This window comes from Saccostrea cucullata, unplaced genomic scaffold (genome assembly GCF_032062105.1).
Source record: "Saccostrea cucullata isolate Sc308-1 unplaced genomic scaffold, CSIRO_AGI_Scuc_v1 ctg967, whole genome shotgun sequence".
NCBI lineage: Eukaryota > Metazoa > Mollusca > Bivalvia > Ostreida > Ostreidae > Saccostrea > Saccostrea cuccullata.
The window spans coordinates 1-120754 of NW_026940465.1; the positions used below are offsets into that span (position 1 = coordinate 1).

At 34.3% G+C, this 120754-nt stretch overlaps 3 protein-coding genes and 1 long non-coding RNA gene across 21 annotated transcripts; 3 read left to right on the forward strand and 1 right to left on the reverse strand.

Moving 5' to 3' along the window:
- Positions 1–85: 85 nt before the first annotated feature.
- LOC134255452 (uncharacterized) lies at positions 86–6804 on the forward strand. Of its 2 annotated transcripts, XR_009989551.1 has the most exons (4): positions 86–156; positions 3076–3122; positions 4326–6577; positions 6666–6804. It is a non-coding gene; the product is annotated as an uncharacterized LOC134255452 (long non-coding RNA). The 2 variants fall into 2 exon arrangements; XR_009989550.1 differs by having other exon boundaries at positions 4326–6804.
- Positions 6805–9243: 2439 nt separating this feature from the next.
- LOC134255454 (protein cordon-bleu-like) lies at positions 9244–69468 on the forward strand. 15 transcript variants are annotated; one of them, XM_062737990.1, is made up of 13 exons: positions 9244–9426; positions 10229–10243; positions 33116–33340; positions 35242–35485; positions 44124–44349; positions 49817–49974; positions 50348–51158; positions 51910–52038; positions 54179–54487; positions 55226–55252; positions 56523–56648; positions 64301–65970; positions 67645–69468. In XM_062737990.1, exons 1-13 carry the CDS (start codon positions 9404–9406, stop codon positions 67693–67695), a joined length of 4014 nt encoding a protein of 1337 aa, XP_062593974.1. In that variant the 5' UTR covers positions 9244–9403; the 3' UTR covers positions 67696–69468. The 15 variants fall into 15 exon arrangements, with proteins under 15 accessions (XP_062593974.1, XP_062593970.1, XP_062593973.1 ...); XM_062737986.1 differs by lacking the exons at positions 9244–9426; positions 10229–10243 and adding an exon at positions 12227–12395; XM_062737993.1 differs by lacking the exons at positions 9244–9426; positions 10229–10243 and adding an exon at positions 14257–14303.
- Positions 69469–74628: 5160 nt separating this feature from the next.
- Positions 74629–117860, forward strand: LOC134255453 (uncharacterized). 3 transcript variants are annotated; one of them, XM_062737985.1, is made up of 22 exons: positions 74629–74802; positions 81119–82067; positions 100233–100382; positions 101093–101214; positions 102070–102181; positions 102933–103060; positions 103683–103841; positions 103958–104099; positions 105408–105584; positions 107596–107654; positions 109012–109159; positions 109587–109684; positions 109937–110021; positions 110798–110893; positions 111034–111290; positions 111651–111771; positions 112205–112321; positions 112909–113055; positions 113161–113259; positions 113649–113766; positions 114090–114214; positions 114333–117860. In XM_062737985.1, the coding sequence occupies exons 2-22, from the start codon at positions 81441–81443 to the stop codon at positions 117435–117437; spliced, it is 6192 nt and encodes a 2063-aa protein (XP_062593969.1). In that variant the 5' UTR covers positions 74629–74802; positions 81119–81440; the 3' UTR covers positions 117438–117860. The 3 variants fall into 3 exon arrangements, with proteins under 3 accessions (XP_062593969.1, XP_062593967.1, XP_062593968.1); XM_062737983.1 differs by lacking the exon at positions 74629–74802 and adding an exon at positions 74982–75297; XM_062737984.1 differs by lacking the exon at positions 74629–74802 and adding an exon at positions 74982–75297 and having other exon boundaries at positions 81122–82067.
- A 1581-nt stretch (positions 117861–119441) lies between these two features.
- On the reverse strand, positions 119442–120429 carry LOC134255456 (uncharacterized; the record flags this gene model as incomplete). The annotated part of the gene is made up of 2 exons (XM_062738002.1): positions 119442–119827; positions 120252–120429. Coding segments are annotated over 2 exons (546 nt in total), but the record flags the coding sequence as incomplete, so codon positions are not given.
- Between the last annotated feature and the right edge of the window lie 325 nt (positions 120430–120754).

The window sequence follows — 120754 nt, forward strand, 5'->3', positions numbered from 1 at the left end:
TATTTATATCTGACATGCTTTGTATCATCATACACTGTAGTTTCATGATTAAGAATACATACTTTAATTATGGACCTCTACTCCTTACAGATATGCCAAGGAAGACGAGAAGTGGGAGAGAAAGAAGAAGGAAAGACAGGAGAAGTCTAATGAAAGGTAATATCACATAGCTTTAGTCTGAATATTAGTAATTTCAGTTAAGTGTGAAGTTTTGCCTTACTCACAACCTGTAGTGACAGCTGCGCTCAAGGTAAATAGTACACGCCTCCTAACCGCAAGCTTTACGACTGGAAGTTTCTTCTAATCCCTGATTGGTTGCTCGTGCAACAGAATATTTTCGTGTCAATGTTGATAATATGAGTTGATCAATCACACAGCGGCGGCTGAATTGTTTATGCTGGATGCATCTGTTAAAAAAGATCATGACATAGTGCAAAACTTCTCACTAACTGAAATTACTAATATTCTTTATGTGTCCTTGGAAAGGCCCTTGCCACAGATAGAGTAAATGTACTTCCCAAATAATTGCAATGTAAATACATGTATATTTTGACAAAATTGATTGGATCTGCACATTTTACGGAGAATACAAAAGATAACCTTAAATGCACCAACAAATAAAAACAAATCTTGACGAGCTTGTACGTTATGTGTGTGCATTGCACCCAACTTCTGAAAAAGCAGCATTTTTTGGCAGCCTTTAACCTTTTCTTCCCACCCAAAATGATATTGGTCATATTTGACATTAGGAAGTACATGTACTTGAATTATTAACAGTTAATTTACAAGAATTTATTGCCTCTTTTTAGGTCACCTGAGTAAACTCAGGTGACCTATTGCTATCCGTTTTCGTCTGTCGTCGTTCGTCGTACGTCGTTCGTAAACTTTTGAACATTTTCAGCTTCTTCTCTGTAACCACTGAACCAATTTCAACCAAATTTGGCACAAAGCATCTATGGGTGAAGGGGAACAAAAATTGTGAATTTCATGATCCCTCCCCCATGGGGCCTGAGGGGTGGGGCCAAAACCACTAAAATTAATGCAATCTTTAAAAATCTTCTTCTTTACTCCTGGACATCAAGCAGTCAAACTGTTTGCATGATTGTAATCAGCATTGAGTCCTCTACCAAAATTGTGAAATTCATGGCCCTGGGGTCAGGGGTTCTAGTGCTAGTGCAGGGCTAAATAGGTATATAGTGAAAATGCATTATTTCTTTGAAAATCTTCTTCTCTGCTCCTGGGTATTAAATAAACCAACTAAGTAGATAGTAATGATGAGCAAGAGTGCCTCTACCAAAATTGTGAATTTTATGGCCCCAGGGTCAGGGGTTCTGGTGTTAGGGCGGGGCTCTATTGATTAAATACAGTGAAAATACATGTTTCTTTGAAAATCTTCTCTGCTTCTGGTTATTAAATAAACTAACTAAGTAAATAGTTATGATTAGCAAGAGTGCCTCTTCCAGATTTGTGAATTTTATAGCCCCAGGGTCAAGAGTTCTGGTGTAAGGTGGGGGGGCGGGCTCTATTGATTATAGAGTGAAAATACACGAATTCTTTGAAAATCTTCTTCTCTGCTCCTGGGTATTAAATAAACCAACTAAGTGCATAGTTATGATAAGCAAGAGTGCTTTTACCAAAATTGTGAATTTTATGGTCCCAGGGTCAAGGGTTCTGGTGTTGGGGGGGGGGGCTCTATAGATTATATTGTAAAAATACATGAATTCTTTGAAAATCTTCTTCTTTGTTCCTAGGTATTAAATAAAAAAAACTAAGTGCATAGTTAAGATGAGCAAGAGTGCTTTTACCAAAATTGTGAATTTTATGGTCCCAGGGTCAGGGGTTCTGGTGGGGGGGGGGGGGGGGCTCTATTGATTATATTGTTAAAATACAAGAAATATTTGAAAATCTTCTTCTTTGTTCCTAGGTATTAAATAAAAAAACTAAGTGCATAGTTAAGATGAGCAAGAGTGCTTTTACCAAAATTGTGAATTTTATGGTCCCGGGGTCAGGGGTTCTGGTGTTGGGGGGTGGGGGGGGGCTCTATAGATTATATTTTAAAAATACATGAATTCTTTGAAAATCTTCTTCTTTGTTCCTAGGTATTAAATAAACTAACTAAGTGCATAGTTATGATGAGCAAGAGTGCTTTTACCAAAATTGTGAATTTTATGGTCCCAGGGTCAGGGGTTCTGGTGTTGGGGGAGGGGCTCTATTGATTATATAGTGAAAATACATTAAATCTTTGAAAATTTTCTCCTCTGTTTCTGGGTATGAAGCAGATGAACTACCTATATAGTTATGATGAGCAAGGGCCCTAATCTTGCAGAATTGTGAATTTCAAGACCCCAGGGTCAGGGATGGTGGTTGGGCTCTACTTATATACTGAAAATGAATTAATTGTTTGAAATCTGCTCCTTTGTATTTATAAAACATTCATTTTTTTATAGGCAATTTTAAGGGTGCCTTTTTAAAATAAACCTAGGATCAGGGATTTATTTCACAGTGTTAGGGGCACTACTGATTATTGCTGAATATTACTGATTAGTTGGAATGCATTTTTGTTCCCCTACCTTGCATATGGGTATTCAGTACCCCTGCGACGTGATCATGAATAATTCATGAATTTCCTTGAATTTTTCATGAATTTTATTCATGAAATGTTCATGAAACATTCATGAAGATGCTATGAACTTATTATTGGACATTTTCAAATCAATAAACCAAGCTAAGCAACTGCTAAGTGTATTGATATGATGATCAATGGTGCCTCTTTCAAAATTGTGAATGCCATATAGCATCTGGCTTAAAACATGAATCAAATTCAATATCTGGAAAGTTGTTGCAGAATGCTCAGGTGACCTATAAGGCCCGTGGGCCTCTTGTAATTTTGCTGCATTATTAATATGCAGATTCAATTTAAGCATTAGTAAAATTTTAAGGCTTCATGGGTCAATATGATTTCAACAATGCATCAAATTAAAAATCTATCAAGCATATCCTCTGATGAATTTATAACTGTGGGGATTAAGGAGGAAGCAAAACCAGTGACTGACCATTGTTTATCTTTTTTTACAGGAGAGCAGAGAGGAAGTCAAGGACCGATGAGATCAGGCGTAAATATGGTGGGTATTTGTAATTTCAGCAATACATTCTTAAAAGATGAATGGAATTTTATGTTTAAGAACATGAATCTACTAGAGATGTAAATTCACTACTGTTTTATATCTATAGGTAAACTTTTTTTACAAATCTCAAGGTCAATTTCTATTAGGCAATCATGTATGAAAGGTGAAGATTAAGAACACAAATAATATCCGTATGATTAGCATAAACATAATAATTCACACAGAGAGAGAGTTAAACATGCAACTGTAAAATAAAATTACAAATGTCATACAACAGACTGTATATAATGTTTGTACTAAACTTTGTCAACACTTCCATGCGACTTTAGGAATATCATTCAAAGGTAAATAAAGCAATGGTTTATTAGCTATGTAACTTTTTTTTTAATTTCTTACTTCCACTCTTTAATAATTTATAATTAATTGTCAAAATCGGTATACAATTTTTTTCTTGTTATCATTTCCACTTCATATACATATGGTGTACTGATTTTATGCTACTGTATAACTATTTTTGGTTACAGTGGTACATTAATTTGGTTTACTTCAACTTCAGTTGTGTACTTTTACATATTTTAAAAACTTCATTTTTACACATTTCATGCATTCCAACTATAGACTTTCAATGTTGAACAATTTATTTTTTCAACAACGTAAATGGCAATGGCTACAAGGAAAAAATTGCATGCATGTTCCACAGAATACAATTCAATTTTATGCATCCTATTTTCAGATGGATTTTCATTTTTACACCCTTTTCTCCCTTTTGCAATTGACCATTTTGTCCTTTTGAGGCCCATATTTAGGTCATTTATCATGTCATGCTAGATGTTAAGACTACAGAAAATTATCGTATATTTTTCTTATAATTTTGCTTTCAACTTGTAAATCAATTTTCAGTACGATAGCATGTTTGTCTCTTTTTTTCGGTGGTTTCATTTTTTTTAAAGATTGAAAAAAATAATTTACATTTTATTGTCGATTGTTACAGTAGTACATCACCACCAATTTTCATTCATTAAAGAAAAAAAGAATTGTAATTTAAAATGCAATTTACTTCTTTAAAAAATTTTCAATGCTTTTATACATATTCTTACAAGTAAAAGTGGATGGTCAAACTATATGCATGGTGTATGATATTCATAGGGTTTATAGATAACGGAAAGATTCAACTAATTAAAAAATTTTCATAACTTGCAGGGCTGATGAAAGATGACAATTATCAGCGATTTGACAACGAGGCCTAAGATAGGGAGGGACCACATCGGGGGGATACCTGGCCGGTCCAGAGGTAAGGAGATACCACAAGGAGAACCTTCAGGATATAAATAGCTCGTCACCACCCAATGATGTAAACATTTGTTCACAGAGACCACTGGTCTCTTCATTCATATTTTATGATCGCAATGTCACATAATGTTCCTTCATTTTGTTCATGTTTTAAAAAATTGTCAAACTGTACATGGGGTATTGGTGCTTTAAATATAGGATGATTTGTGTCACAGCATAAAAGTTTAGATTCTAGCTATCGAGTATCAATGTACAAAGTCATATTTTTGAAATAGACAAAAGTAATAGCTCTAGATTATTCAATTACTTAATTTTACATTATTGTTTAATTTGTATCTTAAATGGAAACAAAACGTCATATTTTTTTTTAGGAATGGTTGTACTTGTACATGTAATTTTGTTTTTACATGTATTGAAAATTTTGAAAATTATTAGTCCTTACCAATAATTCTTACTTTGGTAGATGTTAAATTTTTTTTGTTGTTTTAATCTTTGAATCTTTTTTGGAAAAAAAGGGAAAATCCTCAGCTACAGTGCTGGTGAAAATGATTTATTTTTTATAAAAAGAATTCCAAAAATTTGCAGGTGGACAAATACAAACTTGTACAAAACTCTGTATGTATTTGTGTGACTTATCTTTATTGATCTCAAGAATAGGGAAAATCCTATCAAATGAGTTGATTTGTGAGAATTGTTTTATTTTTAAAGAATTTGAACAAAAAAGTCAGAAATTAATTTTAAAAGAACTGATTCAAATATTCCAGCTTTGTTAAGGTAATGTTAACTTTCACATCCCCCAAGCTCAATTGTCATTGTTTAGTTTAATTTTTGATATGTCTACATAAACCTTACCAGTAATCTGTTTTGTTGTGACTTTAAATTCTTATTGATAAATCCTGAGATTGTGATTTTTTTAAGAAGAAAGTTTTGTGTCCTACATTTATTAATTTTCAGAATATTTTAAGGAATTAAAAGAATTTTTTGACAAATATTTTTGATGGAATACTGTAAAATTACGTATTTTTATGGATTCAGATTTATTTTAAAAAATTATATTGGTTCAAAGGGATATGATTTCAATGTAAATGTTGTGTCCATTTGAAATTTTAGTTTGTTTTGGAGGGCATCTGGGTCTCTTCATGCTACACAAACAACAACAAATTAACCATTCCATGAAAATAAGAGATTTCACAGTATTGCTTTGTAGTACTTAGTAAATACTTAAAAATTAAAAGAGTAAACTAAGATAAATATTTTTTTTCAATTTATGATGCAAATTAATTCCAGTCCTAGCTATTCTGTCCTGAAATGACTTAGGTACATGTAAATTGGTATTTGTACTACATGTACTTTTACCAACATGTTATAAAATGTGCTTTCAGCATGTTATAGTCTTTTGTTTTTTATTTTGTCATATACCAAGTTTGTACATTGTACTGTAACAGAAGAACTATATTTTTGTAACATTTTTATTGATCGTTCAATGTATTTTTTGGTTGGCTTGATATTTTATTTGCTTCAGTGGTTTATACATAATATGTTTTCACAGAAAGATGATTTTCTTTTGAGACGGAAAAAAGTTTCATTTCCAAAGTCTTCGTTTCAAAAATATTAAAAAGTGTTTTCTGTTGCTTGCAGAACAAAATTTTTTGAAAACATTGCATTTTTAAACATTGATTTTTTGAAATTAATTTTTGTAGCAATGGTAGATTGTAGATATTGGAATTCCTTTGATATAAGAAATTGGAATTCCTTTGAAAACTCAAAATTGATTTTTCCCACAAAGGCACATGTTTTAATTCTAGAAATATGTAGTAATATGATTATATTCTTCACTTATATTTAAATATTTGATGTACATGTAAGCATAACAAACACTTGGAGAGAGAGAGAGAGAGAAAGAGAGAGAGAGGAAAATGTGACCAATATTTTCATTACAGCATTTAAATTACAACAGACTTTTTAAAATGTCTACAAACTTCTGCAATTGTCCTCAATATTTAGTAGCTTCACTGCTAGTATTTTGAGCATTTGTTGAGTTCTATTATCAGACTTAAAAATGATGTAAAACATGTGTCAGAAGAAAAAGCATATTTCAAAAGACAAAAGATTTTTATGTAAATCACTATAAATTATTAACATTGATAAGCAGGTAATCTTATGTTAAATTGGACATTTTTTTTCTTTTCAGTTATAATATGTATGCACATTATGATAATCATACATGTACTAACATGTATGTATATTTAGTGCATGTACATAATATTTAGTGTTAAGCAATTTGGTTTCTTTGATGAGTAGCTGATATAATAATTTCAATCAAAATTGTGCTTTTTTTCATCATTTTGTGTGATATGAAATATTTTGATAAAACTACAATCAGACTAATGTTCTGCATTACTGGTCTTTTTGTCACTTTGTTATTTCCAAAAGAATGAAAATGGTTTGTATCCTTTAAGGCGGAATATATAGTGACTGTTAATGCAATATCAGAATTTATAAACGCTCTTTAGGGGAAAATATCTGTTGCATCCAGAAAAATACAGTAATACTCGGTTATAACGAAGTCACTGGGACCTATGAAATTACTTCGTTATATCCGTAATTCGTTATATCCATATGAAGAATTTGTTAAATTTATTTAGCTGGGGATCCAAAATAAATTCGCTATATCCTTGAATTCACTATATCCGTGTTCGTGCTAAACGAGTTTTGCTGTAGAGACAATCCAAGTTAAAAGTAACCATATCACAAGTCTGCCGTATATATACAGTAAAACACTCTTATAATTAACAAAGTACCAGGGACAGACAATTTTACCATTTCAGTTATTTCCCTTTAGATTTCGCAAAAAACGCACTAAGAAGTACAGTAAAACTCTGTGATAGCAAAGTCACTTGGACCCATGAAATTACTTACCTATATCTGTAATTCGTTATATCCGTGTAAGGAATTCATATAGCTGGGGATCCAAGAAAAATTTACTATATCCGTGAATTCGCAATATTTGTGTTCGTACAAAACGTCTTTTACTGTACAACTCTTAGTGAAAATAAAACGTATGCGGTGCTGTAAGCGTCAATTTATTATAAGTGTGTTCACTATAAGCATGTTTCACCGTAAAGAAATGATATATAAAAGTTATGTAGGATCGAGTAAGAATCCCTGTTCGACCGACAACATCCGTATTCATGACTTGGCAAACCGGGGGGGGGGGGGGACAGTTGTCATAATGGTCTAACAATTTATATGAAAAACGTCAACCTGTATTTGACTTGATAATAAATTTTAATTGCGTATAAGGTCATTTTATTTACGAAATTTTGACTTTAAACGTAACGGTTGTCATAATGGTCTAACAGTTTATATGAAAAACGTCAACCTGTATTTGACTTGATAATAAATTTTAATTGCGTATAAGGTCATTGTATAGACCACATATTTACGAAATGTTGCCATTAAACGTAACTGTTGATATCCTGTAACATTAATTTGTTTGTCATTAGCTTGTTTCGTTTGAGAAATGATTCATGCGTATAACATGCCCTTGCGTATTCTTAAATGATGTGTAAGGCAAGATTTTTAATATCTTTTGTAAAATTGTTCTATGTACAGTGTCCTTAGAGTGCTGTATTTGCTTCTTTAAATGTGTTTTGGAATGCGGGGTCTATGGTTGTATCTTGAAAACTGTGCTCTCTCTCTCTCTCTCTCTCTCTCTCTCTCTCTCTCTCTCTCTCTCTCTTTGGGAGGGGGGATCAGGAAGATATGTTCGATCTTTTTGCAAACAAATTCATTCAAACGGTCAAACTGGTATCACAGACCTTGAGACTAGCATTAATTGTTACCTTATTGTTTTAGAAAAAAACATTTACTCAGTGTATAAGCGATATTGCGATAAGGAAATGGCAGAAAAAAAGCTTTTTACAAAGGTATAGATGTGGCTGCATGACAGAGGTGTCCGAAGCCCCGCTTTGATTGTTAGCAACATGTGATGTTCGTACACTCGGGGGCAAGGGTTCGTCGTCAATCCACGTCCAAACGGATTATGCTCGCGTCGTCTCCTTTTATCATAAACAGAAAATTTTATTGCAAATACACAAAAATATACACAAAGCATGACACTGCGAACTTATGTAGCCTTTGTCCACACTGTGGTGAAAGTTAAGCCCATTGTGACGATTGCGTTGTGTATATACCTGTAGAGAATATAGATAAAACGAACAGGTGCTTCGGCAAAGTCCCTTAATGGATTTATGAAATTATTTATTGTTGTTTTATATCTGTTTTTACAATACAAGTGGAGCTGATTTATTGGAGAGAAGGTGAATTCTTTGCCAAAATATTTTCACTGAGGATTTTTTAATGTGATGTGTCGTAAGCGGACACTACATTTAATGCCATTTCGTATTTTTCTGTTGGTTTTCTATCAAAATATTTTAATAGGAAGGAAGGAATTCAAGCGTACTACTTTCTGCTTAATTGTCGGGTAGTACACAAAGAAACCGGGGTAGGATACTAGATTATTATCAAGGTTTCGTATTAAGGAAATGTAGCGTGTTAGTCATCGTAAACTTTCCTAGTCAACAGCAGGGGCCGAGAAAAGTCGTCATTCGGAAAAAGTGGGAGTTCCCAAATAAGGGAAAGAAAGGTCGAATTGTTCCCTGACCCCGGACACATGTTTCCAAATTTCTACCTCCTCAGCGTAAGACTGTAGGATCAAGTGCAATGGAGCAGGATTCTTGGTTGTAGATTTGAGATCATCGGGAAATGTAAGGTCTTACTCGGAAAAGTGAAGGAATTTTTGGGTAATGGACTTACGGTCATTTTGTTGACGTATATCTGGCGATCCTTTGGTTGTGGCGATAATTGGCTGTCTTTGCGACGTTTAGTGGAATAGACTGCAGACTTTGTTGAATTAACAAAAGCTGTCCACAATATTTAGAGTATGGATTGTTTATGACGAAAGGTGCATCTAAAGAAGACTGAAAATGTTGAAGTGGGTTAGAAAGCGGTAAGTTAAAAGTAACCATTTTATTTAATAAATACCTTTGTTTGCACTAAGGAAGTCTTTAAAATCCTGCAATAAAAAACCCTATGTTTCTGTAATTTGATGATATCTTACCTGTTTTATGTTACCGAGCAAAGAATCGTATAAAGTTATAAACAGTACTAAAAACAGTTGAAAGCAGGACAATTTTGCAAATGTATAGCAGTACCTAAAGCCAATACCTGCCTTTTATACATTTTTGTACGTAACGATGCTACCATGTGCCATTTTGTGAAAAACCTACCAGGTAGCTACAGGCTGTAAGGGGCCTCACACCTTGTTTTTCTATGTATCAATTTCATGATAAATCCATTCCTTTAGATCGTTAAATAAAACGACTATTTAAAAAAAATCTTTTTTTAAATATCAAAAGTATGTAAGGCATGCTTACATAAAAACGGTAAAAAAAAATGTCCAACAAGCCCCGGGGTTGAATATCGGGGGGGGGGGGGTTCTGTCCACAAGTACCTGTGGTTGCTTAGACTAATCTTGAGTGCATATCCACAATATATCTAATCAGAGTCCTGACAAAAAGAGTTCTTTTTCCAGACTGTCTTTTCCTACAATGAACCAGCTTACATTGTGTTTTTTTTTAATCACTGGAGACCGTCCTGAACACAAACTGTTTATAACGCTCTCTGGAGGTCCTTTGGTCCAAAATAAGTCTCTCCTGTCCAAACTAATTCCATCTAAGAAGTTATCTGAATAAACTTAAAAATAAAAACATTGTAGGAAGATTAAAATTGTCTGATGATTTGTTTTACAGGTTCACACGTCGTCGGTGAGTTTTACGTATCTAGATTTACTTTAGAATTTTAAAATGTATTTTTTTTTTTTGCTTCGCTTCCACTTACAATTGTTTTGTAGTGAACGTGTTAGTGTAGATGATTTTCAGTTTAACGTTTGCATGATGAGGAAAAAGTGTTTAGATGGGATCAAATTCACAGTTTTATTTTTCATGCAACCCAAATAAATGATTGTTCAACTTGATTTTTGCAGCAAATAAACGATGCATTCTATAACTACATTTTAAATTTATTTCGATTACGATATCATTCACATAGTTTATTTGTCAATCACGAAAATATCGCTCACGAAATGCATGTACATGTAGTTCAATTTTCTTGGAAAAGTGGGGTAGCTAATCTGCAGTAGCCAAGGAATTTTGGTCCATTTCGCTCCCCATCTTGCCCATAAACGCTCAAAACGTGTACTTTTTTTGGTGTAAGAGAGACAACTGGTACATCCTTGTTTGATGTGCTCGATCATGGATTTTATTCAGTCTGGCTCAAGATATCCCCTACCATTTCATTTCTTGTATCACTCTTCAAAATCACAGACACTTATTTTCAATAATATTTATCCATAATATAATAAAAACAGCTCATTATAGTGTGAAAAGGAAAAAAAAAAGATCGGAAAATTGACTTTTACTCATTTGCGGAGAGATAGGACCGAGAGCGAGTGGGGTGCATGGTGTTTTACATTTGTATTACTTCGGAAATATTTGTTCTTAATCACTTGATATTGATTTAACAACAAATTGGATGCTTATAGATATTCATGTATTCGCATGTATATAAATGATGCAACATCATCTAATAGTGGCCCAAGCAATAAAAATTGCAGTAGGTTATCTCGATCGAATGCTTGCTTTTTATAATGATTGATGAATATATTTTATATTAACGATTAATCAAGGTATCGTTAATTTCGAAGTGCATGTATCCTGAATTTTTTCATTAGTAAAACAAACGACATTTGCTGCACAATAAATACAGTGTTCTTACGGCTAAAATGACTGTCGATGGATTTTGAATGATTTTGACATCCATCAAGTTGAATCCTTAGGTTCAAATAAACAGGTACTTGTTCTATTCTGAGGGCAAAACTATAATCTTTTTTCTCATATAAGTTATAAAGTCTAATTAGGGCCATACTCATCAAGTCAACACAATCTGATTAGGTTTGATTGATTAAGCGCAAAGTCTTCATCAGTTGATATATAAATTGACGTCGCCCTACACATCTTGTCTAAACAAGCTAAAGACGATTTGTTTTTCGGAAAATGCTTTGGACTTGTTATCTTTTCTCATAAATGTTTAAAGGTGCAAACTGCATGAAATGATAAAAACAGTTAATGGCCCAAAGGGAGACAAATAGATAGATGAAACTGCAGTGAGTTCTGACCAATCAACGTTGACCTTTTTATGGACTTTGCTTCAGGGATTCTTGACGTCATCATCCGAGGGCCCCGGGTTTTCCCCCTTTTCTCTGTGTATTTTGATTCTTGTTTTCACGACTTCTACCTTCAGACTGACATTCGGGGCAGACGGTTGATGACCGCATCGTAAAAATTGTCCACGCTTCACCCCCCGGGCCATCAGCTGTCGCGCGGACGTGCACGGTTAATTATGACACATGATGACCGAAATAGCATTTAGTGTGTCATCAGCTGGACTACTTTAGACTGTCTCATTATAATTGTAAATTTTATTCCACGGGAGATGAACCCAGGTCCAGCGTTTTGCCCTTGCGGACAATTATGAATAATGATATTCATATTGATTTGGATGACCAATGTTTTCTGAGCTAATTTTAAACGGGCTTTTATTTGAAAACCAACCACAGGCTCTCAAGTATATTGCTTAAAAAAATTAATAGTTTTTTCCACATGCAACGGTTGTAATTTGCACTGAAAAAAGTGGACTGTTAGTTGTGCATATTAGCTCCCTGTGTTTGGATTAGCAAGAAAACGATTCAAACATGAGTTTGGATTATGACGTCAGCGATAATTCAGGAGAGGAGTTCGGTGCGGATTCTTGTGGGGATACCAGTTCTTATCATGGCTCCTGTGAATTGTCCGACTCGCAGGAGGATCTATGTAATTCTGAGGCGTACAGGCGCATGTCTGATATTTCTCTTACGGACAGGTAAACATTAACAATTACATATTATATAAGAACATCTCAGAATATGTTCAGGATTTGCCAGTCTGGAATGATTTTGTTGTTTAAAAAATGTTTGCAAATAGGATTTTATTTGTTCGTGAAAGATGGGTATCCATTGTGTAAAATTGGAGTTGGTATTCTTACAAATCGTCAGGTGTCTTCATTTCATTTTTTTTTCTCAATTTACATGTAGAAAGATGCAGTGACTTGCTATGTAGTCTTTTTGAAAATGCATGCAAGTTTCATGATCGAAACAATTAGATAAAAGATATTTTCAGCAAGTGGGCTTACAATTATAGATTTCTTGCTGATGATGTTTTAATCGTTCCAAGTTAATTTCTTAAACGTTAATAGATTTTATCTTGAATGTTGTCATAATTTTCTTAAAATTATATTTTAAGATGCCATTGTTCGTGAGAAATTTTGACTTTTACAGGTGAAGTGCGGATTTTTTTTTTCATAAGGTCGGGCGTTTATTCTTCTTCTCAACCATAAGGAGCTGGCTAAAAATAGATAATTAATTTTTAAATACCTAATTAATTATATCTCTCTTTACATCTCTCTCTCTCTCTCTCTGAGTGAATGGATCAAACTTCATGACGATTGTATGTGTGGACTCAAACTGTCTTCCAATGTGACTGAATTTATGCAAATAATGGGGGGAAAATGCAATTGCTTCCACAAACAGCAATGGAATCTGAACTCCGAATTAATCACCTAATCGGAATAATAGAAAAACGAAATTCGGGTCTTTTCTTTGGCAAGTAATTTGATTTCTTTATTCATGCATGCATGGATGCATGGAATAGAGGTAGACTAACCCCCTTATTACAACGAAAAAGAAAGACCCGCCAAAGAACAGTCGAAGAAGGAAAAAAAATGCAGTTCTTGCACGAAGAATTGTCTAAATATATACCTACATGCACTTTCATTTTAGCCGCTTTAGAGGACACGAGGCAAACCGCTATAAGACAAGTGACAGAATTTTTGCCAATAATTTATATATCTACATAGGCGAATACAAAATCCTTCGAATCTCGTTCGAACAATACACAAAAATCGAGTGGGATAAATCAATCTCGGTTTATTGTCGGAGATATTACCAGTTTGTATTAAATGCCCCGGCATTTAGAATCCCCGATACGCAGGATCTGTAAGGAATGTTTGGTTTAGAACATTTTTCTTTCTCTCAAAGATTGAGGGGTGTGTCTTCTTGGAGACTTTTAGTTTGGATTTTGTGAAATACATTGTGACTTTTACTATTTTGTGAAATTATTACACTGTGGAATTATTATTTTATACCAATGGGGACCCGATTTATTCATGATAAACACAATATATTTTCCGTAGTTTGTTAAATTCTCAGGGTAAGTTCTTTCTGTATTTTATCTCTCTCTCTCTCTCTCTCTCTCTCTCTCTCTCTCAAATTTCAAAGTTATTTTAATCTGTCAAAGGAAAGTATAGATGGATACACGTGTTTGGATTTACACATGTTGAATTTTTTTCTTAATGAAGTGTTGTAGGGATTTTTTCCTGTGGTTACCTTAATGAAATCTGTGACTTTCTCTAATCCGCTGTTAATCCGCGGACTGAAATAATTTAAGTCTGAGTCACTTTTAATCTGTCACTAAGTTGACAATAACTGTTTATTTGCTAATTAGCAATTCTAAGTAGGAAGCAGCTTTTAAAAAATCACAGGCTTTAAATTCGAAACGTCTCAATAAAAAATACAGATGTTGCTCAGCGTGCCAAAGCTCGACTGATGTTAGAGTGAACTCCCTTGAGAGAGCACTTTTCCCTCCGATTTCGACAAAACAACAAAATGCAGCGCTGAATCTGTGAACGAGGTTAGATTTCGATGCCAAATGAAATGGTTTTGTACAGAACTGGGTAAAAGAAAATTTTAATACATGTTTTTTCCTTTTAAATGGGAAAATTATAAGGGAAACAAGGGTTAGACTTTAGTATCTCATTAGAAGATGTAGAAAAAGTTTCAGAGGCAACTCAGAATAATTAGGTGTGGCTGTGAGACCGTACAGTTTTATGTAGGTTTGATAGCGATGTACAGTACTGTATAGTCATGTACACTCCTCCTAGTTTCAACACTGTCTTTTCTTCTCATCTCTCTCTCTTTCAATTGTCTGGAAGAGCTATATATATTAAGAGCCAATTTTGGCCCCCCAAAAATCAACATTTTAGAATGATATTCAGATCTGTTTAATTGATATTTATTTTGTAGAAAGATTATATTAGAAATATTTCCAATATATCTTTCACGTTTATATGCACTCACTGGCTGTAAATGACATGAGAAGAAATGCTAGTTTTGCTATGTTACAACCCCCCTCCCAAAAAATATACCTTTTTCTTGATGTTTTTTCTTATGGGAAACTAAGAGCGCAAAGTAGAACATACATTATTTTTCTGTCACCAATTTGTATTCAATAAATACATCTTTTGTAAAAATATAAAGTTTGTTCTAGGTTAGATTTCGATGCCAAATATATTTTCTGGAAGAAAAACTTTGGAAATAAGCAGTTTTATCCAAAATATGCTAAAATTATAAGGGAAAACTTAAACTTTATGATGTCATATTTCTAAAATAACGGCATTCTGATCAAATCGAAAATGTCCATTGAAGATCGCAGGTATAGCTGTACAAATTAAAGCTATATATTAAGTAAAATTAAGATATTCATTTTAAGGGGCCTATTGAGACACTTATCATATATTGCTCTTTGATTCCCAAAATTCAATTTCACCAACAATCTTATTCTGTTCCCACTTTTTCTTCTCATTTTATATGACACCAAGTCTTTAGGTCTTAGATAGCCCTTCCCAGTCTTAATATTAGGCCTATACATATTTTAAAAGTCAAATGAATTATGGGCATATAAATTTTCATTTTAAAAGGGGGGTTGGTAAATGAGGGTATTAACTTACAGTTTAGAACAGGAGAGAACTAAAAAGAATCAGCCAAACTTATAAGAATCATTTTTAACCCTGTTAGGATCTCTCTAATCCACACTGTGAAGATGTTTGAACAGCAAATTATAAACCTGCCCCTTTCCGAGAAGGGGGGGGGGACCAGCATCAAGCATAATGGGAGGGACTAGTTGGAGGAGGGCTGACATAGTGTGGTACACATGTGGAAGTTTATACGAGGGGAATTAAATTCCCTGGCCCCAGGTCTAAAGGATTTACCCCGATATGGTTAATAGTTAATACAGTTGGCTGATTACCGGTACAAAAAAAATGAATATATATATGTCCATGAATTTTCGTAAGAACTCCTTCCTTGAAGATATACAACATTTATTAATTGTTCTGCTGTTGCCAAGAGAATATGACATTTACTTATAACCCAATGCTAATCTATTAGCTGTATGCATTTAATCTGTGTTTGAGAGCTTGACAAGGGACTTTTGAATGTAAGTCCAAGCTATTAGTTTGACCACTGATCGTTAACGTCCCGAGTAATGCTTTTATCTCATTTCTGACAGTTAGAAGATGGACTAAGTTTGGGTAATTGCCCGGGCCCTAATTCCTATGTTTATCACTATACATAGTTCCTAATGAATTTTTGGAGCTATAAGTTCTTGATGGTTTGGGTGTCACTAAATTACGTTTTGTGTTATGGATTAATTTGATAATGTTCTTATGGTGAATGAGTTGTTATTGTTTTTTTGGTGGAAAGTAAATATAAGACACTTCATATATTTGTGCTAATCCAATTTAAGGTGAGAAATGGTTTTAAGTTTGCTTTTAATAATGTCATTTGTATTTTAAATGTCAGCTATCAATATTGGTAATGAAAATCAAGTAAAATGATATATTAGTACAATTTTATAATTATTTAGATATAGTGAAGTCATCTTTGATCCCGAGAGCCATATGAAAAATGAAATGTTGGATATAGCAAAGTAATTTCATACCAAGTTTTGCTGTAGTAATCAACATAATTGATTTCTTAATTCAAATGACATATAAGTCAAAATAGATAAATTAAGCTATAAATCATCAATGCATATGTTCAAAACAATGAATGAAGTCTGTAATTTTGCAGTCATTGTTTTAGTATTATAGTATAGAAAATACTATATATTAATTATCCACAATCCATGTCTTGAAGGGAAATGGCTGTAAAATCGAACATGATATGGAAGACATATGCATGATAATTATCTTCCGTAAATTATTGGCCCCTGCAAAGCTTTTCCAATAATCCAATGTCTTCCTGTATCGTAGTGTAAGAATCATCAGAAAATTTACCTCCAGGAAGTAAGATGGCATTCTGTTACCATAACGACAACCCAAACAATTGGCTGGTTTTAGCATGCATGTTTTTACTTTCTCAAACTGTACATTTCCCGATGCAGGACATATAAATAAACAAAAATTATCTAGAGCATTAAGCAATTCACTCCTGTGGCCTTTTCTTGCTTTTTTTTCTGATGAGAAAGAAACAATGGTTTTCTGCTGGTTAATGTTTTAATTATTGATTAGTCTCCACGGGCTTTTGTTGTAAAGGAATGTATCTTAATGTTCTGTGTTTATAAATGGGAAAAATCTAGAGTGATTTTTTTTGGTGTACATTTCAGTTTTGCATTCTCCATTGCTTGCACAGCGCGAGGGAGAAAAAAAAATTGACACAAATAATGGTTAATTGAGAAGAAATGAGAGAATGATAGTGGATTTTTGTGTATCGTTAATTTGTGGAGCTACTGTGATTGCATGGCTGTTAGTATGGACATTCTCTCCATGCCATGGTTTGTCAGGATTTGATCTTAGTGACAATAAGTGAACTTTTATAGTGTGGTAGGTTCAATCGTTTTTCTAATATTTTTCCTTCAATTCATATTATTTATATGTAATTTATATCACTATTTAACTTTGATATCAATTGCGTCACATTTATTTAAAAATGGGTCTTTTCATAATATTAGTTTTACAGCTCAAATGTATATATATATATAGATATAATTATAAATTCGGTAGCTTTGCTTAGAGCCAAGGAGACAATCTGCTCCCACCTTCTCGTGTAGAAGGATTGTCACCCTTAGCAAATTAAGATGCAATTTCCCCACCAATTTTGCCAAGAATGTTAACGCTCTTGATAATTGAAGTCTAAATAACCAGTAACTGTTGAAATTTTACTATATGATCACCCGTCATGGTAGCCTAGTGGTAGAGCGTTCGCTTCGTGATCGAGAGGCCCGATTCGAGTCTCATTCATGGCGCCGCGTCGTACCTAAGATGTAAACATAGGTAGCAACTGTTCCTTCGTCAAGCACTTGGCACTAGAAGTGAAAGTCACAGGTCTTTCGGATATGACCTTAAAAACATAGGTTCCGTGTCACGGTAGGCGTTAACACAATAAAGAAACCTCACTGCTCAATGGCCCTGAGTGCCAAGTATAGGTCTAAATTTGAAGCCATTCACCGGCATTCGGTATCTCCATATGAGTGAAAGATTCTCAAATAGGACATAAAACAGTACACAATCAATCAATCTAATATATGATCATGATAAAACATACGGTATTGTATGAATAGCATATAAAAAAGTCAAAGTTACATCAGTAGTGTGACAAATTGACAATTCTTAAATATGAAAGAACTATGGAGAATAAGTATCAATCAGTGTCCATCCATCGAGATCAGTTCCCAGATCTAACATTTGATCACTTCATAGACCAGGCTGAATCTTTCATTAGTCTAGGCTTAATATTGGACAGTAAAATGGTCTGTGGTTAAAGCATACTGCAATTCTGTGCATGTTACGCTGTGTTACAATGACTATCATGGTTATTATGCATACAGAGACACATGAACAAGTAATTCTGGTCATCATATTTTATGTTTGGTGTAACTATACATAATATACATGTATAATCTTAATGTACGTAGCATATTGCATAGGTTGGAGGTCTCGAAAAGGTCAGTTTTAAACATAAATGATATGTTCATACTTAGGCCTAACTCTCTCTCTTGCATTCTTTGACAAAAGTTTTCTCTTTTAATACTGTCATTTGTTTTACATGTAATTTTAATTGGCTCTTAAAAATCGCATTATTGCATTCCAATTTTCTTAGAGGATGACAGATACCTTTTTGTTAAACTTGCTATAAAAAAAATTCTGAGTACAAATATGTACATTTACATAAGATCTACTTCAAATAAAAAAATGTATAGGACAGTTAAGAATCTTTATTTCTTTATATGAATGAAAATGAAACGGTGCAAAATTTATTTCTAAATGTACAAATCACATTTAAAACTAGTTCAATTTTACGCAGCCATACCGCAGAATACGACATGTATGATAATTAAACTGAATTTCGTATGATTGCAGTCAAGCTTTCATTATTTGTTTAGGCATTATTGATAATCAAGCATGATGAATATGAATTATTCAACAATATCATTTATGAATGGAAATTGCCCCTGTGCGACCAGGATGAAAGATTTAGGAGTTGAAGTTTTGGGTCGTAATAATTAGATACTTTTTTTTCAATTTTTTTTTTCAGCTATTAATGGGCGCATAAATGACCTTGCAATGATATCAATTGAGGAAGCAATTAGTTTCATAAGTCTGTAACTCCTGTGGGATATCTAATATTTACTTCATATTCTTTTGAGGATGCCAATGCTTTATTGTCACAAAATTGCCAAAATGTATGAATTTCTCTTCCATTAGAGAGAGTTAAAAGCGAACTCCAGACTGTACGTGGCTCGAGACATTTATGGCCTATCTTGTACATGTATGCAACATAAAATATGTATCTGTAGTCTTAGTATAAATACAAAATTTTAGTTCATTTTATGCGACCTTGCCCTCTCTTGTGCAAATTTACATACAGACATCTACCTCTCCAAATTCCCATTTTCTCACCTATTTTTAGCTTTTTACCATTTAAGAACTTTTTACTTATATACCCGTATCTACCCATTGATAACGCTGTTTGCTGATTGGTCCTTTTGTGTGTACAGATTGAGATTATCTTGTTTACACCTCATTATGATCTTTCTATGTATAGCTGTACGGAATATTTCCGTATCCTATGTCCCAGTTACGTCTCTATGATTCGGAGGGCCAAACCTTCATATGTATTACCCTCACAATCAGTGTCTTGTGGTTGTCATTCCTGGGTTTAGTTGGAGACCTGGATATGTGCATGTGTAATACAAAGATTGTGGACTTGAATATATGTATACATTGTACTGCTTTTTTTCCTTATCCTACCTTCAATGCAAACATTACATAGATCTTTTCATATCGTAATCGTATCGTAAGTTTCTTTACAGTTCTGGGGTTAGAGGAAATCTGAAAAAAAGTTAATAGAAAAGTCAAGCTCAGAAGTGCAATTGAACAATACATAAATGTTAAGAATATGGCGAATGTCATATACCTCTTTCAAATCCGAGGTGGGATCAAGTGCCACTCAGGGGAGTATAGCATCCCCTATCACAATTGCTGCAACATATTACCTGTGAATGTTTTTTTTTACTTCTCTACAATTCATGACTTTCACATTTATCAAAAGGAGTATAGTTTCTTATAACCTATTTACATTAATTACTAAAAACTTTAATTTGTGGATTGATTTTGAAGGAATTTCATTTTTTAGTGATTCAAATACCTTTTTATTAATTGCATTATTTAACATTTTAATGTTGAATTTGGCAGGATTTTAAACACCATCCTTTTAATTAGCAAATTAACTAAGAAAGAAAATTTATGATCCTCCCCTCAGATTTTCCCAGCTGTTACTCTTCATCCATTTAGGTTTACAAACTTGCAGTTTCCACCTGTTGGCCCATAAAATACCTGGCCGTTTATTTCAGGATCAATATTTAGAGTCTGGTGTGTGAATATAAATTTGTATACCCCTCCATAACAGAATGCAGGTAAATGACAGGTGTGACTCATCATGCTTGATCACTGACCATCAGTTTAAAAGTGGCTGCTGAACAGCTTAAGGTCTCATCTGCCAGATTTGTCTCAGTTTTCTAACTTCTATGCTGAAGAGCTAATTTATTAATATGGAGCAATATTAAGTGTCAGAGGAGCTAACGTAATAATTAGAGGTGCAGTAATTTAAAAATGTAATGGGACATTTGAATAAAGCTCAAGTTGAAATGTCTGTAAAGAATCGGGATGCAGGTAACACATAAAAGCATGACTGCGCACTGCTTAAAGAATTTTATATTACCATTACAGGCTTAGTTTGGACTTTCAGTAAGGCGTGGCATTCTCGACGTTACCTAATTAGCTTCTGAAATTTACACAGCTTCCCATCACTGTTGAAATATACATGTGATAGAGATGCGGTCGAATGTAGTAAATAGCCAATTGAAAGTTCTCTCACGACACAGAGGTGGGGCATAAGTCGTCTCATCGTTATCAACAACAATTTAAAGTTCCTGATGTTATTAATTTCGTAACCAATGAGAATCTACTAGTATTCGCCTTTACGTAGCGCCGAGAAAGTCACGCCCTACTGAAAGTCCAAAGATAGGGTAAAAAACTCATATCTGTGGGCTGTTCAGTTGTTGGTTCAGAAATACTTGACTTCTGACTAAATTAAGGAAAACTTTTCAATGCATGGTTTTTGGCACCCCACCCATATTTTGCTTTTTGAAGAAAAAATTCCTCCAGATTAATCTGAATATATTTAAATGTTGATTTTTATACTCTCATCCACTGACCCAGATCTGACTTGGGGTAGCCTCGGTGACACCCTACTGTCAGTCTCTCTTTGTACTGGTCAGTTGAAAGCATTATAATATCCCAAGCACCCCATGGATCAGTGGAGAATTTAAAATGAGGACTTTTGTCATGAAGTGAAATGGACCGTAAGTTTAAACATTATGGGGTGGAATTAACCTTAAGATTTGGTAAGGTGTGACCAAAATGACCACGTATATATCACTGTTAAATTACATGTCTGTTTGTACACAAATTGGGGTCAGGGGGTCATATGGTCTTTTTTTTAAAAAAAGTTTGCATAAGTGTAGGTGATCCAGGTATTATAAGAAAGTAAAGGAAAATGTTAAACAAATCGCTATATTAGGAGTGTTTAGTTAAGAACTTTCAGAGATATATTGACTTTAGAACTTCAGTAAGGAAAAAATGTTTGAAATTTACATGATTAGAAATCAATCAGGTAGAAAAAGTGTTTTTTTGAATTTGACAAAACTTAGTCGTACATGTATATGAATTCAAGAGGAATGCCTGTATGTGGTCTGTTTTTATGGCATAAACTGAATAATTAATCTTTATTTTCCCCCTGTCTTCCTTATTCTTACTGCACTTTAAATGAGATAGATAATTTACTGCCACATTGTAACATGGCTAAGAACAGGTAGGGAAGTAAACTTCTTTAGCTTGAAAAAAAAAATAAACAGCTCACTGGATTATAAAAAGTTTATCCTTTTCTTGAAAAGAAGAAAAAAAATCTGTATGTGTTTCTTTAGGAGAGGATAATAATATAAACATTTTCGATACACTGACGGCCGTCAGGATTCCGCGATGATAAATGAGGTGGATTTATTTAGATATCAAAGGCCGGGGGTGTGGCATTGTGTTGACACCTGAAAAACGAGTTCGCTCATTGTACCTGCGTTTTTTCCAATCTTCCCTCTATTCTCTATGCATATAAGCACCGGTCTGTGACTTCATGCCTTTCGACTGGCTGAAGATTTTTTTACCTTTTTGATCTTTCGTGTGAGTGGATTTTTCTTTGGGCTTGGGACGTAGCAATAAGGAGAAAATAGAATATTGAGGCCAAGAAGTTTATCTATTTCGGATGTGGATTACTTACTAGATTCGAGATTTATTTATTAAGTAAATATCTGGGTTGAACGGAGTGGAATATCTACCCTGAACTTAACATCCAAGGAAATGTTTAATTTGTGCTGATATATTTGTTTATTCGCCTCTGGAACAGATTTCTGTGACATTATTGACTTTCTCAGACTCAGTCAATTAAATTCACTCTCAACTTTGGTAAGTTATGAATGGTCTTTTTTAGTCTTATTGATTTTTCTGGCCTATTTTGATTATTTAATAAGGTCATCTTCCTGTGTTAAGAAATATTATTTGGTCTTTTACATTATAGAGTCAAATATATCATTTGAATATTAATTACTGGTATGATGATTCTAATTCACCTCTAAATGTCGACACTTATTTTGATGCTCTTGCTATATAGAGAGTGGCTTTCATATTGTTATTAAATAGAGGATGAAACAAAAAAAAAGTTTAGGAATTCATATATTGCATCTGATATATTAATTCTCTCTCTCATTTTCTCTGACAAATACAGTGTGCTTTTGGTAGTTATTGCTCATTGGTTTTCCTTTTTATTTCCATCAATCAATGTTATGACAATAAAAAAAAGAATCTTAAAACATACATCTGTGTATATTGGTGAAAGTTTTATACATGTATTCATATTCAATGTATATTTTATGATCTTGTCAGACATTTATCATCAAGTTTATATTGGAAAGGGATTAACTCCCTTGTTGTGGGGGATTATGGGTCTAGTTTTTTGGTCTCCAAATATTGACTATTGAGAAAGAAAAAAAGAATAAAAAGCTCTTTGTTTTTATTGCAAAGTTCATAGTCCTGATGTTTAAAAAGCTTTGATTCATGAATTCAAAAGGGATGTGTCTGTTTCTAATATTTTTAAAGGTTTAAAGATTTCAGGATTTGTATTGAACCAAAGAAAAGGTACAGCACATGCTTTAAAGTTTTAGTCATTTTAAGTTTAGTCACATGCATTAAACCCATGATAATGACTGTTAATTTTAAAAGATAGATTAGAAAAATGATTGCCCTTGAAGAAAATTAAAAGATTTTTCATCAAAAGTGTGATCATGAGTCAACCAGATAGACTTGAAAATGTATTAGCACTGAGATATGAAAGATTTCATATAAAAATTGTCAAATGTTCCATGAAAGTTCATGCTTTGATTAACTTTGGAAATCACCCAAGCTTATGAGCATTGCACTGTGGCCATGCATACTTCATTGCTTTTTGAGCTTCAATGCAGACTCTGAAAAACGGAATTTATCAAAATGCTTCTTGATTTCTTACGAAAATTTCAAAAGTCATTGGAGCACACTGGTGATTCAAACATCACTTTGTTCTATTGGGTAATGAAGTGTTTCGATGATATCATGGGTCATGGAATCTTTTTTGGTTCCTTATTTTATTTTATGGGTGATATATTGAGGTAATGGGAAATTATCATGCATGCATGCAGGCTCTTAGTTATTTGTTCTCTATAAACAAATGCATTGAAAAATTCTAAACATTACATGCAGTCTTGGATAACAGTAAAACCTGCTTATATTGAACTCAGATGCTTACAGCATCTCCTGACTCATTTATATCTATAGTGAACTTAACTGATATAATGTCAAATTACATTGCAAGCTTATAACAAAATTGGTCGCCTGCGTGGCGCAGTGGTTAGAGCATCTGCTCTAGAGGCGCGAAGTAAGGAGTTGATCCTTATGTCGCGAATCCCACTGTGGGAGACCGGTCTTTCGGATGAGACCGTGTAAACCGAGGTCCCGTGTCGCAGAAGATGCTGGCATGAGAAAGATCCCTCCCTGCGCAATGGCCCTGAGTGTCGAGTATAGGACAAAATTTGCAGCTCTCCACCGGCAAGTGGTGGTGTCTCCAAATGAGTGAAAAATTCTCGAGTGGGACATTAAACAATATACAATCAATCAATCAATATAACAAAATAAAATTGCATGCCCATCCAAGGCACTTTGTTATAAGTGAATGATTTTACTATATATGGATTAAAATATCATATGCAAATACATTTTTGCAATGAAATTTTACAGCACACTTCAATAATGGCCAAAAAAAGGTTCCTTATATCAATGTTGACATTCCTGGTTGTTGTAGAAACCCATTTATAACCATAAAAGCTTTACTTGGACTTCACATGGTGAATATGAAGTGTTTGATTAATTGCACCATTCAGATTCATTGATATGCATTGATCAGTGCATTTATTAGTCTATTTCTGTAGAGGATTTTTTGGCTATGCATTCAGAACATGTCAGGATCTGTCAATTGACAATTTTAACATTCAGTAGATAATAAAACAACTATCTGCAAGGATTTTTTATTCATAGTTAAATTAAAGGTTATAGTAAATGAATTTTTGGAGCTGCATGGCTATTACAGATGGAGAGTTCATAATACTTAAAATATAGGCCCACTATGCAGTACTTTTTTTGAGTAAAATGAAATTTAAAGATCGATATACATGGAAATTTTTGTACCCACACATAAAAGGTCAGAACACAGCAACTGACTAAAATCTCAAAAAATCTATAATATGTGAAGACGTCATGAATCATGGACCCTTGGAAATTCCAGTGGTGGGATCAGATGCCTCGAAGGAGGAAGCATTCCCTGCTTGTGCATTATAGACAAATTTAAAATAGGGCATAATTGTTTAGAAATTTGAAAAAAAGAGTCAATGATGAAATAACCAATTTATACAGTATATAATACAGTAAAACTTGTTTAGTACAAACAGGGATATTGCGAATTCACGGATATGGAAGTTATCTTGGATCCTCATGATGTTACATAAATTTAATAAATTCCTTACATAGATTTACAGATATAGGGAAGTAACTTTACAGGTCCCATCAGTGACTTCGTTTTAACCGAGTGTTACTGTATATAATGATAGATGTGAACAAACAATCATTGTAAAATGAAAGTCTATTCTGTTGATGGAACTCAGCTGACATTTCAGAGCTGTGGATCTTTACCTGTTTGCCTGTTATATACATAAATCTTTTTATAAAAGCATCGGTGACATATCAAAGCTTTGTGAAGCCAAATCAAAAGAGGGGACTTTAATGCCCTAGCTGTTGCAAATTATCCTACAAGACATATTTAATGTATTTTACTTATGGTTTTTGGGTCAGAGTGTCATTATAAATGTGTATAATAAATCTATACATGCAATGCGTTAAACATCTTAATTTTGAAAACGACTGTCAGTTTGAAAACTTCATAGGACATGTATTTATTCATAAAAAAAAATGTTATTCTACCTGGCTCATATAATGCATCGTTTATTAAACAAATATTACTGAACTGGAAGCAATGTTTGTTTTTGGGGTGCTGTGCGGTATATTTATGAGTATTAATTTGTATACAGGGCATACAGCCTGGAATTGCCTAGCTGGCTGGATTATATTCATACAGGCCTCACTGTGTCGACTATAAATATTGTACAAATTATGGAATGGATATTAATCTTTACAATATTCAGATGATATTTACTGGTACATTAATGAAGTACAAGCTATGGAAGTCAAAAATTAGCCTACTGTTTCTGAAAAAGTGAAAGCACTGTCAGAAATACAATCCTCATGCATCTCCCATCTTTACCCCCCTCCCCCCCTCCTCCATTCCTAATCTCTTTTTTATTGACATTACAAAATTTCAAAGTTGCAAAGTACATTTGTGTACTGTATAATTCAGTTATATAAATTTCATGGCAGCATTTTTGAATATAAATCAGCTGTTAAATTTGAATCTTTAAGTGTGTTCACCTAGTACTAAATCATTAATATATTGGAAAACCTTACAGTCATTCCTGATTTTAAAGACTTAAATGTTTAAATTTAAAAAAATTAAATTGATCATAAAATGCCCCTGTTTGAACTTTAAATAAGGTACACATAATTGCAATGTGTACTTTTCTTTTGGACGGGAAATCCCTTTTATCATTCTTTATCTATGACTATTAACTTGATCCACACCTACCAGCTATAGTTCACAGACCTCTAAATATGGTTATGTAAAACGTCATAAGATTTCTCAATGAATTGAACAATCTCAATTAATATTTAAACTTTGCGGGGTTTGACCCCACTGCTTGACTTCTTTATGTCAATAAACTGGTTCCTGATTGACTCCTACAATTTTTACCCGATTTGGTATTGATCATTGACTGATCGTTGACCCTTAATTAACGACCTGACATAATTAAGATTATTTAACACTGATGTAATCCCTATATAACCCAGGAAAGACCATTTTAAAATCTCTTATATCGCCAAAACTCTGTCACTTAAATTGTCAGTCGAAAAACGTTTTCAGTTTGTGGACAAAAATTTATTTGGTAACATTGTTGTGGTCTCGTAAATAATGTGTGTGTTTCTTTATGTTTTATGTCAAATATTTCTCTTTTAAAATTAATTGTTATTAAGAACTTTTAATTCTTGTCGTGTGACATATACCAGGACCAAGGGAATAAATATGGAGTTTTTATTGTATGATTTCACTCGTTGATTTTGAGAATGACAAGGACATTTAATGGGTAAGTTTGTTGAATGGCTAATTAGGTCCCTATAAATTGATTATTTTAAATAATTAGGAATTCAGAATTCATGCAGTCTTGTTATTTTGTCCTTTGAAGTTTATGTACATTTACATGTTTCCATTGGTGTACTGGAATGAAACGAGGCTGATTGGCTTAATTAATATACATTTGGTTTTTAATTTATACCATTGAATTTGAAGTGTTATATTAATCGATCACCATTCAGCATTGAATTGACTGTACAATTAAATCATGAAGAATAAGTACAGATTTCATAAATTTACCTCAATGAACATGATGAAGTAGCAAAAATTTCGACATTCACGTACACTCCAATCTTTTCCTTGTGTTTTTAAACTGCCAATTAAATTGACACAGTTATGCAAGTTTTTAATGATGCTGTAATCCAATTTAAGTGATTCATCCTAGCTGTTCCATGTTTACAGGAATTGCATGAACATGCATGTCAATCCTTTTAACATTCCAATTGACTTATCTCCCTTTTACAAATGATTGTAAATTGAAAAATTATCTCAATTTTGTCACTGTTTTTGTAAGACTGCTACTTTTGACCTCAAGCTAAGTTTAACCATAAATATTTTGACACCTTTGAGCAAAACCTCAGTGTCAAAAACACCTTTTTTTAAGGTTGTTTGAGGTAGTCCTTTCTTTGTAATTATACACCTCCAGGGGACATAATTACAGGATTTGAGTACATGTCAGTTCACACTATCTTCTTTTTAATTTGACTTTAATCAGTTAATCAAGCTATTTCTTAAAGACAAAATTCAAGAGGACCTTGGCTAGTGCACATATAGTTCACTATACTGATGTGTTGGGAATTTTTATTGTCTCACAATGGAGCATTTATTAATTTAAGACAGTCAGAAAGTGCTAGCTGTTTTAATTAGTTTGAACATTTCATGTGGAGGAGCTGTATTAATTGTCATCAGAATTTCATTTTAAAATCTTTTCTTGTGGGATTTTTATCAAGAGTGCATTTTTTTTACTTAACTTTTGGATATTTTATTGAAATGAAGACAGTTCCATCTTTTCTGTAAGTATAATGTTTGAAATTTCAAAACCTGCATGTTCATTTGACAGGAATATATACTTGATGGTAAACATAAAAAACATGATATTCAGGATCACTGATATAATTAAACAAACTTTCTTTTGCTTATTAATTAAGACTTGCAAAAAGAAATTCCTTCAAGAGTTTGATTGTATATTTAATCAGTCTTTGCATGGACATAAGATTTTTACATGTATCTGTAGTGAAAGGATAAATTAATGTTTGGACAGTTCAGATCGCTTTTTACAATAAAAGCTGGGAGTGCATGCATGCTTATAAATCATTTTTGAAAAATCTGAATCGTGAATTCATAAATAATGATCATTACATAAGATCAGGACAACAGGTATTCAAATAACATGAGGAAATATTTATTTAAATCGATATCATGCAAGTGTTTAAACAGTACAGGTTATTTTTTGATAAGATAAAAAGCATTGATTTGTGCAGCTACCTTGTCCCAAGCTAGAAAGCGTAATGTTCTTCCCTATTTGTCCTTAAGGGGCCTATACAGATATCATACCGTATTGATACATCATGGATATGACCATATACATGTAATATAGGACCAGACTGTGTGGATTTTGAACAATGGGGGAATGGACTTGTTGTTTTCAGAGAAGAATCAAGTATGTGTCTCTTTTAAAGTTGAGTTCATAATGTTTTGAGACTGTGTACAGGTTTGTTATATTGATTTTTAAATCTTGTTTTGTTTTTCATTTAGGGTAAAATTGGAAAAGTATGAAAAATTTAAGTTTCATTGAAACTTACAAAACAAGAAATAATGAAAATATATAAGAACTGGTCAATTCTTGCTTTGCATTGATGTCTGTAAGATAGGGGGTATTGGTGATGTAAGATTTATTACTAAATGTCTTTGAGAACTGAAAGTGGGCTTAAATGTTTAGGATGAAACTCTGCCATGCAGTTAACTGAAAGGAGACTGAAAATTCACTTAGAGGTGACTGAGTGTCAACTGAGTGGTGATTGAGTGTCCACAGAAAGATGATTTATTTATAGAGATCTACCATTCAGTGACCTTTCCGAGTCCTTACAGTGACCATTCAGTTGTATGATCATTTTTTTTGCTGGTTCACAAATCCTGATCTCAATCCTGAATGCCTCTAACTCCCCTTCTTTTTGAACAAACTTCCACATCTTTGAAAATTTATGATAAAGCAATATAAGAAAAAAGTCAATGCAACAAAAAAGCCTTTCAAATCCAAGAGATTCTTATGTGTGCTCCATTCCAAGCAATAGCATATCTATACAATGCAGCTCATTAGTTGGGTGTTTTCATATTGCTGAGAAGATTTCTTCACATAAGAGATGTGTATTCAGCCTATAGCTGGTTTAGACAGGATACCTGAAGTTCGACTTGGAATCTTGGTTTCTGCGAACCGGTGACATCATTTCGGTGTCTGATGACACAGGAAGACAAGATAACACCGAAGTAGTTGGGCAGGTCAGTTCAGAGGCTTAGAGAACCCATATTCCATCAGCACTACATAAAACGTTCAGATGAATCCAATAGATAATGGATTGTTGGAGAGATAGGAATCTTCCCTTTGTATGTCAATATGGCCCTCGGGGTATACTCACTGACCCGGACTCCTGCTATCTGATGTCCAGTTAAATTTCATTTTAATTGAAATTTAATTCTTGGGTAAGCTGGAGAATGCTTGAAGCTGTTACACTTTTATCATCCAAGGTCAGATAATATTCGAAATATATATACCAAAAGTTTTCTTGTGAAACATTTTACTCAATGGTAAAGCACAAATGAATATGCAATAGAAAAGTTGAATGGAAACTAATGTACTTTCGGTTTGGGTGGAATTATTGGTTTATTGATAGTTATCAATGAAACTTATTATGGGAATGATCTTGAAGATTGCATTGATTGGCAGAGAGCTTGCTGATAAAATTTTTGAATTCCCTATCTGTTTTTGCGGGCCCGTCAGACGTTTTGCGCTTTAAAAGGAACAATACCCTGCATTTGGAATTACACGTCTAACAAGTAGGGACTTTGTTTATAATACATGGCTCGGTGACGAATTGGTCCGTTTTTCTATGAAGACCTGATTGGCCTGTGTTTTCTTTACATTAACATAAACAGGGCACTGGCATTTTCTATTGAAATTAAACAAAGTGGAAGACAGTGTGGGATTGAACGTATAGTGTTCTCAATCAACTCTCTGTAAATTTTTGGAGGTTTGCGGAATGAAGGAGGATGGGTTTTCCCAATGCATTTGTTAGAGGGAGGTGGTTGTGAATGCCTATTTTTTTTCGAAGACATTATAGAATGAAAAAGTTTGATAATATTTGGAAGAAAATGTGAGATACTTATATGGATTTAACACAGTAGAGGTGCTTGATGGATGTTGAAGACAGGTACATATTGTTCTGCATGTTTTCAGTTTTTTTTTTTTCAGAAGGTACTCATCTTGGCTATAGCCAAGGATTTTCGGTTCGCTCCCCCAAAAACGAGGAGCGGAGCAAACTGAAAACCCTTTGCAAGTGAAGACGGAAAGTACTCTGAAGTCATCATTGTATTTTTACTTGTTGTCTAAGTCGTCTCAGTGTTGGAAATAATTATAAAATATATACAGAGAGAGTTGGACTTCCAAGTGATTTCAGTATATCCATCTGTGTCCAAGGTAATGAGGTTCAACTGTATATGTATGATTCCATAAACTCAACGATCATGCAGATTCAAAAGAGATTTTATAAGAATATACAATCTAGTTTCAGAGATATAAGATCAATCTTCTTGCCTTGATTTTATCCCCTGAATTAAATAACTGCATAATGATCTGAAGTTATATTATGTGCATGTATTATGCATGCATTGCAATGTATGTGAGACTGTGATAGCCAAGGTGCAGAAACTCCATTTGGAGTCCCATATATCAAACAAACATCTTTATAAAGTAAAAGCATAATATATCTTAATTTTCCCCTCTAACATGTCTAATCACCATTTATCTTCTACAATCTACAAGTTGTATATATAGGTAAAAATTGTCATGAATCATTGACCGCTAATTAATTATTCATGAAGAGGTCATCACTCTGCCACGGTCAGTAATGACCATTCGATCCTTATAAGACCTTTCTGCGGCCACCTGGTCAACCAATACATGGAAGGGTTGGCCTAGTTCTTTATACTGTCAATATGCAATAGAGTTGTTATGAATTTAAGACTTGAAGGAATGGATTTATAAATGGATTGCTTGAGCCCTTAATTTCAAAATAGGTGACATTGTGGTCATGATATTAATTTTGTAAACAGCTATAATTTTAATTGTGTCAACTTTTATCTCGATTTGTCTGTTGAAAATCAGTCTGCATTGATTTTTTCATGAAGAAGAGACATTCTTCATAAATGAACAGCTAATGTAATGGTGTCATGCCGCTAGTTATAATTCACATGGAAAATTGAAGCTTGAAAAGCTTGCAAGTACGTACACTGTAAGAAGTTCATGCATGTGAATAAAAGTTGGTAGTTGACAAAGTGTCTGATGGGTGAATCATGGACCCTAAGCCTGTTTAATATTTCATTCATGGATTTCCTAATTTTATTGCATTTCAAACATGGAATTCTGAATGAATATTCATTTGAAGACTAATGCGATTGCATTACTGCACAGATAATAAGATTTCTGAAGATTCAAACTTAAAGTCAACTGAATGGGACTTTAAAGCTGCATAAATAGTGATAAAGGTGTTCTCTTTTTGTTTGGGGGGGGGGGGTCTGTTGCTGGCCTTAGTGTTTTTGCAGTTTAAGCTCCCATTTTTTAAGTGAATTGGGTACGTCATTCAACACCATAGGTCTTGTGCCATATTAGTTGTTGGCTCGATTAAGAACCTTTGATACTCATTTATGATCCTCAGTGCCAAGTGCAGGACTAAATATAAAGACATTCACCAGCTTTCAATGGGGTCATGTATGACAGAAAAAAATTTTGAAGGGATGTGAAACAACAACTGATCAAACTCACTTCGAACAAGATGCCTGAGTCAACTGTATAATTATGATGGAATTTGATTTATCAGGATTGAGACAGATTTACTTATATATACCTTAAAATAAATATAAAAATATTGTAAAATTTAATGCATTGCCAAGATGCTGTTCAATTTAATGACCCTGGTAATTTGAATGGAACATTAATTTGTTATCGGTAATTGTCAATGCACATACATTTTAATAAACATCCTATAAAAATGACCCCCTCCCAATACTTACACTAACTGCTAAGACTATTACCCCTAAGGGTAGCATGTACATTGATATTTGAATAACAAATAATAAATATAATGTAGTAATTAAACTACAGGTAAACAATGTCGATTGTAACTGCATGGTCCTATAAATTTAGACATTCTATATATTTGACATGGACCATAAAATATGAAACATATGCATGGCCAATGGATTTAAAATCAACTATGACTTAAAAATTCCTAGGTTGGTGAAAGAAGCAAATTAATTTTTGAAAATTTGCTTTATACCGGTATTATTTCACATTCAACAGTGTACTGTTATTTTTATTATTAATCAAATATATTATGAGAATGTAACATATTGTCATGAGATAAATGTAAACTATTGTACTATAATTGTTACGTACATCACAAAGTAACAAGATAGGCGATTGCTCATATTTTAGTCAGAGGAAGACGAAACCATTCATGATCCTACACAAATACTTATAACCTTTTTATTCATTCACAACCTCAATATTATTATTATTATTAACAGAAATGAATCCAAAAATAGTGTGTTCATTTTAACTATGGGACCTTAGACGTAGCAGGTTTTTTTTCCTCTTGATTTTAGCAGTGCCATGAGCTTCCTATTATAAATACAGTAAAACTTGTTTATTACTCACCGTGATATTATGAATTCGTGGATGTAACGAGGTTATTTTGGATCCCCAGTTATATAAATTTTACGAATTCCTTAAACGGATATAACTAATTATGGATGTAGAGAAGAAATTTCATAGGTCCCAGTGACTTTGTTAGAACTGAGTTTTACTGTATAGTGGAAAATCGAGTACCCGTAATTATAAAAGAAGTGTGTATCTCAATTATAAATATCTAACCGTTCTTTTTTCTTGATTTTAGCAGGGCTGTGAGCCTTCTACTATAAAATTAATGTTGTGGAAAATAGAGTAAAAAAGAAGTGTGTATTTTAACTATAAATATCTAACCGTTCTTTTTCTCGATTTCAGCAGGGCCATGAGCCTCACTAAAAAGGGGCCCGAACCAGGTGGTGGCCCCTTGACCAAGAAGATCCCCCCGCAGGACTTTCGGAGTAACGGCGGTGGCCACTACCCCCTGTCGTACCACGCGGAGCCCCCCGACGATGAGAACATGAATGAGATCGTGGAGGAGGACGTAGAAGTTTTCGTCCATCTGCCCGACGGGGGACATAAAAAGGTCGCCGTCAACTCAAAGTAAGTTTCTGGTAGAGCAGGAAGTATAAAAGTGTTGCGTTGCTATACAGAGGTTGTAAAGAGTTAAAGGTTTGTTTGAAGCTGCTGTGAATTGGGAATTAAGGTATGTCTTCCTGTATTGTGGGAAAAGTTTGGATTTTATCAGATTTTGATTAAGTGACTGGAATATACATATAGTAAGATTTGCTTATATGGAAGTCCTGGGGACATGAATTTTTAGCTCCTTATTATAACTGTCAATTTATTAATATCTCTTAATTTTGAAAAAAAAAAATTTGTTTGATCATTAAAGATGGGGAAAATATAAAAATTCCTTGATAGATTTTACTAATTAAGATGTCCATTTATCCCACTTCTTTATAAGTAAGTTAAGTACTGTTAGTATGTTTTTATTCTCAGTCATCAGATCTTACTCTGAAGTTTTCCCACTCGGTAAGACATCAAAATCCATAATGTGCATTGTGCAACCTAGAAATAATGCAGGTCTTTAAGATTTTTTTGAAGGAATTTTATGTCTTATTATTTGTGAGACTTTCAAATTTTTACATATCTGTAGTGTATTTTAGATTATTAGTACATCAAATAATCTAAGACATATCTAATAATTTATTATTAATTTTGCTTCATATCTGATTAAAGAGGTTTGAAGTAAGAGAAGTGTGTTCAAGGGCAGTAACTCTTACTTCATTCTCTTTTTTTGGCAGAAAGATAGATAGTAACCACAAACATATTTTTAAAGCTTTTCAAGTCAAACCTATTATGAATGCTGCATTATTTTAGGGATTATACGGATTTGTTGTAATTTATTTGTGTCTGGATTGTGAAGCACTGATTCCATTGTAATAGACTTCATAAAGTCTTAAATACCATAAGCTCACTGAGGCATTGATAATGCATGCAGAATGAAATCTCCTAGTGGTTTCATTCAAATTGTTTACTGTCATCTAAATATTTAAAAGAAATATGGTTGAAAATAATACTTTTGCCCCATGTATTTTATACAAATGTCATGCATTGGAATTTGAAAGGGGGGAAGATTTTAAAAGTAAATTATGAAATAAGCATGGATTTATCATTCTTAATAATTTTTATAATTTCAAAGAAATTTTTTTATGCCTAACTAAGAAACAAAATTAGCATAATTTCCATACAAAAAATCCTTCATAACCTTTTTTTCAATAAATACATACATTATAAATGTTTTTGTGTATTTATACACTGTTAATTTATAGATCCTAATTTGATTGTTATCACAAGACATTTTATTATTAATCCTGAATTAATTTACCAGTACATATCATTAGATGGCAAATCATTTATCACATATATCTAAATACATTTTTTTAAAGTGATGTGAAAAAACTGAAAGCTATAACATTGTAGACACATCTCCACTCGTGAGTAAGTATTAGTACACTGTAAGAGTTACTGCCCTTTGATTGTGTTTTGTTATGGTGATGAAGCTTTTTAGGAAACAGACTATAATTACTCTGTTATTCATGGCCACCAAGCATGCAATCACAACACAGTGTTATGTATAGACTGTTCTCCTTAACACACTGTGTAGTGTTCAGTTAAATACCTGTCATACAAAGCTGTGTTTAGGAACAGGTAGCAGAAAATGTCGGGCAAACATGGTGTAATTCAAACATTGGGTGTTTAACTGTCATTAAAGGAGAAATTTATCAGTGAAATCGAATGGACACCCAAATTTAGAGGATTTGGAGAAAATTTAAGCATAGAATGAAGATAAATTGATAAAAGGAGCGATATGTTTTCAAGGAAAAAGAAACAGGTGCTTGGTGGCTCGAAGACAGCCTTAAATGGCCACAGTGAAGAGGTAGGAATTTTCATGCATTTTTAATGATGTAAAATTTTTTTTCTCTCTCTCCAATTTTTAGCATCCCCATGATGGATCTGTTAGTGAACTTGGCCGCGGGGAGCCGCCTCAACCCCGGGGGTCACACCTTACAGGTGCTAAACGAGGACACGGGAAAATTAAAACAATACAAACCTAATCAGACCATAGGGTCTCTGTGTACACGAGGGGAGGATCACAAGTTTCAATATGTCACCGTGCAAATTGTCCCCAAGAAAGATTCTAAGAAATCCGCCGGGAATAACCGAAATGTCCAGCCATTCGAGGTAAGGTGTTTTTAATCCGCTCAGGTCAATAGTTTGTCGTGCCAGCTCGCTCACGTGAGAAAAAAAAGGACATTAACACTTTTGGGTACTCCATCATATGTTTCATGGAAAGGAGACATTTTAACAGGTTGGGACCAATTGCCCAAATGGGATATAATAGTCCGTTTGGGATGTAATATCCCAAATGGGCTATAAATTTACAGTGCAAAAAATGAAAATTTTTATTTTGGCTATAAATATAAATCCGCATCAGGACACTGAAAAAGGAATAACTTTTGGTTGACAAGATTTCCTGTATGTCCATTGTTTAGAAGATTGATCCCTCGGAAGTTCCGTATTTTCTTGGGGATTAATATTAATTTTACAAACGGTAAGGTTGCAGAAAAACTTGGTTACCAAAAGTTATTCCTTTTTAAGTGTTTTGATGCGGATTTAAGATATTTCTTGTCAAAATAAAAATTTTCAATTTTTGCACTGTAAATTTATAGCCCATTTGGGATATTATATCCCAAACGGACTATTATATCCCATTTGGGCGATTGGTCCCAACCTGTTTAAGAAGAGGCCATGCACTTAATTTTGTAAAGGAGACATTTTAAGAAAATTTAAGGCAACAATTTTGAATATTAAACTGTATAGATTATAAAGACAATTTGAAACAGGTACATGCAGTCTTTAATTCTAAATCATACAAATAATTTTTGTGATTAATTTAATTGCATTTTATAAAGACATTGGTCAGGAATATTCTTTTTATTTTATTTGGTTGAAACTAGGCTAGAAAGAGTTCTAAGATGCATCCTAAATTTTAGGACTGTCTTAGATTTTCTGTATTAATTGACAGTTTAAAAGAATATAGTGACATAATACATGTTACAGAAAAGTCTTTATTCATAAGAGGTGGTACATGTATATAAAAGCAAACTCGCAGCTTTATAAAATACATGTCTGATATTGATAGAGACACTGAAAGAGAAGATTGTTTAAAACAAAAACAGCCTGATGTTTTGTCATGTTTCAGAAGTTGAATTTGACACTTAGTATTGACTGTTGACCTAGATACCTTTCAGGTGTTAGCAGGTGAAACTGGAGACATCAAAGCAGACTCACAGGTGTATTGATTGATTAAAATTGATTTTGAAAAATTCTCACACCTCCACTAATTGATTGTATTAATACAAAAAAAAATCAAGTTATACAACTGTTACATAAAGCATATGCTTGGTCCATAAAATGAGACAAAAACTAATGAATAGGACATACTCTACTTTGTAAAATTTATGTATGTGTAGTCTTTGTACTTCTTAGTGTACCTGGTACCTCATGAACATTTGTGTGGATCAGTATCACTTAATACATTCAAAATCATGCATTTTCACCCTCTAAATCCTGTTGTTTGAAAGGAATTGTTACAAATGCACATGTCTATACCAATAAGAATGGAAACTAAATTTGAAACTTCAAAATTTATTCATTACTGCTGTAGGAAATTTTCATAGTTGTACATTAAATAGGCAGTATACATGATATGCAATGGAATTTGGATTGCTCTTGAAGTCTCTGCATGCACACATTATTTATTTGTTCTGTTACAATTCCATTTAAATGCAATAAACAAAGATATTTTTGTAAATGTTAAGTGCTAATTTATAGGTCCCACTAAATGCCATAAATGCATTTAAATGAAACAGTCTTACAGTTGGATGATGAATGCATTCTCTGGCAATTCTCTTACTAAATCTCTTGCATGAGGTATTTTAATTGAAATTAAAATTTTGAATTGGATTCTTTTGAAGGTCCTAATAATGGACAAAGTACATGTAACAATCATACTTAGGAATTTCTGTAGTCTCTCAGTTTCTTTTGATCAAAATATTTCAAAATTTTGTTTTACAATTATATCCAACACAATCTATGATGCTATGCATAAGAATTAGGAATATTTCATGGATAATATGGTAGCTTGATTGATCCAACTCGAAAATTCAATATTTTGGATTTTAACCATTCACTTGAAATTGTGTCATTGTGCTAAAAAGCCCTTTCATTTAAGAGATTCCAACTCTTTATGCAGCCAAAATTTATCAAAATCAATGAAATTTTTTTTTTTACATTTTCTCTCTCTAAGATATAAAATCAAACTTTGCAATATCCTAGTTCATGTAACCGCAAAGTTTGTCAGCCAAAATTGCTGAATCCAGCATTGGTGCCAAACTTTTACTTTTACTGGTTTGAGGTCTTCATCTATGACAAATCGTACTCTGCCATCCTTTAGTTCAGGTCAGATAAATGTCTTCAGAATTATATACCTGTAAATTAAATGTAGAACAGTAATGGAAGCTAATGATTTTGTCAGCAGAATGAATGCTTGGTGATTTTGCTATGATACCATTGCTTTGAAATTTACATGGAATTCAAATGCAATTTGAATGTACAGAGAGCTTTCAGAAATTTTAGTTAGGAATTTTTATTCATTTGAGACACCTACAATCTATCTCTGCATGACCACTATTGATTCTCTGAACCATCTCTCCCTCCATAAGACGTCCCCTTTCTGTCCCCATCCTTCCTTCTGCCTCCCTCCCAATCTCTCTGGAGTCTCTCTCCCTCTCTCCCTTCATCTCTCCCTCTCTTCCTCCTTCTCTCTCTCTCTCTCCCTGCCCTTCTTTCTCTCTCTCCTTCCCTTCCTTCTTCTATCTGTCTTGCTACCTCCCTCCCTCTCTTAGTCTCCCCATTTCTCTCCCCTCTCTCTGGACTCTCAAATGCTCTCTTAAAAATTTCACATTTATTATTTGTAATGTATAAAATTGATTAACAAGTTCTACAAAATAGTTGTTGACCTCAGATGAGCTCTAATTAACATTTTAAAAAAAAGGTTGAATTAAATCAACTGAATAAAACACCTGTAAAATGTGCAACTCTTACTGAAAATTTCTTAATTTGTCTACTTGCTATGCATGGAAAGAATAGAAATTCACCACAGTAATTTCTGGCCTTAATGCTATGCATCACCACCTTTTCAGAGCATTCAGTTTCAACCTTATGTATTTAACAGTCAGAAACATCGAACAAGGGGGCAAACCATTTTTAGAATACTGCCTATTATAGGGCTAGATTATCATACTCAAGGCTTTGTAGTGTCTACATTTCATTAAACTGACAAAGAATTTGAAGAAAATGTTTTGATCTACAAATTCAGGGCATAATTTAGAATAACTTATAGGGATGAAATCAGTTAGGATTCATGAAGTCGTGAAATTTTTCAGCTGTGAATTTTCTTGGACCATTAATTAGGGGAAATGCAAATGAGAAGCCAGTTTTTCCTAGCCAGATTTCTTTTTACACTGTTCAGTAAAGGGGGAATGTTCTTCTTTGATATATAAATGAGAAAGGTACAAATATTTCTTGTTAGTGAAGAGCACTGGTCATAGCTGCATGTCCTAATTCATTTTAGTTTTGAGATTCGAACTCCCCCCCCCCCCCAATAAAAAAAAAAGAGATCCAGTTTCTTTACCATGCACATACAAAACACAATTCATCATAATGCACATTTTGAATTAATAATATTCTTAATTATCGATTTAATCTTACAAATAATGTTCTACATTACAGTAATTAAAAGCCCAGGAAGTTTACGTAGAAAAGTAAATTATATTAATACACACAAGCATAGATAACATCAACTAACAAAAATTAACAGGTAAACTAAAACACTACCATATAAGTATATGAATAATTACCAAAGTTTACCTAATAATTGGTGCACCAAGGTAATGTCAGGTAGAATACTGTAAATCATGTCTATTTCTCTGCCTAGAGGTCAAATGTTGACCTTTACTGGATCCTGAGCATTCAGGGAAACTGACCAGTGTAAGGAAATTTGAAATATAGCATGACACTAGGGGAGTTCTTAGCAGATTTGGGACAGGTAAATTAATTTAAGTTTTCTTCTTTTTTTTTCAAGAAATTATCAATAACTGTCAGCAGACTTCTTTCAGAAAACAATTTTTTATTAGCATTAATTAGGAAAAAAAAGTTTTAAAATGATGTTTTTATGAAATGAAAGGAGCTGGACTTCCAAGGTTTAATTTACCTTATTTGAGTTTAGATTTTTTGTTCATATTTCTTAAAACATTTAATATGTCCAACATTTTGCCTACAGACATTATTAAATTGTTCATAATATTAAATTTAAGGGATAAAATGACTCCCCTTGTAGAACAACTTTAAGATGTGCATGCAGTTATTAGTAGAGAGATGTCATAGGACTAATTTAGAATTATATCATTGAAGGATTTGGTTCATATTTTGGGAAATTTTATAAAACAGAATGCTTAACTTATAGGAAATAAATTGAAGTAGCAATGCCCTATTCAACTTGTTAAGTCAAGTACATGTACACGCATTCTAATTACATGTAGTGCATGTTTTTAATGAACAACTAATAGATGTCAACTACATAGCTGTAAATGTTTACCACCAAATAGTTCATTGATAGCAGCTATTTTGAGTTTTCTTCATTGGCATGTGATCAATTTATAAATACACAATGAAAATAAGTCATTCAGAATTTAAACTAGCCTCTAACTGAAGTAGCAAAATATTTCAAAATTTCACAAGTGGAGCATGTACCGGTAATACAAAACAAGCATATTCTCAGAGTGGTACAACATTCACTATAGGGTTTATGTTTATATGTGTGAACATTTAATGGAATGATTCATAAGAAATACAAAGGCACACACACAACACATTTCTATATGTATACACGCTTTGTTTGAAATAAATACTTAGGTATATATCTGCGAAATTTTAAAAGGCCAAAAATTTGAATGAAGTGGGACACGATCGTCATATCAATACACAATTCAGGGCAAGGTAAGCCAGAAAGGATTGAATGAGTGAGGAAAAGATCATGTACTGTGATATTATATTGAATGGGGGCTTTGTGTTGAGGAATTTTGACATCGACAAAAGTGGAATTATCTCTTGGGACTAATTGTAGGCCATGGGAGAGTAACCATCTACCCCGATTCAAAAGAGGACATACTTATACGTACATGTGACTTAAGATAGATGTCTGTAGACTATTTTAATTCTATGATTGAAATTCTTGTTTTCATGAAGAAATTCAGTTTTTAAAAAATAGACATTTTGAAAAAAAAATGAAGAACAATATCAGATAGCCCTTTGAATTTGTTCCAAATTCAAAATATTTCAAAAGAATTGCAAACAGAAATATTTTATTTTATTAAGACTACATATAATATAGCTGCGTTATAATCATTTAACATTGTAAACATGCAGTTGTAAGTTATGCATGCATGCAGCTGATGCATTCATGGGGAACTCATAGCTAAATTATTAAGGCGTATAGAATTTAGGTTTCTCATATAGATATATATAGATTAGATTGCATTCTTGGGATCAATAAAATCTTAATTATCAATATTCCACATACTGTCATGCTGCAGAACTTAAACTTTCACCTGTAAAATTAAATTTATGAGAAATAAAAATGATTTTAAACCTAATCTTAAGAATCATTGATAGGATCAAGATGTCAACTTTATGAGTAGATTGAGGCCAGACCAATCCATATATACCTGATAATCTGAAATGTTTGACCTCCTCGATTGACCTTTTGTGTGATTTGTAAACAATTTTCACCAGTCAGAAGAGTTCGGTGATAAAAGTCGGGTACTTGAAATATACATTGTACATACACTGCATAGAGGGTGTGTAAATTATTTCTGTAATAAATGCGTCGGCAGATCTTGTGAAGGTTATTTTAAGCCATGTAAAATGGTTTACAAAGGAAGAGATCTTATGTCGCAGGAAAAATGACACTCTATCATGCTCGCGTACACTGAAAAAGCAACCTGATGTGATTTTGTGTTGACAATGGCTCATTTTGGATCTGAGTTATTACAAGTCCAGGGTTATCCCATCTATCATTCTATACGGAAATGTGGTCTTTTTTCTGAAATGGAGATTTAACAATTTTGTAAATCGGTGTATGTGTTGAGTTCGGAATTGCTTTGATTTCTGGCCAGTTTTATGATTGGAGATTCCAAGGTTATGATGTCTAAATCCAGAGAACTTCCATTTGTGGTAAGGTTTAATATGAACCAAATTAATATATGCTTACGTGGATTTATTGCTTATGAATTCAACACAGTGTGTACAAAATGCATTTACAGTCATTTTTTGAGGATACAGTCAAACCTTATTATTTCCAACTTGGTAGTACTTAGAACAGAGAAAAAAATGTGGACATTTGATAGAGAGGGTAAAATACTTTGGAATAAGTACTGTAGACGTACTTTATTCCACGGGGTCATAATTCCGCAGAATCTCAATTTCTGTTTCTGTTTAATCCACGGATAGAAAATTACGCGGATTTTCTAGATTGTCACTATATGCCTTACATTTATATTAAGTACGCTTGGACAAAAATTGTGACCGCGTACATAAGCGTAAATTAATATCACGCAGAAAAAAAAGTACTTCTACAGTATTTGGGACTTGAAGACAACCCAAATCTCAGATGATATATTCATGGTACTTAATTCCAGATATCAGTTTTGGAGAAACCGAAGTGAAATTGTATATATATAGTATAGGACAACACTTACCCCCACCCCCAACTCAAATTTCTTTCTCCTCAGGTTTTTGACAATATTTGTACATGGTAATTTAAAAGAAACTTTAAGCTTTGTAATCATGTTAATTTTGGAATAATTTCAAGAGCAAATGAGTTGATAGGAGTTTGTAAATGAAGTGCATGTAAATGATGTAGTACATTATCAAATGTGTTTCATGAGTGCTTGGAAACACAGGTGTGCATCTTAAATTTTGTAGGTATACATGCAACCTTCATTGAAGTTTTATGTACTTGAATGACTTTCTGCTTGACTTTATCTTAAAAAGTATTTTCTGTTCTGATAATTTTCTAAAATTTGGTTATCATAGAAGGTTGGATTTTTCCAGGGAGTGTCAATAATAAATAGCCATCAAATATTACACATTCCACCCCTTCAGATGGAAATAAATTTGTAAACTAAGAACTCGGCCCTGTCTCTTATTTCGCTGACCTTTCTGAATTAGATACCCGAATTATAAGTGAGTAAACATTTTTTTATTATCCAGACATTTGGAATCAGAGCATGGAAGCTTTCTTTTCAGGGTATTTTAATACGGGGTGCCTGAATTAAGTGACGGCCTGACACTCGCTATTGCTAGACACTACTTGAGTGGGCTGCGGTTTACATTCCTTTGTTTAAAGTAACTTTATGTACGTGTACCCAGTTATTGAGATAAAAGAAGAGATAAAAATCAAATAATAGCATGAAAATTAAAACTGAAAGTTAGAAGTACATGTATTTATTCACTGGAATTTAATTGAAAAAATTAAAAGATAGAATTTTTATTAATTTTCAGTCAGTGAAATCTTAAATAACTGACAATTATAATATGTATTTAATTTAATTAAAAATTAAGACAATTTGGCATCCTTTATAATGGCAAATTTTTTATTATACATTAATTTTGTTAACAACCTCCCCCCCTTTCCCCAAATACTTTGTATCTAATTGTTGTTTTTTTTTTTTACATAATAAAAAAAATTAACTTTTCTTTCCTTTCCATCTTTTTTTTCACATCTTAATTTTTCAGTCCTATATACATGTAATTATCACACTGCGTGCATCTTATGAGTGTGCATGGTGATTACTTGCTCTCAAATCTGGAGCATATGCTCAGGTGTTCTCTGCAATAAACTCAGAGTCAGCTCATGTGAGGGTAATTCAACACAACTGTAAAAATCTTCTTCTTCTTGTGAAATAATTATCCAGTCAAGCAATCTTTCTTTGTGTGTCTTCAGCATATGTTTTATAACTCAGTTCGACAAATTTTCCTCAGTAAATATTTATCCATTTATACCACCAACTGGTTAACACTTAAAACATTTATAAGATGAAAGTTCGTTATGGATAGTCGGAAAATAGGGAAATGATGAGCCGTGGGTAATTTACAGCACATGTTTAATAATTTATATAGATGATCGAGATACAAGCATTTCTCTTTAATATCTGTAGAAAATCCCTTAATTTTTAATGAGACAATTAATGTATATACGATACAATTATTGCATACAGTCGTACCAGCAGATAATATGTAAGAATTCAATTTACAACTGCTCTTTAAGGTCTGCTAACTAAATTTTATAATTTTAAAATGTACAGCGAAACTTGTTTAATCCTGATATTGTGTATTTCAAACTTTTGTCCATTCAATGTGAGTAAAACTTCGAGTCCTTTAGGAAATTCAGTTGTTTAAAATCAAATATTGTTTCAATGTTGTCTATTTTTAATCTGAACTTTTAAATGTGTAGTCATGGTATACATGTACATATGTTTAGATCATATATAGACAATATTTTACTATAGATATCAACTTTCAAACACTTCAAATATTAAACAAATTCATTGTTGCAAGTTAAGGTTAAGCAATTTTGTCTAAAATACATGTATTAATATGAGCTATTTCTGAGAGGATATAATTATATAGACTTAGTGACTGGTTTATACTGCTTTTTATCGCCCCCTTTACTAACAAATCCAATTTTTACTTTCAGATGACCAAGAGGTTCACGGTGAACCTGCCTGGGGGTCAGAAGAAGGTCCTGAGGATCAGCCCCCAGTCCACGCTTGAGCAGGTCCGAGCCCAGCTGTGTCAGGAGAGGCAGATCAACCCCAGTCAACTCGTGTTCCAGCTCCCCAACAACCCCCGCCAACAGCTCGGCCTCCAGACAACGATAGCGGAACTCCCCACCACCGAAGTCAACCTTATTAGTGCTAATGGTAGGTAAACCAAGGAACTCCCCATCACCGAAGTCAACCTTATTAGTGCTAATGGTAGGTATAGGGAGTGGGCCATTGCCCATATTAATGAAGGCCCATAAATGAATATGAGTGGAGTCTTTCCACTTTTTGCAAGTTGTAGGAAAATGAAGCGGGCCATTTGCCCTGTGGTATGGATTAAAGCAAATAGCAACAAATTGGGCCATTTTCCCAGTGGTATGGAATAAAGCAACTAGCAACAAAGTGGGCCATTTGCCCAGTGGTATGGAATAAAGCAACTAGCAACAAAGTGGACCATTTGCCCAGTGGTATGGAATAAAGCAACTAGCAACAAAGTGGGCCATTTGCCCAGTGGTGAGGAATCAGTCTACTAGCAACTAATGCTGACTGTTTAGGTATAGAAACTTTCATAAAAATTTTGTATTCTGGCCAGTAAATGAAAGCTTTAATGATTTTGTAAAAGAAAGTTTCCCTTTCAATGCAGATTCCATTGCAAAGACAAGATCATTAGGCGCATTTTCAATCTAATTTCATTATATACGATTATGATTAACACGATTATTAAGCAGAGAGTTTACAAAGACATTTCTTCAACATTTTCAACAGAAATTATGATGTAATACTTGGATATAAAGATGATTCCAGAATGCTTTGACTCTCATATTATGGGATGCTGCTAATTTAGATTCTTACCCATTATAGCCCGTTTTTTTTAGCACATTACTTATGTTTTGGATATAATTATAAGATAATAAATGTGTATTTGAGAGTGCTCTATTATAGTGAGTTTTATTACCAATCAAAATTTTGTTGCTTCTTTTACAAAAGAATTTTATCCTCAATTTTTAAATACTTGAAAGTTTCATATATAATTTAGACTGATTGGAATAAAAAAATTTAATGTATAAGTGGCATAACTGAGTCTTAAATAAATACAGTTAAAAAAAGAGGATGCTTTTTATAAGATTAAAAGTATATCGGTACATGAATATTGAAAACAAGATGTGTTCGTGAAACACTTTGCATCGGGCATCAACAAAGTTTGAAAAAGCTATTTTTGTCTCGCCTGCGACGAATGTCGCGAAGCGAGACATAGCGACCATAGATTCCGTCGTCGTCGTCGTCGTCGTCGGCGTCCAACTTTTGGTTAACCCAAATGTCAAAGTTTTATAAACTGCAATAACTTTCTCAAATTTTATTCAGTCTTCTTGAAATTTGGACACAATATTCAGTATGGATAAAAATTTATATCCCAAGTATGATTTTGAAAAAAAAAATTCAAATTTTTCCGTATTTTTTCCTTAAGTTGGACTTAGTTTTTTCATGATAATTTATGGTGAAGACCTATATTCCAGCAACTATAAGTTATAGGGATATGATAATTAGTCAGTGGATACATCATGGGTAACCACAAACGTCAGTACCAGAATTAGGTCATCTTGACCTACATTTTTCTGCATGAGTGACTTTGGTTAAATTTTTGGTGGAGGTCCATATCTCAGCATCTATAACTTATAATGGCATGATGATTTGTCATTGTACAGGTTATAAGTAACCAACAACATCAGTACCAGAATTAGGTCATTTTGACCTACATTTTTCTGCATGAATGACTTTGGTTAAATTGATAATGGAGGTTCATATTTCAGCAACTATAACTTATAGTGGCATGATAGTTAGTCAGTGGATACATCATGGGTAACCACAAACGCCTGTACCAGAATTAGGTCATCTTGACCTACATTTTTCCGCATGAGTGACTTTGCATAAATTTATGGTGGAGGTCCATATCTCAGCAACTATAACTTATAGTGGCATGATAATTTGTCAGTGGATACATCATGGGTAACCACAAACGCCTGTACCAGAATTAGGTCATCTTGACCTACATTTTTCCGCATGAGTGACTTTGCATAAATTTATGGTGGAGGTCCATATCTCAGCAACTATAACTTATAGTGGCATGATAATTTGTCAGTCTACACATCATGGGTAACCAACAATATCAGTACCATAATTAGGTAATCTTCACCTACATTTTCTGCATGAATGACTTGATACATATACAGTGGATTTGATTTCAAAATGCAAGTTCAAATTATTGCGACTCATAACACGTTGCAATATTCGCAATAATAAAAACATCACAATAATTTGTGAATTTACAGGGTATATGTATATATATATAAATGCCAATATAATCGCCAAGGGATTAGATATTAAGTCAGCTGTTCCATTTCTTTATTATTGTATTTTTGAGTTATTCCTTCTGAAATGTCAATAAATGCTTCAGTTTATCAGACAATCATTTCTTACTAACCACAGCGACAGCAGGCGAGACACAGGGTTGCGGGCAACCCTTACGTACTTTTAGCATAAAGATCACAGTCAAGGTCACAAAATCATTGACCTTGATGTCATTTGAAAGAGCTTAATTAATGGACTAAGCATACCAAATATGAAGTCTCTTTCTCTCTTGGTTCAAAAAATTTGGCAAAGGTTATATAAAGCTGACAACAGACAGACAAACAGACAGGTCAAAAACAATATACGCCCTGGATATATTGATCCTGGCACATAATAAAACGGATTCCTAGCATCCAAAATTGTAACATGTTATGTCAAGTATAAGTGATGTGTTTTAATTACCATGTTTACATCTTAATTAAGACATACCGAATGTTAAGAGGAGATATTAAATCAATAAGTCACATGTCTGATCCCAGAATTCTCTGAAAATTTAATTATCATGATCATTATGAGTTACTATTAATGGAGATGACACAAATTTAATTAGTATTTAAGTTTGTTTGCTTCCTTCCTAAATTCTTAGTAATATTCTATAAATATACATTTATCGACAGTTCTTGATGTCAGGATATATTCTACATGTTCTTGGAGAAAAGGAGATTCAGTGATTTAATATTCTAAGAATTTTCCTAACTGATTTTCTGAAAAGTTGTGTCATTTAGTACTTTAACAGATACTGTTTCCTCAAATGACATAATAAAAAAAATCTACAATAGTGAAAATAGAAATTCACCATTTTAAGATCCATAAATGGATTAAAGTTTTCAAAAAAACATACAGTTTTCCCCACAAATTTGTCCAGTATTCCTTAATCACCATGACAAATGACTACACCTGTTTTAGTGTGTAAACACTCAGTACAACTTATTTTGTACGCAGTATTAGAGGCATGTTAAGAGGACCGCTTCCTTCCTCCCGATTTCCCTGTCGTTTACACATATCAGCCCGCACGTTAGAGTCAAAACAAAACAAAAGTGTACAACATGTAAGGACCCATTCTCCCCTTCATAGTGTGTATCCCGGTGTTGTCTTGACCACCATGGGGCAGTGTGTTAGCTCCCAGAAGCCCCCACCTCAAGGTGAGGCAAAATGGGGGACTTTTTAGAGTTGTAGAAGAGTATAGGCTTTAATGTTAGGGGATGTAGTTAAACTTAAAAATGTGATGAATTCAAGTTATGTCATTAGCTCACCTCAACGAAGTTGGGGGAGCTTATGTAATACCCTCGGCGTCGGCGTCGGCGTCGGTGTCGGCGTCGGTGTCGGTGTCGGTGTCGGCGTCGGTGTCGGCGTCGGCGTCCCGGGTTAAGGTTAAGTTTTTTGGAGCAGTTTTCTTTTTAAGTCATGTTAAGTACTTCTATGTCCTATATTGATTAGACATGCATGGAAGATGGTTCTAGTGTGTTTCATTGTACCAGTCAAAGTTTCAGATGCTGCAATTTTAGCAAAGGAATGACCAGGTTAATGTTTTTGGAGCAGGTTAACATTTTTGGTGCAGTTTTTGGTGTAGGTTTCATTTCCAAGTAACTATAAGCCCTATGTTAACCAAACTTGCATGGATGATACATCTAAGGATGCATACTACCGGGCTTGCTTCGGATGCTGAATCTGACCTACTTTTTCCGGTTGAGTGAACAGGTTAAAGTTTTTTGGTGCAGGTTTCATTTCCAAGTATCTGTAAGTCCTATGTTAACCAAACTTGCATGGATGATACATCTAAGGATGGATACAACCAGGCTTGCTTCGGATGCTGAATCTGACCTACATTTTCCGGTTGAGTGAAGAGGTTAAAGTTTTTGGTGCAGGTTTCATTTCCAAGTATCTGTAAGTCCTATGTTGACCAAACTTGCATGGATGATACATCTAAGGATGGATACTACCAGGCTTGCTTCGGATGCTGAATCTGACCTACATTTTCCGGTTGAGTGAACAGGTTAAAGTTTTTGGTGCGATTTCATTTCCAAGTAACTATAAGCCCTATGTTGACCAAACTTGCATGGATGATACATCTAAGGATGGATACTACCGGGCTTGCTTCGGATGCTGAATCTGACCTACATTTTCCAGTTGAGTGAACAGGTTAAAGTGTTTGGAGCAGGTTTCATTTGCAAGTAACTTTAAGCCCTATGTTGACCAAACTTGCATGGATGATTAATCTAAGGATGCACACTACCGGGCTTGCTACGGATGCTGAATCTGACCTACATTTTCCAGTTGAGTGAACAGGTTAAAGTGTTTGGTGCAGGTTTCATTTCCAAGTAACTATGAGTTCTTTAATGGCCAATCTTGCATGGATGATACATCTTAGGATGCATACTACCAGGCTTGCTTCGGATGCTGAATCTGACTTACATTTTGTGGATGAGTGAAAATGTTAGTTTTTGATGTATGTTTCATTTCCAATTAACTATGAGCCTTATAATGTGCAAACTTGCATGGACGATACATCTTAGGATGCACACTAATGGACTTGCTTCGGATGCTGAATTCGACATATATATTTTTCAGATAATAGACCATTGTATAAACCAAACTTGCACAAATGTTGCATCAAGAGATGAAAACTCAAATTTGCTTTAGATGCTGAATTACATTTTCATGAAGAAGAACTACTTTAAATTTTTTATGTTGGTCTACTTCAAAGTATCAGATCAAAATTGCTTAGATATTTTCATTTTTGGAATGTACATTTTTTGTTGGTTAATTGTGTGACTTTGCCTTATTTAAAGACAACATTCGTTGAGGTGAGCTCTGTAATCTCTGATTACCTATGTTTGAGGTTATACTGGGAAAGGATTGTGCCCAGCTGCACATTAATTTAGCAATTTATTCCCCTATTAAGATGAAACTGAGTTCGTGGTTTAAATTTAGAAAATTCATGGAGCTAAGAATTGATAATGCTTTGAGGTACTGTGATTATAGTATAATATTACATTCTGTAATCAATTTAATGTTATGTCTCCTCAAGTATCCTCTTATGGACAAACAAATGATTTAACATTACTAAAAATACATTTCAAATTAATTTTATTATTTGCGAAAAAATTAAAATTTTTAACACAAAAAACAAAAAAGGAACAAGTTGACATGAACATTTTTGGAAACTATCATTCATTACTCAGTAACAGTTTTTTTAAATTCCGACATTGATTTCTTGTAGTTATGCTCGATGGTGCCAAATCCATGCCGGATCTTTCCGTGGGGCGGAGTCAGTCCATGAAGACAGATGCCCCCGCCCCCTACATGCCTATGGCAGGGGAAGGAAAGAAAAAGAAAGGATTCTTCTCCTTCCTGAAAAAGGACAAGAAATTCACTGTTGTAAGAGTCTAAGTATTTTACATGTATTTTAATTTATATAACAGATCACCAACACTTTGTGAGAATACAGCAGATTTATTTGGTTGACTCATGGTTTCAACCAGAGTTGGTCTTCATCAGAACCAGTTTATTCTTTATAATAAATATGTGATACACTTAAGAGATTGAATGAATTGGAAATTGTTAAAATTAATAGGAGTGAATAAATTAAAAAATCAAATTTACAAATTGTTTACAAGATTACATGTAGATAATTTTTCTGTCCATTAATAATGATTCCAATGGTATCTTATTAATCAAGCAGTTTAATTGCCAATTATATCAGATCGTGAAGCTTATTGACATGACATCTCAGTTTCTGTATTTTATCTAGTCTATGCATGCTGATCTGAACCATGCAGGGAAAGCACCTCCTTCCTCGAATTCGCAGAGAGAAGGAGGAAGTCCACCCACCACGAGGAGGAAGTTCGAGGCCGCGGAGCGCCCTAAATCAATGTTCGTGACATCTTCCCCAGATATCGCTGTTAATGGACCAAAAACAATCCCAGCATCCTCCAGTGATGTTGACATTCGGAATCGTGCGGCCCCCTCTGTGCAGGTCAAACCTGAACCCACTGTGCAAGTAAAATCGGCCCCAGCTCTTCAATCTGTGAAGGACACCGCACATGCTGGGCCCCCAGTTAAATCGGGGAAGAAAAAACGTGCACCCCCACCCCCTCAGGTTAAAGCCCCTCCCCCTCAAACTAACGTAGTGACCACAGAAATCGTGGTCGAAAAACAGACGATGCCCTCACAGGCGGAATCAAGGATCCCAGAAATCACATCATCCAATCAACAATTAGCTCAGAAATTACATTCCCGGAACAGTTCCGATTCCAGTGGATATCACGAACTTACGCTTAGTGGGGCGGAATCGCCCGACACGGCCAAAATAGAGGAGAATTTAGAACTTCAATTGAACGCAGATATTACCTCAGGAGGGGGGCTTAAGAACAGTGGGGATAGTGGGATTAGGGACATGTCCTCCCCCAGGCGGAAAGTGCGACCCGGTATTGAAACCATGGATACGGGGTCAAGCCAAACACTGCCATTGGATAAAGTCGGGAAGAAGGAAGTTTCAAGGACAAGGTCATTAGAACGACCCTCTGGTGCTAAGAAGAAGAAGGCCCCACCCCCACCTCCAGGTAATTGGTTGCTGTGTACTTTTACTGATTTCAGGTGTGATTAGAAGGCTTTTGTTTTCTTTCAGTGCAATCTCTCACTTTCACATCATGCAGTTTGAAATTCAAGTATAAATTACTTTGTAGTAATTAGACGAAAGTTTTTCAATAGTTAATGATATAATTCTGTAGAAGGAAAAAAGTTTGATTAGTAGATTGTTTTTCATATGTCAGTTTTTTAGTACATTGTATAGGCTAGAAAAAAATATTTCAGTCTTATAGTAGAACCAGAAATTTCTTTTTAGCTAATCAATTTATTCTGCTTCCAACAAATTATAATATCTCATAGTACAATTTTAATCAGATAGCATAATCATTTCATATATACACCTAGAACCCACATTTTACTTTCTTGACTGACTACAATGCTTTACTAACATGTATACAACATGTTCAATGGTAGTGTGGACTTTCATTTGATGCTGATGAGAGAATTTTAAACCTATCAATAGTTGAAAATGCATTGACCAAGGTCCTATAAAAATCAAGACCTTCCCAACTTTAACATTTGATTTGATGCAAAATTTAAATGTGTTTCATGCTTTATTTTTTGACTATTTGATCTAACTAAAGTATAAGCTTAAATGTCATTGGTCAGCTTCCATAGAAAGTCCAAGCAATCATGGAACATGTAGTATTTCAGTGGAGAGGGGCCCTCTTTTTGCCGTGTTTTGTGGTATTTAGAGTGCTCTGTTTTTTGCACCCCTCTCTCTAGGTCAAGTTCCACCCTCCATAACGACCTCCGTTTCTCAAAAGACAGCTATCCCCAAACCCGCTCGGAAATCCTCCGATACTTCTACAACCCCTGCTGCTACCTCTTCCCCTCGACCCACCTCTCAGAAAAGTAAGTGCTGACTGGTTAGTGACTCTGAAAAGTAAGTGATGATTTGTTAGTGACCTGGGGTCACAGGTCAGGGTTCTTTTTGGTAAGTTACATTTCAAGACGTGAAAAAAAATTTAAATTTTTAAGAGTGAAAAAAGATGGGAAAAATTGATATTGATTTCTTTTTGATATTCACATATGAAAGAAAAATTTCCCAGGAAAGAAATTTTTTTTTCTGAGTATTGAAATTTTGCTTTATTAAATGTTTTGAAGTGTTTTCATTAGTTATCTATACTAGCTAGTATCAAATAATCAATTAGAAATACTTAATAGACATGATAGAATCAAAGAAAAGTTGTTTTAATGATCAATGACTGAATACACTAATTGGTAAAGTGCAGTCCTGCACTTCTTCATTTCATAATCAGATGCATGTTTCTAAACCATAAGCTGCTAGTAATCAGAAAGAGAGCTAATATAAACTTTAAAAAATTGATTCATCAGGGTTTGACATTAACGTTAGTCCGTTAGTCTCACACTAATACATTTTCATTCGGACTAATAAAAATTGTATCTAATTAGTCCAAACAGACTAATAAAGTTTTCTGATGGAAAAAAAGAGATTTTCAAATTTTCGACAACTTTCACTGGAAAACCCCGTATTTATTTTTAGCTTTCTAGCTTCTTGGCGGGAAGTTAGGTAATTCTGAGTCAATTCAGCGCTTAATTTTAGAACTCATTGGTATGAAATTAAACATTTTAGCAATCGTGATTTAGTATGACACATGAAGAAAGATGTCGGATGTTTAGATGATGTAATCATGTATAGAGAAAAACGAATGAGATCGGGAATACGATCGTAGTTCCTGATTGTGAGATTTCACGAATTCTTGGTATAAATATTTCATGTAAATGCTTTGTTTATTTCAAAAATGTATGAAAAGTACATTGCAACATTAATTCTATTTACAGTTAATTCTCGATAAACCGCCACCTTTTGTAATTTAGAAATCATGGCGGTATAATGAATTTGGCGATGAATTGAATTTTCCATCTTTTAGGAGAAAAGACGTAGAGTTATCCTTCTTAGAAATACCATTTAGCGTTTCTATTCTTATTATCACATGTACATGTATATATAAACATATTTCTAAATTTGAAAATACTTCAAGTAATTTTTTATGTACAATTTCGCTAAAACAAAGTATTCAGTTATGAAATTAAGACAAGTATATGTGTATGTATGTAAATCTGCACGTCTGATATTGAAAAAAAAAAATGCTGGGTCGATCGTCATGATATATTGCCTAAAGTACGTAAAATAAGTTCTTGAATAAATTCATTGTTTATGAAATCATTGTTAATGAAACGTTCACAATTTCTGACTTAGAATTATTTTCTAAACAAACCTTGCATTGTTTTTAAAAGCAGAGATCATCAAAATAATATCGTTATCGTCGTACTTTACAACGACCGCTTTCGTGGCGAAGCCTTGACTAAATGATTTTATTAAAAAGAAAACAAAATTATTCTAACAGTTCATGTTAAAATCATTGTATACTTAATTGCATGTACATGTACCTTGATTGGCTTTGCCTGCTTTACAACAGGGATAGCGTCAACCAATTAGACGCGCTTCACTGACCACATACACCTGTGGCGGTATTATCGAGATAATTGACACTTAAAAATGGACGTTTGTTGTGAAAACAGGGTGGCGGATGGCGGTATGCGATTTTGGCGTTATAAAGAGAATTTTATATAGCAGGAAAAACGTTCTTGGGAAATCATGGCGGTATTGCGAAAATGGCGATGAATCGAATGGCGATAATTCGAGCATTGACTGTATTTATTTTTATTTTTGACGGACTAATAAAATTGCCCGCGGACTAGTAAAAGTAAAGAGGCACTAGTCCGACCGGGCCAAAGCCTAAAAATGTTAGTGTCGAACCCTGTTCATAAAGTTAGACAGAAATTCACCACTTTCACTTGGAATCACTTTTTTTTCTCCTGCTGATATTTTGTTTACTTTGATTATCATACTTCGCAAAATTTTGAATCGCAAGCACTTTTTGAAAATCAAATTACCAGTATTTTTGCAATATGACATAAATATCAATAAATTTCAGTGAATAAAAATATGTTTTTCTTTGTAAATCAGAGGATGACACAGTAGCCATCCATGCAGTTTTGGACGACCTTGACAATCACCTTGGCGATGACCTTGAGGAGGATCAAATGATGATGGTGGAGAACAGAGACCTGACAGTGGAGGAAGTGGATCAGCAACGGTCGCTCCGCCCATGTGCCTTCGTAGCCCCGCCCCCTCCCGACGAACCGCCTCCGGAGGATGGAGAAATCGTACGTTACAGCGACATCATGGGGGTCAAGGTTGATACCGTGGATATCGGCACAGAAACCAGTGACGATAGTGCCTCTTTCGATCAAGGAAGTCCAAAGAGTTCTCCTAGTATGTATATTTCTTTTTATGGCACTTTTATAAGGTTTATAAATTAAACATATTTATGGAAACTGTTTTAATAATGGTAAGTATAAATTTTGGAGGAGATATATTTAAAAAAAAAAACACAAAAAAGAATCGCATTGATATATACATGCATACATCAATTTCTTTCTTGTACTCAATAAGAGCTGAGCAACCCTACAAGAAAATATATTTTCCATGTTTTAACTTTAGTTCTATTATATACATGTATTTATAAATCAAACTTTTTCTATGCACAGAAATAGCTATAAACTGTTTAGCATAATTTTTTGAATCTTAGTGGTTGGGGTAAAGTTTTCTAAGAATTTCAATAGGACTGTCTAGTTTAGTTTTTCTTTCTTGGAAGTTGGTACAGTGGTTGCAAGGAAAATTATCTCACTGAAATAAGATAGTTTCAAATACCTTTTCTTCAATCTTTAGATCATATAATGTAGAAATTCAATAGTTTTCCCTTTTCTTACTAGGTTGAGTACCCTCACTTATGAGGTTCTTTGGTTTTTTAATTAATAATTATAGATTAACATTATTGATACATGTATATGTATTGTACATGTTTAGGAATTAAGGTAGCTGTCTCGCAAACTGCGAAGTGAATATTTTGTACAATGTCAAGTATAATATTTTTCAGCACTCATATATCATCAGGCTTAATTTGCCTTTAGTATGCATCATATTTATTTTCACAATTTTTTGAATTTCTAGAGTTTCAGTCAGGCATCAGGCACACAAGTAAGCTAAATAATAAGGCTTGAGTTATTATAGAATTTTTGTTGTTTTATATATATGACCCCATGTATTACTTGTACACTTATTATACACTGTATAGAAAAATTTAGCCAATCACTTTACAATATGGCGTATAACCTTGAGCTTCAATTTACCACATTTTAAACCCAATACAAATAAATTCACCATTTATTTTTTTCTTTCATCCATTGCTAGTAACCTAGATTAGTCTCGACCAAATCTGCAGTGCTATAATTAAAAAATAGCAAGAATAAAACTGGAAATTTTTTTTTGAATACTGAAAATTGTAGTGGTATTAAAAACACATCGCTTGCAGTGAAAATCACAAAAGTTAAAATTAAAAACGAGTGTAAAATAGCAGCATAATAATAAATTGTTAGTATAGAAATAACATGTACAATGTATCCCTTACTTAATATATGCTAAAGCTGGCTTCATTTTACTACAATATAAAAATGTAGCCAAAAAAATTAACCATGTGGTTAACCTTATTAATGTTCACTAATCAGTTACACATGCATTTAACTTTCGATATTCTAATATTACTAAACAAAACTGGTATTAGTTTACTGTTGCATTGTTATTACGTAACAACCCAGATACAAGTACAATTTTTTAGGTCAATTGCATGTCGCATGACGATAATTCATATATTTTTTCATTACACTCAAATTAAAAAAAAATTATTTATATAGCAAAATAAAACTGGTTTTAGTGTCTTTACATTTAGACATTAAAGAATGCTGTTTACTAAAATATGGTTATAAAATATTTTATCTTTAAGGGAAATTTAATAATTATATTGTTATTAAAATTCCTTTTGGTGCACTAAAAGCATGTTCACATGTTCATGTTCAGTGTTATTGAATTAAGAAGAAAAAGAAGTCTTAAAATACTGAATTTGATTGGTGGAGATTTAAAATTTTGGCAATTTTATTTGATTGGTTAAAAATTCAAAGTAACACTGAACGATGATTGGTCAATATCTTACCTCTGTTATAATGCTGTTGTATCTCTAAAGCTCTTCTGGAAGAAACCTAGACTTTATTGAAATTTATGACCTTGCTTTTGACAAAGAAATAATGAATTCTATAAAAGCTGTAATTTGTCCAATGTAAAGTTCTGCTTAGTAATGAATTTGGAAAGGGGGGGGTAAAGAAACATTTTGAATTTTTGAAATGGTCCCCCTCCAGATAAGCTTTGATGGGACCCCTGCTTTCTGTTGGTTTATATGTCTCCTGTTGCCCCACAGTGCATAGTCGAGCGGAAAGTCGGACAAGCATGACTTCTGTTACCACTATCGATGAAATCAACATGGGTTTTGAGATGGCCATCTTGGCAGGACAGGAAGCCATGTTGGAAGAGTCCAGTGAGGAAGGTATAAAAGTAGTCCCCAACTGCTAACCTGCAGGGACAGGTGTAAAACGGGATATTCTGACAGTCAAGTGTGTGGTTTGAATATTAATATTGTGTTGTGTGTGCCCTAACCTTGCACAGGTCATATTAATATGAATAATAATCTTGAAGTATCTATATTCAGCACTAGCTCTTGCATGAACTATAACCTATATTACCTTTATATTCATCCATCTTAGGCTAAAATGGCCAATCAAAGAATAAACAATTTATACATCTCACTCATGATTGAGAAATTGCAGACAAAAAAAAAAAAACACTTATGGCACTGTATTTTAAATTTTAATTTTGAATGTTAATACAAGTAATTTATACATGTTATATGTGTAAAATTTGTTATAGAAAAATTTAAGATATAAAAGAAAAATAATTACCTATGTACATGTATACATTAACTTGTACATATCACAAATTGATTGGATACACTTACAGTATTAGCTCACTCTGTTTGACCCTAACTATAATCCCTAGCTATTATTTGCTAGTACTGATACATTCAAATATGGGGTATTTACAAATGTGTGATTTTTTGGTGATTATGTAAGTGTGTGCTCATAATATAAAAAAAACATGTATGGCCTTAACTTATTTTTTTTTTTTACATAATTGTAAAAGAAAAAGGAATTTGCAGTATAGAATCCCAAACCATAAACTAAAGTGCCAATACTAATGGAAAATACATCTTCTCAAAGTTGTCATCATTGACTGTAATATTGTGATTTTAACAAATGAAATTTTTATTCATGTACAAATTTTTAAAATTTGTTTATGATATGAAGTCTCAGTGATCCAGACAAAAAAAAAAAATCAGACACACCACCTACTGAGCGAAATTTTATAGGAATTGAATTTTCATTTACATGCATATCTACCAATTAAATTTTTGTTTTAGAAATCTGACTCTGGAGCCATAAAACTGAGATGAGCTCACTTTTGATCTAAGTCTCACTTTCACTATTAATCCCTTTTGAACAAGTAAGACTGAGATTAAATGTGAGCTGCTCTCAGTTTTATGACCCTGGAACCTGTACATTATTAATATGGATGTTTTGTTCAGAAGCATTAGTGCCTGGATTAGTGAGACTGGACTATGTACATGCCTTAGGCGTAACAAAAAATTATGTTTGTTTACGGTTACCCGACCGACCCTAATTTTCATCGCCGACCCAAACTTTTTTTTCGGACGTCATAAAAATCCGGAAGTTATTGGCCGGTCAGTTTAACTTTTACATTCATCTTTCAAATCGAAATTGAAAGTACAAAAAACAAAACCGGCAGCGAGTTCAATATTTATACACCAACGAGTTCGTTGTAATTTGCTAACCATTGCGTGGCAGTTCCAGGGGTGTGCAACTAGCATCATCTGATACCCGGTGCTACCGGTTTTTGGGTAGTAAAAATTAAAGTTCATTTCAATATTTCCACTTACCTGCCTCCTTAACTATTTGCAATTTCCCTCTAGTTCCCCATACAATGCGTCGATATATTTTTTCAGAGTAACTACGGTATCACCTCCAGTTATCCCCCTTAACTATAACTCTTCAGTTTTCTCTCGACGCCATATTGGACATGCGGTTTTCCTCATACAGTGCAAAATAAAGTTTATATTGGCGTTTTTGGAAGCGTTTATCCCGTTGTAATTATGGAGAAAGAGTTTAAAGACTGTTCTAAATGTTCGGGTAAGATGAACATTCTAGATGATCACGTTTTTTGTTACAAACATCGTCTCTGTAACGAGGCCTTTCCATGTGACACTTGTAAAACCTGGTCAAAGGAACGGCGGGATAAAATAACGAAGATGATCGAGAAAAGTGTACAGAAAACAATTAAAATGAACAGTAAGGTGCCTCAGTCCGTCTGTGTAGACGGCATGGCAGTGCAGGACGTAAGTCCGTCTGTGGAGGCGGCAGTCCAGGAGTCAAACGACAATGCCTTACTGAATGCCGAACGTAACAGACCCGACGTCGTGGATTTATCCGCAATTATTCAAGAACAAGTAAGACAGCAGGTCGAATTGTTACTTAAACAAAAGAATGTTGATGAAAATTTTAATGATCAACATAACATATCGGCATTTGCAACAAACGAGGCAAGGTTGACCAGAGGAAATGAGACCACCAATTCCAAAACGGCAACCATAAGCAGACCTCATTTTGACAAGTTTAAGGCTTATGATGAACAAATGTCAGCCTTTGAGTCCAGTGTTGCAGATGTGTTGTCTGTTAACGCACGAGATAATGATTTTGAGGATATAGATTCTAATGCATCATTTGGTGGTTTGTGTACCAATTCAGATACGGCCGTAGAGGTGCCTTTTGGTGCACCAGATTCTTCTGATCCACTACAATGGAACGGTTTTGTTTCAAAGATGGCAAAGGTACTCAATATTGATCTTGAAGCTGAGGATCCATTAGAAAATGAAAGAAAATCATTTATTTCTTCGCGATTGAAGGGAGACAAGAGTGACAAGAAAAAGTCTCTCCTTAAAATGCCTATTGAAGGAACACTCATTGATATGATTAAGACGGTTGAGAAAGAAGCTACGTCGGGGCATTTGAAAAATAGGTCAGTACGTGGCAGAGATGATAAAGCATTTATGGTCAAAAAGGATGACTTTGACGCCTTTTGTAATCCTCCAAAGTTGGATGACAACATTGAGGAGGGATTAGTAGTAGGCCAGAAGGGTAGTTTTGGCCCCCCAGTAATGCCTCAGATGAAAATCTAAAGTGAATCTTTCTCCTTTTCATAAGGAGTTAGATAATGACTTTCGGCGAATTGACAATTCAGCAAGAGCCTTATTCAGAGCCATTTCATATGGCACTATGATAGCAGCTTTCTTAGATGAGGCTGAATGTGAGGATGATCGAGTGGAAGGACGTAAAGCCCTCATCAACTGTTTCAGAAGCATGGCTGATTTGACAGCAAGAGTGATGGCAAATTCAGTCTTGAGTAGAAGAAAAGTTTTTCTTAAAAATGTAGATTTTATAAGCAAGGCAACGGAGAAGAAATTGCTTAAACTACCTATTTTTGGCAACCAGTTGTTTAATGGACAGTACTTTGATTCCCTCCATACATCTGCAGAGAATCTACGAGATGCTAGAGAAACCCAAAATGTTTACAACGCATCAAAGGGTTATAATAAGAACTACAAGAGTAGAGAAAATAGGAACTCTACCGAGTTGAGCAGGAAGAGGAAAGCAGATGTAAATGAGACCTCTGCTCATTCTGCAAAAGTCACTAAAGCTAGTGAGACTAATGCCTTAAGTTCTGATCACAACAAGGACAATTTTCGTTCAGGACAAGGGAACAGGAAAAATTCTTTTTCCAGGAGAACCTTCGGGAACCAGAAAGGGTTTCCAACTCCAAGGAAGTAAATCTCGTACACAGCCAGTCTGTAAATATGTTTCCCCAGGTAGGGGCACGTTTGCTAGAATTCCACAGGAAGTGGACAGTAATCACGCAGGATCAGTGGGTAATAGAAACCCTAAGGGAAGGGTTAAAATTGGAATTAATGATTCAACCCGATGTAAATATCAAGGAAACATGTGTACCAAGATATGGTATTCACGAATCAGTTATTTTAGCAGAAATAAACATGTTGTCAGGAAAAAATGTTATAGAACCTGTGCCTGCAGGACAAGAAAACGAAGGGTTTTACAGCACCATTTTTGTGGTGCCAAAGAAACAAGGAGGGCTTCGGACAATTCTAAATCTAAAACCTCTAAATCAGTTAATAGTGCCTCAACATTTCAAAATGGAAACATTGTGTTCTATAATGAAAGCAATGAAAAAAGGGGACTTTGCAATCTCACTGGATCTGACCGATGCCTATTTCCACATTCCAATTCACACAGATTTCCAGAAATTTCTAAGATTCAGATTTCTAGGCCAGAGTTACCAGTTTCGAGCAATGCCATTTGGACTTCGTTCTGCTCCAAGGGTCTTCACAAAGATAATGGCAGTTCTAGCAGCACACTTAAGAAAAATGGTAATCCAAATATTCATGTATCTAGACGATTGGTTGATGATCAATCCAGACAAGAGAACTCTTCTTCAACAGAGAGACTATGTATTACATCTAGTTCAGGAGCTGGGATTATTAGTGAATTGGGAGAAGTCGTCCCTAGTGCCATCCCAACATATAGAGTACCTGGGAGCACATTTCAATCTGGTAGAGGGCATTGCGACACCAACAGAGGCCAGGTTTCAGAGTATTTCAGACATAGTGCAGACCTTATCAATAAGTCAACACACTCAAGCAGTAGTTATACTCAAATTGTTAGGACTGATGGCTTCATGCATTTATCTGGTCCCGATGGGAAGGTTACACATGCGTCCCATACAGTTATACCTGTTGGCAATGTGGAGACCAAAGATTCACCCTCTTACTCATGTGATAGTGATCCGGCCAATCCTAATTCAGCACCTTCAGTGGTGGATGAATCGGGAAAACTTTTTCAAAGGAATGCTTTTACAGGATCCGCCAATTCAACTGACATTGATTACAGATGCCTCAGAACAGGGTTGGGGAGCACACCTGGAGAACTGGGAGACGTCAGGGGTCTGGCCGCAGCAATATCAACAGAAGCATATAAATTGGCTGGAGCTAAAGGCAGTACAGTTGGCTCTTCAAGAAGCTCTGTTTTTGATAAAGGGAAAAGTGATCCTTATACGGTCAGACAACACAACAGTGATAAGCTATATCAACAAACAAGGGGGGACACACTCACCAGAACTGTGTTTTCTAACTTGGGAGTTGTTCCAGTTGTGCATGGAGAACAAAATTACAATACGAGCTGTTCACATTCCAGGGAAGAAGAATTTTCTTGCAGATGCACTTTCCCGGGGGAAAAAAGTTCGAATGACAGAATGGTCACTCAACAAAACTGTTGTAAATTTATTGTTCCAACAATTAGGAACTCCATGTATAGACTTGTTTGCAACTGCACAAAACAAGAAGTTGCCAGTCTATTGCTCCCCGTTTCCGGACATCAATGCTTTTCAAGTAGATGCCTTAGCAATGAACTGGGAAGGGATTTATGCTTATGCATTCCCACCACCTATTCTTGTGCCCAAAGTCTTACAGAAGATACGGGAAGAGCAAAGTGTTGTACTTCTCATTGCTCCAATGTGGCCCAGACAGTCGTGGTATCCTCAGATAATAGATCTTCTGATCGATGTGCCAGTCAAATTACCACTGTGGCCAGATCTTCTCTCTCAAAATCGCAATCAGATTTTCCATCAAAACCTAGAAACTCTCAATCTTGTAGCATGGAAACTGTCAAATTGCAACACAAGTCAAGAGGATTTTCTGAAGAAATTGCAGAAATTATGGCAAATGCCAGAAAGACATCTACACAAACAGTTTATGATGCAAGACTCAGAATATATAGCAGTTGGTGTAAAGAACAGGGTGTTAATCCCATTACAGCATCTATACCAGAGTTAGCACAATTTTTTATGTATCTCTTCAATGTGAGAAAGTGTAAACCACAGACTATAGCTGGATACAAGTCAGCAATAGCAATAGTTCATCAGAATGGGAGCAGTATTGGTACAAGTACAGAACTTTCTTCATTGTTGAAAGGTTTATTTAATAAACACCCATCTGTACGTCAGTTGACACCGAACTGGAATTTACCACTGGTTTTGTTAACTCTGACAAAACATCCTTTTGAACCACTAGAGTCAGCAGATCTAAAGTTTTTGACTCTTAAAACTGTTTTTCTGGTAGCCATAGCTTCAGCTTCAAGAGTGAGCGAGATTCATAGCCTCACTTTAGATGATGGTCACTTTAGAATAGAGAGGAAAGGAATAAAAATGTTACCAAATATGGAATTCCTGGCAAAGACTCAAACCATAAATAGACCATGGGACCCTATTTATATTCCTGCATTTGATTCATTCGCCACAGATTCAGAGGATTTAAAATTGTGTCCTTGTCGTGCATTGAAGATTTATATCAATAGAACGAAAACTATTCGGAAGTCGAATAGGTTATTTGTGACATATCAACAGAATAACCACAAGGAAGCATCAAAAGACACTATTGCAAGATGGATAGTTAGCATGGTTCGTTTTGCTTATGATAATGCAGAAGCAGCAACATTGAATCTAGTTAGAGCACATGACACTAGACGTTTGTCAACTTCCTGGGCTCTGTTCTGTGGTGTTTCTGCAGAGGAGATTTTACGGGCAGCACACTGGGCATCTGAATCTACCTTTACAGCATTTTATCTGAAAGATGTTCCAGATCATCAGTCCATTTTTGCCAAGGCAGCAATTTTGGACTCATCAAGGAGAGGGAAGCAAAAATAGGTAATTATGTACCTTTTATGTACTTTTGTCACTTACTTTTCCTCTCCCACCTCCAAACTGGGCTGCAAATTCTTTTGCAAATAGTTAAGGAGGCAGGTAAGTGGAAATATTGAAATGAACTTGGATTTTTGGGGGTAAAATCCGTGTTCATGAGATATTTACACTTACCTGCCTCACCCGGCCCTCCTCCCCTCTCGAGGAAGTTGAAAGGTCAGAACCTTTTAAGTTCGTCGAGAGAAACTGAAGAGTTATAGTTAAGGGGGATAACTGGAGGTGATACCGTAGTTACTCTGAAAAAATATATCGACGCATTGTATGGGGAACTAGAGGGAAATTGCAAATAGTTAAGGAGGCAGGTAAGTGTAAATATCTCATGAACACGGATTTTACCCCCAAAAATCCAAATTAAGCATATAGTACATGAGAAATACAAACGGTATTTTCACTCATTGTTTTGCTATTTAATTTCCAACTAATGAAAATTTTCCAGGCAGCGTGCTCCAACTGTTCATAAATTACTTTAACCTTATCCATTTTGAAGTACTACCTGACTTATTTACTTCAAAAAACGATCGTTTTTTTCCTAATCCGAATTTCCTCCATCCCTCTGTTAATGGTAAATTGACATGCAGATATCTCTTTCCATTATTTACGGTCCCCTAATCAACTAATAGCAAAGTGTTATGTGGTTAAACTTTAATATATATCAATTGTATTTAATGGCTTGAAATGAAAATAAAATAATTTTGCTTCATTTTAGGTAAGTTACAATAGTATAATATGTTCAGAAAAGAAAAGATATACATAATTTTCTTAAAATTTTTAAACTTCAAATTTAAAAGGGATGGCTTAGGACTCTGACTTTCTCAACAATGAACTTTTTACGATATTTGTTTTTACAATTTTTTGCCCCTATATTTGGACTGCTCAGTTTTAACTTCGGGCTAGTAACTTTATTGCTGTTACAAGCCTGTGGGCTAGTACTTGATTTTTTTTAATTGCACACCCCTGAGTCGTAAGGCAGTTGGCAAGAAACCACCTATATTTCAAGCCAAACAAAAGTAAGGCACCATACAATGGTAAAACTGTTTTGTAATATAACCAACTCATGTGAATTTGTGTATAAAAAAATTCAATAAAATAAAAAAAAATTCCTACCTACCGACCCTATTTTATTTCAGCATGTAACAGTAAACAAAGATATTTTTTTGTTTGGCCTTATATAAAGCAGAGAAATGCATTTATATATCAGGACAAAAATATTGGAATTTATTGCATTCTGATGTCCATTTTCAGATGAAGAGGAGTACAAGAATGAAATGGCTCACTTTGTTGAAAGAATGAATAAAGAGGTAATCAACCAGAAAGTTCCGGAATCAATCCAGTCAGAACCGGATTCAGAATCCAGACAGAAGATTTCAGTAGAGGAGGTGAAACTGGATCTCCAGTCCTCAAGTGATGAAGGTTCAGCAAAGCCCAGTCCGAGAGAAAATAAAAACACTGCCCAAAGAGAACAGGAGGTGTCTGAAATCACATATAGTTTTACTGTGGATGCAGTTCCTCCTGAGTTTCAAGAGAATGAAGAGGTCAAAGGTCAGAAGAATGAAAATGAGGAGGAAGAAGAGGAAGAGGAATATACAGAGACAATAACTACAGAGGTTCTTCTTTACCCCCTTTCTTCATCAGATGGACCGGAGAGCCCAAGAAAGATTCCAGATTTGGATTCCCCTAAAGAGCATGCTATGCCAGTTGTTCCTGTGGAGAAACCCAAAGAGACAGAAAAAGTGAAAGAGGAAATTAAAGAAAAACCTCCAGTTCAGAAAGTAGACATTGTGAAAAAAGTTCAGGAGACCAAAGTTGCAAAGACTGAAGAAAAACCCAAAGTGAAGCAAGAGAAAGAGGAGTTTGTGTTAACATTTGACGATTTACAAAATGTGGATTTCACGGGACCAAAGAAGAAAAAACCACAGACTCTGAATCTGAATGTAGAGACAAAGGCAAAGCCTGCAGAGGAGGTGAAAAGACGATCAGGTAGAAAATCCCCTGCTGTTGTGACTTCTCCTGTGTTGGTCTTGGAGGAACTTCGATCTCGATTCAAGTCCGACGGGGATGAAAACGTCTTGATCACCCCACTCAAGGAGAGTCGCAATGGAAGTATTAAGGATAGGTGTAATGAACTGAGTTTCACTCCCAGCTCTGAAGGAGAGCAGGAACATGTGATGGAGGAGAAATCCATCTCATTCATGAACTTCTCTGTTGTGAGGTCTTCTGACCAAGTCCCCAAAAAGGAGGAAAAAATTGTGATTGAGAAACTCGATCTTTCGAAAGATGTGACTGATGGTGTTTCAGGACCAGTGAATAGTGATATTAATGAAGACAGTGTGAATAACAATGAATCTGCTCCGAATTCGGCTCGAGATAGTGTGAGTAGTAAGTCTTCTCAAAATTCAGCTCGAGATAGTCTGAACAACAATGACTCTGCTCCAAATTCCGCTCGAGACAGTGTAGCCAGTATAGAACAAGAAATAGACCCACTAGGACAAATGCAACAGCAATTCCAAATTTGGCAAACTCAGTTGGAACAAAATCAAAACCTTCTGGCATCCCAACCCGTTCCAACAGACGAAAACTCACTACAACTCCAAAACCAGCTGAAGAGCCAAATTGAGATTCAGAAACAAATGCTTGCTCAAATGCAGAAAAGCATGGAGACACTAGCCGCTCAAGCTCAAACTAAGCCAACTGATTCTCCCAGAAACAGTATTGATAAGACAGAAGTGTCTAGCAGACAGGATACGATTCCTAGCCCCCCAGTAATGCCTCAGATGAGGATGAAATCAGATTCTCTGGACAAGGAGAAGAAGTCCAAGAGGAAAAGCAGCAAGAGGTTCGAACCCAAGCTGGACCCGCGGGAAGAGCTGATGCTGCAGATTAGGAATTTCCAAGGAAGAGGGGGACTTAAAAAGGTTACTTGCTATATTCAGTTTCATTTTTTTTTCTGTTTAAAAAATTTCAGAGTTTTCTACTTCCCTATCCTAAATTTTCTTAATGTAGAAAAAGATATCTACAGATTTAATTTTTAGGTCACCTGAGTAAACTCAGGTGACCTATTGCTATCTGTTTTTGTCTGTCGTCGTTCGTCGTGCGTCGTTCGTCGTGCGTTAACATTTAAACATTTTCAGCTTCTTCTCTGAAACCAATTTCAACCAATTTTGGCATATAGCATTTGTGGATGAAGGGGAACAAAAATTGTGAATTTCATAGTCCCTGCCCCCCTGGGGCCTAGGGGGTGGGGCCAAAACCACTAAAATTAGTGCAATCTTTAAAAATCTTCTTCTTTACTCCTGGACATCAAGCAGTCAAACTGTTGGTATGATTGTAATCAGAATTGAGTCCTCTACCTATATTGTGAAATTCATGGCCCCAGGGTCAGGGGTTCTGGTGTTACATGTAGGGTGGGGCTCTATTGATTATATAGTGAAAATGCATTATTTCTTTGAAAATCTTCTTCTCTGTTCCTGAGTATTAAATAAACTAATTAAGTACATAGTTATGATGAGCAAGAGTGCCTCTATTAAAATTTTGAAATTCATGGCCCCAGGGTCAGGGGTTCTGGTATTAGGGTGGGGCTCTGTTGATTGTATAGTGAAAATGCATTTATTTTTTGAAAATCTTCTTCTCTGCTTCTTCTGTATCAAATAAACCAACTAAGTAAAAAGTTATCATGAGCAAGAGAACCTTTTCCAAAATTTTGAATTTAATGGCCCCAGGGTCAGGGGTCAGGGTGGGGCTCTATTGATTATATAGTGAAAATACATTAAAATTTCTTTGAAAATCTTAGTGAAAATACATTATTTCTTTGAAAATCTTCTTATCTGCTCCTAGGTATGAAATAAACTAACTAAGTACATAGTTATGATGAGGAAGAATGCCTCTACCAAAATTGTGAAATTCATGGCCCCAGGGTCAGGGGTTATGGTGTTACGGAGTGGCTCTATAATGATTATATAGTAAAAATACATTTTATCTATGAAAATCTATTTCTCTACTCCAGGGTAATAAACAGATGTACTACCTATATAGTTATGATGTGCAAGGGCTCTTCTTCCAGAATTGTAAATTTGAAGGCCCCTGTGTCAGGGATACCCAAGAGGGGGGGGGGGCTCTAACTTATATACTGAAAATGAATTGTTTGAAATCTTCTCCTTATTATTAATCAAATATTATTGATAAGCAAGTGTGCCTTTTCAAAAATTATGCAGTGTGTTTACCTAGGGCCTGGGGTTCATGTGTGGTAGGGGCACTTATGATATCGGTGAATATTACTGATTGCTTGAAATGCATTTTTTGTTCCCCTGCCCTGCTTATGGGTATTAAGTAAACAAACTAAACAATTGCTGAGTGTATAGTTATGATTAGCAATGGTGCCTCTTTTAGAATTGTGAATGCCTTAGCATCTGGCTTGAAACATGAACCAAATTCAATCATTTGAAAGTTGTTGCATGATGCTCAGGTGACCTATAAGGCCTGTGGGCCTCTTGTTTAAAGAAATACTCTTGCAAAAATGCAAATGGCATTTGAATGCATTAAGTGCTCAACAACATTTAGATTCAATATAATTTTTTTTTTTTGCACGGTAGGTTCCAGTAAAGAAAACAAAATGGGTGTCTGGTCCAGGTGTGAATGAGTAACCATAGATACTGAGGTCATAACCATAGCAACAGGGACAGCCAATCAAGAGCGGATTCTTGAATGCATCCGTCTGCTTCACGCCAAAATATAACCTGAGTAGACACAGGGTGGAGCAGAATGCGGAGAGGGTTCAACTGTAAGGGTCAAAGGTTAAAGGTCTTTGAACCAGAAAGTGAGGCAACGTGATAAACAGAGCCAGAGTTGCTAGAAATGAATTATATTTGTGATAGTATTTTGTACTACAAAAAGGTTAACATGAATAATGATGCATATTTATATAATAATCAGTTTGTAGCAGTCTTCCAAAGAAATTTGATCAAGATTATACATTTAATGAAATGTACAATAACATTAGTAAATTCATACAATTTTCATCTCCAATTTATTCATTAATTTTAGGTTTGAAGTTTAAAGCAATTAATATATTGATTTACTTTGTATACAATGTGTTTTGGGTATGCATATCCCCAAAGATGAACAAATCAAAGAAAATAATTTTTTATAGCCTTTTAATTTTATATCTTTCAAGAAGTTTAATCACCAAAACAAAATGGTTGCTTTTGGTGTATTATTTCACCTTACAGCAAAGAGAGATAATATTTTTGTCAATAAGTATGAATTTTCAAATATGTACCAATAGATTTCATATGGTATAAATTTTATCTCTGTTTCTGTTAACAAACATGGTCATTATTGAGAACAAAGAAGTTCATTTAATTAAGAAGTTTCTTAATGATATTGACCAAGAGATATATTTTTATAATCTTTGAAGAATAAATATTATGTTTTAATGATAATCAGCCTCCCCCCTTTTTTTCAAAACCTACTTGTAGCAAAGATAATCTTAGTGAAGATTACATAGGTCCAAATGTATGGCATTTCTCTTGTATATAAAAAAATATTCCAGGATTCTGTAATATATTTTGTTTACTTTACTGTAGATAGAATTCTTCATGTTGCATTTGCTATATTCAAATGTTTCAAACAAAGTGCAATTCCATTTGACCTGTTTTCATCTTTGACAGTTCAAACATAATTATTTGTTTTTTTAGTATGTTAATTGTTTTAGATGTGCATATGTACAATATATATAAAAGAGTGTTCATAGATCAAAAAAATTGTATATATTAATTAGATTAATTACAAAGGTAAATCAATTATGCCAGTATCTCTAATATTTTTTTTAATTGAAAATCCGAATACTAAATATGGGTTTTCACAATTCATAGATAGATGGCTCTGTTGAATATTATTTGTACAAAAATATGTATTTATTTTAATCTGTGATGTAGAAGAAAAAAAATATTTGGGGCATGTTCAAACAATAATCAGATATTACTTGACAATGTACATGTATATATATTTTGATCTAAAACTTGTATATGCTGTGAGATTTTGGATAAAAAGTTTTATGATATATTTTTGATATAAGTGGAGTATTAATGAAATCAACTAATTTTGAAAAAAAATCCATAAATTTATATTCTGATTCAGAAGATGCATTAAAATGCTAAGTTCGGGTTTTTAAACATTTTAAAGCTGGGGCTGTTGGGATTTTATGAGAATTGAATTATGGGTAAATTGAAAATTTGACACAATCTTTAACATTAACCTATTCCATATCCATTCAGCATACACTAATGCCAATGTATAATCACTTGTCTATATTATTTTTTTATTTGTATATTATTATCAATTGCATACACAATATATTATATATTAAAGGCTTTGTGAAAAACAGAGTCAATAAAAGGAGAAATTTTAAAAAAAGAGAGCTTTCTTTTAATTTATTCATTAATTAAGGAGGGATTCTTCTCATATTTCTTGAATTTTAAAATTGATGAACTTTTAACAGATTCAAGAAGACAATATCATATAATAATAGTAGGGATGGGGTACCATTCAACTGTTTTATTTTAGAAGCAATGTCATTTTCTTTTCCATTGACATTAAGCATAAAAAATTACTTTTACCAATCTTGCGATGCTCAGTTTACATACGTATTTAATATGTAAGACATGTTAAGCAAATGTACTTTCAATATTTATTTTAATCCGAAAAATCTGACATTTTCCAGGATTTTTTTACGATTTTGATATTTTACGTGACAGAAAATTTATCCTGGCACGTAAAATATCAAAATCGTAAAATAAGCCCGGAAAACATCATGTTTTTCGGACTGTGGTTATTCTTGTCAGAAACCAGACAAGAATCCCACCTTAATACCATTAGAATCACAGTGTAATGTAGTTCAAGCTAGACTCTTTCCTGGAATTTTCAGAGATAATGAATTTATATGTGATAGTAAGAAAAAATCTTGCATTTCTTTAAAAAAAGGGATGGCTGAGGTACAGAGTGCCATCTATGAGAAGGAAAATTAAATTGAGGTTCAAAAACCCTCTGCTCATTCATATGAAATGCAGTTTTACTGTAAATGATTTTCCGAAAGAAATCTGTTTTACAAATAAAATAGACCAATCATAGCATAAGCCAAATAGTAATTAAGTTCTAAATTGTTCAAATCATAGGCTCTGGTTTTGTGATGGCTTGACATGAGGGGAAATTTTACATTTGACTGTAGAAGAAAACTTTGGATAAATTTTACATTGTCGGGAAAAGAATTTCTCTCCACAAGTGCAAGGATGAAATTTAAAAAAAAAAAAGACGTTTTGGGGATACATAGACCTGATGGATGATTATATTGGAGCCATAATACTGGACCACTATTACTTACAGAAATATAAAAGTCCTTCACATCTGGTGAGTTACTTAGGTGAGCATAATAGCCCATGAACTCCTCTTGTTTCTGTAGTACTCTTTATGAATCACTGGTGGTGTGAAATTGCAAAGAGCGATAACTCTAACATTGATATGAACATTTAGAAAGAGCAATAGGTAGAAGCATTTCCAGTTTAGGTTGGACTTTCAGTAATGCGTGGCATTCTCGATGCTGCATAATTAGCTTCTAAAATTTACCCAGCTTTCCTTCACTGTTGAAAAAAACATGGGATAGAAATTCGGGCAAATGCCAATTAGTGTATCGAATAACCGATAACATTGTCTCATCCGGCAAAGAGGTGGAGCTTAAGTCGTCTCATCGTTATTAACAACGATTTAAAGTTCCTGATGTTGTTAATTTCTTAACCAGTGAGAATCTATTCACCATATGACAGACGCTAAATACATAGCGCCTAGAATGCCACACCTTACTGAAAGTCCAAGCTTACCTGAAAATGGTTCTAATTCTTTCTAACACATCTCCACAAGCCTTGGGTTTCTGAATCTCTACTCTTCTCAAAAGCGGAGAGTAGCGTATCAGAAAACCCTAGGCTAGCGATTGATAGGATCTCTACGACTCTAAAATTGAATCTATGCAAAGAGCGATAACTCTAGCATTGACAGGTACCTGTACAAAGAGTGGCAAGTCCAGCATTGATAGGAACCTGTACAAAGTGCGATAACTCTAACATTGATAGAAACATTTAAGCAAAGAGCGATAATTCTAAACCTGAAGAAAGAGCAATAACTCAACATTGAAAGGAACCTATGCAAAGGGCGAAAACTCTTACATTGATAGGAACCTTTGAAAAAAGAGAGATAATTCTAATATAACTTGATACCTATACAAAGAACGATAATTCCAAATTGATAGGATCCTATAGCAGCGAAGATGTCTTCAGTAACCAAAAAGGTCTATATACTTGAAAGTGCATACACGATGTTCTTTGCGAAAAATGGAGGCAAAATTTCGGAATTTTGAATTGGTATGATATTAAAAAATAAAAATTGAAGAAAGATAAATTTAATACTGTATTAAAGCTAATCCATAGAACATAAGAATCAAAGTACTGTGAGTACTGAAAGACGGTGGCATGAATGGTTGTTTAACGTCCCTTTTGAGAATAAATTTTGAGCAGCGAGGAATATTTTTCTGGCTAGCAATTACTGCGAAAACGGATTCTGAATTAAGGGCGTGTCCCGCAGTGGGAGTCGAATTCGCGATATATGACTTTTCGCAGATGTGAAAGAAGCGAAAAAATTATGTACGAATTGACTTCTATAGTTTGCATACGAATATACGAATCGGTTGGTGTACGAGTTAGTTGTAGTTTGGCTTAACTCAATGAATATTCATTAGGCGAGAGATATTGATAACGGCAAATATCAGGAATTAGGCTTTGTGTCCATCAACGAAATGTCTTTGAAATAACTTGAAAGTATTTGTTAACTATGTACATTTTATTTTCAAACATAGAAACGTGTCTACTTTCATTATTTTGACTCTGCAAAAATCTCCGCTAGGGTCCCCATGTGTTTACATGTTGTTTAATATTCATAGCCCAGACCAGCAGCAATAGCCTGTGGCTATATATAGCCACCGTCTAAAAAGAACAGAGAGTACATGTGTAAAGAGAAAAATGCAGCCTTTAAATATGATCACAGTTCTAAAATACCCCCCCCCCCCCAATGAAAAAAACATGTGTGGGAAGAAGGGGAGGAAGGGGGTGTAAAAATGACCTGGAGCTCGTGGGAGGGGGGAGGGGGCTCAAAACGACGGGCGGGGTTGGTGGTTTAAAAATGAGACATGCTCTTCGAAAATATATTCCATTGCATATGTACATGTTTTTATTTCTTCGCAAAGTTTTCATTTTTCCATTAATCTCAAATTCATGTACCTTTGATAGTAACGGATTTATTCGCCTAACATGGAACCAAGATAAAAAAAAAAACCCAATCATTCAAGATGGAAACTTTCAAACATCTTTGACATGTGTTACCAATATAGTTAATAAATTTCCTAGGACGATGGGGATAAAATGTGTTAAATTGAACCACGATTGCTTGATTTATTGAAACAGCTGATTTTATATTATCATATTGAGAGACAGAATTTCAATTTCCTACTGCTGGCTCACCTAAGCAATATCCAAACTCCTTCGATGCTGACAATTTTATGTTAAAATGCGAATGGATTCACGTTTTCCCGAGACCAAAAAAATCTTCTTTGGTGCAATTTTATAGTTAGCTTGACAGAGTGAGTAATTTAAATATTTTAATAATTTAAGATAGAATTTCAAATTTGATTTATTTGTATTTCAATTAAGGATGCAAGATAATACTCAGTAGTCATAATCAATACGCTTCATATCGTTTTATACGATAAAATAAAGTTTGATATAAATACAATTTAGTCTAAAATAACGAAACAGTCTTGAAAATTTGAATTGAGATATAAAGTACAGATGTACTTCAGATTTTTGGATCCTTTAAGAAGAAAATAAATGTAAGTATGTGTAAACGTACTTGAAATTAATAAATCTTTGGAGAAAAATCTTCTCTCTCTCTCTTTTGAAATACCATTCTTTGTGTATTTAATCATACTTAGTAAATGAATACCCCTCGCTATAGCATTTCGTCTGTCTTAATATATTTTTTTTTAATTTTATTTTTTTTATTATCACTTATTTAAATTGCCTTTTTGAAGAAAATATTGTTGCAATACAAATCTATACGAAAAAAGTATAATATTTCTAATGTTTTGCTGACCCGGCATACAAAAATCGATGTTTGACTGCTGAGGGAGATGTTGGACCGGTCGAAGAGATGTTGGACCGCTTACGTCACAGAATTGGCGGAGCTTAATCTCCTTTTCTTCTTTTGTTGTTCATCAGTGACGGACCTGAGGTTACATCACGGAAGACAGTATAAAATACGTGTATGTCAAAAAAAAAAAATAATAAAATAAAATAAATAAATAAAAGAAAGGTATAACAAAACATTTATTGACCGAGTTCTCGGGCAAAATACGTTTTGTCAACCCTCGACCAAACTGTCTGCCTTCGGGCTAACGGCTTCAGGCAGACAGTTTATTTGTTCTTGGGTCCGACAAAACGCATGTTGCCCGAGAACTCAGTCAATAAATGTATATTAATTAACGCTTCATAACTTTGATACATTTTTCAGTTTAATTTTATCAATATCAAATTTTTTGCAAGTCTACATTTACATGTAATTTAGTAGAGAACGGGCATTTTGATAAGGGCGATAACTACAAGTGTAAAATTTATAAAAAAAAAAAAAAAAAAAAAAAAAAGAAAAAAAATCTCTGTTATAAGAGAGGTAACTCTCCTTGAGATAAATGGAAAGTCTGCCAAAGTTGGCTTTGTTTACAAATACTGAGCTAAAATCTGAGAAATACATTTCACTATGGGGTGTTAAAAACCATAGTTATTATAAAATTCAATAACAACGTCTGCATGATTACCTTTACTTTTTTATTTATTATTATTTTTATTTATTTATTTTTTTTTTTTTTGCTTAATTGGCAAGGAATTTTTGGTAGTTGATAATGTTCCAACTGAAAATGTATGACTGTGTCCGCGAAACTGAAAATTATTTCTTACGGGTCTGGGTACAGAACAAAGAAGTCAATTTGAAGAACTTTCTTGAAATTTATACCATACGCCTTATGCATGTTATGGTAAGTTTGAAACTGGAGCATGCAATTCAGCACAGGGGGTGAAACATGTGAAAGGTGTCTGTTAAATTCACCCTTTCGTCAAGTAATTGCCTACCTCCGTTTATTTTGTAAAAAAGAATAAAACAGCGTATTTTGTCTAATATTTACCCGAATTTCGAAGTTAAACATGTTTAAACAAAGCAGAAAAGATGAAAAAAATCTTTTCTGCATGGAACAGAGATTTCCCCCCAAAATTTTTGGCTACCGAGGTAAAAATCTTGGACCCGCCCCTGTGAACGACGGGTTATGAGACCGCTTCCTTATGTAATATTGATTAACGCCATTGGGGGTCGGTTTAAGATTAACGCGCTATACATTGCGTCTTCTCGCCACCCAATTCTCTTTGCATATCGTCAACCTTTATCAAACAATTCAGCCATTGTTTGCCCGCGGGATGGCGATTTAAAACGCGACTTCTAGCTATCCCAGTCTAAGTCAAATGATAATTCCATAAACCTTCCAAAATGCAGTGGTTGAAAGTGATTAATCAAAACGGTTTCTCGCTAAAATTAATGTTATTTTGACCCTTGACCCACAGGCCGGGGAGAAAAATGTAAACAAACCAGCACAGGTACATTGAGCGCAGGTAAGTTTAGCAAGTTTTTCCATTCATAAGTTTGATTAACAAAGCTAATATTCTTTCTATTTATCAAATGTAAACCTGTTTACACAATTTTTAGGCCGTGACTAAAAACTTCGACGAGGGAGAAAATTTTTATTCTCCTCGCGTGTGTGTTCAAACTTTCCCCCCTTGCAGACGACATCTGTGTGATTGGGCACACACGTGAGGGATAGCGTACTAGGGAGAGAGAGAGCAAATGGAGGCTGCAATATTTTCCCATCTTTCTCCTCCTTGCGCTCGGTAGTAACACCGCCATACCTCTTGAGTAGATGGTACATCTAACATGTAGGTAGATATTAACGCTTGGATTTTTCATGGGAATAAGAAAACCAAAGTTTTTGTGTTAAGGAGGGATTTTTACCACGGTACCCCTCGGCCATCGATTTTAACAAAGGAAAAACCTCTCTTTATTTTGACTGAGGAAATCTGGGAAATAAACGTGTTATTTTAAATTCTGAGGTAAGAGGTAGTAAATCTGTTTATTAGATTCTGTTGATCGGTTTGAAGTTTAATTTTTGAGTTTAAGGATTTCAGTGTTAAGTTTAATTGATATTTTGTTGACGTTTTGATGTTTTTAAACCTGCCTCCTGTCAGATTGTGTTTAAAGGAAATTTGTCGAAAAAAAATTACATACCGTTTTTACGTCTTTGTAGAGGTAATTATTCCATGATGTGAATCAGGATTAATTCACATCATTCAAATCAACCATTAGATAAAAATTATTTAAGATAAATAGATGAATTAGTTTATAAAACTGATGTGTGTTAAAACGTTATACTAGCGTAATTTTTTTGTTCAGTTTCACCATGTGTTCACGTTCTCTTAGTTGCTTTCTACGTTCACTAGCTGCATGGCAAATATCGTGGAATATGACTTTACTGGATTATAAGTATAAACCTTCTTTGTTTTAATAATATGAATGAAAACTTGCAGTAAATTCAAAATTTAAAGAAGAAACGACAACTGTCCCTTCATTGTTAATACGAAGTGCCTTAAATTTTTGATATGTAGGGCAGGCACATACTCCCTCCCTTCTAAACCTTTTACGACCCCCCCCCCCCGCTGAAAAGAAAATATTCATGCAGCATAATCATTTTGGCAATTATCTAACGTTATGAAGATAATTTGATTTGCCGACTTGTATTAATTTTCACAGAAGTTCAGTATTTATCATAAATAGAAGGTTTTAGACAGATTTACAGATAAGGCACTCCAGGTACATTGTAAGTACAGTGTAACCCAACACCCAGACACCGCGAGAAGAAAAAGTTATCAGATACCAATATCACTTATTCACCGCCGTCCGCATTCCGGAAAAAAATAGCTATTGCAAAAAAGGGCCATTGTTTAACGAGAAAATTTTTTTTGTTTAATTAAAGTCCACTGAATTTGATTTTTTTCAAAAAAAAATCGTAGAAAGAATTTTGTGTGAAAAGGGTTAAGAGGGTTTCAGAGATGCTTTTAAACGGCTGAACGTATGAGAGAGAGAGAGAGAGAGAGAGAGAGAGAGAGAGAGAGTTTGTGTTTATAATGTATATATAACTGTTGATCAAGTTACCATTTTAAACACACTGGTGAAACTCGAGTTTGAATTCTGCTTCCTTTGCTGTTTTTAATTGTTGTACGATCGCACGCGCGCGCCAAGTAATATATTTAGACAAAAGGTTGCCAGATTTTTCTATCCAAGTCATTAAGCCTAAGCGCTTCCATCATGCGAAAAAAGAGAAAGAGAATCATGTATTTAATGTAAGGACTGGTACTGTATCACATCTGTTTGGTTTCAGTACCACTGAGATATTGCTCCGACAACTGTTGTCATCGTGTGTTCTCTCATAACTTATGTTGCTGTACAAGTTTGTTGACTTTTACTGACGTACACTCAGTCATCGTATACAAGGTAATGTAGAAATATCAGGATTTGTTCTCTAGGAAATAGGGGTCAGATAAGGGGGTGTTACGTGGAAATTTCAGGGTTTGTCCTTTAGGTAATAGGGGTCAGGGTTGAGGAGGTGGGGGCGAGTGTAAGGTTGAAATTTCAGGGTTTGTCCTTTGGTTAGGTGGGGTGTTTGGTAGAAATTTCAGGGTTTACCCTGTAGGGAATTTGGTCAGGGTGGGGGTGGTGTAAGGTGAAAATTTAGGGTTTGCCCTTAAGGGAATTCGGTCAGGGTGGGGGTGGTGTAAGGTGGAAATTTCAGGGTTTGTCCTTCAGGGAATTTGGTCAGGGTGGGGGTGGGGTAAGGTGGAAATTTCAGGGTTTGCCCTTCAGAGAATGGGTAAGGGTAAGCGGTGTTAGGGGGAAATTTCAGGATTTGCCCTTTAGGGGAATGGGGGATCACGATGGGGGAGGGGTGTTAGGGGGAAATTTCAGGGTTTGCCCTTTTGGGAAATGGGGTCAAGATCGGGGTGTTAAGTCTCTGACATAAGGTTACCAATGGCCATGAATCTTCTCTTCCCTTAAACAGATAAGAATATTTGAAACCGTTTCGTGGAAAATTAAACTGAAAATCCCATTCAGCACGTTTTCATCACCTTGAGATAAGACCCTTGAATAGGATGGAGTTCACAAAAGGTTATCGTTAAGGGGGTAAAACAAAAAAAAAAAGAAACGGAAGGAAACAACATTTCCGAAAATGAAGCCTGTCATATAGCAATCGTCCATCTCTTCATCAAATCTGCAGACGATTCAGAGAATGGCTTTGATCTCTGACCTTGTTAATAAAAACATTCCTGCTGCAAAAATCATTGGCACGTGCCCGCAGACATATAGCGATACAGCAGGTGCCAGCTCGCTTTTGCACTTCAGGCATTTGAAATAGACACAATTATCAAAACAATATCTTTATAAAAAAAATTAATGAGTAAGATCGTTTAAATTCCGCGCGCACTTAGGCATCAAAATATCACTCGAAGCTTTCATAATCTGGCTTCATGAAATACTTTTATAAAAGTCAATGTTTATAAAGGTGCATTTTTCAAATTTACAAAATATTAATTAATCAGGACAGAGAATCCTAAATATTTTAATGACCCATAATATAAATTCTTGTATCTAAACATTAAAGGTGTAGACCTTCATAGAACTTATTAAACTTAATTTATATTACTTTCCAAAGAAATTATTTAGATTCGAGCTAGCTTTTGATTTTTTCCCCAATCGAAGCTCATCTCTGCTAAGAAGAAGAGACCCCTTAATTGCGTTCATATGACGTCATCGTTAAGACCGTCTTAGTAAATAAAGATTAATGGCACCCCCATTTGCCTTTTCTTTAAGCAATGACGTGTTAACAGGCCTCCTTAAATGTTTCCTGAAAATCAAGCGGTCGTTAAGACTGAGATATATTGGTTCTCATCAATAAAAAAACAATGGCACCGCTCTCTGCTGGTCAGTTGGAAATCATTCAGCATTTTACCGTAGTGGCCTACGCAATATGGAATGCCAGAAATCAGAAACGTACTCTTAAAGACTTCACACATCGCTCCCCAAGCCGCGCGATTTACGACATTATAACGGAAATGACATTTTTATGTTGCGTGATCTAACAAAGAAGAGTTAAAATCTTTAATATTACGTTGGTTCCTATAAGCTTTTGGTTTCTTCATTGATGGCGTATTCGGTTCTTTATATTTTCTTTTTAGCTGTGTTAATAAGATTCCAGACTTCGTTGTAAAACTTAGTGGTGGCCACATCTGAATCTATTTTCTGTTATCCAAGGTCGGTGATGCGCTATCAAGAATTCTTTTGTTTGAAGGATCAAAAGAAAGGAAATCTGGTTCTCACGTACAAAGGAAAATATTTTCCTTTGCTGCAAAATCGGAACAATCCTATTAAAATTTAAGTTACACGTGCTGGTTAATTCAGAATTCTTAGATACTTTTAGGTTAATAATATTCATAGACTTTCATGTAAGTACTCGATGGACTATTTGATTTTTCTTTGCCTATTGCATATTGCTGATAATGGACTTTTTTTATGTTGTCTCTTTAGTTATCTAATTTACGCATTCACAAGCTTAAAAAGAATGAAAATACCGGTTGATGCCAGAAAATTATAGTCTTGGAAATGAACGGTCTATATAGATTGCAGACAGCATAATCACGTCGGAAATTAGTGATTCCAAAAAAAGCATAATGTTCTCCAAGTTTTAAACGTCATGAAAAAAATATGAATTGATTTTCTTCGGATGTTGTTTTGGTCAACATTTGCCGTTAAATTTTTGTTATCGTACATTGTTTATCAGATGTAGACCGCCGTGGCGTGAACTGACCGCCCTAGGGGTCTCTTGTCCGTCAAGTTGTCCGTGAAAATACCCATTAGTTATGTGGAGGTCTGCTGATAGTCGTACAGGTTTGAAGCATATGCCCTCTTGGTATAGATTACGGATATATGTGTACGTGCTGAAAGGTCTGCCTGTCACGTAGGTAAAATTGTCAACAAATATTGAAAATTTTTACTTAAGCAAAATTTTCAAAATTTTGAAGATGAAGTTTTAGTCTTAGCAACCATTATATTGCTGTCCTTGGGAGTAAATGCCACTTGAACATGTATAAGAAATTTGTCATTTTATTATTAGGGCTATATGTGATCTATGTCAAATCTTAATATAAACCAAGATGGAACTAAAATAACCCGACATTTAGGCTTAAAATGATAAGTGTTAATAAACTAAATAAAGCAGAATACGTAATAATTTATTAGCGTCATCCAAATACCGGGTATTTAGAATTCTGCTCTATAAAACCATTTGTGTGTTCTTGTAAGTCATATAGCAGACTTGTACAGTCAATGTTTGAAGCAAAAAGTGAGACAAGGGAGACAAAATTGTAAGGAAGAGGAGCATTAAGGTACATGTAACTTCTTTCAGTACCTTGTTCAGATAACCCTCTAAAATGGTTGTCGATCGGTTGTTCTTTTGTACTCATACGATCGTTTATAGTACTTTTTTAATTTCCTTCGAGGCACCAGAAATCATCAAGATTCAAGAGGCTTCTGTTGCTGACCTGTTCTTATTTTTCTGATAATCACAGTTCTTCCTTTGGCACCAGAAACTCCCGAGCCCCTTATATTGTCATTCCCATTGGCCAACCCCCAACGGCCAACGCAATACCCCAAAATGTACCTTGTACCATTTAGCAAGAATCATACCGAGGTATAACGATCGAATGTACATATAAGGTGTTGGTATTGGTCAAAATTATGCTCTCTCTCTCTCTTCTAGTCCGAAATATCTGACGTTTTCCTGGCTTTTTTTTTTTTTTTTTTTTTTTTTTTAATATTTTGATATTTTACCTGCCAGGAAAACGTCGAAATATTAAAACAGTGAAAAACCTGGAAAACTTCAGATATTTCGGACTTGCATTGTGACATTTTGAGCAAAAGGGCAGGTCGTGACCGTGTAACACGGAATATACGGGCAATTATACTTGTATGTATTTCAGAACATTCCGAACTGCATTATGTTCTAAATGTACATTATATACAATGTATTGATATGACAGAAAGGTATTCTTGTAAAAATTTCAAACACGCCGTTAAAAATATTTTATTAGCTTAAAGAATTTTTTAAGCGTACAGTGACAATAATTCAATAGCATAATGTGACACAGTTAAAAATTTGGAAAGAATACTTCAATTATAATTCTTTGAATGATAATTAACTTTTTTATGTATAAAAGACAATTTTGCCTTGACATTGAGCTTAATTTCAGACAATGTTTGTCACAGATATACGTAGTAACAAATATTGATCTAAGTTTGTTAGTTATTATATATATCATCATAGAGCCGACATTATTCTATCTAATATTCTGATTTTAAACTGAAGCATGCCGAAACTTAAATTGTAACAGGTCAGGTCAAAAAATTTGCATTCAGCGTTTGCTAAACATCCATTAACTCATTATATGGCCTGTAAGTGAACTCGCCAGAGTAAATTAGATTTATGCTTCGTTACCTGAAAATAGATTTACAGACTAAGATAAAACCAGAAGTGTTCAGAAAAAAATAAAAAGCCAGAGGTGTATCGATAAAAACATAAGATCGAAGAACATTTAATCTATAAAGAATTACATTAATGTGGAGTTTAGCGTGGGGTATTTATTTAGATATTAGTAAAAACTGTTAGTAAGCATTTATGCGAGTTGTGATCAAATATTCATACCTGTATTAACACAATTCTACAAAGTTGTATAATGATATTAACGAGGTGTTGAATGTAATTATATAAAGATATAAATATACCCGTTTGTACCGATTGATTATTGAAACCTTATATTATTTTAGCAGGTAACTCAGTCAGCACAAATACTACGATCTAGACACGACAAAAGTGAAACATCGCTGAGAGAAGCAGAAAAATCGAAGTCAAGGTTTTTTCATACAAGGAGTGATTTGAATCAAAAGACTATTCCAAACAGCCAGAAGAAATTTAAAAGTGTGACAATTTTAGGAAATGGATACATTGAGATTTTTAGTTTTGGACTTGGATTTTGTACCTGGACTGAAAGTACACTGTGCAAAAAAAATTTAGTGTGGACTAAATGCGACGGAGATAAAAAGTATTAAGGTAGAGCGATCGGAACTGTAGAGGAACACTTCCGGAAAGATGCAAAACAACAGTGCGGACGAAACGGACACAGAAATGGATGGGGGAGGGGATAACAGACCTCTGACAAAAAGAAAACTTAATATGAAGCGTCGGCTAAGTCCGTACAAATTCAAAAGCGAGGAACTCGAGAAATTATACCAAAAGTACATCTACAACCTCCAACAATCCGCTCTTCGGTATACCTTGGGCGTCTTCATACTTCTCACAGCAACACTGTCAGCCCTGGAGTTTGCGTATATTCAGGATGTTACTATTTATGGCATCTGTCATGGAGTGATGTGTCTTATTTTCATCTCAATGTTCATTCTATTGCTATCTTTTCTTTTCAATTACGAATGTATGCGAGAAGTCCATTTTAGAGTCGTGGTTCACGTGATTTTGTTTTTCATGATCTGCTTTGCTGTGCTTTCGTTTCCGTTTGATCTTGACCATCCTTTGGCGCCCCGCCCCATGTATACCCACGCAGACGGCGTGTGGCAGATTGTCTTTGTAGTGTTCATTATTTACTCGCTGGTGCCGCTGAGGACATTTCTGGCTGTAGTTTGTGGCGTCATTCTACCAGTGAGTCACGTGATTGTTTGCATCGTCACGAAGACCGGAAGTGATTCCAATTGGTGGCGGCAGGTAAGATAAAGACCTAATACAATTCAAACAAAAAAAAACTTTTTAATCAAGTTCGAGATGCATGTTTAAATGTTTTTATTTGCCATTAATCACTCTGCCCATCGACCCGTCCTTTGGTGACGTCAAGTTCCTCGTTTATGAAAGAAATTATCATACATATACATGTATCATACAATATTGAAGTTACCTCCAATAAACTCATTGCAATGTGATAATGATCAAAAAATAATTTGCTAAATTATAAAAATTTATGTCTCTGACCATCTTCGCTACAGCCAAGGGTTTCTGATACGCTACCCTCCTCATAAACCCTTGGCTAGTAAAAATGGACCCTGATATAGTTTCTGAGTTTCTCGACTAGATTCGAGCAGGGAGTACTGTACCTGAAGTAATTCTCGCAACACAGGTGACCGTCAAAGCCCATATACCTGTTATCAAACACAAAATCATTAGTCGCATGCATTTATATGAAGACGTAACGTTGCTTATGATTGTCAAGTGATCAATTATATAAAGTCATTAATGCAATATTTCTCGAACAGTGTGCTTTAGTATGGAACGCCATAGCTGCCTTAAGGTCAATTTTTGATGATATGCAGTTGTTAAATCATTATATGATGTGGTTATATCGTAATATGCAGTTGTTAAATCATTATATGATGTTGTTAAAACATTATATGATGTGGTTTTATCATTATATGATGTGGTTAAATCATTATATGATGTGGTTATATCATTATATGATGTTGTTAAATCATTATATGATGTGGTAAAAACATTATATGATGTGGTTAAATCATTAGATGTGGTTAAAACATTACATGATGTGGTTATATCATTATATGATGTGGTAAAAACATTATATGATGTGGTTAAAACATTATATGATGTGGCTATATCATTATATGATGTTGTTAAAACATTATATGATGTGGTTATATCATTATATGATGTGGTAAAAACATTATATGATGTGGTTAAATCATTATATGATGTGGTTAAAACATTATATGATGTGGTTATATCATTATATGATGTGGTTATATCATTATATGCAGTTGTAAAAACATTATATGGTGTGGTAAAATCATTATATGGTGTGGTAAAATCATTATATGGTGTTGTTAAAAATGTGAAATAAAATCCAAGTTTGCTGAGTCTTGGAGATAGCTCTGTTTCAAATGGCATTATATAACTTATGGACTGGAGGTTCAACAAGTAGCTCTAAACTTATCTTTCAGCAAAAATTGGAAGTTCTTGCTTTCATGTAAGAAATTCATTTTTTTTATGATTTTGATGTTAGACTTCAAAATCTATCTGACTAATGGGGCATAATACATACAACCAATCAAAATTTGATTCAACTCCATACTCCATTCTAAAACTCCCTTCCTTGTCTCTAGACGTTGCGTTACATATTGCCATTACATAAATGTCAACATGTTAACCCAGTTCTAGGAGACTCAGAGATCGAGCTAAATTGGCTTACACCAAGATAAGGTTACAAGTGCATCTCAATACAAAGTAACTCCTGGGGAACTCATTAAATTAAAATGAAACAGATGTACAATGTATTTTAAAAACTTATTAAATCGACAAATTGATCAATTGGAATTTTTGGGATATTTTATATTTTGTCTATGTAGACAATATCACAATATGAGCAAATTTAATATAAGCATGAGATCAAGTAAAGTCTGTATGTAACTTTTTATCAAACTATGCTATAAATCTATTCTAGCAAATATGGGAAACAGGAATTATTAAACCTCATTAGCAGGCCTAGAAGGGACTCAATGACAGATATGGGTTAGCACTGAGATCAGAGAGTGGAGGGGTAAATTGGCCTACATTGACAATTTTACAGGTACAACTGCCCTCAGTGGTAATGACTCATACAACAACATCATATAAAAATACAACATCATATAATGATGTGACCACACCATATAATGATATAACCACATCATATAATGATGTAACCACTGCATATAATGATTTCACAACATCATATAATGATTTAACCACATCATATAATGATATAACCACATCATATAATGATATAACCACATCATATAATGTTTTAACCACATCATATAATGATTTAACCACATCATATAATGTTTTTACCACATCATATAATGATATAGCCACATCATATAATGATTTAACCACATCATATAATGATTTAACCACATCATATAATGATTTAACCACATCATATAATGATAAAACCACATCATATAATGATTTAACCACATCATATAATGATAAAACCACATCATATAATGATTTAACCACATCATATAATGATTTAACCACATCATATAATGTTTTAACAACATCATATAATGATTTAACAACTGCATATCATCAAAAATTGACCTTAAGGCAGCTATGGCGTTCCATACTTTAGCTTTGACACTGCTTTATTACTTGTTCAGGATAAATCGCACTGACTGTATCGGCAAACTCGGATTGTTGTAAAATCCATTCAGAGGTCAGCATGTCTGCTAAAGGCAGATTTATCAAGTTAAAAAAATTCCGTGACTACATTCATTCTGATATATAAGAAGCGTAACAAAAAGCTCTGAAGAAAAAAAATCACTTTTAAGGAATACGAGACAGATTTCAGTTTGTAGTGAAACAAAAAGCTCTGAAGAAAAAAAATTCACTTTTAGGAAATACGAGACGGATTTCTGTATTTTCTTCTCTTAGGCAAGACAAAGAAAAATATTGAAATCGGATCTTGATCCAGACTGAACAGAAATTAAATCCAGGTCTCGTGTAAAAAGTTAGAGTTTGTCTGTTTGCTGTCTTGAACATGCTAGATGGGTTCTGTATCTCGTGAAAGAAAAATAACGAGAAAGTCTAGCCCCTGTTGTGTTTATAAACGTGGATAATCTTATTAAGCCCCGAAATACCAAAGATTTTTTTTTTCGTTTTGTTTTGTTATGTTAGCAAAATTGAAAATATTTTTCCAAACATTTTAAAATATTTTGCTAAACAATTTTGAATGTTTAATCAAGCTACTAAAGGAAGTTAAATATACCAAGATGACTTCAAATAATTTTAAATGAACCCAGAATATTTCAATTTTTCAAGAATTTTAATTTCTTTCTTTACTATACGTGCTGTTGATTGAATTTCCATTAAATCAAATTTAAAAAAAGTCGCATTATATTCGATAAAAGCAGGGGAAAAGTGATTAAATTCATGATATAAAGAATATTGATTGTAAAGACATTATCTCTTGGTTACATAACGGCAACTAATATAATGATTCGGCTACAGCATGGTCCCAAAAGGTAATCCATAAATAAATAAATAATTTAATTTGTAGACCCAGTAATAACACTACTCTGTACATCTGTTTGACAAAAAACTACGAATGATTTACAATGGCAAAGTTCATGTCCTCGTCATATAAGATTGATTAAATCCTATGTCCGAATCATTTGCCTCTTTTTTGTAAATGTATATATCTGTAAAAGAGGTAAAGAGATTATGATGAACACACAATTTTTACAGTAAATGAGTTATTAGATTTCATTTAAGGTCACTTGTTCATCAAAACGATAAGCCTAGTTTGATCTGTTGGGAAAAATGGGAGTAGTTACGATGTATCTTTATAAACGATAAACATATGGGAAAAAACCGTGAAAAATTTCCCTCCCTCCTTTGAAATAAAATAATAGTACACGCGAATTGTGTACTTCTATACAAGTAGGTGAGTGGATTTGTTATATTACTAGGATAAATAGTTAATAGGCAAACGAAAAGGGAATTGTCATCAATTGGTATTTTGTAAAGGGGACGATATTTTGACTTCATTACTATAGTATATCTTTCACGAAAGAAGTAGCTGCAAGTCCTTAAGACTATTTGTAAATAATTTTTCTTGACTTGAGCAAGTTATTTATTTCTTGAAATTGCAAAACATGTTCTTCAGGGGAAATGAAAATCAATTTGATATCGACAGAAGTAAACAGTTAAGTATTTGGTGTAAAAGAAAATTAGGTACTCGACACTTAAATGCTGCTGAAGATATTTGCTGGGAAAATATTAAAGTCTGCTCTCTAAAATAATTAAACTTAATAAACTCAGATAGCTATCTGCACCACCCTCAAAAGAGGATGAGTAATATTAAGAGTTTTAAGACGGTGTATCGTTTCCGAAATAACCTCTTCTCAAAAATTAAATTACATGTATATACATTAGTATATCTATATATCAGGCAGGTCTAAAGGACATGGTAGGAGAAAGTTATTACTCCCTTGCAACAGAGATTAAAGGGGGAAAAAGTAATGCAATCATCTGTACATGTGTTTTTGTGATATCCGTGCGAAACGGAAGTTACTTTATATGAATCGGGATCGATGTCCAATTATATCTTGATTAGATAAATTGTGCTAGCGCTCTTTTCGAAGGGATGGCAATTCATGCTTTGCTTTGCTCTTGTTATTTTGTATGTCACGATGTTTTGCCTTGAACGAATTGATTTAAAAATTCTCTTACTACTAGTATGTACTATTATACTAGTCAACATAGAAAACAAATTATGGGTTTCTTTGTCTTCATGAAAACAGTTTATTTGTTCTTATTAAAGGGTTACTATGGGTGGGTCTCTTTGAATTTAGTATGCATTTTTCTACCAGTTTAATAATAACAGAGGGCAAAAAGAAAGATCAGACTTTGACAAAGATTTGTGTAATCGCACAACTGACGCGTACTTATTTGACGGCCATGCGTTAATTACTCTTATTCTAAAGGATGTTTGATATCATGTGATGATTTAAAGCACGCAACAAGAGTCTTAAAGATGTATATTCTGTAAACTAATTTGTGACTCCCTTTCATGTTTGGTAAAAATGTATAGAATCAAACACGTACATGCAAATTGTACACTGTCGTGCGACGGAAAAGAATCTTGTTTGATTGTATTCAACATTTTGTGACTCCCTTTCATGTTTTATAAAAATGTATGTAATCGGGTTTGATAAATAAAAAACATCAAACCTCCTTTCTTAAAAAATAAAATGTTGGATATCCATTTTCTCTGATAAATCTTGTTTCGTTAAATATGGAGTCTCAACCATTGCGATTCTTTAAGAAAAATATTCTCTTAAGAAAATTCAACATTTACTGAACACACCCTGTTTCAAATACAGTTTGGTTTATCCTACGATTCTTGTTCTTTCTTCCTTTTGTCACGTTGCTGTTGTAAAACTCATTGAGTTATTATTCCCCTGGCTGTGCTTTCGGAATATCTATGCACTTAAACATATCGAATGGAAGTTAAGCGTATGATTGTTTTCCAGTAATTGTACAATAGTTTTACGGCAACTGAGCACCATGGGAGAGACATATGATGATTTCTTTTCTTGTAATATACGAAAGGAAGACGTACAACTGTCTTGACTTTAGCATTAAAGAAAAACGTGGTCATAAAGAAGTGATATGGAACCTTCACAATGCATTCTTTTAAACCAGTATTTTTTTTTTTTTATACATGTATCATTTATTTACATTGTACTGAATTAACATTGTATTAAGTCTTCAGGGGATTTGAACACCATTCCTTATGACCTAGAATTCTATATATCTCGTACATAGATTTGTCTTCTCTTGCTGCATAACTGTAGCTCTCTGGTTAAAGAAATTCGGATATGTCAAATAAACGATAGCGCTACAGTGCTGCATCTCTGTCTTTAAGTTACACAGTCTTGGCATCAAGATTATTATGTGTACATCTACATAGTTTCTTTCTAAAGTTTGTCAATTGGTTCACTGCTTAGAAACCCATAAAATTTTAAACTCTTTTAACTGTCAAATTTTTTGCAGTAGAACAATATTTGTAAATGGCATCAAAAGATCTATCTACGTGATTTTCCACCAAGTATTCCGAGTGTTTTGAACGTCTGCTTATAATTTTATACGATATTGCTGTCATTTCATGGCCTTGTATAATTTGTAAAATTTCCAACGAAATTTTTCTGTCTGTCTAAAGAGCCTTGTTCCATCATACGTATTTACTGAGGGACTGACCATGCATATGACTGTGATCGATATTGATTTGGACAGAACCCCTACATTGGTCCCTTGGAACAGTATTCCTCCAAGGATTCCCGCCCCCTGGCATCTCCTGAAATATTTGTTTTATCATATCACGGCGGGTGTGACCGGTCGTCAGCCTGGGTTATGCTCACTCCTCCATGGCACCTGATCCCACATTTGAAGCTCTGGAGGTCCGTATTTGCTCTGCCCCTACTTTGTGTTGTTTAATGGACTTAGAGCTTGGATTCTGATCATTATTTCCGGTTACAATTACAACTACATACTGTAATGAATGATAGCAGGCAACAGTAACATTCTTGACAGATGATCCATGCATGGAATACATGTTATTATGTAACTTACTAAAAAAATATTTTTTGGAAGAAAAGTCTGATTTTGACACACAATTAGTCGAAAGAACCAAATGATATTTTGTAAGGCACTAGAAAAGATAAAGCTCAAGATCTCGTCCATCAAACTGGCATTTTATGTAAAGAATACAGAGTTTGTTATTGATGTGCTATCTGAAAACGTTGTTAATTGTTATGAAAACAATCTGCAAGGGTTATAAGTTAATGCATTTGTGGAAAGAAGCATCGTAAAACATCACTATATATACTGCAAAGCAAAAAATCGAGCTGTCAAGGTCATAAGTAAAAAAGAAGTATTGGTGAGCACGTGCATTGTGATAACAAGGCTCAAATATGGAGGCTGGAATGGGGGCTGTGTCAAAAACAGATAAATTAATTTTTTTGACGAGTTAATTATAATTTGATGCGTTCGGTTAACGCAGCAGTAGGTGTTGGCAGTTTGATGTCGATATACAATGATTGATTACCATGTCAACAGAACACTGCATTCGCTGATGTAGGGAAAAGATTGGGGGATTTTTTTCCCTTCAAGATTCTGGTATATTTAGCATATTATCAGCTATACCACAGCGCTGCTTGAGCTCTAAATACACAATACATGCAGAGGAGTACATTGTAGAAAGAAGTCAATCTGTCATCTTCAGTTCTTTTATCGTATATTCTCGTTCTTTGTCTGTCTCTGCTCACTGTGATTCTTTGTAGTGCATCTTTATTCTGAGCTCTGTCAAGTCAGTGAGTCTGAGTCATTTTGAGTGAGATTTCAGTGTAAAATATTTACATGTACTTTCAATTTTTTTTAGAATATCAATCTTTAGCTAGTAAATGCCAGTATGCTGGGATGGAAGTTCAGAATGAAGGCGAGCTTCAAATGTTTATACCAATGAATTTGATTTTCTCCAATATTGTAACACCGATAATATATCTTAATATTTGTCATTAAAGAATAAAGCGTGTATATTACCTCTATATATTAACAGTTTTACACGTCCTTTGGTCATTTAGACATCTAAAATGACAACGTGCCAGCGTCAATGGACAGCACGTCTTTTTTAAAACTTTGTTACGTCTCGTTGCTACTAACCTGTCGCTTCCAAATGACCTTTTCGGAGCACGTTTTGAAAAGTCAAAGTTGTGCATTACTACATGTAGTAGTTAATTCGTTTATGAGACAACTGGCTGTTCAGTATACATTCTGTTCCATTATTTAGGCCACAAGTTACCTGAATATGATACTTCCAAATCTGTTCCAAATTTGAATATACTTACACGTACATATGTAGCCCCCCCTCTTTCCCCCAATATTTGCTAGCCAAGGGTTTCCATTCAGAGTTCTACTCTACAAGAAGAGTAAATTTTGCATCGAAACCCATTGCTAGCAAAGATGGTTTTCCGCCATGTGCTTTGAAATTTGTAAAATTGTTTTAAAAAATTGCAGCGAAGCATGAGATTTAAGCTTTGGATGTTTTGAAGATCATGCTTGAACACATTCTCCGTTGCCATGTTATTTCTCATCTCTCTTTTGCTTTGCAAAGCCAAATAAATATTTTTTTTCTTGTTTGTCTTTTGCCAATGTCAATTAATGTAACAAGTTCACCATACATCGATGTTGATCGATTGCTGAAGTACAACTTTTGATTATACGGTCTATTAGATATGTTACGACCAAGATTTTAAAATAATGGACTAATGGGTGTTTACATGAGCTTTTTACGGAAGCTGAGTGCTTGAAATGATTTTGAAGATAAACGTATTTGAAAGATCAATGTTCTTACGGTCTTAACCATGTATTTTCTTTGTTACATGCAGTGGACGTAAAAACTTAGACTTAATATTTTTCATATTTAAAAAAATTAAAATCATCTGATGAAATTTGCAAATGTCATGCATAAGTTTGTAAGACATCCCAATGTTCATGTTTTGTTACTCTTCCTATAACACATAGTCGATGAACATAGTCGTGAAATTTTTGCTCAGTCTCAGTAATATTTCACATGCCAATATTTTCAAGAGAAAGCAGCCAAGTTTAAGACAGATGTTGATATATATTGTTTAACGACCCTCTCGAAATTTTTTACTCATATGGAAACTCCACCACTTTCCGGTGGAGAGCTGCAAATTTGCTCCTATACTCGGCACTTAGGGCCATTGTGCAGGGATCTTTTTCGTACCAGCACCTGCTGCGATAAGGGACACTCGGTTTATACGGTCTCATCCGAAGGACAGTGAGATTCGAACTCGCGACGTAAGGATCAATTCCCTACCTCGCGACTCTGGAGCAGACGCTTGTTGATATATAAAACAAATACACTCTTAAAATATTTTTAAAATTACACATGAACCAATTTGATTATCATTTTGATCTACAGAACTACTTGGGTAGAAATCCAAGAGGTGCATATAGAAGTACGTTTAGTTTTGTGAACATTTACCACTTACTTCATATAACTTCTCTTCAGAGACTCTCTGAAAACCAACTGACAAATACAGAAGAAAAATAAAAGTTCTATACTTTGCTTTTGTGCAGCGCAGTATAATTATGCTTGTGTATTTACTGCATGTTGCAGATACCTTACAAAATCTCTCTCTTTCTCTCTCTCCCTCTCTCTCGTTATCTATAATTAGCAACGAACGCACTGGACATTGTTCTGCCTGATGACGTCACGATCGCGGTAAACTAGTTTCCTGTCCTCTTCATGGGTTTTCGTCAAAAGAGATATAGTGTACCTGCTGAAAGCACGCTCATGCAAGTGTCGTCATGTCTAACATCTGCCGACATAGCTATGCGTTCATCCTTGTTGATGTGCCTGCTTTGCACGTTAATTATAAACATCCACAAACAAGCAAGGAATTATACTAAAGTAGCGTTCTTTATTTTCTGTACAGCAGACGTTTCAAAGTGGAAGCAGGCGCGTTTTGGAACATGCACTTTCGTTCGATTGGGGTTACTCAAGTCAGTAGTTTCTTCTTGACAAGTTGAAAGTATTTTTGAAGATTCGTCACTATATTTCAATGAAATAAGACGACTATAATTGTCTTACACATGCCATTTGCTAATTATCAAATGTATAGTTGAAAAGATATTTGAAAATTGATCAGGACGACAAAGTGTGAATTACATGTATTATAGATTCACTGTGATTTTATTTATTTAATGATGCCAAATCTTTACCAAATAATATCATATCTGTGATATATATCAATTAATTTTGGAACAAGTAGAAACAATAAGCATTCAACTAATATAGTCAGCATATTTATATTTTTTCTTTCACTTTCGTAGCATATACCGAAAACAAATCTAATTGCAGCCTTCTACCGGCAAGTGGTGGCGTGTCAGTCAATGAGTGTAAAATTCTTGAAGGGATGTAAACAAAAATTTTAAAAAATCATAATAATTGAGAAAAACACAAACCATCATTTTAAGTTAAATTGAGTACTTGGAAACAATGGAGAATTTGTAAATTTTACAATTTACTTGTAATTTGTCAAAGGAGACCCTTGCATGGTTACAGATGTATCATGTTCTTTGCTTCTGCGTCTTAGCAAATTTTGATAAAAAGAAACGTTCATCCGACTTAACCAATGCACTCCCATAAATCTCACAACGTGTTGTCACAGCAGCAGTAACTACATTTGTCACACTTAACAGATCTGTTAAACGTGCAAGGTGCGTGCTCTCTATGGCGACTCTTTAACAGTCAGGAGTTCCTTTGGAAGTCGTAATTCTATAGCATGAAAGAATCAAAGTACTGAAAGTACTGTTAGACGGAGGCTTCATGTATGAGAGAACACAAAAGAAATATATAACTAGTGCTAATTGTAACGGGTACCGTTACAGATGTTCCCCAAACGCTCCGCAACTCCCTTTTGGCGCCATAATCCCTGTAAGCTTCATTAAATAAGACAAACTCTATGCATTTGAGACTTTAACAACGAATAACTAGAATTGTACAAAGTTCATTCAAATTTTAGCATTGCACGCGTGTGCATGTGAATGCATGTGCGTATTAACTATATCATCTTGTCTACACAATCTATATACTTTAATATGCTAAGAATTAAAGTATTTAATTTAAAAGTATTAAAAAATACGCTCATTCAAGTGTATTTTTGATTTTACTCATTTCACGTGCACGCACGTGCGTACATGAGCATGGTGATCAAACCTTCTTGTAGAAGTCCATTACATCTATCTATGTTCTAAATCCCACCCCGTTTGGTTGAAAACCAAGGGAGTTATAGCTATTTAAAGTCTCAGCCAATCAAATTGCAGCGCACGTACATGCACGTGTATGCATGTGCATGGTGACCATACCTTCTTGTAGAAGTCCCTTATATCTATGTATGTTCCAAATCCCATCCTCTTAGGTTGAAAAGCAAGGGAGTTATAGCTATTTAAAGTTTCAGCCAATCAGATTTCAGCGCACGTGCATGCACGTGTTTTCATGATAATTGCTATACACCATGTTGTAGGATATTCTAAGGCATGGCTATGTTCAAAATTTCAAAGGATTTCATCAAAAAACAAGAAAGATATTAAGACTTTCGTTTCAGCCAATCAGAGCAAAGCGCACGTGCATGCGCGTGAGATCTTGCTATTTTGACCATGTCATATTGTCTTTGCTACTATTATAGCCTTATGTTATGAGTTTCAAAGCATTTCATAAAAAATGTCAAAAGTTACGACTATATCAATTAAATCGGTCATTTCACGTGTTGCACGTGCACGCTCGTGCAAGCACGTGCGCGCAAAATGACCTTCGTTCCGCAAATCTACATAACATGCCTGCTAACCCTAAAAAGGTTTTACCTAAGTCGGATGTATAGTTTACAAGATCACTCCGGGACAAAAAAGTACCCAGGAAGAAGAAGAAGAAGAAAAATAATAATAATAAGAAACAGAGTAAAAACAATATGTTCCCCAACTTCGTTTGGGGAACATAATTATATCATACATAGCTGTAAAGAATATTTTGAGAAATAATGTGTTGTTTTTTTTTAATTCAACATTTTTTCAAAGGATACTCCAATATTTATGAGGTTTTTGGGATATTCTAATTTCATCTTTGTAATAACACTGTTATTTAGATGAGATACTTTCAATATTAAACCTTTCAACGTAAGAAACAGTAATTGACTAGGCCTGGTTGACATAAAACTTAGACGGGCTAACTTTTTATCCCAGTCTCACTTAAAGCAATATGAGCTGCATGTTTGTCATCAGAAAACAAAAATGCGAATTTGTTATTAACTATTTAAATGCCAGAAAAATAGAACATTTATAAACTTCTTTTGTTCATATTTGCAATGAAAGAACTTTTTATACGCTTTGAATGAAGCTAAATTGAATTATTGTCGTCCTGTACAATAATAATGATTTCTTATATAATCTGTATATTCAGTTGTAAAGAAATATTTCTAATGAAACATTTTTTAAACTTTATTTTGGTTTTATTGATTGATTGATTGATTGATTGTATATTGTTTAACGTCCCTCTCCAGAATATTTCACTGATATGGAGACGTCACCATTGCCGGTGAAGGGCAGCAAATTTAGGCCTATGCTCGGCACTTAAGGCCTTTGAGCAGGGAGGGTTCTTTATCGTGCCACACCTGCTGTGACACGGGGCCTCGGTTTATACGGTCTCATCCGAAGGACCGCCCCATTTTGTCGCCTTTTACGACAAGCAAGGGGGTACTGAGGACCTATTCTAACCCGGATCCCCACGGGGCTGGTTTTATTGATCATAAGGGTTTAGATTACATTCAGATTAAACATAATAACACATTTTACCAGCAAAATAATTTTTTTCAAAAATGCAGCTCATATTGCTTTAAGGAATATATAGTGGAAAAGTGAGACTGAGATCAAAAGTGAGCTTGTCTAATATAAGTTGTATAGCCCCAGGCCCGGTTTGATGAATGTAGGTCTAGTATGTTCTAGTCATGAGCCCAATGGTGGAATTGAAAGGGGCCCCTGGCCCCCTCCATTTTGAGTCCAAAAAATACGCAATATTTGATAAATGAGTGTTTTAATTGTGGCTGTGGGCCCCTTCCTTGACCTCAAACTGGTCCCCCTTTTTCAGAATTTCTGATTCAGCACTAGGCCTCAGCCAGTCAGGAGTTTCCATATTTCAAGACATCTTATTTATAGGTCACAGAGACCTACTGTTAACATAATTATGACATGTAACAGCTACCAAAATCAAAATTTCTCGGCCTTATTGTAATAATGTTATGATATGAGCTAACATGAAAAAAGAAGCAGCCAGGTAATTGGACATAAACAACATAATATACATGTAGTACAGTTTGTCTTAAACCTTTGTGATACAAAATGGAGTGACATAGCTTGATGCAACACAGAATTTTCTTAAGTAATGTAAAGTCATTCACATGCAATAAATGTTCGTGCCAGAACACAATTTTTTGAATGGAATAAAATATACTTTCTTACTTAAAGTAAACAGAACAATAAAGTTCATAATACTTGCTATTTCACAAGTTTAAATTGTTTTTAGAGAACTGGCGTATTGCTTACAATAACAAAGATATATCTTGACAAATTTGACAACCAATATTTCTGGAATTATTAAATGTAGTATTTTATCATATGACAGATTTAACCCAAAAATGTCTGTCTTTACTCGTATACCAGTGGAAATTGTTGTCCTTTTCAGTTTATCTGTTTAAAACAATCATTAACAATGAGACCTGATTACAAATTACGTAGAGAAAAGTAATAAATATATAACTATGATTTCTGCTTTTCAGTAACTCTGTTCAAACAATCACTTCTCCAATGATGTAGGTTAAAAAAAGTTTACATGAATACCAATGATCAGAAATACATGTAATCTTGTATATAAAAAATAATTAAAGTTTGAGGTGTGAAAGAGGTAAAACACAAGTATCAAATGCAAATAAGGATCAACGATATGACAATAAGACAATTTATTTCAGACGATATAATTTTTAATTATTAATTAGGATATAATGTGATAAATCATGTAAATCCTATGAACCAAGATTTGGCATTTTGATCTCAATATCAGAGTTGCCGTTTGTTTCTCTCTTATCTAATTGAGGGTACCCCCAAACACTCAAACCGTTTGTAGAAAGTGTAAATCTATTTTCATGTGTTTCCTAAAATTATGCATAATTACAAATAAAGAATTCAAAACTAGACGTTTAATATTCCTACAGATAAAAATACTATGCATTTGTTTATTCATCGATCCTTGTCAGATTAAAAAAACTCCATGAAACCTATTGATGCAAGCGTCAAAAATCAGCCGCAAACCAATCGGCCCTTTCAAGAAGAAATTAGAAAAGGAGTGAAAATGAGAATACAAACGGCAATCAAGCACAAAAAATTCCATTAAAACTGAAATGCCTGATCTATTATTAAAATATCTTATATTCATACCTGCGACATAAAACATTTGCATGCGGCATTGCAGGATTTTCTTCAATACATAATACAGGTACATCTGCGTCTCCACACTTAGTTTGATACAGGCGAATTCTGGTGAAAGTTTTTACAATTAAATATAAAACTAAAGTTTAAACTTATCTTTATCTAGAGATAGTTTTTACTTTAATAAAAGAAGCAATTGATAAGTGGGGTTCCTCGATCACTTTCTGCGGATGTTAACCCCCCCCCCCCCCCCCAAACTCCCTCAGATCCGCCACTTCTTTATCGGTGGGAAAAGGCTCGGCATATTGGAAAACGCGCTTTATCATCATCTGTTGGAACAAAATCTCCTAATATTCTGTCTGATAAAAAATTAACAGTAGATCACATTTTTTTTACATATTCCGTAGGAAATGTATTTATATACACGTCATTTTAAAAATATTAGACAAATCCTGTTTATTTAGAAAAAGTAGAACTGTTTGTTTATACTTGTATGTGACGCGATCTTTGTTTTAGACTATGCCTATCCTTGCGGTCGGTGTTACTCAGAGTCGCTCTAAAAATAGAATTCTCAAGGTAATGAAAACAAATTCACCGATAGATGGTGCTTGGGAAATCTTTCCTGTTTACATTCCATGGGCAAGGCAATCCCTATAACCGGAGGCTGTCATACAACCTCCGTCTAAAAAGGGAGTGACCGGACTTTATATTGAATGTCCTGATAAAGTTCATAGGTGGCGTAATATGATTCCCGTGGTTCCATTATATGTATTTTATTAGCGTGTTAATTATAAGTATAGTAGCAAAGGGATTCAATGTTATCACATTATCTGATGGTTTCTAGAATATACGTCCAAATTACGAATTACACCACGATTCATTCAAAACGCTTCCTGGCGATGCTGCTTTATTGTTCTGTAAATGAATATTAGGATTGGGGATTTAAAGAAACGCTTAACTGAAACCTTCAAAATGATTAAATATCGATTTTATAGTGGAGAATTGTCCTCTTGGGCAGTAAATTAGTTTTACTGTAGTCATTCTTTCTTGAACCTCGTAGATTATGTTGTTTTGCCTGGCGGATATACACATGTACTTGTGCTAAGATCACATCTTCGTTTTAGCTTAGCCAAGTTTTGTCTTATCTGTTCATTTCTTTATACGTTTCCAATAGAGATTTCCAAGATTTATTCCATATATTTTGTTAGATTTTGGACAGAACTTTGTGGAAATATATCATGGAGGTTGGGAAAAAGAAAGTAGATTCATAGAAAGGGTGGAGAGGAAGAAATAAATTCGAAAAATGAAACGTTGTGTAATTTTCCCTTTATTTCCCCCATGATAAGAAGGTGCACACGACGGGTGTGACCGGTCGGATGGGGATGCTCACTCCTCTATGGCACCTAATCCCACCGATTCTACTTGTATTCCTCATGATGGTTGCACTTTTACTACTGAGTAAACAGATACTAACATTTCTCTACATTGCAGATGTTCATAAGAATGCTTAGTCTTTGCCAAAATGTTTGTTTCCCTGCCATAAAGACGTTACAAATCAGTGTTAGTACATGACGGATTTTTTCTCTATCAATGACGACAATATTGCACAGAGTAGGGTTAACTTCCGCGTGAAGGTCACGACTCTTTTCTTTTTGAAGTTAAAAAAGCTCTTAAAAATTTGCGGCTTTGTTCCAATTTCACAGAAAAGACAATGTCATAACGTTTTTTAACGAAATGAGAAAAACAACAAAAGAAAAATGTTACTACGTGTATATGAAACTTCAGAAACATTTTTCTTCGGTTTATCAACCTTTTCGTACGGATACAAATGCCAGTTTTCTTTACTTTAAAGCATCTCGTTCACAGAATATACCCACTTCAAACTCTTCTGCGGCGACGTTTGAGTGTTGATAATGAAATATTTATGTGAACGTTAACTAGCAAATTTGCTCGTGAAATACGCAACTGAACATCAGTTCATGATACCAAAGAGAAGAAATTAGTTGGCGGAAACATAAATAAAATTAAAAGATCTTAGAAGAAAAAAATACATGAAAGAAAATTTTTATTATGGGAGATAGTTTAAGTTTGTATAAAATGTCTAAGTCCAAGATAAATTGGCCTGGATTCTTTGAATTACGTAAAAAGATAAATAAATTAAAAAAAAGTATAAAGATATTAAATAAAATACAAAAATAAATGAATAAATAAATGCATTTACGTTTAGATCAATAAAAATAAATAATTTTATAAGTTAAATACTCATTATCATTTTTAGCTCTTCTGAGCCAAAGGCTCAAAGAGCTAATGCTATGGCCATTTGTGCGGTGTGCGGTGTGCGTCGTGCGGTGTGCGGTGTGCGGTGTGCGTTAACTTTTTAGAATATGGGCCATAACTCAAGAACCCCTTGGCCAATCAGTGTCAAATTTGTCACAGGGTATCCTTGCCCAAGGGCTACCATTTATACTAAAATAAGGGTTGGAACCCTAAAACAAGGGGAGATAATCAGGAAAACAAAACCAAAAGTACTGGTTGCAAAAAAATCTTCTTCTCCAGAACCACCAGGCAGATTTTCACCAAACTTACATACAATGATCAGGATATGTTGAAGATTAAAAATTGTTCAAGGCATGACCCTGGGGCAAAGGGCGTGGTCTCAAGGTCACTTCAAAGTTGACCTAAATTTACAATTAATGAAAATGTCTATATTTTGCTTACTATAAGGACTAGGATCATCAAATCTTGTAAGTAGATGCATCTTAGGACTTCAAATCATGTTAACTCAAAAGTAGGTCACGGTGACCTACTTTTTTAATTTTGCGGGCATTTGTTTTCAAATTGATTTGAAGGCATATTTAGGACACTTTAAGGCCTATGATCATCAAACTTTGTCAGTTGATGCATCTTGGGTCCTTGAACAACGTCAACTTAAAAGTAGGTCACCGTGACCTACTTTTTGAACTTTATGACTTATTCTTTTTAAAATATTTCATCCCATTATTTCAGACACTGAGAGGGTTAGAATCATCAAATCTTGTAAGTTGCTGCATCTTGGGACCTTAAAACATATTTAAGTAAAAGTAGGTCACTGTGACCTACTTTTAGAATTTTGCAGGCATTTGTTTTCAAATTGTTTAAAAGGCATACTTTGATTACCTTCAGACCAATGATCATCAAACTTGGTCAGCTGATGCATCTTGGGACTCTGAAAAAACCAAGATGTAGGTCACTGTGACCTACTTTCGACATTTTATGGCTATATTTCAGTATCTTAGGTATTTATTGGCTTAGAATCATCAAACTTTGTGAGTTGATGCATCTTGGGTTTTTGGAGAGTGACAACCAAAAATTAGGTCACGGTGACCTACTTTCAATATTTTATGGCTATATTTATGTATCTCCAGTACTTATCGGCTTAGAATCATCAAACTTTGTCAGTTGATGCATCTTGGGTTTTCGGAGAATGTCGACCAAAAAGTAGGTCACGGTGACCTACTTTTGACATTTTATGGTTATATTTAAGTATTTCCGGTACTTATTGGCTTAGAATCATCAAACTTTGTTAGTTTATGCCTCTTGGGTTTTCAGAGAATGTCGACCAAAAAGTAGGTCACGGTGACATACTTTTGAATAGCTCAGGTATTTATTGGCTTAGAATCATCAAGCTTTGTCAGTTGATGCATCTTGGGTTTTCCAAGAATGTAGACCAAAAAGTAGGTCAAGGTGACCTACTTTTGAATATCTCAAATACATATTATCTTAAAATCTTCAATCTTAGTTTGTCTATTAATGCATCTTGAGTCCTCAGAAAACTTCAATCTTAAAGTAGGTCACCGTGACCTACTCATGGTTTTTTTTTTTATAGCTTTATTAAAATATCTTCAGTCCTAATTGGCTAAGAATCATCAAACTTTTTATCAGTTGATGCAACTTAGGTTTTAGGATACTTAGGGTTAGAGGCTTCAAATACAAGTGATAGGTTGTGCAATTTATCAGAAGAGCGATTCAAGGCCCTTGGGCCTCTTGTTTATTTATAGTAAACTCATTAATTAAATAATTAACGTATTTTACATGTACCTATATTAGTTCTATATAATTAAAAACTGTTCGCGCTTTCTCTGATATTAGCATTTGCGTGGTTCCAAGAAAAAATAATATGAACAGTCGATCCTGTGGCTTTTTCCGGATTAGTTACCCCAAGTTTACTTTTTGTGAACGCAATCTGGAAACAATATAATGTAGTTTGAATGTCACATGTATTTACAAATTTTGAACAAAATAATTGATATACATGTAGAGGTATTGCTAATATTTCAGTTATTGGCCAATATAATTCTCTTCGTCTCTGTAAATGTGGCGGGAATTTTCATCAACAATGTAAACCAGAGAGCCCAACGAAAGACCTTCGTAGACACTCGGAACTGTATAGCCGCCAAAAAGGAAATTCAAGAGGAGAACGAAAAACTGGTACGTCAAGAGCATCTTTCTTGTAATGAAAGTACTTTTAGTATTTTGCAGAAAATTTTTGCCGTGGGCATAAAAAAACAAATGTTTGTCAACCAAAGATACACTCAGTTAATTTTGTTGTGTAGTATATAATAAATCTACATGTATTTGTTAACAAAGCTTGAGGTTATTTTAAATGAAGCCAAGAAGAACCAATTTTAGATTATAATCTATACTGTAAAATCACATATTTTCGAAGGGTCAAATTTTCGAGGTTTTAGAAAGAAATATTGGTTTGTGGGGATTTGATTCGAGGTTTGGGAAGCATTGAGTAATAATGCAATTTTACATTTCGAGGTGGTAATGAATTCGAAGGTCCCTCCATACCTCGAAAACAACGAAAATTAACCCCACGAAAATGAGTGATTTCACAGTATTAAGCAACGACGGATCTGAACTCCTTACACAGTAAATCATTCCTAAAATTATTTCCAAAACATGTGATGATTCAATATTTGTCATAAATTACTAGTATATCATCTTCACAATGTCGAGGGTTTGTGCTGGAAATCATTCCTAAAATTATTTCCAAAACATCGTTATAGAACATTCAAATTGTTTGGAGTTCCGAAATCACAAACCCTCGACATTGTGAGAAGGAAATTATAAAGACAGGTACTTCTCTTTGATATTTACACGTTTGTATCATATTTTGCCACCATTCATCACAGGAACGGCTGTTGTTAAGTGTTTTACCCCGCCATATTGCCTCAGAAGTTAAAGATGACATCACGATTTCTGAAGATGAACAACAGTTCCACAAGATCTACATCAAACATTACGAACCTGTCAGGTATATAGAGCCAGAACTCGGCTAATGGAAGAATGTTCAAAACTAAATAGATATCTATATATATATGTGAGGCAAATGTTTGTTTTGAAAATACACGTAGTCACTAGAGCTGTTCTTACTAATTTTTTGTCTTTTAAATACATGAGGTCACTTAGTTTGGACTGAAAAACTTTTTAGGGTGCGTTCGTTATATTCTGGAAGCGGTTACGTATTGTATAGCCGCTACACTCCTGACGAACCCTATTGTTTGCTTAATTAAATATAAAAATTGATATTATTTAGAGCACTGAATTTGGTCTGAAGAATATTACTCACATTTTCTGACTAGGGGAGTAAATATTTAAGACGGACAAGGACATGTTTTCCTTTGGAAAGAATTTGATATTCTGTATTCAATTGCTGTAGGTCACCATTTGCTGCTTTGCTCGTGAAACGGCTGCATTAGCTCGAACCACATGTATATATCATTTACCTACATTAAAACGTAAAAATTATATTAGCGTGTTGTTTAGGTCAATTTATTATTTGCTTACCAAAAATATAGGCATGCAGGGATATACTATCTGTCTTCTGTCTTTTCATTCCTTTGAACATGCATTTATTTCACTTCGGAATTCCTTATAATTAGATAAGTTTTCATCATTTGTTACTATTAATAAATAAACACGATGATTTAAGTGTTTTATCATATATCAATATTTCTTTACCATCATTTTCTCTTTGACCTTGAACTAGAATATAGAAACTTGAATAGAACTAGAATATAGAAAAATGAATTCTTTCGAGGAACAGATCAGTTCTAATAGGCAGATTGTTCAGGAAAACTTTCAAAAACATTTAACTTTATATTTTCAGCATCTTGTTTGCAGACATCGTGGGTTTTACTAAAATGTCGTCTCAATGCACGGCACAGGAACTTGTGCGGATCCTTAACGATCTGTTCGGAAGCTTCGATCGCCTGGCAAAGGTACAAAAAACACTTCCTGATTAAGAAGTTTAAATAAATCCCCTGATACAGTGAAACCTGTCTAATCCGACATGCATTGCGAGACTAAATAAATTTTGTGTCGGAATAGACAGGGTGTCGGATGCATAATGCCAAAAAAAAAAAAAAAAACAAGTAAAAAAGTATTGGAAAGACATTTTCCGTCGGAATTTACAGTTTGACGGATTGAACAGGTGTCGGATTAGACAGGTTTCGCTATATATCTTGATTTGTTTTAGATGTTAGGTCGTCCATTGTTATGTTCTTTTTTGTTGAGTCTCTGAAGAATAAATCGATTTTTCGCAATGGATTATGGGAATTTAAAAAAAGACTCTGACTGATTAATTTCCAAATTAGATAAAGTACAAGACAAGATCAATTCGATCTTACTGATTCCCATTAGTATATATTATTGTTTTATGCCCCTTGTGACTCTATTGCCAATTATTGCATTATTTCATCGATGTTATTCACTGTATATTACAAGTCTTTATTCAGCTCTCTAGCATTTTATCAAGCAAACGTAAAATTCTCTTTTGTGGTAGCAGATGCTGGACACTTACACATAAGGATGTAAATTTCTTTGAGAAGAAATTAATTTGTCTTAAAATAAAAATAGATGCTAGTATCGCATTCAAACACTCAAATAACACGTGACTTTAATTCAATATCACGTGACTTCAATTCAATATATCGCATGTTTCAAAATCTCTAATACATGGCTTTATTTCAGTACTACGATTGTCTGAGAATCAAGATCCTAGGAGACTGTTATTACTGTGTGTGTGGAGTTCCCCAGAAAAACGAGGACCACGCTAAAATTGTCGTCGACATGGGATTGGATATGATTGACGTCATTCGGTAAAAATAACTTTGAGATGACCTCCTTAAAGGGGCTGAGGGGTTGTGGCCATTTTCAGACTATTTTGATCTCTTTTAGAAGAAGAGCTCCATATAAAGATATACAAAAATGGTCAAATTTCAAAACTAAAATGTATGAGATTTTTCTTTGCCAAATGATAGTTGACAGCTTAAGATATCATGTCTAACAAATTAAGTTATATCTGATGGTTAATTTGTTGACTCCCAGCCTCCTTAACATGTGATATGATTTACAGTTTATTGAGTGTTGACTGTTGATGTATCTTTTCTGTATCACAAGGTCGCCTTAATCAGCAATTTAAAAATAATGGAATGGTGCTTATGTAACAATATTGTCTGAGATGACGTGAGTGACACATAATACTACACGTTTTTTTGTTATATGGGATATATTTTTATAGCAAATATTGGTAACACGTTTCGATTGCACAAACATTGTTGGATAAGAAAAAAAAAACATTGAATATGTACTTTTGATCTTTCTGCTCAGTACACCAGTATTTCATATGAGTAGAAATGTATAATTAGAGGGATTGAAAACACGTGAAATTTCTTCTCTGGGGAGATGGTATATGTTTACTTCGTTAACTTTGATTTTCAGTATGGTTTGTGACAAGACTGATGTCAATTTGAACATGCGCGTTGGGCTTCACACCGGAAGAGTGCTGAGTGGAGTTCTGGGATTGAAGAAATGGCAATTTGATGTCTGGAGTGATGACGTCACACTTGCAAACCAAATGGAGTCCGCAGGAATCCCAGGGTAATAAAAATTATTTTGAAAATAACAAAGCTTGTGAAAACATATCAACATTTTTAAAGAAAAAAACATGGTTTGCTTCGAAGTAATTTTTATTTTGCATATTTATTTCAACGTAGGAGAGTCCACCTGACGAAAGCAACATTACGTCATCTTCCTGAAGAGTATAAAGTGGAGCCCGGAAATGGCGGGGACCGGAACGCTTATCTGAAAGAAAGGGGGATCGAGACGTTCCTGATTACTGAAAGTCCCCCTAGAAATGTGGGTGTGATATTGTCAAAAATCGAAATACACCTTATACACATATCTCATTGCTGAACATTGCGATCTCTTTTCTTGAATTAAGTGGCTAGTCTATATTGTAAATTATTTTAGTAAGTTAACTCTTTAACTCTCAAATAAAGGCTAATAAGAAATTGATAATTGACACGAAAATGTCTTAAACCTATTAACTTTCAAATAAAGTCTAGTAAGAAATTGACACTTGATACAAAAAATGACTAAAGTATCATGTGTAATGATCCTACCATAGGTTAACGTCAATTTAAGAAAAATATTTAACCCGTTCTGGTCTATAACTTTCTAATATGTAAAATGAGAAGTTCAATCTTCATAAAAATACTTATTGCATTCATATGTGTCTTGAAAATATTCCATGGCCCTGTCAATCCAAGGTCTTTCCTTCAAATTCAAGGTACTAGTATCTGGCAAGAAAATGTATAACATTTTAGGCTGAAAAAAAAAGATTCTAAAAAATCTATCCGTGAGCTTGAAGTTATAATGTCAAAACCTTGGCCAAAAATCATTGTGACAAGTTCAAGGACACTGACAGAAAACATGTACTGTGAAATCACTAATTTTCGTGGGGGTTTAATTTTTGTTAATTTCGAGGTATGAAGTGACCTACGAATTCATGTCCACCACGAAAAGGAAAATGTCATATATATAACTACTCAACAATTCTTCATCCACGAAGTCAAATCCCCACGAACCCGTAGATTTTCCTCCAACCACGAAAATTTGACCCCACGGAAATATGTGATCTTACAGTAAATTTCATGTAAAATCCACAAGGTTTTAATGGAGAATTATTGGATGTTTATATTTCTCTCAAAGATTACTTATGATTAAAGGATGCGTCTTTTTTATGACCAAGGTTACATTTTCAAAATTACGAATGGACATTTAAAAAAAGAACTCGAAAACCCTGCAACTATTATTTTGTGAGCTGCTTTAAAGTACTCAAGTCAATAGATTTGTAAGCTCTGCAATGATTCTTAATGATAAACCATTTGGATACATGGTTAAGCAAATGCTGAAATAGCAAAAGGTTTAAAAATAGATCAAACAGATAACGTTTTGTCTACATCCTAAAAACCACTTTCATCAAATATTTCTGTTCAATCTCCTATATTATCTTCAGAAGATAACCTGTATGTTTCATGTTCGCGAAAACTTGTTATTTTCTGGTTATGTAATTCACGATGCATTAGTTGAATGTATCAAATTTGCAGCATTTCCGATCAAAGTAGATAATTCAGTGAGATTGACGTAAAATATATTTTTTAGACTCCAGGAATCTGTATGGGACGCAGTAATTTGATCCGCGCCAAGAAGCCGTCTTTCCGGAACACCTCTAGAATTGTCTTACGGTTAATGCAGATTCGACTAAATGCAGAGATTCCATTTTCTGACGTCCTTAATCCCCAGCCAGATCCGCCCCGCCAAGAACCCGGATCTAAACTGGTGAGAGAAAGTGAACAATTTTAAAATACCAAATAAGCTGTGGGGTATAGATGGCATGGCATGACAAGAACTCTTACAGCCTTTAAAGAAAAAAGTAAACAACTTTTTTCGTACTCTACACACCAGTAATCAAAGTACTAATATAATTCTGAAAGCTTACCATTATTACTATACAACTATTCAAAACGGAATCATCTATACACTGTACATGTAACTTTAAAAAAAGAACTTTGAAAAATATGAAAATTTACTTTGAAAGTTAAACGTAGATGATATACCAAATCTATAATATAACCTTAACCCATGATCGATGCCGGTGTGGCGCAGTAGTTACTACATGTAGTTAGTAGTTACTCTTACTACAGTGTTGGAGTAACGAGTTGATCCTTACGTTGCGGGTTCAACTTCAAATTACACTGCGGCATAACCTTCAGAAGAGACCTCGCCTTTCGGGCTCGGTGAATATTGTACTTCTCAGGTTTTCTATAAATCCCTGATTTGATCTCCTTAAAAGCAATATCTACATTATATCAGGAAAAAAGCTTTCTATTCAAGGTTTCTATTAGTATTGAATCGATATAGTTAAGATTTATTAACAACGGAAAACTAAAAGAGAACCACTAGTCAATTAGCGTAATCTTTCTGAAACCGATGACTTCCGCAGAAAATTGCCTTTTCTATTTCATTTGAGGATTCAAATGCAAGGAGGCCTGTTATATTTAACGAACTAAAAATAAAGAAGCAAAAACTACCAGCTTGACATCCGTTTCTAAAGCACGTGTTGCATGTTGGAGGCATATTTAGAAGAAAACCATGGCCTTCTAACATTTACAGAACAATGGAGTTCAGAAATAAATCAGAAACTTAAGCTCTCTTGCTTGATATATATGATCGTCTGATGAACATGAAAAAAGTTCCACATGCAGTTCAACGGGTTCGTCTGATGCAAAACAATCATTTTTAGCCGGAATAGACAACGCTGTTTTTCATAAAATGTCTTTCTTTCGGATAAGCTCATCTATTTGTCTGAAGTCACAGTATGAAGCCAAAATTAATCTTTTATTAAGACTTGAATATCCACTTTAAAGTTTTGGTTTGGAGGATCAATGTCCTTTTTTAAAAGCTTCTATACCCAGAAAGTACATTTAGCGAAATGAACACACAACTTCTTTTATTTTAGAAGGTTCAGAATTATATCTCCTAAACACCCACGCATTTAATAAAATGCCCTGGGTCTTATCCTCGTTTTTGACTTAAACTTTGAAAGGGCTGGGTAGTTGTGGTCATTTTTAGTCTATATTGATCTCCTTTAGAAGAAAAGTTCCATATAAAAATATTCAAAAATAATCAAATTTTTAAACTAAAATGTAGGGAATTTTTCTTTGCCAAATGATTTTTGACAGTTTAAAATATATCATATCTATAAAAAATAAGTCATATCTGATGGTTGATTTTTTTTACCCCGAGCTTAAACTAAGGCATATTTTTTTTAATTTTTATGAAATAAAAGTACTGACAGGAAAAATCTCAGTAAACGCTAATTCTGTTCATGTAAAAATAATCTCAAGAATACAATTTAGACAAATTGCATGAAATCTGACTCAACGATTGTTCCTATAATCATAATTACTATATCTGAATTACAAGCTGCTTACTAATTAACTGCTTAGCTTTCGTCACCCTTTCACTGAATGTGGACATTTTATTATTTTTTTTTTCTCAAAATAAGCAATAATATCGATTTCCCTTCCAGTTGTCAATTAATGCTTTTCTTTTGTTTCCCAGAAGAAATTTTCTTATTTTGTCTTTAAAAAGTTATATTTCTTACCACTTGTACATTTTCCCGACCTGCTATTCATTTGATTTTTATTAATCTGTTGAATTGCTATAAGTACACGTGCTTTTAAAACGTTGGTTTAAATACAGCTTTGTCTTTTACTAATACCACTGAATTTTGAAGCTTAGGTATAAATAGTAAAATTATGTTTAAAATTTATTTCTTCTTTTTCAGTCAAACTTTAAATATTCTGTGAGGGATAAAATAAGAAAAGCCTTCCAAGGACAGTCGAGGTAATAAAATTAGAAATAAAAATTTTTTTTTTTTCAAAACAATCTTTGTATTTATTCGATTGCAACAAAAATTGCTCGTGGGAGGGCATTATTTATGGATTTCTTGGGACAATACCCCCTCAAAATGCAATTCGGTTAATCGACTGAGGTACCAAGGAAATCCGTTGAAATTTTATTATCCCATGATCGATGCCTGCAATGAAATAAATTGATGCCATTTTTATTTTTGGAAATTTTCTCAAAATTGAATGGTTTTTAAGATATTAATTACAATTAGCTTTTCTGATCACGTAAACTTTTCACATTTTCGACTTCTTTTCATTTTCAACCAAACTTGCCACAAAGCATCCTTGGGTAAAGGGGATCAAATTTTTTACGCCCTTTTCCAAGGGGAGATAATTGAATTAGAGAAAAAAAATTTTTAAAAAATCTTCTTCTCAAGAACCACTGGGCCAGGAAAGATGAAACTCATTTTCCAGGTAGTGTAGATTCAAGTTTGTTCAAATCATGACCCCCGGGGCTGGGGCCAAAATGGCCGACCAAAGTTTTACATAGAAATATAAAGGAAAAATCTTTAAAAATCTTCTTCTCAAGAACCACTGGGCCAGGAAAGATGAAACTCATGTGGAATCATCCTCAGGTAGTGTAAATTCAAGTTGTTCAAATCATGACCCCCAGGGCTAGGGTGGAGCCAAAATGGCCGACCCAAGTTTTACATAGGAATATATAGGAAAAATCTTTAAAAATCTTCTTTTCAAGAACCATTGGGCCAGGAAAATGAAACTCATGTGGAAGCATCCTTAGGTAGTGTAGATTCAAGTTAGTTCAAATCATGACCCCTGGGGCTAGTGTGGGGCCAAAATGGCTGACCCAAGTTTTACATAGGGATTTATAGGGAAACCTTTTAAAATCATCTTTTCAAGTACTTCAAAGCTATGATTAGTGTCATAAAATTCTAGTTTGTTCAAATCATATAAAAGTAAACTTTCAGTTCTGATCTGATATGTGCTTTTTCCTAGCCAGTGTGCTCAGGTGAGCGTTGTGGCCCCTGGGCCTCTTGTTTCTCCATTGGGAAATCAAATTTTACTTGTAAAAAATTTATTGAGATTTTTCCAACTGATAACTTCATTCTAGTGTTATTAATGATCTCGCATTGAAAAGTATGAAAACCCGTTCAGAACAACAACAAAATATTGACAAAGTGTCCAATATTCATACTCTTAATATAAGTATTGTTTATTTATAAAGTATGAAAACACATTTAGGACAAAAATTTAAAATGTACCAAAATTAATTAAATTGGTTTTAAAATTATTAATTAATTAATCAATTAAAGTATTGTTTAATTATAAATCAGTCGAGGCCCGTCTAAACAGCAGACGTCAACAGAGTCAGCTAACTTGTACATATCCCAGGCGCTGAAGGCGAGGAACCTGGAGAAAGAAAAACGTGACCAAGTCAACAGCTTTACTCTGAGGTTCAAAAGTTCATTCCAAGAGAAAAGGGTAGGGATAGATCATAGAAATAAGTCATAACGAACATTGGTAGAAATCTTCTTTTACTTTCAGTTTGATCAGAAATTGTCAATGGTGAAAGGGATAATTATGCAAACGTCGTGATATATAATTCATAAATTATTCTTGTATATATATAAATGTATATTCTTCTGTACTTTCACTTTGAGTATAAAATCTTTTTTCATTTTGGAGAACACTGGCATTGTACACTGATAACTTATTTTGCAAAGACAAAATATACATTAAAGAAAAAAAAAAATTTCAACCAATACTAAATTTGCAACTGCTTTGCAGAAGCGAAGTTTTACAAAAAATAAAAAAAGATGAATTTTAATTTATTAAGTTTGTTAGATGTTTAGATACATGTAAAAACTTTACTTATTTTAAATGATTAAAAATTCGTGTTTATTAACAGTACCAGTCTACAAACGACTTTGCCTTCAGCAGCAGTATGATTTGTTCCTTAGTAATGCTGATATGTATGGCGGGCGTTCAAACGGCCATTTTACCAAGGTAATTTTTTTATGAATTGCTGGTACAGGTTAAGTTTTCTGATTACAGGATAAATGTACACGAATTACAGTAAAAGTAGTCTAAATTGAACCGTCTGGTTTCATAAGAATTTGCCTGAAAAAAAGCAGTATTTGAAAGAATGGAGTATTAAACATTCTCATCATAATAGGCAAGGTTTCGGATAACGCAAGATACGGAATAGACAAGTTGCACCGTACCGTAGATTTTAAACGAAATTAATTTATTTTTCAGAACCATGCTCTTGTTGATTTTGTTCCTGACAACGTTTTGTTGGATCGCTCTAGTGTTGATGTTGATTCTGAGCGTAAAACTCAAAGTAAGTGGATAAAATTTTACGTGTTCAGTTTAGGAAATCAAACCTCTAGATTTGGTTTGCACTAAATTTAATGTCTTATTAAACTTTCGTAAAATCTATTATTAATCCCAGACAGAAAAAACAAAAGATTTTTAAAAATGAAATGAACATATACCCACTCCCAGTTGAAAAAAAGTCTTTAAAAGCTTCTGTTATACGAATTATGCAATCCAAATTCTCCTGTATTATTAATTGTCATGATCAGAGTTGATAGATTTGATTTTATTTTATATAACATACCTTTATAGGGAAAAAATTATTTAAGAATTACAAAGCAATTTTCCATTGGAAAGTGTTCTTCCAGGTCTTTCAAAATGGAATACAGGTTATTCATTACTAGTAGATAGGTTATTTTTTTTCATTTAATTTTTATCAGTCATTAAATATTGTTTTACATGCAGAATTGTTCTGTTGTGCTTAATGTAAATTAAAAAGTACACAAAGTAAGAAATCTATGTCTTTCCCAGCCCCCTTGTATTGTTTTCTCTTTCCATCAATAAATTTTAAAATCGATATAAGTGCATTATGTAAAGTTATATTTTGTGATTCATTGCATGAATATTTAAGTTCTTTTTTCATTATAAATTAAGGAAACGGTGTTGTTTCTTATATGTAATAATAAACTTACATAACTCTATGCCATATTCTCTAATTTCATGTTTTTTATTTTCTTTATGAAATAAAAAACAAGACTTCAAGACAACATTATATCATTTATTTTCTGATTTTATTTGCAGTGCACTGTTTTTGATATTCGGAAGTCCTCGGGGCTCAGGCTGTTTATAATGCTGACAACGATAATTCTGATTTATTCCATGTCTCAAGTTAACATTGTAAGTACATGTTAGATAAGCATCAACCTGTTATCATGTCGAATAACATTACTTCAAGAAGTCAAAGTCTATATTCTTCGTTTTTAATTTCATATTTCAAAAAAGAATCATGTATCTATTTTACAAACATTTCTTTTCAGTTCTGTTGCCAATCTTCGGCACTATTTGAAGCTTTGACAATGACGAGTTTAACCGGAAGTGGTGACACACACTTGTCATGTGATTACCCACAATACATTTTCCTTGCTGGAGTACTGAGTTTTATTTCTGTTTCCGTGTTTTTGAAGTTGGCGGCGGGAATTAAGTTGCTGTTAATGATCATCATGTTTGCAGTGTACACTGTTGTTATGAAAGTCACTCATCACAAAATATTTCACTCCTTTGATGATATGCACGAGTGAGTGTCTATATACTGCAATAATATTTACTTATTTTATTTCTTTTATACGTTTTCTGCGATCCAGCTGCATGTAACTAAATTAAAAAAAATATGAATGTTTAAAAAGCTTATAGTATGCTTTGGCCTTGTTTAAGACACCCCCCCCCCTCTTCACGTAAAACAACCTTATGAAATTGTACCGAAAATATTGTATATCTCCCCTTTTACAAAACTCAAAAGTTCAATGGAATTAAATACATGTGTGTCAAATTAACAAAACCAGGATATATATTTTTAGGGACATAGAAGCCTTTCAGCTACACCAAGGATTATTATTCTTTCACTAAATATGCGCATTTCTAATTTTTTGCCCTGCAGACGACATGTGCCGACTTGGGTGACCGGATTGGTTGTCCTTATTGTCTTCATGTTGACCTTGTATCTTCAAGGTCGACAGCAAGAATGGACGTCAAGAATTGACTTTCTCTGGAAGTTACAGGTAATTAGTAGCTCAGTAACTTTAGAAAAAGAAGTTCCATTTCTTTTCGCTAAAAATTAAGAACAAGAAAACTTTTCAATTCGCAACATAGGACAAGAATTGACTTTCTCTGGAAGTTACAGGTAATGAAAGGACGGTTCCATTTCGTTTCGTTGAATATGAAGAACAAGGAAAAACAAAAAGCAAAATGACGAAAGATTAAAAAAAATAGAGTGTCAGTCTAATGCATCAAACAGGGAAAGTTCTGTGAAAAATTGTTTTGATATCATTGTAAGGACGATCCCTCTCAAGGACATCTTGAATTCTCTGCACGATTTATGGATAATTTATTAAAAAGCACTCCACAGTTAAGAAATCAAGTTTCATCCAAACTCTGTGGTCCTGACGATGAAATATGTTTTATTTTAACCATCCGATGATTATCTTCTGACAGGCTACAGAAGAGAAAATTGGGATGACGGAAGTTCAAAACAACAACAAGCGGATATTGTGTAATTTACTTCCGGCCCACGTGGCCGCTCATTTCCTTGACACTTCCAGCAAGAAAACGGTAAATTTTCATCGTATTGATTCTGAGGATTTAAGTAAAATGTACTATATCTGTATATATAGGAAACTAGTTTACATGGCCTTGAATGTTTTCTTACCTGTTAAGCAAATAAATTCTGCGAAATCTAAATCTGTGTTGAAAAATTTAGTAGATCGTTGTTATTGTCAAATGTACATGTAATGAATTAAAACATTTTTCATCTACAGGTACATTTTGAATTTTGAACAAAGAAAATCTGACCAAGAGATTTTTTAATTCCTCTTTAAAAAAAATACTGTTGTGTTAAAATATCTAAGATGATTTTCTTAACATTTTATTTTGGTGAAGAGCTATCTCTCTAAATTAGAATCCAATTTTTAAATCTGTTGAGATCCATATTAACTTTATGGAATGAAATCGTAATAAGACATTATTCTCCAATTTTTAAAAGGAATGGTGTGCATTTGCTGTTGTCTGAAGGACCTTATTCTTAATTTTGCTCGTAATACAAGTCGACAAACACCTCTAGATATTGGATTAAAATTAAAAAAAAATTAAATATTTATTCATTACTTTCAATATATCTTACAACAAAGTACTTTTTACAGGAACTTTATAGTCAGTATTATCCAAAAGTGGGCGTTTTCTTTGCATCCATTCCAAACTTCTCGGACTTCTACATAGAGCTAGACGCAAACAACCAAGGCATGGAATGCTTGCGTGTTCTGAATGAAATTCTCGTTGATTTTGATGAGGTCAGTCTACATATTATTACCAACTAACGTATACCATGTATATGTTTTGATCAAGAATATATTTTCCCGTTTTATTATATTATTCTGCTTTTTGTTATCTTTCAGCTTTTAAACGAACCTAGATTTCGCGCCATAGACAAAATTAAAACCATTGGTAGCACCTACATGGCCGCCGTAGGACTAATTCCCGATTATAGGTTACAGGTAACGTAAATGTAGGATTTATAAACCACATGTAAGACGTTTTAATTGTAAACAGCTGAATTTAACGAAATGTACTTTTGAGCAAAACTTTCATTCCATCGTTAAATTTTACTTTTAATACTAGTATTTAATTGTTTTTAATGATTCAGATCAATTTGCATAAAAAAGGAGAAGTTAATACTTAATCCATTAAGTAATATTTATGTTTGAAATTTTTTTTCGTAAAATCTTTTTTCGCCTGATTTTTGAAGCATATAGAAAGAAAAACTGTAAGTCTTTTTTCTGATATAGAAAGAAAAAAAATATTCTAACCAAGAAATCAAAAATCGCTGGTATAAAAGAACATAAACTTTGAAAATTAATTCGAAATACTTTTTGCATACTTGCAGGAAACCCAGAGTTCTATATCCAGCTATATGGAGCTACTGATTGAATTCGTCCTAGCCATGAAGGATAAACTACAAGTCATTAACGAAAACTCTTACAACGATTTCCAGCTCAAAGTTGGTAAGACAATTATTTTATTAGAGAATATAGAGTACTATGTAAAAAAAAAAGTGTTTGATAATCTTCAAATCTCTGGATTATTTGGGAAAATTGAGATTAAAATACCTAAGAAAAAGTGGTTTGGACTTGAACGTATTCTAGAATTAAGTTCACTTCGGCATATTTATGATACTCAATTAGTCAATATGCATGCATCAAAGATAACGGAGTTCAGTTGCGCCAATTTTTTACAGACTCACCAGAAATTCCCAAACTTGCAATAAAGTATGATTGAAAAAGTTCGATTCTAATCAAACAAATTCAGTTATAAGTTTTTTTTCTAGGGGTGAATATTGGACCTGTTGTAGCCGGTGTTATTGGAGCCAAGAAGCCTCAGTATGACATCTGGGGGAACACTGTGAATGTAGCAAGTAGAATGGAAAGCACTGGAAAGCCCAATGCCATTCAGGTATTACATATTGTTGTATATTTCGTTCCTAATCTTCAATTAAAAATGGCTTTGTTATACCGGTATGGCATCACAGTGACAGACTTTTTCACTTTGTTATGTTTCTTACATTACCTAGGTAACAGAAGATGTTTACAACGTGTTGCATGAAAAGTATGAATTCCAATGTCGAGGGGTGATAAAGGTCAAGGGTAAAGGTGACATGGTGACGTATTTATTATTGGGCAGGCGCCGACCAGGCAGCATCATACAAACAGCGTCATCACCGCGTCTGTCAGCCGCCAATGTCCCGAGCTCCCCGCCCCTAAGTCAGCACCCCAGCTCTCCGAGCTTGCTCACCCCTGGATCAAGAGTTTCGGGGGTGGAGACTTCACCCAGCCTCAACAGTATGAATAACATGACAAACAGTCATTTATCAGGACAATCTGGAAGTGGGGCATTAGTTGTAAGAAATCCAAGTGCTGCAAGTCTTTCTTCACATGAAAGTATATCTAGAAACGAATCTTTCCGTTCACAGAATCGTTTACCTTTGAACTTTGACCCAGCAAAAGGAATGCCAACTCCCCCGGGAAGTCTGAACCGAAAAAGACGTAATAGTACCGAAAGTCCAAAATATCCATCGAGAAAACCGACATCTAATGCTTTATCACATTGCATTTCCGGTCATATATCTGAAACAGAATCGGAAGTGACGTATGCTCGAATGGATTCACCAGAACTTCCGGCTGTTCACTTCATGAATATGAAGACGCAGAATGTTCATCCTTTACAAAACTCCATGTTTGAGAATCTAAAAACAAGTCCTAATACATCAGAACACATTAATGAACAACCCTTTTTACCGAGCCTTAATTCTTACCCGGGAAGCAATGTTTCACGAATACCAGCGAACGGTTTGTACGCAACGCCCATATTCGAAGACGAGGCAATTAATGTTAATACGCCATTGCTACAGCAATCACCTTCGTCACATAATCGTAATGGAGGCCATTATAAACAAATTCAACGAAACGTCAGTGATAGCAATCTTATGGCCCACCAATCCCCTCCGCAAATTCCACAGAGTATAAGTGCACCAGCTGGTTCCAAAAGATATAGCACTGGTGGTTCCCGAGGTTCTATGGATACGAATGATAGAAATAACCATAAAGAAAAATACACCGCACCTTATTACGCTTCGGTGCAACCAATCAGAAAGCCTAGTCAAATTCCGGTGAGTCCGCCTAAAGGTCCACTTGTCACGAAGCCGTGTCAGGTAGTTAGTCCCACCGTGCCTATGATCAGACCCACTCCTTTTGTCATGGCGGGGGCGGTACCAGAGTTACGTCACGCCGTCAAAGCGGCGCCGGGTCTACAAGCACGGAAAGTTCAAAATGCGCCACCTATCATGCCGTTCGGAAATCCTTCGTTTTTCAACCAAGGCGAGTACGACCGACCAGATCCCAGTGATATTCCCGAGGAAAGCCGAATGATGATTACAAACATGTTGAAAGAGCTGAACCAGGTCGTAAGTCCTTCACATCCAAATCGGAGAAGGATGAACAAGATGGAAGACGACGAAAAAGTGCATAACAGAAATTCATCAGACGATATTTTCGTCACAGCTACTTATCGTGAACCACTTAGTCCTCATCAAGCTTTTCATGCTCCACAACAGGTTCCTCAGCAAGGCTTACCCGTTAGTCCTATCAGAAAACCTCCATCTCCTCTTCATGGGCACCAGAAAGGCTTAGTTTCTCCTCCAAGACAAAGTCCAAAATCTTCCCCTGTTAAAAGAAGTATCTTTGAAAGAACCGAAGAGGAAAATTCGAGGTGCTCGATTTCACCTCCTCCGCCCCCTATACCCCCAAAACCTAATCTGGAAGGAGGACGAAGAGTGTCAAGGGGGTCCCGAGCCAGTAGCACATCTTCCCAGTCCACTCTAACGCCTTCACCTGCTTTAGTGGCAAACATCGATGGAAGAACTATGTCTATTATGTCCAGTCCTGAGGACGAAGCGTTTCAGCAATCTAATGCTCAACCCCCGCCGCTACCTGTCAGAAGAATGCAAACAGATAAAGAGTTACAACGAACTGCAGAAGTTAGACCTAATGCAGTTGTACAGCGCAGCAATTCAAGTCCCAGAGTTAAGCCGAGATCTTCGCAAATGCATCACAGGAGAGAAATACTTACGCCGGTAATGCATTCCGATGATGATAGGGAATCCACTAGTTCTAAACCCTTCAGCGAGCATTCTTCTGTGGTGCTTTTACAACCAATTGAATTAAAACTTGCAAGGCCTGCATACGTAAAGCAACTTTCTTGTCCTGCAGACGACTGCTACACACAATATACTCGTGCCTTTCTCGCAAACACTGACTATATGATATCGAATCTCGATCGCAATTTCTCTAGGTCAAGCGACACGATTTATTCAAGTTTTTCACACGGTCCACCAACGCCAAAATTTCCTGTTCTGAGTTCCGCAGCGTCATCGTCTTTGACCCAGTTACTGCAGGAACTGGCTGGGGAGCAATCCAGCAAAAATCAAGATATTTTCTTCAAGCAAGAACATTCTCAACCTTCGAAATCAGAGGACACGGAAGGTCAGAAGAAGAATTCTCATGCATTTGGAAAACCGCCCTCAAGTGGACAAGCTGGACATAGTTCTAAAAGAAAGCCAACACGACTACCAGTTCCTGTAAAAGCAAAACAAAATTCCCCTGTAAAAGAATCATCAGCGAAACCAAATCTGGTTCAAAACTCATTTCAAGTCAAACGACGCGGCAACTTTACAATGCCTGTAAGGCCCTGCAAAAGCCTTGACTATATTCCAAGCGATAGAGAGGATAATGCGTCATCAGCCGCGTCATCAAATTGTGGAAGTCCTAAAATGACGCGGGATTACATTGATCCGTTTTATCAAGCTAGAATTGAGGAGTATCTGGCTGGAAGAAACCTTCTTGGACTTGAAAGTTTGAGTTTGTCGTCCATAGCTAGCAGTAGTGAAATGTCAAAGAGCGATCCTGCCCTGAATATGGACTCGGGATCGGCGGCGTATGAATCCGAATACGACAATTATCGCCCAGGCATGACAAGTGATGAGGACTATTTTATATCTGACCCCTTCAGCGACCTTGAAATGTTAGATGAGCTTGATATTGATCACGTGACCGTTAGTGATCAGTTTAGTATTGATTTACCCGTACCAGGGTTACAAAAGAAAACAACAACGGAAGTGTAATGATTGTTTTTATAGAACGATTAAAACTAGAAACATTTCCAACGACAGTATTCCAAGAAAAGAAAGGAATATGATGATGTATAATTTATTGACGTCATCTTTGTGAATAATTGTGAAATTGCGAGAGAGAGAGAGAGAGAGAGAGAGAGAGAATTGAGTATTGCAGTGTCTTTTGTGTTTTATAAGAATACTCATTATTATGGTATCTGTCATGTAAAAATGAATGTTATTTAAATTTATGAACTTGGTGCTTTTTGTCCAGAGATATTACTTGATTAATGTAAAAAAAAATGACGCATTTTTTGTGCTTATTTTTTCCCACAGTAGTGTTCATTGTAAGAAACCCTTTATTGAAGTGACAAGTTGCAGTTCAAGCCTTGTGAATTAAATGTGAGATTATAAATAAATGACGTTTGTCTTCTATTATAGCTGAATTCAACTCTACTCCATGGAAGTATAAAATTTCTAACACCTGGAGATATTGAAATTAAGGACATACAAAACGCAGTTTTGAACTTTATTTTGCTTTTCTTAAAGACGGAGCAATAGCACAATGACGATGATATGATAGCACTACTGAGCACCAAATATAGCTAAGTGAATATCATTTCATCGTGATGGTCATATATGGCACCACAGTCATGGTACTATCATGTCATCAATATCGCACCATCGCACTGCATACTGACCTAATCCTCGATAATGCGATGATGTGTTAAGGAATTACATCTGGATTCCTTACATTTACAAATTACAGTGTACAAGATTTCAATTTTTCTTAGCATTTTATGTATATATATGTACTTGTATTAATCCAGAAATTGTTGGCCTCCTTAATTACTACAAAACTATATGATTAAGATAAATGACCGACTTTTCTATCGCCAACTCACCTTTTGTAGCCATCTACTTGGAACTATTATCTGCATGTGCAGTTTTTCGTCTCCTAGTTGATTCGATACAAGGGTATTCTCTATGTACGAACGATTATGGATTTCTAAAATGACCTGAGCTTTTGACAAAAAAGTGTGGGTTCAAGGAAAACAACAGATTCTGAACCATTTGAAGACAAAATGATTGATTCAATGACGTAAGCAAAAACAATCAATCTAAAAGTCAAATACTGACTAACAGTTTTCATACAAATTGTTCGCCATTTGATTATTTTCACAATGTCCTCTGTATACTTTTCCCCCATTTGCCCGATAATGACAACATGCTCATTAAGATTGAACCGGTCGACATGGAAAACTTTCTTTTCCAAGGCATCTGATTCACCTCTGGTGTTTTAGGGGTCCATGCTTGCTCTGCTTCCAATGTATTTTTTTTTCCAGGGACTTGCATTTGTCTTCTCGTGTATCATACATGGTATTAATGACGTTGATTTGACAAAGGATAATTATGATTACTTATGACACGCCTTGTCTCTGTTTATAATACATGTACCTTCATAATTAAATTTATCGCCACTGCTTGATAAGGAAACATTTTTTGTCCATATGAACAAGAAAACCCATTCAATGCTTTCGTCAAAGGAAATAAAAGATAGAGAGTTACATGTAGTGAAGGAAAAGTGCAGCAAAATGTATGGAATCAATCGACGTTTGAAAAAATGAAATCAATTCAAAAAATCACTGATCATTCGAAAGACCCTTAAATTTGAGTAAGTACAGTGTATCACAATTATTTTCTTTCTAAAATTCCATTCTTTCTAATATTTGATCTTCATTTTAAAAAAAATTATTAACGAAGACCAAAGTTTTGGCGGGAAAAATATCTTGCTTTTAAAAAACCTCTTCAGTCGAAAGTTTGGTGATGAATGCTACTCTTTTTGCTTGAAATTCATTTTGTCTCTTCACGTTCTGTCAGCACGTTTGTTAATAAAAACTGTTAGACTAAATATTCCTTCCTATGTAAGAACACGAACCAAAGACACGAAGCGAGCTCTTTCGGCGACTGAGATATACATAATAGAACAAACCAGTAGATTCAAATCTTATCAGCTTTTATTCAGTTTATTTCTTACAATCTAGATCTGTTGGAACACGTTGTTCTCTCACAAACGTATCCCATTCTGAGGCTGGAGATGGACGGAACTTTCGTCCAATCCAGATCCTCCTTCAGAATAGCAGCGTATTCAGTGTTGCCGACGTCAAACCGAGGGCGGAGAGACATCCGGCCACCACGTGATACTGGATCACGTTGCATTTGGTCACGTGCTACTGTGTTGGATGATAATGGGTTACGAGGCAAAGTGTCGCGGGGCCTTTGGGAATCTAGCATGGAAGGTTCTGAGAAATGTGTATAGATCATCTGGGAGCCGTCTGCCCAAGTCCAGAGGCCGCCATTTTCTGACCTTCCACCTATGAACCATCCATCACCTCCTTCGTCTGAGTAGATTAAAATGTCATATAATATAAAAATTTGCAATTATTTTGTTCAGAAGAATATAATTATAGAACACAACGCATTATTTAAATATAATCGCCCTGAGGTCTGTTCAACAAAGCGAACGTTCGCGAGCGCTCGTCAAAATTCCTTTTACCTCCAACAGAAATTTTTGCGAGCACTCGCTCTGTTGAACAGGCCTCAGGTGTTATGTATAGTCACTTATGAGTTTAGACTTAACAATTTATACATACCGCTTAAATATATCGCAGGGATTTTTTTTTAAAATGTAAATTTTTACATTCATTGAATCATCAGTTAATTTCTTTTTATACATAATCATATAAAATTAAAATTTCGACTCTTGTCGCTTTTTATCATATCGGAAAAAAAATATTTGATCCTGTAGACATATGATATACTAACTGCATTGAGCTGCCAGAAGAGCCTTAAGGGCATCGTCCTCTTTTCTGCTGTCAATCCTTACGAGGTCCCAGCCGACTTGTCTACGGCATTCAGTGCGAGCCTGTTCCCACGTGGTCTCATAGCCGCTATAGCTGATGATTTTATAACGGTCACCACCATATGCCGCATCTGTATAAAGGAAACGAACGGAAAAAAAAAAAAAACGTTTCAAAATAATAAATTTCAAAATAATAATAAAAAAAATTCGAAATTGAAGCATGTAAAATCAAGTAAACTTAATGTACCAATGAGGTGCTTACATGTAGTACAAAGCACATTTAAGTTACATATGGGACCGGTATGTAAATTATCTATATTGAAGACATTCAAATTGTTTTCAATATCCATCAATTTATTTGTATTAATAAGCAAGATCATACCATTTGTGTTTTGAATTTGTGATTCAAAAATCAGTGGGTATGTATGCTTTTCTGATGAAAATGGATAGTGGATTGATTACGAGA

Excerpts from the sequence above, each read along its gene's own strand:
- LOC134255454 (XM_062737986.1), top strand. The coding sequence starts at position 12,229 with ATGAGTTTGGATTATGACGTCAGCGATAATTCAGGAGAGGAGTTCGGT. Across the intron at positions 44,350-49,816 it reads CAACCTTATTAGTGCTAATG|TTATGCTCGATGGTGCCAAA; the intron begins GTAGGTAAACCA and ends GATTTCTTGTAG. Across the intron at positions 55,253-56,522 it reads GTCAGGCATCAGGCACACAA|TGCATAGTCGAGCGGAAAGT; the intron begins GTAAGCTAAATA and ends GTTGCCCCACAG.
- LOC134255453 (XM_062737985.1), top strand. The coding sequence starts at position 81,441 with ATGCAAAACAACAGTGCGGACGAAACGGACACAGAAATGGATGGGGGA. Across the intron at positions 101,215-102,069 it reads AAACATTACGAACCTGTCAG|CATCTTGTTTGCAGACATCG; the intron begins GTATATAGAGCC and ends TTATATTTTCAG. Across the intron at positions 114,215-114,332 it reads GAAAGCCCAATGCCATTCAG|GTAACAGAAGATGTTTACAA; the intron begins GTATTACATATT and ends TACATTACCTAG.